The sequence below is a fragment of the Anastrepha ludens genome, chromosome 5, assembly GCF_028408465.1.
Source record: "Anastrepha ludens isolate Willacy chromosome 5, idAnaLude1.1, whole genome shotgun sequence".
NCBI lineage: Eukaryota > Metazoa > Arthropoda > Insecta > Diptera > Tephritidae > Anastrepha > Anastrepha ludens.
The window spans coordinates 121530356-121674534 of NC_071501.1; the positions used below are offsets into that span (position 1 = coordinate 121530356).

Here is a 144179-nt window from a genome sequence, read left to right on the forward strand (position 1 = left end):
GCCCTTATTGAAAAACCCTTTAGTATTTGTCTACACCGAAAAATATTTTTTATCTTGCAAAACTAAATCAAATTAAGCTTCCCTCTTTCTGCCAAGCTCAAACTAAACTGAGAATTTCATTTGCTCATCCATTTTGTCATGCAATACAGTAATTTGTTTACTCCAATAACCAACTTCCTCCAATAACACTTCCTGCTGTGCCATTCAATATTTACTTTCTCCCACTTGAATTCACACAAACACACTCGCGCACTTACAAATTTACATATACACACACATACACCCATTTTATATGCAAATCATATGCGTAAGTAATGCTTACTACGAAATCAGAGGGCCTACGGAATATTCAAATATAGCTGGTAGTGATTTCAAATTGATTAGGCAAATCCCCAGGTTCCCATAAAGCGACTGCATGAACTGACATTGCAAACAATTCTCGTGACCCTTACGAGTATTTGGGCAAATTTGAATAGTTTATTGATCTAAAAGAGTAAAAGATTATTTTATGCGCTTCATTTACATCGCAAAGAAGTTGATGTATACAGCAACATAAACACAAATTTAATTCCGTACCTAGAGGACAGCATTTAATAAAGTTTTTTTAATGAATTAATGGAGATCTATTTGTCATTTAGCAGACTTCGCAGCAATGCAATTAAATGAAATTCAAAAAATGCAGAGAATACTTCCACTTACCTTTTAGTTTATATTTATCTGGTTGTGCTTAGGTGTGGGTGCGCCCTGAAAAGTAAAGAAATTTAATTGAATAAATTACGTATTCAGTGGGCTTTGTATAACTGAAAAAAGTACTAAGAAAAAAATATTTTTGAATATAATTTAGTTGTATGTTCACTGTTACCCTCATTTTTTTCTTCTACGGTGACAATTAGTACAGTAAGCCTAAAAACACTGTAGATTATCATTTACAATGGCTTTGTTGTTTTTCAAAATAGTCCCTTTTTTGATTTATACACTTTTGCATGCCTTTGAATCATTTATCAAAACATTTTTCATACTCCGTCTGAAGTAGCTCTAAAATATGTCTTTTTGCACTAATCAATGACTTCTTTATCCATCGGGAAGTTTTGCTCGAACAGTTTGTCTTTGATATGGTGAGACAAGAAGATCTCATTAGGTGCGAAAAAAGCGAACTGTAACGAATTAATTATTTATTTGGAGTGCTTACAAATTACTTGTACTAGTATTGCCCTTCGTGGAAAACTGAACCAATAAAAATGTTTACTGTAAGTGGTTGGTTTTACTCAACTTCAATTGAACTACGGGTATACAATGTAACTATCTATATAAAAGCGGTTGGTTGGTTGGTTTAAGTGGTGATTCAGCAAGAATTCAACTAGCGCACAGTTTTGTTGCCACTTCCCCGCTACCAACAAATACGGGTTATTCCTTTACAACTATATCCAGTCTGTGCGGTTGAGAAACCTAATAAGGTTGCTTGAAACTTTATCAGCCTGCTCTTCAAGATTCCCAAAAAGCGGTTTGCCAAGGGTTAACAACCTCGCCTTCCATAGAGCAGAGCATTCCCAGGGGAAGTCGAAACTAATTTCATGTTTCTCCGGTTGATTACTAAAATGGCAGAATGACCTGTAAGGGATACCCGTTTTGGCGGCCTGCTCTCATATGGGCCAGAAGCCAGTTGTGACTGACGTTAGTCTGCAAGCAACCCTTCGTTTCATACTTATAAATGTTGAAGTTTGCTTGTAAGTGCAACGTTCTGCTGACTTCTCATCTACAAATCGCGATTTGTATGTATGATGAAGAAATTACATTCTTGTTCTTGCATTCTGATTCCACAAGAATGTTACCCATAGCAGATCCCCCTCTTGCCAGATCGTCTGCATTTTCGATTCCTTTAATGTTCCGATGCTCCGGGACCCAGATTAGGGTAACGAAATGAATTTTGCTCAAGGTGGTGAGGGTATTCCTACTTTGCTTCACCAGTTAAAAGGTTGTTATAACTTAATCCAGTGCCTAGTTTGCAGCTTGTCTATCTTAAATAATAGCGATAACGCGAAAGCTTGCCCTATTGCCAATACTTCCGCCTGGAAGACACTACAAGCATTAGGAAGACGCACAGATTTTCAATTATAGGTCTAATGAGAATATATATGTGCTTGCTACAACACCACAATCCATTTTTTTAACAACTAGTCTATACAGTAGTGTCGAAGTCGTTTAGTGAAAGTCCCTTCCTCCCGAGTTGGAAAGAGAGTGGAAGAGAGAGAAAATTCCTATAAAAATTCACTGTTTGTACGATGTAATCAGCCTAAATCAGATTCTAGAAAACGTTTGGCAGCTACAGAGAAAATGCTTTACAATGTCCTCATTCTCAAAACAGGATTGGTACATGGGGTATTCAATGATTCCCACGATAGCCACATGCTACATACTACACCCCCAAGTAGTCTCAGGTACATCCTACAAAGTTGTATGAGAAAGGTCGCTAATTTCCCGTTTGGTTCTTTCACAAAGCACTTGGCTACTCTGCAGGAGCCCAACTCAGAGCAACCTAGAAAGAGTTCAGGACCTAGTGGTATGCTTGCAGAACCTTCATTAGTCAGTTTATCAGCCAACTCGACCCCTGTAATACCACAATATCCAGGCTTCCATATAAGGCAAACTTTTTGTTGTGTTTTGCAACATTGTTTAGTTTTGTCTTACATTCAGCAAAGAATTTCGAAGAGCAGTGTGGATTTTAGTACAGCTTGACTGTCACTACAAATTCCAATACTAAAGGGTTTTCCAATAACATATGGAATGAAAGATAGAATTCGTGAGGCTATCGAGGACATAGGACAGCCACTTTGCAATTCGGTTATGGAAAATTTCATGAAAAGGATATTGTCCTGTAAGCGTGGTCGTCATAGTCATTGGCCTGATGTTATTTTCCACTATTAACGGCATACCTTCCTCTTTATAATGAAATAAACATCCAATCATTTATATTAAAAAATAACATTTTTCCTTGAATATCAAAATAACCACTTTTATTAGATAACCCTACTAACATGCGGCCTTTTCTCTTTACATTTAAGATATCATACACTTCCGTACCCATCTGTCCTGTAGCGTAAGAGTTTTTAGCGTATATGCCTACGTATCATCCATCGGTGTAGAAAGTGTACTGAAATATCGTTTCTGGTTCTCTGGACTTATCCATTGGTCTCTATCTAAGATTAAACCACCACACTTCCTACCGACGATAACGTAAGGAACTCTATTGTCGGCTGGCATCTGGAAAGCTTCTTTCATCAAATGATGAGGTCATAACGGCTGTGGAAGCATATTTTGCTGCCCCTTCAGATTCTCACTTTACGGATGGAATCTCGTTGGAATAACTGTATTGATGTTTAGGAAGACTAGACCGAATAATAAAGTCTACTTCAAACCAAAAAAATGTGTTTTTATTATCAAGCCGCAAAAATTATTGACCAACTTAGTAGCTGGTCTTGCACAGACGAACCTTTCTTTTTTTTGTATACCTCACTAGCAGAGCTAACGAAACTCTTAAGTATGGCAAATAAAAGAGCTCCGCGGTCTACCTTACCAGCCACAATCAATTGCATATTCACCTACATCTTTTAGGTTGCCCCACTGGCCAATTATGCCTACTTTATTTTGCGGGTAATGAGGCATCTTTACAAATTTTGTATGCTTGCCCGGCCCTGACTTATTTTCAAGTTGGGCATAAACTTATACTCATATTGGCATACATTTAACATAATAGCTAAAAGTTATCCTTAATTCCTTCACCACATTTTTACCGCACTGTACGCTATTACGTTAAGCAGCTTATTTGCCCCAAAAAATTATGCGCTCATGCTGTTAAAGCAGCTTAGATCAGAAATAATAATTCATACAAATATAAAACAAACACAGATTATATAGGTATCTGGTGGGAGAGTCCCTGTTTATTGGGCACTTTCTCGTTTATCAGATTTATATATACATATAGATATGCATATACATATACATAAACTCACACATACGCAGAGCCGTATGTATATCATGCGACAAAACGAATGCACGACATATTTTTTTGTGCGGAAAATACGCAACATCGTCAGGGAAAAAAATTATAAAAAGTCAATGCGGATTTCTCGAAACTCCAAACTTGCACTTTACTAGACTAAAATTTAATGAACTGTAAAACTGCATACTGCAATTTTTTCTAGGAACTCTAATTAAATAGCGTTAGGTGAAATTGGCAGGAAAGTTTCTGGAATTTTTCTAATTTTTTAGTCATTTATTTTGTTATTAAAAATTAGGCTGTATTTGTTAGACTATTTATTCTTTTACAATGCATCAACTGATTGGAAGTTTTAAAATTCAAAATAGGATATTTTTGTATAAAGCAAACTTCAAATTAACTACGTATAAATAAAATCAGAATAAACTTTGAAATAAATATGGGAATAGTGAGATACACAAATAGGAACCCAAGAGGACACAAGATGAGGATTAATATTGTCGTAGTTATAAGCGAAAATTTTTTATTAGATTTTAAAATCACATTTATATAGTTTTTGTTATATAATGGACTTTATTTTTATACAAAAATAAGAAAAAGAATGAGTAATCAGAAAGACAACCCAATGTGTGGCATGCTTCCAAAACAACTAAAAGGAAAAAAATTATCAAAACTGATCTAAGTATTTTCGCGCGGTGTTTGCACCTCGAAAATTCCTTTGATCTAAAATTTGGATTTAGGTACAGAAGTGTAAGAGACACGGACAAAGATTATTTCAATGCAATGATTGAAATGCATCTCCAAGATGTCGTCTTGCCCATAAAGCAAAAAATATGAAAGAAAATATTTCATTTGTGGAAATTAATACTACGAGCACCCCTAATGCCCGAATAGGCCTTTATGAAGCTATAATAAAAATAAAAACCAAATAAAGGCAAACTTGTTGTGCTTAGCAGATGTTTGTTATCTACTATTAGCAGGGGCATATGTGTTTTGCCTTTGAAGGCATATTTTCTTTAATATTCCTCACACTATAAATATGCCAGCAACAGCCAGAGAGATTTGGTTTTATTTTGTTTTACTATTTGTTCTCTTTTTTTCGCATGCGAAATGTGCAAATTAAATATATGACGTGTTTTTAGGGCATCATCAAATCATAATCGCACAGTCGAAGACACCCTCAGCAGAGCCGACACTTTAAGAGTATGCCATAAAAATCAGCTAAAGGCGCGAACAAACGACAGATAAGTGTAAGTGAATACAAATGCACAATTTAGTGAAATGGTATGTGGCTGTTTACTTATGTTAATTTCCTTCTACAATAGCCTCATTAATAAAACGACGTACATTCATATATGGTTTGCTTAGGTTAGGTTTCTGGTTGCCCATGAGAGGCCCCACTTGGACGAAAGAATAAATTCGCCGCTTGTGTTATTACTCTAGCGGAAAATGGGGAGGAGAGAATAGGCAAAAAGATAAAGGATCAAGTGATGGCATGAAGATGGAGGGTTTGGAAGCACAAGGTAGGCATACACCAGGCTGAAAAAGTCTGTGTTTAGTTTATCTTTCTACAAAATGTAAAATGGCTTAGAAAGTTATTTTATTTAAGTTATTTTATTTTTGGGTATTTTCTTCCATATAAAGGATATCTGCTCTTGTCAGCCCAAATCTTTATTCTCCTTGAGTTTGTGGGTTGATTTTTTAAATAGCACACCTTTCTTTTAGTTTTTTAGCTCATATTTTATACAAAATTATTTTTTGAATTTTTTCAAACTAATTTATCTGAATTTTTAGAAATCTATTGTATTTTTCTGAATTTTTCTAATTGTATTTTTTTGTATTTGATAAATTTTATTTTTCTGAGTTTTTCTAAGTTTATTTTTCTGAATTGTTCTAAATTTATGTTTCTGAATTTTTCCAAACCTATTTTTGTAATTTTTCGAAACTTTTTTTATTGAATTCTTCTTAATTTATTTTTCTGAATTTTTGGATATTTAGTCTTCTGACTTTTTCGAAACATATTTTTCTGAATTTCTTTAAATTTATGTTTCTGAAATTTTCCAACCTTTTTTTTCTAAATTTTTTTAAACTTATTTTTTTGAATTTTTCTAAATTTATTTTCCTGATTTCCTAATTTATTTTTCTAAAGTTTTCTTAATTTATTTTTCTGAATTTTCTAAATTTCTTTTTCTAAATACATATGTTTCAAATTTATTTTTCTGGATTTTTCCAAATTTTGTTTTCTAGATTTTTCAAAATTTATATTTCTGAGCTTTTCAAAATTTGTTTTTCTAAAATTTTGTTAACTTATTTCCCTTATTTTTTCAAAATTTATTTCTCAAATTTTTCTGAATTTTTCTGAATTTATTTTTCTGAACTTTTGGAAATTTAGTTTTCTGAATTTTCCGCAACATATTTTTCTGAAGTTTTCTATATTTATTTTTTTGAATTTTTCCAAAATTTTTTTCTAAATTTGTTTAAACTAATTTTTTGAATTTTTTTAAACTAATTTTGCTAAATTTTTTTAAATTTATTTTTCTGATTTTTTTTATTTTTTCTAAATTTTTAGTAAGAACTAAATAAAAAAAAATTATCGACAAATATTTAACGTGGCAAACATTGTGAATATTTTAGATAAAAAACTGAACGCATACTTTTTCGGGTTAGTGTACACATAGGCCAGCAAAAAGATTGCTTTAAACAATAAAGAAAGGCAAGTGGTGCGTCCCAATGGCATTTACAGTAAATTTACGGCCAAAGCTTCAGCGAAAGGCAAATTAACACACTAGTTTGCCCCCGCTTATACTACATAAACGCCTTTCGAGCCCATGGCTGTGTAGAATTTGCCGCTCATCTGCCTTTTTTTGTCGTCATTTCCGCCATAATCGCTTTTGCTGCCAAGTGATAATCCTTGCCGGTTACGAACCTCTTCGCCCGCTGTTGATCTCGTTTCCTTGCACTCATTAAGTATTACCATTGTTGTGTCTGCTACTCTTTATGTTGTCTTCGCAGTTTTTTTTGTTGGTGCTGCCAAAGTAGGTACGTACATTCATGGCAAAGGACGTAAGCATGTTAAGACTTATTGTCATCATTAGTCATTAACAGTGTGACGTAGGCTCAACGCAAAACGTTGTGAAACGCAAATCTAAGCAAAGCAGAAAAAAGTGGTGCAGAGCAGAGCAGAGCAGTCGCAAAGTCGCTGACGTTGATGTGCCCTGACATTTCCGACTCATATTCATTATTATAATCATGAAGAGTTATGTAGGTATGAGTACTGTGCACTTATATGCATGCATGTGTATGTACGTTTGTACGAAGGTGCTCGCTTAAGCAAATTGTCTGTGCTTTCTTCACCGAATAGACAGTAACCCGACCATGCGCCATTGTTTCTTTACGAGCCTTCAAATGCGTTCGTTTTGTTTCAGTTCACTCGGGTGTATGAGCATATTTATTGTTGTAATTTTTTTTTTGTTATTGCCTATTATGGTTACAGTGATTACCTCTCTTGTCACTGAGTATAGAGTAGCGGAAATATGATTTAGTTGAGTGCAGAAACTTCACTACAAGTGGACTAAATTATTAAAAGTGGAAAGAAAAATTATAATGGAGAGTAAGTGATTTAAAAAACATTCTAAGTTTACAATAAAATAGTAATTTTAAGTATATATGCTTACAACGAACAGTCGACCAACTCATGCCTTTAACACTAGATTGCCCTTGAAAGTAATTTTGGGTGATTTTTAATTTAAATTATAAAACCAATGGCAATTGCAGCATGTAAATGCAATTGTTAATAATTGCAGTTACCTTTCCCCGCCTTCATTTCCGGTATATATGTTTGTGTTAAACATATTTCTTTGCAATGCAGCCATTTTGGGCAATCAAGTTTTATCCTAAGATTCAGTATTTCTAAAGTTAAGCATCTTGGTGCAACAGCCACAGCTTTTCATGTCAGCTCAGTAGGGAAAAGATATCGATATTAACTAAATCGCCTTCTGGATTTCTCTACTTCACATCGTTGGCCTATTTCGCCTTAAACTGAATGGACTCTGAATTTCTTCGAGTTCGGGTGGTCTTTACGTTTGATGGGTTTTATCCTACACTCATTCCTATGCTTCTTGTAATACCTGACCGGCCTTTCATATGCGCACACACAAGTTTTATGTGTCCATATGGCCAACTCGTATCGCCCGCAGCCAAGGCAAACCATTTTTTATGTGTTAAAAAAGTATCGAGTCACAGTCACAGCAAAATAATTATATCTGGCCACTCCTTGATCCGCACTGCAGTGCTAGTGGCTCGTAAGCCGGAGGTTTATGCTACAAAATATTATCCTGACATTTCAGGCTTTTGAAGACTAAGTACTGGGTGATTGAGAAAACTTCTGTGGACCAGAATAGAATAGTTTTATGTCAGCTCGCTGTCAAGGACAATTATCATTGTTTTGGTCTTTTGAACATTGCAGTAGTATTTCGGTCAAGCTAAATACTAGTGGATGGAATATTCTATTTACTAAGCCTTTCAAAGTGTCAAAACGTGGGAAGGAACTGATTATTCATGAAGGACTTCAAAACTTGGCGAACTGTTTTATAGGAGACTTCGAGCCTTAGTGGGGCTCACTGTCAAGATTTCTTATTGAAATCTGCACGTTTGCGTCTACTTATCTCAGCAATTCCCTTATGGAGTCTCATATCAACAGCTGTTAGCACTAAAGCTGATAATTGGATAGCCGAGTGATGCCCACTCGATCCATTGGCGTACTTTCCGTGCAAACTTATGTTTATATTCATGTACAACGCTCATTTGGATTCCCGCTCACAGTACCATAGCGGAAAACTAATGGGTTGATGAGTTGGATGGCTAGACAGGGGACCTTCCAGATGGTTACACCGGGAGATGAGAAGATTGATGTTCCTTTGAGAGCCTGCGGTCTGCTGCTGAAAAAATTGACCACGCGTCAACTCAGCGAGCACAGGATTAACGCGCAGACGTGCAAGTCGAGAGATTCTTCTGGTAATGGGTAGCTGCAGGTGCTCAAGGGAACTTCTGAGGAAAAGCTGCAGCTATCGCTGCAATAGACAATGCTGGTTGATGTCCTTACCCTGCTTATTAGGTATGCACGCGGTGAGGCATGTGATTGCCTCCAGCTCTTTCTGCAGAAGCTGTCTGAAGTATGAGGTGGAAGCGTCGCAGCACCTTCTCCTCAGCTGCCCTCCTCTCATCGAGCAAAGATTCAGAAATCTGCGCTCTCCCTTTTTTGCTATACCTGCGTATATAGTGCTGTTGGTGGAGATATTATCTGACTGATACTGCCCAAGCCAAATTGGCACAAAAGATGCCAAAAAACCACTGCCTTTTATCAACCCGAACCGTTTGGATTGGACTATGAATCTGTTTACCCTATATTCTTTTTCCAATTTCTTTCAAGTGAACCATCGAGATTTCCCCCAGCATTCTATGTCATAGAGCACCCAGACTTGGGCACTCACACAGGTAGTTGAAGACTGTTTCCTTAGGTTCTTCTTGCCATCTTCTTCGCATGGTCTCCCAGAAGCCAGCGTTCGGTTATTGTTGACGTAACTCTGAATATGTCTGCGGGTCTTTGAGCAGACCGGCGGATATAGAAGCTTTAAACATTACATGCCTGGTGAATTTTATCAACAACTTGAAGCGGTTAACGCAGTGTAATTAGTCACCGTTTGGTAAGCCTCCTCCTGTCCAAAGCGCCTACTTCCTTTACCCCATCTATTCAGTTTTTGCTCTTTTGTTATTTTCGTTCTCCTGTTTTCCTCTTTGCCCAAGTGGGCTTTGTTTGATTGAAGAATGGCTAACTCATTCAGTAGGAAGTCACTGAGTGAAGTATGCACGAACACAAATATATTTGACCCTTTGAAGAGTAAGAAAAGTATAAATTCATCACCTTCAAAATTCTTTGTTTTATTGAAAGAGTGTCAGAGACTTCAATATGAGTGAGACTGTGCACTCACGGATTCACACTATTAGCCAAAAGCGCCGTGGTAGGTTTCACTCGGGGCTTGGAAGCGCTTACCTATAGCAGTTAAGTAAGTTTTTTGTAGTGTAAATTTCTATTTTGCGTAAAGTTCTCAGAGCATGAACGCCTAAAAATAAATTTTTGTATTAACGCGCCAAATTCGGATCACATTATTGCTTTAAGGCTCATTACTTTAATTTCTATAATTTTTCAAACTTTAACAGGGCATTGAAAGCCGTTGAAAGTTGAAGCCGAAAATGACCTTTGCTAAATTTATTATTCATAGAATTAAGAATTTTTATAGAGTACAATTTTTTTTCATAATTTAATTCGATTCACCCTAAATTTGCGCGTTTCTCCCGGGTAACTCATCCCGCTTTCAAAAAAAAAAGCATTTGAAGTCATTGCATACTTTTAAAATCCGTCATTCACCACCCACGCGTTCTATTTATATGCTTACTATTTATCATCAAATGTTTCTTTCTAGCTTTTTCTCAAATCTGCCAAATTTCTGTTAGGGAAAACTTCGCTTTTTTCCACTAAATAAATTGTTCAGCCATAATGAGCCATCAGCGGAATTCGTAATTTATGCGACAAAATAAGAACGCGCACAAAGTGAATATCTCTGCACATACTGCCGTACGTATAACCGAGCTATGTTTGCGTACTTATGATGCAAATATCTGCTATTCAGTGTGCTCACACCACCGCATCGCCGCATTTGATACTTCAGCCCAACAGGCGCTGACCGAAGCAGTAATAAAATGAATATTTCTTGAGCTGTGATAATGAGCGTCATTACCACTCACCCGAAACCACAACGCGCCGTATTCGATTGACCCTTGTGCTAGCAAGGGAGCGTCAACAACACTGACACGCAACAGCGCACATACAGCAGTGTTCGAAATAATAGCAGTGCGATATATTACAAAGTTTTGACTACTTATTTATTTTTTTTTTGTTCTTGTTGTTGGAGCTATAAGCGTTTTTCTAGTTCTGAATATTAGAAATTTTATTAAGAACTAGCTGACCCGGCGAAATTTGTTCCGCCCCACAGTGCGGCCGATTCCCAAAAAGCTGGTCAAAAGTCGAAAAAAAAGTTTCTAGATAGAGTTTTTTTGTCTTTGGGTTGGCTACAGTAATGCCTTGAGTAGTGAAAACGGTTCATAGCAACGTCCTGTACCCTAAGTATCCTCTGTATTTTCAGTCGCAACGTGGCCTTCGTTTGAGCATCGTATTACTGTCGATGAATAGTGAAAGTTGTACACATTTGAAAGATTTTGTAATGGAGTAAATTGAACAAAACCAAATGGAATCATCTTCGGAAGGTTAGTAAAATACGAGAAATCTTTAGTACATATCAATACCTCGACACAAAATGTTTAGCTGCAGCAATACGTAGATACATTTTTTGCAATTTTTTTTTTTATAAAATTTGAGTTTTCAAACTGTATAGTAATACAACGCCGTCATATGCTGCTTTGAAACCTATTAAAGGTTACTCAAAAAAGTAATGGTTACTGAATAAAACAAGATTCAGCTGCTACCACTTGCTACCTTGCGACCCCGAAAACATATAAATTTACATGCATCTTGATTGAATATACGCTATTTCACGTGAGGGGGTGGCCAATAGGGGTGGAAGGGGGTGGATTTTCAAAATTTTAAGATCAAATTCATAATCAGCGACCCCGACAACCCCCGAGTAAGAAATTTTGAATCAATTACTTAATTCTTTGAGTTTTGGCCAGCTTTTCGGGAATTGGCCGCACTGTGCGCCCTAGAGGCAATAAAAAAGCAGATTTTTGATATTATTAAGTTAATTTTTTTATTAATCAAGTATTTCAATGAACCTTTAATAGATTGCACTCTTAAGCATCTTGTGATACACGACATTTTTTGTTTTATTGTCAGGTGCAAGAACAAATAACGCAGATGGTTTTCCGACCCGTGAACATGCCACCTATAATTGACCATGTGAGAAACATTGATTTTCTAGATTCAGACCACAAACTTTCAAGGATTGCCATTGTGATTTGTTAATGGTCATGCGAATGCAAGACGGATCGGAAATTGAAGTCTTTTAAACTCAAACGGAAGATCCGTTGGGATCATCGCGATCCTCAATTCATTTACCACCAAACGCGTACCGTTGCAAAGTTTTGGTGGGCTTATGTTTCGAAGCATGATTACTACGGAGCCAACTTTTAGGCGTAAATAGTGCGGTTGTAAGCCAGGCACATCCAAGGAGTTTAAAAATTCAATTGGATAGTTGGTGGCTTCATCTTCATTTGTTACACAGTCAATGGATTTGAATGAATGCATTGTTCCAATGATATCATTTTGACTTATGTAGTTTAGGTCATCCACATCTTTATTCTTAGCCGCTAAAATTGCTCGCTCACTCAACCATTCATTATTTTTGTAGTTATTAATGATGTTTGGGAATACTTTGCGTTTGTCTTTCGATGAGACAAAGTTACAGAAATTCTGAGGAAATGAAATCAATCCGCTCGATTCGTCGACAGGTACTCGACCATTACCGATAGTCAGTAATTGCTCAGAGAAATCTTCAGTAGATGTGTCATTAAGCAATGCAACTCTCATATTTGTTGTCAGCTGAAGTTTCTTCACATAGCGCCATAGATTCGATGATTTGAGGCAAGCGTTTATTTCGTCAGTAGCCGTTGATCTTGGAATTACTGGCAGTGTTTGGCGGAAGTCGCCAGACAGTACAATCATTGCGCCTTCAAAAAAGTCAATAATGGCAATTTCACTCTTCCACTAAGGCAGCACAATCCGGGCATTTCTGCGGAAAACTTCAATGCGCCACAATACTCGCAACCAACGTTCATTGACCCAATGCAAACGCCAGGATGCAAGCAGTAATCAGTGTTGCAATCATATCGAAACGCTGCTCGATTCAAATCAGCACTTGATAATTTTCTTCTTGTGCGTCGAAATGATGTACTTGTTTATCTCTGTTATCCGTTCGACGATTTCGCATTGCCAACCAAGCCATTTCACGGGCTGCCTCGCTTTGCTCTTGTGATTGAGAAGCACGAAGTCGAGACATACTAACGCGGCGCTCTTCACGGGCAATTCCTTGTGCTTCTTCAGTCGTTTCATTCGCAATGTTTCGTATCCTTCTTGCATTACGGCTTTGTCGGGGAAGATTCGATTGTCTTAGTCGCGACATTAATAATGATGATTCAAAGAGAATATAAATTACTGTGACTATATACATATTTCTGACAAAATTTATATTATCAAATTTTCTACTTAACCATAGTCAAAATTTCGTTTTGCTGTCATTTGCGTTTTGTTATTTCATATCAGATGCCCTTTTTTATACCACATTTAATAGTGACTCACAGAAACGCGTTCGAATGGGACAAAAAGTATCCTATGTCCGTGTCCTGGTTCTAAGCTACCTCTCCACTAATTTTCAGCCACATCGGTTCAGCCGTTCTCGAGTTATAAATAGTGAAACTAACATGACTTTCTTTTATATATGTATATAGATTTATTTCGATTTATTTGCGAGTTATCAAAATCTTTGTAATCAAATGTAGTTAAAAGCACAGGTGCGTGCCGCGACCATGCGAAGGATAGATTGTATTAAAAATCATTTAGCAGTAGGTAGGCGATGACAAAGAATGGCGAGTGACGAAAACGAAGAGCAAGACGGTGGTATATGGTGATGTGATTTTTTACTGCAGCTTACTGCCAGTGGTGACGTGATGTTTGTCGTGCCTAACTCACATTTTTTATGCACGCACTTTTGTATTGGCCACCGATTAGCAGGACATCTAACCGAACAAAGAAACTGACCTGCCGCCAAATATGATATAATGCACAGTTAGTGCGCTGCTATTGTTCAGTGACTGCACCGCTATTATGCTGCGGTATTCCAGCAAAGATTTCTGTGTTTCACCACTTGTTATGTCTACTCTTATCCTATTTCACGTCGGCTCTCCTTGTGCGATATCTCCAGGTCAAACGGTCCTGATTCGCCTCAATACTCACGCCTCTGTTTCGCATTTCGTTTTTTTAGTTATTTGTCCATGATTTTTGTTATCTGTCTGTCCTTCTTTTAAACTTCTCCATCTGTAACTAGCCTCGCTGTGTCAAACTCTGGTCTTCACATAACATGGCCGTACCAGCAAAGGCGAGATTCCTGAAGTTTTGCACTTGTTGATGACGGATTTGTGACGCGGCTAAATTCCCTTTTTGCAAGCTCTGGTGCAGTAAATAAGACGGCGTTTGTTTACTCTTTAGAAAGACTGAAAACTTAATTCAACGATCAATAAGTTTACAATTAATATGTTAAAATATTATAAGTTTCTTACAATTGTTTATATGCGCGTCCATGCGCTTTCGTCAACGTCTGGAATAGAAAAGAAAGCTTGCTTCTGTATGACAGCTGTTGATTGGCGAATGAGAAGAACGGAGAGGTGAAAAATGCGAAGTAACCAAAGTAACCTTTCGCAACAGCGCTAATTGAAGTGACTTTGGTAGCCAAGCATAAAGCAGTTACTTTAAAAAAGTTTTTAATTCTATGAATAATAAATGTGGTGAAGCTCATTTTTGTCTCCAACTTTCAGTGAGTTTCAATTATAGAATTTGTAGAAATTAAAGTAATGAGCGATAAACCAATAATGGCGCATAAATACAAAACTTTATTTTTAGATATCCTTACTCTAAGAAGTTTATCGAAAAACGGAATTTAGCTGCTAATCATGTCACATTTTGTGACAAGGTGTGCCACTGTTTTGAAAATATTCATCAATTTGTCTCATTTCGATTTACTGTCATTGAAATATGTTGACATTTCTTTAAAAATTTCCGTTCGGATCATAGGTTTTGCTGTATATCCTTGTCGCAGAAGACACTCTCCTGCTCTGCCATTCACAATCGATTTGGTATACAATTTCTCGCTCAAAATTACCATCTTTTCTTTAATTTTCTTCTTCTTCTTAGCATCACAGTCCTTGAAGAACCATTGATTCATTCATAACCTTGTGCCATCTGTGTCTATCTAAGGATGGGTGGAGGTACCACCGCCGCACGTGTAGCTTTTCGAGCACAACTTTCACGTCTTGGAGCCATCTTTTTCTGGAGCACCCTCTTCTTCGGTCTTCAACAGGGTGTAATTCTGCTGGCTTTCGAGTTGTTCTCTCCTCGAGCACTCTAAACACGTGTCCAAGCCATCTTATTCTCTGAGATTTCAAAAGTCTTATCACAGCTTCGAATTTTGCTAATAGCTCCAGCTCATTGTTGTATCAAATTCGATAGGTACCGTCTTGCAGTCTTACAAGTCCATATATTTTTCTCAAAATTTGTATTCACTTTTATAGCCCATTGAATTTTGTTATATCTAATAAAGTGCAATATTCAGCTAGCTCCAAAATTGCATGAGATTTGGATATGTTTTATTCTGTTGGCCACCTTCTGCATTTTACTCTCATAAAAAAAATTCGAGAATTTGTTATATGGAAGAAAATGCATTACAGCATTGACAAGAAGGAATACCAAAAATCAACGGAAATTGTAAGTCAATTTAAAGCGATCTGTCACCTCTCAGTTGAAAATATTGGTCACATCCCTCAATTGTAGCAAAATAGACTTTGAATATAAGGAAGAAGCCAATTTAAATTGGCGCATTAGACACCAATTTGATAGGCTACAAAACAGTGTAACAGGAATTTTACTAAAAACTCAGACTAAAATGTTCAAAACGAATAAGTAATGAACTCCAACTGCTATCACTATGGGCCGAATCAGTATATGCGTGATTGTAAGTCAACTAGGTCAATTTAACCTAACCATTCGACTAAAAAGTTTTAAATTTTTATGAAAATTTATTGAATTTTTTAAATTTTTTTTACAAAGTTTCAAACTCTAAGTTAAATTTGTTTTAGTCCAATTTACATTATTATAAAAACTAAAAAATAAATAAATAGTCAATATTTTGCAATATGTCGCACTACTATTTTTGAGAACACAAGTGTATCTCCTCCCTTCACTCGCAATCCGTCGCATCATTAACCGTTACATTTGCTTTCACTTCTTGCTGCTGCCACTGCTTCTCTCTCACTCTCGCTGTCTCTACCTCTGCTACTGCCACTGCAACTGTTAACCAAGTTGTGGCCAAGTGTTGGTCATTAGTTGTGGATGAGATTAATGATGCAATTGGGTATGCCCGCTCTCGTTTATACAACTGACTGCACTGTTATTCTTTTCAGCTTTTTTATGTACACAGTGGTCTACCATATACGAGTAGACGTCGAGTGGCGACCAACAGCCGCTTCTGTTCCGCTTAGTTAGTAAAATAATTTAATCTCAGTAAGAACTTTCGCTTAGTTGGGCGAAAGCGCACAATACAACAAATTCAATGGGTGTTTATAAAGTAGGAAATGAAAAAATTATAATAAGTAGAAGTAGCAGGAAGGAAAAATACCACAGAGAAAGGGCAACTGCGTTGTAAATACATTCTTTTTTTTTTGTTTTGTATTTTTTTTTTCCTTGATACGAGTAAAGCACACCGGAAGATTCTGGTGCAAGATAGTTGCAGGTATAAATTAACAGACTTCAATTTTCAAACTAAAGAAAGGCTGTTGTAAGCGCTGATTTCCACTTGAGATAATAAAGTATGAAGGACGCGTTTCAATGCGGACCTCTTTAAGACGCGTCGGTAGTCAAAGCACTTAATTATAATTTTAAAAATCTAGACGTAAGCATAACACAGAGGAGCTTTATATCGCAGCTGTGCGTATTACTGGCTCTTTCAACACACTGACGTGATTTTGGAATATATCCAACAACTCCTATGACGAAGCAAATTTGGGCAAGTCTTGAATGGCATAATCAAATCACTTTCTTTAGTAGGCAGTAACCGGAGCTCGAAGAAGAAAATGCCGTGTATTTCTTATAAGGAGAAATAGGCAACACCGCAAAGGGAGATTTTATAAAAAATCAACCGGATTTTTTAGGAACTTTAAACTTGCGCTTAAGCTTCCGACTACAAAATTATGTAAACGATGTAGCTTCCAGCTAACCTCGGCTGAATTTTTCTCGAAGATGTTTGAAACGCACAGCGGTAGAGACCGATGTAGAGCCAATAGCGATTATATTGTAAAAAAGTATTGTATAACAAAAGATACTAAAATTGAATGGGCCATAAAACTGCGTGTTAAAAATTAAACTACAAACTCTAAATAAAATCTTTTATTCTTTTTTCTTGTATTTTTGTTCACTCTGCTCGGTAGCATAGGGCCTCGACAAGACTCTTCCATCGTGTATGGTTCTTGGGCATTGTTCCTGCAACCTCCCATGTGATGTTGGCATCTTGCTAGCTCGCACAACATCGTTCTTCTTCAAGTAACATTTGGCCGATCGTGACCTCTACTCCCTTGCGATTTCCGCTCCAGTTCGATTCTAGTGATGCTATCTGGTGGTTTTCTAAGTGTGGGACCTAGGTTAGGTTAGGTTTGGCAGCCGCATCGCACATAGAGGCAGCGATACCACTTAGACCACGAAATTGATCCGCTGTGAGCCGCAGGGGCTAGGCTACTTTTGTGTGTGACTTATCCAAATAAAAAATTGAAAATGTTTATAAATGCGATGCGAATTTAAGAAGCTTGATAAAGTCTTGCACAACAGGTTCCTCTGGAATTGTGTACGTAATACTGAAGAGAACCCGCAAGCCCTCCGGGTTTTTATTTAATGAAAAAGTTTTACTTGAAGTTTACCATCCCTTTTGTTTTATAGGGACAAACATATACAAATTTATTCCGCAGAAGAAACGGCAAATATTTTTGCCGACTTTTTTATTACTAATTTTGTATGCGATTCGCGTATTAATCTAAGGTATTTAGGGTTTTCAGATTCCTCTTTGTCCTTTAGTGCATTACTTGCAACACCTTACAATTCCGCAACCCTCACCCATAACCACTGCTGATGGTCTGTTACAAGTTCTCCAAAAGTCTGCTTTTCGCTCACAAAGCAATTAATATTAATATTTAATAGAGAGCATCTTAGAGTTGGACTATTTCTACAGGATTGGAAAAAGGCTCATATAACTCCAATCTTTAACCGTTAGAAAGAGAGGGACGTCACAAATTATAGGTCTATTACGAAATTGGCAATAATTTAAGACTTAATTTATTCGAGACCCTTGACAAGAAAAAGCTGATTTTTGCTGTCTCTAAACTTATAAGCGCGAATCAACATGGATTCATGAGTGAAAGGTCTACGTGGATAGACCAAACCTTGGAATTTTTCATGACGACTGTATCGAAAGCTTCAAGGCTGGCTATCAAGTAGATCTCATCTACTTGGACTTTTGCATGGAAATATTGCTGAGTAAATTAGCTAATTTTGGTTAAAATTTTAAAGTCCTAAATTGAACAGCATCGTATTTGTCTTGTAAAACCTGAACAGTTGCACTGGAGAACATAACTGCCCATCCTTTTCAAGTAATGTCTTTCGTTTCTCAAGCATCATCGGCCCAAAAACCCGAGTGTTATATTAAAGTGTTTTAATAATATTTAACCTTTTATCAATAATCTAAGTTCAAGTTATTTTCAAAAAGTTCTGCTATGCGCTGAGATATCATAGTAAGGGTTGTACAAATTAGGCCATGGCCTTTATGCACTGCGGCCAGATTTATCTATTGTGCGCCCCTAATTAATTAATTATAATTATTTAGTATACCGAGGAATCGAACCAGCTCCTTAGGAGGGAGCAGTTGTAGGTCTTCCTCCTCTAATAGGTACGAGCACAGGACTCTTTGTCTCCTATGGTCTAATGCCTCACAGTTGGATATTAAGTGCTCCATTGACTCCTCTTCATTACAGCATAACCTGCAGGATCTTGTACTAGATAACCCTATTGTGTTAAAGTGTTTATTACAAGCAAAGTGACCTGTAAGTAGAGATGGGTTTAGACCTGGGTATTTACCCAACGCTGGGTATTTACCCATTTATACCCATTTTCATACCCGGGTATTTACCTAATTTCGGGTAAATACTCATTGTCACGTAGAGTAACAGAAATGTGAACATTTTCGAATTTATTTTGAATTGTTTATATATTTCTTGATGCGTTTTGCTCAGATAAGGCAGTTTTGTCTGCATCGAACACAACAACAATTCTTAATAAGAACCGCTAATCAGTGTGATTATGGCAATTCAATGTAATGAGTGGGAGCGATGGCAACAACAATGCTGAAGTAACTACAATAGAAAGATCAAAGTTTCGAAACCCAAGCTTGAGCATCAGGTGCATAAAAAGAATTTCGTTCATTCATTCTTAAATATTCGTTCCCAGCGATTAGTAAATGAAATAAAGTGCGCGGGTTGATAATTATATTTTAAATGATGGGAAGACCAAAAAATGAAACTGTTTGGAAACATTTTCACAGAAGCGGAGGTAGCAATGAAGTTTCATGCTCACATTGCGAACAGCGGTACAAATTTGCAAATGTAAATAAAATGGCAAAACATTTAATAACGTGCATCAAGTGTCCATTATTAATAAAGCAACGAGTTCAAGACATGCTTGCAACCAATGTGACAATAAGCAAGATACAGACAGCAATTGATCCTCCGCCTTCATCTGATTTACATATGCATCTTCCTTCAAATTTAGCACAATACAACTTAGCTAAGGCTATATTTGTAACCGGCGCTCCTTTGGCTATGGTGGAGCATCTATTGTGGAAGGACTTTTTTAAGGACCTTAATCCACATTTCAAGACTCCAACTAGAAAAGCAATTTCCTCCACATATTTGGATAAAATTTATAATGAGATGAGTATGGGCATTACTCTGCAACTAAAAACAGCAAATTTTTTACATATTCAATGTGATGGATGGAGTAACATTCGTAATGAAGGTGTTGTAACTTTCTCATATCAAAGCCAGAAACTGTATTTGTGAAAAGTTTGGCAACACAGGCCAATCGGCATACAGCTAACTATTTATCAGAGGAAATTATTAAAATCATGAAGGAATACGGTGAACAAAAGTTTTTTGTGTTAATTGGTGACAATGCTGCAAATATGCAAAAGGCGTTCAAAATAGTAAAAGAAGCCTACCCGAATGTTGTGCCTATGGGTTGTGTAGCGTATAGTCTTCATTTAATTTGTCAGGATTTTTTTAAAATGCGATACCTTACAGAAGAATTACTAAGATGTTGTAAATATAATCAAAACAACCAATAATATTAAAAACAACCAAGTTCTAACAGCAACTTTAGCTAAAATTGTGAAAGAAAAAGGAATCGGTGAACAATTAAAACTACCATCCAAAACAAGGTGGGGAAGTTACTTCTATTCAATGCAGAGTGTAATAAAAACAAAAGCATCCCTTCAGGTCATAGCAGTTCATGAGCGAATTAATCTACAAGCCGATATAAAATCACAGTTACTTAGCGAAATCTTTTGGGAGCAATTAAATTTAAGCTCAAACATATTCGGTTGCATTACAGAATGGATTTGTAAGCTCGAATCAAATGAATTTAATATACACAGGGTATATTTCGCGTTTAATGAAATTAAAAGTAAGCTTGAATTAGAGTTTGCTTCAACTATGATACTGAATGATGCCGAAAAAACTGAGCTATCAACCATATTGAATACACGATTTAAAAAAACCATAAAACCGATACATTTAGCTGCGAATTTGCTAGATCCTAAGGCACAAGGAAGTGATCTTCATCCCTCTGAGGAGGTAGATGCATTGGAATTCATTCACACAATATCACAGGCGCTAAACATAAATGTAATGGCAGATTTTGCGAATTACAAGGCCAGAAATGATTTCTGGGCAAAAACTTTTGCCTGGAGCTGTTTGAATGAAATTTCTCCAGTAACTTGGTGGAAAGGAATTTGTGGAAGCACGCAATTAAGCAAATTAGCTGTTCGAATTTTAACAGCTCCCTCTACTTCAGCTGCTACTGAACGTTCCTTTAGCATCCACAGCTTCATTCATTCAAAAAAAAGGAACCGTTTAACAACACAAAGAGCAGGAAAAATAACTTATATATCGTGCAACTGGAACTTGCTTTTTAAAAATAGTTTACCACCTTCAGCAGAAAGCACGCACTCCACTCAATTTGAAAATGACATGAATTCTTCACTGGAAGGTACTCAGGACGAATCCCTTCAACCTCAACAGGAATCACGCACTCTACTCGATATGAGTTTTTATTGGATACGGACAGCGACAGCGATTACGATTAAATTTAAAAATTATTTCATTTGTTATTAAAAAATCTAATTCATAATAAAAAATTAAATTCTTTTAATTTATTTATTGTAAATTTTTCTTTATTCTGATTTATACCCACATTTTGGGTAAATACCCAGGTGCTTGGGTAAATACCTGGGTATTTGCATTTAAATACCCAATTTTCCATTTGGGTATTTACCCTTGCCCCATCACTACCTGTAAGTGCTCCATAGAGTACTCTGAGACTATTTTTATATAGGATTAGAGCAGATTTTGGTCTGTTGTCATTGAAGTTCAAACATTTTTTGGATTGGTTAAGTCCGTTTGTGCCGTTCTAGTGGTCCCTGATTTTTGTTTGGATCCATTTTTTTGGTTTCTTGTTTTATATTATATTTGTTAAAGCCGAAAAATGGGGTTGGTCCAATAAATAGCCCTTGTGCCACTTTTTTGGCATAAAACTCTGCCTTCTCGTTTCCTTTGTGCCCCTCATGTCCTGGTACCCAAGTCAGTGAGACCTCATTATGAGTGGCCAGTTTGTTGAGTTCATTGTTACCCCCTATTAGGACTTTTGACTTGAATGGGAAGCTATTCAAGGCTTTGAGAACCGATTGGTTGTCCGAAAGTATTTTAATTTTTACTTTCTCGAACCCTCTTTTGGATATGATTTCCACTGCGAAGAGCTCCACATAGAAAATCGTGGTAGCAGTACTTAGTGTTAGGGATTTGTGTGCTCTAGACCACACTATTCCGTCGATGGTACTAGGATTTACTTTACCATATCGAACGTTAGGGATTCAGTTTTATTGTAATCTAATTTAAAAATAATTCATTCTTGGCGCATGCAAAATATTTTATATTCGAATACAGACAAATGCTTTCGGGTAGAAAATTAAGTACCAAACTGTAGGACACATTCGAGACCATACTCAAAGACTACGTTAGCCTTTATCTAGCGAAATTGCACAAATTATTCATATCCTTAAAAGTAAAAGTAAATAATTAGCGCTAACATCCTTTTTGGGTGTTTGGCCAAGCTGATCCTCTAATTTGTGGCGTGCGTCTTGATGTTGTTCCACAAATGGGTTTGTATCCTTTTACTCATATAAAATTGTTTATATATTAACATTTGGAAGAGCCCGTTCAGTATATTTTGCAAAATCATCCTGGCGGCCATTCTAAGCCTCTCAAATAAAACCAATTTAGCGTGTAAAAGTTTTTTTACAATTTGCGTTACCGCCGCTGAACTTTTCAGCGCCATTGCCTTCATATTGTACGATTTCCTAGGTCAGCTTTGGGATTTAACATCACAGTAGAGGAACTCTTTGCCGTATTCCTTTGTACTAAATGTGCTGGCAAGTGAATTTGATTCTACAGACATTCTTAAACATCTACTTAACATACCTGCAATTGTTTAACTTTTTCCATAATGATCAAGTTTCCGAAAATAGTGATGATGGATTCGACGGATAAGCTATGTGGTACTAAATCTATCTTATCTGTTAGTTTTTCGAATACGATGGGCCTGGAAAAAATGTGTTAATACTATATTTCCAAAGTTCTGTGGTCGCGATAAACTTCTTCTTCTTCTTCTTAATTGGCGCGATAACCGCTTACGCGATTTTGGCCGAGTTTGACAAAGCGCGCCAGTCGTTTCTTTCTCGTGCTAAACTTTTTGTATAATATTTTCGACATTGCTTTATGGCAGTATTATAGCCATATATAGTACACTCGATACTTCCAAAACCAGCATCATTTGGTAGATAAGAATGCCGTGAATATAAAAATTAATGCTCGATAATTTCTACGCCGTTCTTGAGGGACTGAACAGCTTTAAGCCACATTAAAGCCAATTTCAAAATTCTACTTTGTCTAGTGCATTTATTGCTGTAGGCTGTTATATTTTGTTGCTTGGGTGTTTGGCCGAGCTCCTTCTTCTATTTTTCTTGATGTGGTTTCCCAAATGGAGGGGCCTACAGTTTCAAACCGACTCCGAACGGCAGATCATTTTTGTGAGGAGCTTTCTTTCAAGACAGAAATACTCTCGGAGGTTTGCCATTACCTGCGGAGGGGCTACCGCTATTGGAAAATTGTTTCTTCATTTTGGTCTTTCATTGAGATTCGAACCTACGTTCTCTCTGAATTCGAAATGGTAGTCACGCAGCAAACCCATTCGGCTACGGCGGCCGCCTTGTTGCGTGGTTACATTTGTATTTGCATTTGTAACTTCATTAACTATGAAAATTTGTATTGATAAATACAATGAAAATTTTTAGAAATTTTTTTGAAAAAAGCTTATAAATAAAAACTTCATGGTAAATTGTATTTATTTTTATCATTAACTAATATTTTCTGAAAATGGACTTGTTCTCCTCCTCATATATTACTTCCACTTTTTACAGCCTCTGTCAAATATTTTCCTCCAAACACATCTGAATTTTTAATATTACTTTTAAGCTTTTAAAATTAAGCTCAAACACTCTAAAGTAAATCATGGTTGAGTGTTCGATTAATAAATGAATACATAAAAAATTAAAAAAAAAACTGTTCCTCAAGCCGCCTCCTTGAAATGCTAAATTGACACATTTCAAACAAAAAGTAAAAACAATTTCAAGCCATTTATCACCTCTGCCACACATTTTTTATAAATCGCATAAATACGTACAGACAAATACATTCACTGATGGGTTCTATGTGACGCTAATATTTCCAACTGATAAACATCATCATTCCCGTGGCAAATTTGTTGCACTCATTTTTCACTTTCGCCTTTTGGCCTGGCGCAGCTAGATAACGTCATATTCGTTGTACTTTTCTGAAACAAGTTTGGCTACAAATTATGTGAAATGCCCACTTGAACACGCCCAGCATACCCATGCTGCCATGCATCACACACGCGATATATTGCGAGTCGCGCCGAGCATATTGCATTGTAAGATTTGTGATGCCTGCGGTTAAATGGCGCGATTTGACTTGCTGCCCTCACACGCACTGCTACCAGCACCCACCGCCAAGCCCTTTAATACGCGCTTTACATAAGATTGGGCGGTGTGGATGGATGGATGTGCGAGTATATCGCATACCAGCAAAAGTGCCACGCGATGGTCTCGCGCGTAGCTGTGATGGCAGCAGCCAACGAGACGCGTATTTTGAATTTCAATGCGAAATTTCGCAAAGCCTAAATTCCTGCATACGCACATATTCACATACGTACTTATACACATACATAAATACTTATGGATGTTCGTTTGTGTCACACAAAGTTGCGGCGGCACATTGTACGCATTGTTGTGGTGGAATTTCAATTCCTTTTCATATGATTCGTGAATTTTTTAACGATTATGACGACTGGGTAGCGCGGACATGGCGGCATGAGTGGCGGAAGAAAAATGGAAAAATCGTGCATAGCAAATATGCATAATTACGCGTGGGAGGCGAGCGAGGTGTCATAAAATGCAAATACGCATAGGGTGTACATAATGCCACCATAATCTTACGCATGAGAAACACGCACACCAGCGGGAGAGTGGAAGCACTCAGGCCCTTCTTAATCGCGCGCTGAAGCGGAATTTAAAGCGCACTTCCTTTTGTGGCACATCGAGTACTTCAATTTAATTGTCGCGCAAAGCATGAAATGCTTTAGATCACTTCAGCCCCACTTTATTGAATTTCTCATCAGCCGTCACCATTTTAGCGGTAATATTTTGCAACATTAAGCAGCGGGGCACCACCGCCTCTCCGCACTTGCGTCTTAGCGGTTAATGGCGTGCATATATTAAACATTGGCGACACATTTTTACGTCCAGGAAACTGTAACAACCGCAACCACATAACCACCCCATAGCTTTGTACCCGCATTATATAAATACAAAAATTAAAAATAAGAAAACGCGTAAAATATAAATTGTTCCATAAAAAAGTGAAGCACTCATTAAATGCGTATACGCAATTTGCACATGTTAAGCACTTGGGACGCGCGATATCTGGGCATCTAATTCTATAAAATTTAACTACTGAGAATGGCAGTAAACCTCCCAGTGGTATGGCGGTCGTATGGCGGATGCTGGCAGGGAGACGGTATTGGCAAAGAAATAAGTATAAAAGAATAACTAAATAGCCGTAGAATAATATTTTTGGTCCCACAGTCGGAAAATTCAGTCTACACAGCGAAACATGCGGTAACCGACAGAAGCTGATCGATCTACTTCGCCGGGGCCCGAAACATGGTAGTCGGCGGCACCAGATAAGCAGATACACCAAGCCACCTGGCTCGAAAAACACGAAACCAGATCGATCATGTTGTGATAGATGGAAGACACGCATATAGTGTTAGATGTACGTACGATCCGAGGATCCAACATCGACTAGGATCATTACCTTGTTGCAGCCAAACCACATCTACCTACGCAAAGAATGTTCAACATCGAAAAGCTGCAATCACAATAGACAGCCAGAAGATTCGCCACTTGACTCTTACTCCTGCTCTCAGAGAGCACTGCCCAACAAACCGGCATACATGAGCAATGGAGCAACATTTCTCGTTCTTTACGTACCGCCGCCGAAGAAGAAATAGGCGAGAGGACTGTCCTAGTAGCGTTGGACCTACAAAAGGCTTTCGACACAGTCAACCACACCACGCTACTAGATGACATTTCACAGTCGACACTCCCGCCAGGGCTGAAGAGGTGGACCGCGAACTACCTGAGTGGTCGTCACTCGTCGGTAGTATTTCGAGACCAAACCTCAAAACAGAGGAAAATAAAGCAAAGAGTACCGCAGGGTGGTGCCCTTTCACCCTTGCTTTTTAATTTCTATATTTCGAAACTCCTCCAGCCACCAGAGGGAGTCTCACTGGTCTCATATGCCGACGACTGCACGATAATGGCGTCGGGCAATGACATTGATGGCCTATGCTCAAAAGTAAACGACTACCTCGCCAGCCTTTCTCGCTTCTTCACTGCGAGAAACTTAAAACTTTCTCCCACTAAATCCACGGCGACCCTTTTTACTACCTGGACAAAGGAGGTCAAGCTGCCACTTCAGGTGCACGTCGATGATACCCCAATACCGACGGTAAACAACCCCAGAATTTTGGGAGTCACCTTTGACGCTTGCTCTCCTTCTCAGCGCACACAACCGCTATTGCAACGAGAGTACAGAATCGCAACAAGGTCCTCAAGTCGCTCGCCGGCAGCACTTGGGGCAAAGACAAAGAAATGTTGCTGTCGACTTTCAAAGCAATAGGCCGACCGGTTCTGAACTATGGCGCTCCCGTCTGGTCGCCTGGAACCAGTGATACGCAGTGGACGAAGCTTCAGACCTGCCAGAATACTGCCATCAGGACCGCGACAGGATGTCTCCTGATGTCCCCTATCCAACATTTGCATGACGAGGCGCACATGCTCCCGGTTAAGGGGCACAACAAAATGCTCGGCAAGCAGTTTCTGCTTGGGTGTCACCGTAGGCCTCACCAATGCAGACACCTGCTCGAGCCTGAGCCACCTCCCAGGCACATCAGGAGACACTTCCTCAACTACGTGGACGAGATCCAGGACAAAACGGACAGACCACTCCAGGATCAGACAGTATACAGACAGGCAATTAACGACATTCATCGGGAGACCCTTACCACCTTCTTAAGCTCCCGACCCCCGAATGCCGTTATCGGAGTCCAACCACCACCTATCGCAGACGAAGAGCTCCAGCTTCCTCGAGAGTCCCGCGTAATCTTGGCACAATTACGTTCTGGATATTATAGCAGGTTAAACTCCTACCTATCCAGAATCGACCCCGACATACTAAACATATGTCCACCATGTAAAGGTACCCCGCACGACACTAACCACCTTTTCACATGCCCCATCAAACCCACTCATGTAACACCCCTCTCCCTCTGGACCCAACCCGTCGAAACTGCCAGTTTCCTGGGCCTACCGTTAGATGAGCTAGACGAAGACGACCGGTAATTACACTACACTGACAAGGCGAAGATACTGCTACAACAACAACAACAAGAAATAGGACTCGGGCGAGCCCGAAAAAGCAATTTGTAATGTCAAGCTGCCAGCCTGGCCTGTAGAGCCACGATGCGATCGGGCGCCACGCGAGCCGTGTGGGATCGCTACTGAGAGTTAAGAAAGGAAGAGAGACGTATTATCAGAAAAAAACGAGAGGCCGAAATACATGAGTGCGAGGTGCTTGAGATGCGGGCCAACAGGAAGAACGCGCGAAAATTCTACCAGAAGATCGGCGGCTTTCAGATGATTTCAAAACCGGGGCGCTTTCCTGTAAAGAAAGACTCCTAAATTCGTATAACTTTTTAATAAATTGTTTATAGGTAATGAAATTTCTATGCTGTTGGAACGTTCGTATCGTCTCTACTATTTTTAATTGCAGATTTTACCTTAATTTATATTTTCCACATTGCAAATCTTATTTAGCAGAATTTGGCTAAATTAATCCCAGAAATTAAATTATCAGCATCTGTCCTCATATCCACAAGCGCATTTCAGGTATACTTTAATTTATTTTGCAGCTGCATGGATTGTACTCACTTTAGTTGCCAACAAATATTACAGCATGAAGTGGCTTAAATTTGATAAGATGGAAGCAGCCAAAGCATGTTTGTTTACAAAGAAAATCAGTTCATTTCCGCTAAAAGGCTAGGAACTTTTAGGTAGACGTGTCGCATGCATACATAAATACATAAACAACAATAAAAACATAAACAAGCTAAGCAATTTAAATTCATATACAGCCAAGTAAATATTAAAGAGAAAATATCAACCTGATAATAACTTTGCCATACAGACACTTTGTTGGCTAACTAATATTTGATTTATCAAATTTTGTATTTTATGTATTTAGTAAATTCAATATTTCATAACTGAAAAGAGTTGGATGCGACAAGATTAAAAGTGAATGCAATTTAGTACTCAACATTTTCTAAGTAATTTTATAATTAGTTCTATGGCGCAATCTCGTATACGACCGACTAGTCTGCGAGTGGTACTTGCAGGCATTTGTGTACGTGAATACAAATCTATTTATGCATAATTAATAAGGGCAGGAGCTATTGCCTGGATTTATGCTTCCAGCTAAAATACGTAAACATTATTAACAAGTTTATATCAGCAATCGAGGAGAAAAAAAGGAACGGACTTCAATAAATTTGTTAGGACTTTCGCATAATTCGATAGACAAACAATGATACACATTCTGAGTACATTTTCGTCTAGGAAAAGCATCACAAGAAACTATCTTCCATTCAGAAATGGTGACAGCTATAGAAAGGCCATAATGTGTATGATAGTACAACATCAGGACGTCCAACGGAAATTCAAGGCCAAATACGCAACAAAAGAAATATGGCTCAACTACAAAAGTTATATCAAAATTTTATACAAAAATACGTACACAAGTTTACTTACATATACAGACACAAAATTAGTTTTACAAAATGTGCACTAAATTAATAAAGTCACTATTTCATCCCTGCTACCATCATCACATTGTAAAATCATGAATGTTTTAAACCCAAGTATGTATCTGAAACCCTAAAAATTAGCAATTTCACTTAAAGTATGGTCATCTTACAGCTTCATCTACCCCAAACATTAATCTTAACAGAATATTGATTTCCAAAGTGAAATGAGCTAACATTCTAAATACCCTTTGAACTACCACAGCGCGACATGTCACACGTTGAACGCAAAGATACAAAGCTGCTGTGTACAGCTAGGGAGAAAGGAAACTAGTTGTGAGGTGGAGAAGTGGAAGTGAATGTGTGTTTAGAAAGCTAATATTTTTCCATTGAGGTGGGTATTTATACCAGCGACTTATTGACAAGTTTTGTAAGTTTAATAATTTAATTTTAATAATTTTTACTTTGATTTAAATTTAATAATTTAATTCTAGTAATTTTTTAATGTTATTTTAATTTAATAATTCAATTCTAATAATTTTTTATAATAATAAAAATTTAATAATTTAATTCTGATAATTTTAAATTTTATTTTAATTTATTAATTTAATTCCAATTATTTTATATAAAAGCGTAGTGCATTTTAATATAGGAATCATATAGTTTCAAACTTATATTCCAATAAACTTCAAACTTTATGCAAATTACGAAAAAAAAAATCAAAAATGTTCATGAAAATTTCGCACCTTTTAACAGAGTTTTTAGAAAAATGTAGCGAATACAGTTTTATAGCCCAATGAATTTTAGAATAAAAAAGTGCAAGCTTTAGGTGACTCAAAAGTCTTGTTGATTTTTCAACATAGTATTGGGTATTTTCTTCCAGGCAAAATCTCGATAATTCATTTTATAGAGAAAATGCACAGAACTGGGAAAAAAAATTCAAAAAGTCAACGCTATTTTTCAATTACATCACGCTTACATTTTATTTTATCAAAATTCAATGGGCTATAAAACTGTATAATCACTTTTTTTTTTTTAGTTCTAATAAAATTCTGTAGAATTTTTTTTTCTTATTTTTCACAAAGTCTGAAACTTGCCTTTATATGGTTTTTTAGCAGAACTAAGTATATCTTCACTTAAAAAAATTATTGGAATAAATGAAAAAGCAAATATATTTTCGAAACTTGCCAACAAACTTACTGTTATAAAGTAGTTGTTGTGCTTTATTCCGGAAAAAATTTTATATTTTCTAAATAAAAGGAACTCATTTCGCTAATTTTATTGGAATTATTTTATTTGCCTCGGCAGGCAATGGCAAACCTTCTGCCATGAAAAAGCTCCTCATAAAAATATCTGCCGTTCGGAGTCGGCTTGAAACTGTAGGTCCCTCCTTTTGTGGAACAACATCAAGACGCACATCATAAATAGGAGGAGGAGCTCGGCCAAACACCCAAAAAGGGTGTACGCGCCAATTATATATATAAACCTATATGTATATAAAAAATATACCTTTTGCGCTTAGACCCCTCTCGGGTGTTTGCCCGAACTCCTCCGTCTATTTGTGGCGTCCGTCTTGATGTTGTTCCACAAATGGCGGTGCGTACAACTTAAACCGATTCCGAACGGCGGATATTTTTTGTGTGGAGCTTTTTCATGGCCCATCGAGGAGCTGTTAGAAAAATCTTTTTCTACAATCTTACTGTTTCAAGCACGGCCATTTTAACCTTTACCATTACACCCTTTCGAATGGTCGTTTGGTCTACAACCCAGTCGTACTGTACTGTGAAATACACAAGTTTTGAGCGATTCCATGTCAACTGATGCTATAACTTGATTAACATTGGCGTTAATTCTGCTGAAAAAATCTATACCGAAAAAAATTTTTATGAAATTTAGTAATTTAAAGATTTATTAAATGTTGAAGATTTTGGTATGGAATTTTTCAAAGCGAAATATCTTTGGCTAATCTTAACATTTTTATAATTTGACAAAATGTTTCTCGTTGTATTGGAAAACCAAGCTTTAAGAAAAAAACAAATTTTTTGGATAATATTTTTGTCGCGTCGTATTTGAAAACCAACAACCAGATAAAAAAATTTTTCGGGAAAACCATTTTTTCCCGACATATTTGAGAACCAGCCCCTCAGATAAAAAAAATTTATGGAAAAAAATTATATTCCGTATTATTTGAAAACCAACCCATAAAAAAATTTTTTTCCGTCGTATTTGAAAACCAACCCCTCAGAAAAACATTTTTTTGAGAAATAGTTTTAGTGAAAACTTTTTGTTTTTTTTTTAAATAATTTTTTTTTTCGCAATATTTGAAAACCAAGACCTCAATAAAAGAAATTTATGGAAAAAATTATTTCCCGTCGTATATGAAAACCAACACCTGATAAAACCATATTTGTATAATTTGCAAGCACACACTTGGTAAATAAATGATTTCATAATTTTGTTGGGAACCGCGGGTAAATAGCACAAGCAAAAAATTTTGAAATTTTACCTCCGCTTTCATATGTAGCATATGTAGCTTCTATACGAAAATTATGGCAAAAATACAAATATTTTTTTTGATAATTTTCCAATAGAGACCGAAGTCCAGATTGTAACTCTACTTACATTTTCACTATTCTTTAAATCCTTTCCATTTTTGAGGGTAGGGTTGAAGTATAATGAAGTAATGCTCCCATGAGCGACGGGGGCGTATGAGTAACATTCAATAGAATATCACAGAGCTGATCCGCCTGCTGAGCATTAAAGAACATTAATGTACAGCATTACAGCAAAACCAAAAACTAGCATACTATATATGTATGTACAGTATATAAGAACCACAAATATTGCGGCCAATTCTTCTTATCAACAACAGATTTTTATTAGCCAGTTTTTAGATAAAGCAGAATACAGCTAAGAGAAGAACAAGAAAGTTGCGCATTACCTGCGATAAACTAATAAACAGTAGCTGACGTACAACAGACTAGAATAGATGGATTGCTGAGGGTGCTTAACATGACACCTTTCGATCTCAGAAATGGTAATAAATTTGTACTGTGGCCGATAGGCCTAACTACAAACACATTGAACGTCAGTAGTCAAAAGAAGTAGCATACAAACAAATATCACTCAGAGTAATGTCATTAAAAGGTGGCTGCTAATCCAAGCGAAAACCAATTAACACATCAAATGTCTCAACGAAGGTTATTTTTACCACAGCTGCTAGGCTTTTACAACAGCATCCATACGGAAATTCGGAATTAGATGCGAACGAGTAGTTGTGTAGTGCCGCCTATTTGTCGATGTTTGCGTAAATTAAACGAGAATCTCTGGGGAGCAATAAAGCCAAAGAGCTGACAAAGCAAAGAGCTGGAAAGCTGCAACCTGATAACTTCTTTACACAAATACATATGTACACAAGCGCACACAGCTGTTAACATACATATTTAATGAAAGGTAGGTGGGTTACTAAGTTGAGCGCAACGGCACACTCACAGCAAAAATTGAGGCAGGCATTGTTAGCACAATTTAGAATTGTTTATTTGTTCCCCTATGCTGAGCAATACGGGGTACTTGGTGAATGCGATCAGGCAATTTAAGTTAATGGCCAACGCCTAATATCGCACAGTTGGAAAAGTTGACCATAGCCTACTGCGTACTGGTACAGTTACAGAGGATACGAATCTTTGTTTTTTCTACTTACAGATCAGTTTTTGGGCATGCATGCTTTCCTTGTTAAAGCTTCTATCACGATATTTCGAGCTCATTTGAACAACATTTTCCCAGAATTTCTCAAGCCGTACTTTGATTAAAATTTTGCTTGTTTACTTATAAGTAAGTGAAACATGACGCAATCATATCGGAATAGCAAAATTGTGATAAATATTAAATCTAGGTGAATAGGTTGGAAGGTAGAATAGTTGAAGCGTCAGATTGGCACTGACCAAGTAGCATTAAAGCGTCGTTTTGATGCCTTTCTGAGACCTCCAACAAGCAGACATCTACAGCCAACCAGTTGATGTAACGGAAAGGTTGATGTACTTTAGGTTGGTGCGCTGCCTTAGGCTGACGGAGAAAAGAGTACTCAACAGCCTCCTTCTCTAAAATGTCCCCACAGCTTCTGCAATGAGGGTAAAATGGAAATCCTAGCTTTTCCGTGTGTGTGCCGATCGTCCAATGACCGATAGATACAGCTACGAGTTTGGAAATCGAATGGCGTGGAGTCTCCAGGACTTTCCCCGCCCTGCGTCTATTGTACTGGGACCATAGGATTTTCGAAACACCATACGAAGAAATGGAACTTCGTCTGATTTCTGTGCTTTCCTGAGAAATAAGTTTTGCAATTCCTTTTTAACAACAGTGAGAATATACCGATGGCCGGGTAGGAGACCTCTGAGATCAATTCAGTCGACCCCTTCAGCTCATCATAGTTTACTTATTTCTCTGTCCTAGAACTCAGATCAAAGAAATCTTACCTGAAACCCCAAGAGATTTCATATACTCCTTACAGGAGCTCACCAGTTTGGACTTGCACCATGCCGTCGCCAGAGACGATGAATTTAACAAAACACTGAATTTCAAAACATGCCTAAAGAGTGCAGCTTTAGTAATCATTGAGGATTAGAGAACGAATTCGCGGAAGAGTGTCGCCTTTTACTCTACCATCAAACTTTTCGCTATCTCTATAAATAACTACACTACCATGTGCAGGAAGTGATTCTCAGAAGATAGTTTTCATTGCCGAAATGTACTCGGATGTCCTGTATTCTAAAAACTTTGTTTCATTTTCTTTTCCATATATGTCGCTCTTGCCATTTAGTTTTAAGTTTAACTCTTCTTCAGTTGCCACCCAAATATGTTTTTATTTTATTTCCGCATTATTTTTGATAGCTCATACACTTGCACATATTTGCTCATTTGTCTTTCTTAATTTGGGCGTTGTGGGCACAAAATTTAGCTTTTATCCTTTTAAGAGCAAAGCCTGTCAACCTTTAGCTAAATGCATTAAAAAAGGTTCTTTCCTTATAGAGTTAAATTATAATCGTAGTTTCTTATGAACGAAGTAAGAAAGTTGGCAGCACTGCCAGCACAGAAATGACACAATCAAGATTGACAGTGATTAAAATGAATGGCTAAGTAGCTCTGGCGTAAATGTTGCGATTACTTTTACAGTGGGTTGTTTACACTTAGCATTGCCATAAATATGGGGTGGTATGTAAATAATCACATAATCGGGGCAAGATATTGACATATTTAGCTGCAACAAGCGAGTTGGATGTAAAGCCTTGGGTAAAAAATCAGAGTGGATAAGGTGAACTGATGCTAAGCGGGGCCAACCAAAGCAACTCTTGTCATCAAACAGATAGACAACTCGTTCAGGTATTGCTTCTCAAGCACCTTTAGATATGAATTTTGGGTAATAAAATACTTTGTTGAAAATGTTAAAATATTGAAGTAGTAGATTACTTTTTTTACCAGGAAATAACCCACGATTCCATGTCAAATGATGCAAGTATTTCGGACATTGTCGTGAATTATTGTAAAAATGTATTTAATTGTACACTTAATTATAAAAGGAAAGCAAAAAAAAAAAGAGATAGATATATTAAGACTAGAAAAAATATGGAGTTTTTAAAATTAAATAACTTCGATTCTCTTTAGCATTTTCATAAAAAAAAATGTAGTATAAAAAATTATAAAAAAATATATAAAATAATTATTTATATAAAATAATATAAAATATTTTTTTTAATTTTTTAAAATAAAATATACCTAATTGATAAAAAAATATTAGAGAATTTTTCATTGGTAATATTTGCAATTTTTTTCAATTTCTCTTTTAATTTTTTGCCTAATAATAATATTTTCTTAGATTATGATTGGTATTCAGTACAAGTTTCACAGGGGGACTCCTATAACTTCACAAGTTATATTCAAATACGTACTTCAAACCAATAAAAAATACTACTTCAAAGTAGCGATGGCATATAAGCCCATTTGCTAATCGATCAAACCATCGCCGCATACATTAGTGAGCAGTGAAGGCAGGTGTAAACTGTGTATGGCAATCAATATGTCACTTAGAGTATTTAGAAGAGAGTCTATCAGTAAGTTTTATCGACGGCGAATACCACAGACAATGAATTATTGAATGAATTAAACGCTCTGGCTTTGGAAGTAACTGTGCTCAAAAGCTACCCAAAATTGCCAATATAAGAAAAAAAACGAAAACTGTTAATCATATTTAGTTTATTTTCGCCGACAGAAAAGATTGGCCGACCAGAGCCATATCAGATGGTAGTAGTCACCACATTATTTAAATACTGACGGCATAAAGACGGACATTGGGACTGGATCGGGAATGTTCTCGGAACAATTATCCTTAAATGGCCCCATTAGACTCCCAGATCGATATAGCTGAGACTTAATGGAATGAATGGAAGAGTTCTCACACTTTGTTGGGTCCCCGGCCATCCTGGAGTGAAGGAGAATGAAACAATGGATAAGTGTGCAAGAAAAGGATCTGCGCTTAATCTTCGGCGAGTGGAAGAGGACATAAAGGAACTGTACACTGCGATTGACCTGAGCGTAATCACGGAAACCAATAGAAGTTGGTCTCTGATTACTAACTGCAAGGTCTCCAAAACGCTCTGGCCAAAACTGAATCTTAAAAAAACAAAATGTCTGCTAGGATTCAGATCAACTATCAGCGTCCTCAAACGTATTATAAAAGGTCGCTACACTATCGCCACCCTAGACAATGAAATGAGTGCATCTTACGTTGACTTCTGCAGGAGCTGTGGAGATGAAGATGAAATTGAGTCGGTAAAATCCCTGCGCTGTGATTGCCCTACACCTCAAAGAAGCCGTGCCAAATGTCTCACTGGACAGACTGATTACCTTCTTAAACAGATCCAAGTGGTTTAAGCAACTAACTTAGGGGATGGAAATCAAATTCAGGTGTTAATGGACTTTAGTGCCACCAAGTGTCTTATCTTACACAAGCAACCTTTCTAACCTAACCAAACCTAGCTCATTTTTTTACAAAGTAATATTCATAGAAGGTTCACACAGCGAAGTGTTGAAGGAGACGCAAAAATGTCAATTTGTGGTCATTGTCAGCTTCGTGGCCTTTGCCCTTCGACTTTTTAGAAAATTTTACGTAAGGCTCTTGGCTTATGTGCCATAAAATACAGCTCGTGCAAGAACTGAACTTAATTAATCATAGTTTGCGTCACATTTTTGCTGATTGGGCTCATTTGGATTTATTATTAATTATTCAAAAGTCGGTCTGATTGAATGAACTATGAAACTCGTAGCCGCGGTAGACATATGCCGGATACCATATTTAATAAATAAATGCAATAAAATTATCAACCAGAGTGTAATAAAAAATCATTCCGTGTTACCATTTAAAATTCTCAAGCTCTATCTATACATTTGTCTCGCACCAACTACGAGTTTTTCTATAGATAATAAAAAATTATTTTAAATTAAATTCTATAAAAAAAATGTTAGCTGCATGAAAATACTTGCAACTCCATTTATTGTAATTTGACCTTAATTTGTCAGTAAAGCTTTATCTCTGAAATTGAAATTTAAAAAGGTCGAGCCGAGGAGCACCAGGAGATTTGGTGGCTCCTAAAACACACAGGCTAAAAAGCCCATTGTATTTGGAGCTCTGGAAAGAGGGTAGATAGTCAAGGAGGGAAGGAGAAAAGTATCAGAGAAAGAGACAGGAAAGAATAGAGACAGAGATAGAGATATTTAGTCCTGTGAGAATTTTCCAGATTCTTTGGCAAATCTGTAAATACCCTCCAGTTTTAGAGAACAAATATTACTCATTCTCATGACATCGGAACCCAAAACTCTAGCAAAGGCAGGACAATCACAGAGAAAGTGCTCAGTGCTATTCGCCTCGTCCAAGCAAGACAGGCATATTGGGTCCTCAATAATTCCAATGGTAGTCATATGCTGACCCCATGGGTTGTGTCCTGTAATGATACCGACCATCAACCGAACGTCTTTCCTTCTAAGTTTTAGTAGAAAGTTTGACGGTTTTCTGTTCCGTTAGGAAAATAGTTACCATTTCCCCAAGAGCATAGTAATACTTATTGCTATCGTTTAAGTACCATCCGACTCCAGACCTTATTTCATTCTTGGACCCATCGGTAAATAAAATATGCGTCAATTATTATTTCTACTAGCATAGAATATGAGAAACGAATTTTTGAAGGTATTCAATTATAAAGACATTTTGAGACAGCTGTATGGGCGATGAGGTGGAATAATCTCGTAGCTGCCCTGCTCTTGGGGAACTAAGATTTTGACATCTTGGTTCTTCCTTCTTTCCTACGCCGGCTGATACAGGAGGCCTTGCCATCAAAAATCTGATGAACTTCATCAGCAACATAAACGGCTAACGCAGCCGCAAATCAGTCACCGCTCGTAATTCTCAAATACTCAACGCTTGCTCCTTCCCTCATCCTCTACTCTCTCTCCTTTCGCCCCAACGGTTTCCTTTACCTCTTCTCCCTTGCAATGGTATCACAAAGGATGAACTTGATTTCTTCGTCCAAGTGGGCCCACTCTCTGGGCAACCATTATAACTTAACCTAACCTAGCTATTAGGAATGTAGAAACCAAGTTCGCTCGGATTCGTTTTAGTAAAACTAGTTTTTTCATTGGAAAAAAAAATAATTGCGAAAAAATCACTGTGCAGCTGGAAAACTTTTGCGGTTGTTGCTATTGTTGCTGCCAGCTTGCTTTTAAGAGTTGGCTTCAAGTCGTGGCTGCTGTCGCTATTAATTGCGCGTTTATGCCCATCACTGTCACTCTAGCTGACACACACAAACGCACACATTCATCTGTATTGGTGAAAGTGTTAGTCCGCGGCAAAACATTAAATGTTTAATCTGCTGCGGTCAAAACTCATACTTAAGTAGCGCACTTCGGGTCACACATACAGGCGCATTGTGTGTACTCCAAGTGTATGTGTGTATGACGCTATGCCCTCGAATCTGTGTTTACTGTATGAACCTCTTTTCACATGTATGTGCACCTGTGTATATGAGTATCATAACTCATTTTAACTGCAATTTGGCTTTTTACCATTATCTCGTTTTTTTATTTCTATTTTATTTTCGACACCCCGTTCGGCTCGTAAACTGCTGAAAATTGATTTTATGGCTTTCTCAGAGTGCCAAATTTAATTTATGTGTTTTTCATGTGATTGTGAGTGTGTCTGCAGCCAGCTGATTTAAAACGCATTACGTGGTAACTACAAAAAGTGCCAAACTGATACCGTTTTAATGAAATATTAAATTAAGGATAATGCAATTTTCCACGCTCGAATAGTCTTTATTACATTCACCTCTGGCATTTTATGCTGCAGCATTTTTTTCGGGTGAACCAACCTAAGGATATTTAATAATAGCAAAACCAGCTACAAATAAATCACTGAAGCGCGTTTAACTCAATTTTGAGGTGGTTCAAATGCCGTCGAATGTAAGTTTTGAGCTCGAGAGTTGATTGACTACAATAATAAAATATTATTGAGTTACCACTACCAACACGGCCATGCTTGCTTTAGTGATTCCTCTTGTTGTTGTTGTTGTCACTCGTTTTGACAATCGATAATGCTATTTTACTAGCTTCAGCTTCTGCTGTTGTCTTCGCAGTCGCATGCCCTTGTCGCAGTTCTTACTCTTGTTGATTCCGTTCACTCTTCCAGAACAATGCATTTTCGAACACTGTCCGTACGGGAAGTGTAGAAAGAGCAAACGTAAATAGAAAAAAAATTATTATAAGCGAAAATAAATCAATAATTCGCAGAAAAAACCTGTTAAAATGCAGGCTGTGACAAAAATAGCCAAGTTAAAATAATTAATAATAAATAAGTCCGCACTTGAAATTGATTAAATAAAAAAGTAAGCACCAGAGGTGACTGCCACCATCGCCCGTAACGAGGGTTGAATCTGTAATATTTTTTTGCATTTTTTCCTTTGAAGCTAGCAAAATTTGTATGCGCTGATTTATTACGATACTTTATGATATTGAACGAGTATATTAATGACGATATTGTGGTTGTAACCTCCTCCGCCACAAAGCCGGCTTTAAAATGCACCCAAGTGTGTGGTTGGGTGTGTATCGCCAGACTTGCTATCCAAGTAAAAAAATGTTATGATATTTGCACAGTAGTACAGAAAACTACCATGCAAAAAAAACAAAAAATTGTTTGAAATTAACCTGAAAAACTCCCTTTGTACAAGTAGGTGCCAAATTTACAGAATACACGACTTGCATTTATAAATATAACGAAAGCAGCTCGGACATCAGCATACAAACAGTTCTCAGAGTAATCGCTGCGCATCAATCCGAGAATGCTCGCGCGATAGCTGCAATTAGTCTCTCCAAGCGAATAAGCAATTATTGTTCCAAAACCAATGGATTTCTGTGCTAACATAAAATTAAGGAGAAAATATCAAAAGAATGATGTCTCCTCTGCCCTTGAGCACCTTACCGCTGAGGTAAAAGACCTTCATGCTTGCGCGTTAAGTTTTTTATGTATATAAAAATTAGTTACTAACACTTACATTATTTTCCTTTTTATTCAAAGTCATTTCCAAGACTAATTTTAACAGAAAGCGGAACAGATATACACAGTTATAGAGTTAAAATTATTACAGTTCAACTTGCTATTCTGTTGAATTGATAGAGAGAGCGAAAGGGGAAATCGCAAATAAATACATAATTATGCTCTTCTTTATGAGTGTCATGTAAGGAAATCTAAAAATGCCAAACCAAAGAAACGAGAGCCTCTGTTACCAGTGACCGCTATTTCAATGACAGCTGTAAGCTTGCCTACGCATCCTCCTGTTGATGCTATCGCTAACAACTCTCTCTCTCTCTGTTGATGTAATTGCATCGGATCGTGCATATGCTCTGCTTCGCTGGCAGCGTCGACCGAACAAAGTAATGCAAACGCCGCTATGCTAGAGCGCTCAACTGTGCACTGTAAATCAGCCATCTCAACGTGCATATGCAGGTATACTTGCTGCTGACGCTGACGCTCTTCTGCTACTGCTAACATTGCGCCTGCTGTTCAGAAGTGCAATGTCAAAATTGACAAATGCTGTTTCATGCTCAGATAGTCGAAACTGATGGTCATGCAGCAACCCATTCGGCTACGCCGGCCGCAAGCCCTCATTAACAAACCACGATTGGCAACTCAGGAAAAAAGTGATCAAAACCGGACTGACGAAATTATTTTTATAAGACGTAGCCAAGGGTATTATCTACCCGAAATTATTACTGAATCCAATTTTCTATCTAAAATATTGACCATTTCTCGGACATTTGTTGCATTTGCAGAATTCTTTAATTCTAAATATTGTCCATCTAGTCACAACTTTCATGCAACTCTCAAAAACGACGTATGCCTGTACGAAAAAATTACCTGGCTTTCTAGGTAACCCATGAATTGCGCAAACTTTCAGTTTTCTGAAATGAAAGAAATCGTGACCAAAATTCCTACATGTATACTATTTGATGTCAATAATAACACAGGTCTGCAAAAAAATGGGTTCGGAATGTTCTATAAAAGTGTAGTGTCATTTTCGAAGTAATTTTTTGCGTAGAATCCGAATCCGGGGTTTAAATTACTCTATCACGTCAGGACTTTGAGATATCCTAACCTAAAAGTGCAAAAAACGCTGTTTTTGCCCATTTTTGAGGTTATGTAGCTACGAAGATTTTGCTCTTCATAAAAAAGTAGACATGGTATTTTAAATTATAAATCTTCCTCTTTTAAATGCCGTTGAGTTTGCTCAAATATCTTAATTTTTCACTGAGATATCGCATTTTGAAGTCTCCATGTTTGTAGGGGTGGTTTTGAGGCGTTAGGGGGTGGTGGGTGGGGATTAGGTGGGTTTGGAAGTCGTTACAGTAGTTGACTAAAGGTGTGAGACTAATTTTCAAGAAAAATTATATTCATTTGAAGAAAAATATGCAATTTAATTCGCTGTTCCACGGGTCAGAAGGTGAGCCTGCTTGCGGTTTGGTAAGGGCGGTATTTTAGAGGTTGGGGAGGGTTTTCCATTTTTCTGACCTCGGATTCGGATTCATCGACCAAAAATACATAGGGATATATGGATCTAGTTGCCTATTTTTTTTTGTGCGACTATATAATCGACCGTATCACGTCTCATGTTATCTCAATGGATTTTCGTTATCGGAAAATTTCGATAACGAAAATTTCACAAACATGGAGACTTCAAAATGCGATATCTCAGTGAAAAATTAAGATATTTGAGCAAACTCAACGGCATTTAAAAGAGGAAGATTTATAATTTAAAATACCATGTCTACTTTTTTATGAAGAGCAAAATCTTCGTAGCTACATAACCTCAAAAATGGGCAAAAACAGCGTTTTTTGTACTTTTAGGTTAGGATATCTCAAAATCTTGACGTGATAGAGCAATTTAAATCCCGGCTTCGGATTCTACGCAAAAAATTACTTCGAAAATGACCCTACACTTTCCTAGAACAAAACGTTGTTGACCTGTGTAACATACTATAAAATCAAACCGATCGCATTTTATTTTCTTAAAAAAAAATTCCTAAAAAATATCTGTAAGAATGAGTATTTGACCATTTTTTAATTAAAAATTAATATCTCAAATTCTCATCGGGCTTCTCCTTGACACCATCACCTCTCAGCTTAGCTGCTCTCAGGTTATACAGGGTTTGATTGAAAAGTAATGAGCCTTATTTTTTTAAAGCAGTTTTATTAAACCTTTTGGCTTATACAACTAATATTCTTCAAAATAGGACCCTTGAGCGTCAATACACCGCTGGTAGCGGTCCTTCCACTGCAGGAAACATTTTTTAAACTAATCCGCCGGAATCGCGTTCAATTCGGCTGTCACAGTTTTTTGGATCGCCTCGATGGAGTTGAACCGCCTCCCTTTCTTTTCAGGGGACAGGTCTGGGCTGTAGGGAGGGTGGGCAAGCACCGGAACCTCCATCTTGGCCAATGCAGAGGTGCAGAGGAAGGCGGTGTGCGCCGGCGCATTGACGTGATGAAGGGTCCAATTGTTGACGAGGTCGGGCCGAACCCGAGCGACGCGGTTTTTCAGCCGCACTTCTTTGTAAAATGCCGCGTTTACAGTGCCTCCTGGAGGTACAAACTGTTTAGCCTTACGCAAAATTTGATCGAGTAACGTTGCGCCAATGATCGCTGAATTTCGCCATTGCAAAATCTTAACACACTTTTAAAACAGTTTTCACGCGCGGAGCGATGTTGACTGCACCTCTGTTGCCAGCGAACTGGGACCGGTTTCTAGTGGAAGGAGAAGGTCCAACCAAGGTCATTTTCCCCCATCAGCCGATTCGGTTGATCGCTTGACAGACGCACCGAGTGGAAAAGCTCATTACTTTTCAATCAAACCCTGTAGCCTTATTGTCCCTCCAAGTTGTTTTCGTTCTCGTGAAGACACGGTTTCTTCAAGGCGCATCCGCTAGATGTGGAATTTCTTGAGCGGTAAGTGCCAAATACAAAATTAAGCGTGGAATGAAAAAGTTTAGCGTCTCCAAATTAACTAAAATATTTGAAAAAAAGGGGAGAATTTTGAACTAGGCATTCGCATCTTTCTAACAATCAGCAAAGCTTTTTAAAATATAACCACAAGAGTCTAACCCATCTACAAAAAAATATATATATCATAAGATATAGAGGGAAGTAGAAGGGAATTGTAATCAAAAAATAAATTATTTTCCTCTAGAACCCAATTCGTATAAAATTGAGAGGAGTTTGTAGTTCCATTACAGTTCCACACATGAATATTTTAATAGCATCCACGCATTTTGATTCCTTGCATTTTCACATGAACAAATCTGAGATCTCAAATATTTATATGAAAATCCTAGTAGCGAAATTCTGTGAAATTTGATAGCAAATAAAAAAATAAAAAATAAAAATTGAATTGAAAATACCAAAAATCACCGACATGACACTGATGAAAAAGGATTTTACTATTTGATTATATTTGCGTTATTGTCACGTATACAACTGCAACGGGATGTAATTTAAATTCGTTTGCACATTCAGTAGAAATGAAAAGTGAATATAACAGTATTTACCAAATACTCAGATGTATATGGGCGATTGTATGTGTGTATGTGTGCTTACAACTGCTCACCATAAATATTTTGACAGTGGCTGAAAAGTACCGCACTTGCCGCAGTCACCTTTAGCTGTAGTGTGTGTGTGTGTGTGTGAGAGTGTTAAAATATTGTGCGTAGCCCAGGGGAAAAAATTTTACAATTCACACCTGGCATAAAATAAGGCAATAAGCGCTACCCACACTCGAATTCAATTCATTTTTGTTAGCGACTGCGTGGCTGGTGTACCTTACGTGGTGAAACATACATGCAACATACATACATACGTACATACATACATACATACATACATACAAATAGTAGGGTTATTACGTTTTTCACCTGAAATGTTTAAAATTGAATAGAGTTCGTGGAAATAAATAATTTTTTGAATTGATTTCGAAAATGACATCTTCTCGTATGTGTGTATTGCGGTATAACTACATGCATGCATGTGTGCACAACAACTACTGCCTTAATTTTGGGGAAAAATGTTACAGATTTGATTGGCAGGGGGATAGCAAAATAACTGAGCACTTAATTTCTGATTCCCTTCTTAAATTGCATTTAGTTATAAAATTTTTTTTTTTTTTTTTATTATTTCTTCCATAAAATATTACACCTGTCGTTAGACAATAAGTAATTTGATTTACAAAAAGATGGAATGAGAGTGATATTGAAGGGCCAATGCCCCCAAGCTCATTTAGAAGAAATATATACATATTATTTAAAAACAAGTGGTTAACAATGACATATACGATTAGTTGATGTAATCAAGATTTTGCAAGATCTGTTGGTGTTTGACGGTTAAGCCGACTTTGGGTAGATTTTTCTTTATTTGGTAGTATTCTCATCATAGTTATAAAATTTGGACATGTAATTTAAATTGCACATAAATTTACGCCAATAATCATATAATCTAAAATTCCTGGAAAACGGCTGCATTTTATTTCGATATCGATTAGCACCGATAATAATGGCAGCGTTGAAATCTAATGAAGTTTCTTCTTTTTTGAAGTGCTACTTCCAACTAAGTGGATAATCGAAAACTAAAGTCCTCTCTACACAGAAAAATGACATTTTAGGTATGCAGTGTGGTTGTTGTTATTGTTGTTATTAGAGTATTTTTGCTTCATATCCATTTCGTGAGATCTAAGTAAAGGGTGGTTAAGTTTCAAGGGCCGGTTTGGATTTTGAATAAAATACAATTTTTTTAGGAAATTATTGTCATTTCTCTTTATTATGATAATATTGGTATAGCTCAATTACGTATAAAACAAAATATTGGCCGAATTTTTGATGACGCTGAGGGATAATTGAGGTTCTATGCCGTTAATGTGCCCTCATTTATCTCATCCTTTAGCTCTTGAATTTTTGCTGGCTTATCGACGTACACCTTTTCCTTCAAATAACCCCAAAGAAAGAAGTCCAACGGTGTCAAATTACATGATCTTGGCGGCCAATTGACATCGCCGCGACGTGAAATTATTTGGCCATCAAATTTTTAGCGCAAAAGAGCCATTGTTTCGTTAGCTGTGTGACAAGTGGCACCGTCCTGTTGAAACCATATATCGCCAACATCCATATCTTCCAATTCGGGCTATAAAAAGTTCGTTATCATCTCACGATAGCGAACACTATTCACAGTAACTGCCTGACCGGCCTCATTTTGGAAAAAATACGGCCCAATGATGCCGCCAGCCCATAAACCGCACCAAACAGTCCCTCTTTGTGGGTGCATTGGTTTTTCGGCAATCAATCTTGGATTATCATTCGCCTAAATGCGGCAATTCTGCTCATTGACAAATCCACTGAGGGAAAAATGTGCCTCATCACTGAAGATTTTCTTCACGAAGTGCGCGATATGCATGATTTGAACGCCCGTTTTCATAATAAGTCTGAATAACTTTAACACGTTACTCGATTATGTATCTTTCCATGGTTCAAATTACGTTAGTCTGAAATTGAAAAATATTAAATGAAAAAAACATGACGTTTAGGTCTGATTCACATTTAACATCGGCCTTTAAAATTTAACCAACCGTAGATTTTTTTTCACCTCCTCCGCCTGACAGCTTCTACAGCTGGAATGGAGAGGAGATATAAAGTGAGTCAAAGAAGTTTCAGAGCAGTGAAAATTTTTACAATATTCGCAAAAATGTTTCGTTAATTCTGCGTAAAAATATAGCTCATTTTACACAAAGGCCCAAGCTTTTTTTATATTTCAAATTTTAAGCAACATTAAAAAAATTGCTTACAAATACTGTGCGTGACACAATGGGTAATACACTCGCAGCAGTGCACCAATGGGCAACACAGGCAGGCCTAGGGATAAATGCGGATAAAACACTGATATTTTACTAGAAGGTATAAGATTCCCTATGCTAAACGACGTAGAACTAACTCTTAAAAACCCCACACAAAGTACATTGGAGTAATTTTGGATAGTAAACTATCATGGAAGTACTATGCATATATTAGGGAGGAAGAACGAGGCCAGCAACGCACTATACGCATGTAAAGATGCTGGGAGTTACATGGGCTCTATCTCCTGCTATAATGTATTGGTGCTACTCAGCTATAGTAAAGCCAATATTACTATACGGTGCTCGGGCGTGGTGGACTGCGCTAAAAAAACCGACATATAAAAAGCCTATGGAAAAGATTCAACGTCTTGGTGCACTCTGCATAACAGGTGCATTGAGAACTACTCTAACGGCAGCGCTTGAAAGAATACTCAACTTGTCACCGACTGATATTGCGGCAGAATGTCTAGCAGCTCAATCCGCCATAAGACTCAGCGCGACAGGCGAATTTACCAGTAAAACATTCGGACATAGCTTAATAGGCATTAGTTATAGGGTCAAAACGGACTATATGACTCCGAAATTCAATTGGGTGAGGAAATTCCGAACAACAATAGAAGAAGAGGGATGGAAAAAAGGAATGAACCTCGAAAGTGTCAGACGGAGTAGAGGCAGGGATCTATTGTGCAGAGCCAGCCATCAGGCAGCCATTTAAGCTTCCTGACCGCTGTAGTATCTTTCAAGCAGAAGTCTTTCCTGTAGGTAAGGCTGGGGAAATAGCATTCGCAAAGGCATCAAGCAACTCCAAAATAAATATATACGTTGACAGCCAAGCTGCGATAAAAGCAATAAACTCATATGAAATTTCATCTTAAAATGTTCTAAAAAGCAGGGAATTCATAGAGAGATTAGCCGCAGACAAACGGTTGCGTATCTATTGTGTACTCAGGTATAAGGACATTGCAGGAAACGAAATAGTAGATCAGATTGCCAAAAGCGCTGTTTACAGACAATTCGTACAAAAAAACGACATACTGAAACTTTTAAATACGGTATACAAAGTCATCGCTGCGGACATGAAAATACGGATAGATAGGAGGAGAAATAATCTAGGCACTTGCAAAACCGCGAAAATCATGTGTACAAAGAGTGCAGATAAATACGTCCGATTCGTACTTTAGATTTAAGTGAGCTTAATAAAATTGTATACTAAAAAAATTACAAAAAAATATCTGAACAAAAAGTTCGAAATTCTGATGAAAATTTCACGAATTATTGAATATTGGACAAGGCTTGAAACTTCGCTTTATGGTGCTATTCTACCAGAAACTATATTTTCATACAAAGTTAACGAAAAAAATGTGGTGGTCCTGAGTCATACATGTCGAAATTATAAGTATTACCTCATTCATCTTATACTGCAAGGAAAGGCTGAAGGAAGACGCGGCACCGGAAGAAACAAATTATCCTGGTTGCGAAATATGCGTCAGTGGATCGGTGTACAAAATATCAGTCATCTTTAAGGGTTAGCCCGAAACAGCCTAATTTTTTCAAATATTGTAAAAAAATCATAAATATGTATTTATACGTTGCTTGTAAGCATATTTTTAATCATTATTATTTAATTTTTTTCTACAAACTATAGGGTGGGCCATGTAAAATTTGCTTTTTGAATCGGCTATAAAAAAAAAAACTAATCAATATTTTTTCAAACTTTTTTTTTATTTTGAAGACTGAAAAATGTCATTTATGAATGAAAAATAATATCGTTCAAATGACTGCCACGACTGGCTTTACAGTACGAAACACATTTTCGATTATTTGGGCTCCAATTTCATGAATGGCAACTTCGATTTTGTGTTTTAAAGCATCAATCGTCCATGGATGGTTCGCATAGCATTTGTCCTTAACGACGCTCCACAAAAAATAGTCCAACGGGCTTAAGTCACAGCTACGAGGCAACCAATTAATATCGAAATTTCGGCTGATTATTCGGTTTTCAAAAACGGTAGCCAAAAGTTCGAGTGTAACTTTGCCCGTGTGACAAGTTGCACCGTCCTGTTGAAACCAAATGTCGTCCATGTCATCTTCTTCAATTTTTGGTAACAAAAACTCGTTGAGGATGTCACGGTAATGCTCGCCATTTACTGTAACCCCGGAAGAAGAAGAAGACTCACCACTTTGAAAATAGGTTTTTTTCCAATTTTGTTCAAGCGTATAGCGTCCCATTTCGTAAATGTCAAACCTTTAAGTAAATTATGAAGACATTTGGCATGTCAATTGTGTTACCATTCTCAAGAAAATAGGTGGTTCAAAAAGCAAACGCTATATGGCCCACCCTGTAGGTCTTTTTTCAAGAATTTTTCCCTTGAGCTGGTATAACAGGTTACAATAATATTCAAAAAATTTTTTTTGCTAGTTTGCAGTAATCCACAAACAAAATTCCTTTAGTATCTCAAGCAACTAATGCTAATACCTTCTTGGCCGATTTCGGGACACGAACTCCTTTTGGAGCCGAAGAACCAGGTTCACACCACTCTTTAGCCTCTTGTTTCGATTTGCAATCATGGTGATAGACCCAAGTCTTATCCGTAGTGATGAATTGATGCACAAAATGCACCTCATCCTTTCAAGAATGCTCTAAATGTTGCTGACAAAGTCGCATTCGAATGGATGTTTGCCCCAATGTTAGCGAATACGGCACCCAGTGTTCTCACAGCCTTTTGAAATCTAATACTATTGTCAAAATATTACTTACACTCCCCAATGAGAAGTCCAGGACTTCTACAAAATCTCTTTCGGTCACTCGATGGCTTTCAATACGATATCTTGTATTTTTTGTACGATTTCTGGTTTTGTTGCTTTTTCCGGCCGTCCTTCAAGTGGATCATCTTCCAGGCTTGCGCGACCACGTTTAAATTCAGCAACCCATCTTTCTAATGCACTAACTGATGGTGACAAGTCCTTATCGAATTATATATAAAAAATATATGTCGATCAGAAAAATTTCTGAAGTTTGTAAGAAACTTGTATTTTCATAGACAGAATTTTTATGATTAAACACCTATCTCTACCCAAAGAAGGAAAAAACGTACCTTGGCTGCTCCGAACAGCACTCCGAATAGCCACTTCATATTTCATACTTCTATTGCTAAAATTATGTTTGATTTTGAAGCCGTAAACTCTAGCGCATGACATGCCGCTTATTTCGCTCATGACAACTGCTCCTGATTACTCAAAAAAATCAACTTAGCCTTTGATCCTCCCCATTACTTGGCACACTTAATTGACGCCTCTTTTTTGTTTTTTCTGATAAATACTGCATATCTCTCAACTAAGCAGTAAAAAACTTTATAGTAGCGCATAAATAACTTCAGTAATTGTTTAACTCGTGAATTGAGCTTCTTATTAAGAACTCATTACCTACTTTTGGGCACCGCGTCGCAAAACTCTTAAAAGTTCATACTTTTAGCGAGAGAGGAGTGCACTTTTACTGCATAAGAGTGCAATTTTATTTCCCTTTCATCCTTTCACTCACCCAAAACAAAGAAATGATTTTTAAATGATGTTGCAATTTTATTCCCTTTTGCAACTGAGCTGCGCTGCATTAAGTAGAAAAATAATTGATACGAAATAAACTCACTGCAAATTGCTTCATCAATATTACATTGTGCTTTTTATTAGCGGCGAGATTTAATGGATATTACTGGTGCGCATATGGGGAGCGGCGAGTGAAATCATGTAAGGTCGTCTGTGGGGATACCCTGTAGGAAAATTTTGAACTTTGAGCTATATAACTTGCCAAAACTTACTGAACAGAAACGACACCACCGTTTGCCATTCTCAGCTGTTAAACACCCGATACATCAGTATCACAAATTTTAAATTTCTTCATCACTTCGCTTACATCTGAAAATAAAGTTTCAAAATTAAATCCAAAACAAAAAAAATCTTGGTTAGTAAAAGCCACTCAAAAAACATTCTTTGTTGTTTATGAAGAAAAACACCCACATGACGTGAATTTGTGAAAAGGCTCATTCCGAATTCCATTATAATCCATGACTCGTAGTCATAGTCCCACGTTAAAACACATTTTAGTTAAAACCAAATTCTAACTTAAAACCAATTTTAAAATTTTGCGAATTTGTTAGCCTTGTAGAATTTGTTAGCCAAGACTTGTAGATAATTTTACATAACATAGACCAACCTGCCTTTCCAGCATCACGTTTCTGATTAGTCTAAACTCCACTGAGGGATGTAGGCTTTGGATTCCTAAGTTCTGTAATTTACGTAAATTCAAAGTTGGGAGATAATTATACTGCCTTATAATTTTTTCAACTGTCTTGTGTATGTATTTGTATTTTAATTTTAAAAATTTCCGTGTCCCAAAGTATTTACAATGAAAAAAGTTGCTCTGCATCATTTCTCCTTGAAATGTTGATGGACTTGTAAAAAGTATAAAATTCTTGTAAAATAAAGTTGTAGTTATAGTCTGTCAAGCCGGATTTTTCAATATCGAAAAATTTTGCAATTTAAGGCATTTAAAAAAAGTATGCATTTTTCGTCATAAATATCACTCCTAATTATGTTTATAAAATTTTTTAACAAAAACATCAAAAATCGAAAATAGAAAACATTTTCTAATATTTAAAAAAAAAACCGCATCAAAAACTATTAAAAATTATATGAGTTATCATATAGACCGTGCCAGAAAAAGTAGTTGCGAGAAAAACGAGTTTAAACTTTCAAATTCATTTCGCTGTGCGCATCAAACTCGCGTCGGGCAGTTACATTTTCCACCATAACTTTGTACCTATGAGGCATTTTTACAATCGACTTCCACAGAAATGCGACTGAAACCATAGAGAATAATAATCTGTAAAAAATCGATTTTTTGAAAATTCTGGACGTATGTTATCCCTCAAGGGGACAGATACCTGTAAAATTGCGAAAAAAAAAAAATTTTCATAAAATGTTAAAATAAACCTTTAAGAATATGTCAAAAAAATTTTAGAACGTAAATTTAAGTATTTCTTATATTATACATCGTCAACCGTGACAACTCTATTCTTTGCGTTCGAGCGTTGGGAGAGGTACAGTTAAACTTTATACGTGTTTTTCTCAAAACTATATTTTTCAAATTGGCGTGCGCGATAACTCGAAAAGTTATTGGCTGATATCGAAAATTTTTCGACAAAATAATTTTATCGAAGCAAAAATAGTAGGAAAACTCGCCCCAAAATTAATTTTTTGTTTTTTTTTTTAACATTTTATTCCGCGAATTTTTTTTTTTAAATTTTTTTTTTTATTCATATAAAAATTATGACATTAATAAACTAAAAAATTCTTTGGTTTTTTGTATTCAGGTCACTGACGCCGATGCTACAATACCCGCCGATTGGGAAGCCCTGCTGCGACCTTCCTGGAAGAATTGAGTGTACATTAAACACCTGCAACGGTTCACTCATTTGGCGTTCTAAGTCACTCGCATAAAACTCTGCTACTTGATCTACATAACGCTAACTCAACATCTGAACTAAAGAGCATGTTTACGAAGAGAGAGAGTGATCTCACTACACTGAAATAACGATAGATGTTTCATTTATTATTATTGTCCATTGTGTTCATAATTCGAAAAGCAATTGATTTGAGTGGCAAATGAATCGATTGGCAATATGGTCGACTTCAACAAATTACCGTTTGTAAATTAGTTTAAAAATATGTAAACATGTAATTGATTTTACTGTTGAGTACTTAGAATATATGTATACGAACATAAATGTAATTAGGTATGTATTAGAAAGAGGTGGAATTTTATGTACATACATATGTATCTAAAAGTTTTTTATTTCATATAACAAAAGTTAATTTAATTCATGAATAAGTTTAATAAATAACAGAAAATATTACCGTACACTAATTTAATATATTCATATCCATATTATAATGTAAAAACATTATTTGATGCACAGAAAATGAATTGGAACCGATTGCACTTCGCTTCTCTGATATTAAGTTCCTTGCTTTTGAGAAAAGCCTTTCCGAAGCGGCACTACTGGCTGGAATCGCCAGCAGACTATTGGCTACTTTGAAAAGCAAAGGGAATTGTACTTGGTGTAAGCGCCACCATTGAAGGACGTCGAATTCGTCATAATATATGACGCTAGTTGATTCGTATCTGATAATCTCATTATTTATATTATCTTCTTCATTAGAACTTTCAGCTGGTTGTAAAAATGCTGTGAAAAGCTGCGTTTTCCGAGTGGTGGGCGGGTTTTCAGGTGTAGTTTGATGGTCTTGGATGGTCGTATCGTTAAAGTAAGCTACACATTAGAGTCTTGCATTCATCTCTTATGAGAGTCTCATCATTTTCTTTGAAAAATATTAACTTGTTTGTTGGCGGGAACAGAAATACGGCAAGTTTGTGATATACTGTAAGATTTTCAAAAACAATGGTGTCCAACAAATTATTTAACTTTTCTTTAAAGTGATTTATGAAAGCTAAGTCACTTTCACGAACTGAACAAGTACTTTTTAGTCTGTTTATGTGGGGTAGTACCAAATGCAGCGTTGGATACTTTTCACCTTCTAGTTCCTTTGATGCTTCTTCGAAAATCTCTAATACTTTTAATATTTCCTCTATATAGCTTAAGCTAATACTATTCAACTTAGACAGTTGTTGTTTCGCTTGTAAAATATCAGTAATTTCTGCCCAGTTTTTTTTTACTGAGCTCAGCAAATAAAATATTGAGTTCCACCTGGAGGGTGAAAAGCTTTTTATGGTCGTTTGTAAACCGGAATTCTCTCCAGATTTCTTAAAAAAATTTAACAAGCTTGGTAGCTGCATCACATAGCTCATTGAGCTCAGGAATACTTGTTATTGCTTGTTCCAACACGTTATTCATTAAATGGTTTATGCATGAAATTCTTTTAAAAGGCTCAAAAGCCTTCTTCATATTGCTACCTCTATCAGTCACAAAAACGGATTTATCAATAAGTAGGTCATGAAATTTCAAAATGTTCAACACCTTTCGTTGGATATTTTCCCCTAAAGACAAAATCATAACATAACCGACTGACTATTAAAATAAACTTTACCTGTACATCTTTGTCCTTCAAAGGCGGACAGTCCTAATAGCCGATTTATAAGTTCACCATCCTTTGTATAATGTATAGTCAGGGAAACATACGATGTTCTAATATAGTTATCTGTCCAAATATCGGATGTTAAGCCAAAACCTATCTTATTTCCAGTTACAAACTGTAAGTCATTTTTAACTTTTGCCAGAGTTTTGTCATATAAAGTAGATACATTTCTTGATATTGTTGTTGGGTGAGGTAGTAAGGCTTCAACATTGACGTGGAGTCCGTATTTTGCGCCGATTGATACAAGAAACTCTGAGAATTTCAGTAAACCCGAATCCTTTACTATTTGAAAGGGACGGCAATTTGCAATTACCCATTCTGTTAAAATATTTATTCCGACATGCTTCAAATCAGCACTAACTTCTATCTTCGATACAGAAACACTGTCTTTAAAATTTTTATAGCACTTATGTCTTACTAAATTAGAAGTGCTATTTTGATTGAACTTATATACGTTCCAACAGGTTCTGCACGCAACTATATTATTTAGTTCGTCACCAGTGCTAGTCTTCACCTTGCCAAAAATCTGCCAAACAGTGCTACGCCCTTTTTTATTGCATATTTCGTACTCTTTATTTAAAATTTTCAATTTTATTTCCGAAAAATTTACTTCTTCACTGTTTTCCACATTGCTTGATAATGTGAGGCTATTAGACGGTAACTATAACACATAATTTTAAATACTTAATACTAATATTTTACCAAAATTTGTTTTTTCATCAATAAAATATATGTATATACTTACATCTTCTTCCATTGTAGCGTCGTTATACTTTTTGTTTGAAAAGCAAACGCCAAAGGCATAACAATAGCAACTGTGCAATCGAATAATTCGCGAAGTTTATGATATTCTCTTCTGTTGCAGATGCTACCTCTGTCGTAACTCGAAAGGCAATGAAATTCAGTATAAGACTAAATGCTCACATTTAAAAGAGAAGAGCGCGCTACATTGCATAGCAACTCTTGCTAACACTTGTTGCTGAGTGAATACAGATCGCTGGCTAAACTAACTCAAACCTCACTTCGGCAATGACAACGAATCACAATGTGTTAAAAAAATACGAATTCGCTTATGCAGGAGTTTAGTGTACATTCGCCATTTTAAATGATTAAAATAAAAAAAAAAAATGTTTATTATTGTAATGTATAAATAAACTGTATGCCAATTTAAAAAAAAATGTATTGATTTCCTCATTTAAAATCAAGGAAAATATGGCCGTTACAGGTATCTGTGCCCTTAAACTCCTCATTCAAACCACATGATCATTGTTTGAGTCCCACTTTTACTAATTGGGCTCTTTTATTTATTTATTGGAAAAAGTAGTCAAAAAAGGGGGTGATGGAACGTACATGAAACTCGTAACCACGGCGGACATATATATGCTGGATATCATATTCAAGAAATAAATCCCATAAAATTATCCACTAGATTATAATAAAATAAATGAATTGTTCCCACGAGAGTCGGTTCTACGTTACCGGAACGACTCGGATTTATATCCGGCCAAGGACTGTCACTTCAGCAGCATTCCCCATGTATGCATGCGGAATGTCTGTGCTGCTACAACTACAACAACAACTACAATAACAACAACAACAACAACAAAATAAATGAATCCCAACAATATTTCTGTTTCTTATCATCACTTTAAGATTTCAAGCTCTGAAAAAACACCCGACACAAATGTAAATACTATGGAAACTTGACGAAGCGAAAACAATGACAAAGCAAACAAATGAGCGGAATACAACATTGTAAACATAGGCGATGAAAAATATCGCTGGCGCAATCGGGATGACGCGCTGAGTAACTGTAAGTTTGTATGAGAACTTAGTAAAATCTAAGCCTTAGCTAACAGAGCTTTTAATTAGTCCAACTTGTGTGAGCTGAGTTTTATTCACATTTAGAAATAGCAGACCAAAAAACAAAAAGAAGTATCTTAGAACCTCAATATAGAACTCAATTTTGGTGATAAAATACATTTTCAGTTGGCTACAAGGGAGTAATCTGAGTGTACCATCTAATTTCCTAAGTGGCAGTTACAGGCCTACATATGTATGTGTGTATACGCATAAGTAAGAGGCCAAGAAAGCGAAATAAATACAAGAATTGCTGGAATTTAAACAAATAGAAAAATATTACATCCGTCTCGGTTTTTCTTTTCATTTCGTCTTTTGAGACATGAACAAATTTAACGCCTTCCTTTTTCCATGTTGGTAAACTCAAAACTCAGCTGGTTTTGGCATGTTTAGTCTATCAAAAGATGCAAACCAAAATTTAATAGTTATCAAAATCCTAGGCATCTTTCATAAAACCTTGTTAAGAAAAATGTTATGTTTCGAATATTTTTCTTGATTTTGTTTTAAGGAGTTGCGGGTAGTCAGAGGCCCGAAAAAACATGATTTTCAATCAGTTTTTCTGCTAGTCAATTGCTTTATTTTACAAAAATAAAAACATATATTAGTTCATCTTGACTTCAGCAAAATTTCAAAATAAAAACCAATAATTGTAAAAGTTATCGCTGTTTGCGTGGAGCCCGTTTCTCCAGAAGTCCCTTGCGGTGATCATCACAAATTTTTGGAGATTTATCTAAAATCAATCGGACCAAAGAAACTAGTTTTGTTAATAGATAATCTTGTTCCTGATCAAAGCTTCTTTTTTTTAAACTTAACAAAATGGCGGCCTCAGGAAATATTTTTCAGATTTTCGAGAAAAAACCGACCATGAATTAAAAACCAGGAATCGAAATTTTTGAAAAAAAAATCCTTGAATCAAGCACGAGTTTGTTATGTTTTTCAAAAGCAGTGTAAATTTTATTGAAATCTACCAAGGGTTTTTAAATTACAGTGATCACCAGTTCAAAAAACATAGTTTTGAGAAAAATGCGTTTAAAGCTTTTGCTGCTTATTCTCGAACGCTCCGGAGCACCCGAGCGCTCTTTGTTAATTCTTGAATAACTCGAAAAGTATTTATCGGATTTACTTCAAATTTTCTCACAATATTTTTAAGATATTATACTTTAAGAAATACTCTTAAGTATAAATAACGTAAAATCTCATTCCGTTTTATTACTTTACTGAAAATCTTATTTCACAAAAATCTTAAGCTACTAAAAATAGAAAACTTCATTTAGTTCTTTCTATTTATTTACTTATACAATATTTCTATTAAAATCGTGGTCTGGTAAGTCTATAATTAACTTAAACGTTAACTTAAACGGTAACTAAAAATGTTAAGCCGTTAAAGATTTTTTTTTTTTTTTGTTTTTCAAATATCAAACTGCTCCTGAGAACACTAAAAACGCTATCCAAATATGATTGTAACACTTTATACTATAGGTCTTGTCTTGATTAGCTAGAAATAAAAAGTAGCTTTTCCAAGAGAACATCTCGGAATTATTAAGTAGCTCAAGATGGCCGACATAGGGCGAAAATTAGATTTCTGGTAACACCTTTCATTATTTCTTAATAGTTCATTCGCGATTTTTTTTAAATTACCTTTACCAAATATCTCAAAAAACGGTCAAGTTTTGGATGTCTTGACATGTCATATAACGAAATTAATCACAAATTTCCTAGATATTAATGTCCTTAAATATCAAAAGACGACTTTCCAAGTAACCCTGTACATATGCACGCCTGATAGTGAATGCAACTGCCTAATTTCTTCCATTTTTTTAATACATTCGTAGTTGCAAATTAGAAGAGAAGGCTCTGCCACGCAAATATACATGTAATTGCATATGTATGTATGTATGTGTGTACCCAGCCATTTCAGCGTTAGCTTGTTGGGACCATGGGCAAATGAGCATTTTCCATGAGAATATAAAAGCACCATACGAGTATATGTATGTGTGTGTGTTCCGAGAGTGCGTGTTAACACACGAAATTGCATTTTAATAATTAAGCAGTTACTACTACGTACACACACACATACGCACACATACTTTGTACTTAGAAAACTGGTAGAAGGGCACACACTACGTCTGCTTGTGTACAAATGTATGTGTGTGCAGGTGTATTACCATGAGAGGGAGCTTAAAGAATGTTGCATGAAACAAATACACTTAACTACTTGCGCATGTGTTTACATTCCACTCTTGCATTTTCCTTCTTTCCACATGTGCGCACATTCTTGTCGGGTACTTAAGTTGTCACCAAGCCCATACAAGGCATTACAGATAGCAGAACAAACGAGAAATAAATTATTATAATGAGTTCGCTTGAACCCTTTTCCATTTCTTGCTCACTCAAGCGCTAGGATTGCAATAAATTTTCAGCTAAGAAAGTGGGCTTACAAGGTGTTCGAAATACGGAATTTAAAAACGCAAAAAAAGCTTCCATTAGGTCGGTATGCGATGGCTTTAATTGAAAGAGAAAACTTTCACATTATTTGAGAAAATTATTTCATTGATGTGACCAATTCATTGACTTCAGTGACCTAGTCGCTTAAGAAAACATTGAATGCAAAATAAGAGTGTCCAACTGGTTCGTAAGATACACTTGAATAAATTGCAAAACTCGTTAACTCGTCCAACACAAAATTAACTCAATTTTTGCTATCAACGTTCATATTTATGATGGGAATTGCATAGTGGCATCCGGTATGCAAAAAAAAAGAATAAATTAAATTTGCACAACATTTGCAGATACAGTCCAGCAGAATACAAATAGACAAAACTTATAAAAAACGGAGAAGGGTCGACCGGTGTAGGTAAACTCCGGACACAAACCGTGGCAACAACGCGAAGTACTCCGTACGTTTATCACCCGCACAAACGCAGCGATTACAGGACCACAGCAACGGCACAAATTACCGGAAGGTAATACCAATAAATCCGACGCCGGAATGGATAGCGCTTTATAGAACGCACAAGCACTAGCCAGGAAACGGAAATAAACGCCAAAAAAGTAGGCACAAAAAACAGGCCAAAAAAATTGGGACCAAAACACGCCCCAACAGTAGGCATCAAGGAAATATAACGCCAAAATATATTTCCTACAAGTTTGCACCAACAAACAAGCCCCAAGAAATAGGTATTGTTATTTGTCACTAGAAATTAGCAACCACAAGGAAAAACTCAGGAAAAATAGCCTAAAGTGTATCTAAGAGATATATAATTTATAGCTCTTTCTCTCTTTTTCCTCTACGTTACATCTTTTTTCTCTCTCGCGGAACGAAAATGCCCAAAAGGTTGCATGGCCTTGAAATTTTACTCTCCATTCTCGCTCGTCCATCGACGCCTAAGAAGTTTCACCTCAAAACATGATTAATAAAGAAACCCTGTTAGTATTCGATTATTTACCTCTTCCATAACTTTTCAGCAAACTAATTACAACTTTGAATTTTAGTTACACAATGCACTCCAGTTGCATGCCTGGAGCTTTACCTCGCATAATCATACTTACTCAAAAAAGCAGTAAATTGAACTAGCAAAGAAACAACATGGAATGAACGTAAAACTAGTTTCTTTAGTACTAGTACTCACTTAATTTCATTCAATGCTTTCAACTCCCCACTTTAACAAACTGAAATCCTGCGATGTGAAAATTTACCTTTGCAGAGCTTTGCAAGGTGTTCAGAAATACAAGTAGTTCTGCTTCGACAGTTTTTTATATTTTTTATGGAAGTAGAAAATAAACCTCTTACCTTATTCCACTGACGCCGAAAAAGTAGAATATTGGCATGACAATCAATGGATGCCAAGTTCCAATATTCGTAAAGATGAGTGGATGGTTTTATGATATATATATATTTTTTACTGTGCACCTTCCTTAGCTCAGTAATTTTATATATTATTATTGTTTATAATTTATATTTTATAATTTTCATGTTAAACAAATTGCCTTTTATATGGCTTTAAATCATAAATATTTGTGTTCATTGTGTTTTTGTTGAATATTATTGATATGTTAAAAAAAAGATATATGTATATATTTAGGAACTTAGTTTTGTTACGAAAGATTTCCAACTATTTCTGGCGCGTGCTAAAGCTCTTTATTCGCTGAATGATTTTCCCGTCTCTCTGTTGATTGTCCTTCTCCATGTTGTTTCGCTCGACCCCTATTACTTCACCCTTGCGGATTCCATTCCGAGGCGACAATTTCAATTTCACTCACAGGTTTGCGCAAAATGTGGCCGATCCAGCCAAACTTTATTTTAATAATTTGGTTGTCAGTTGGTTGTTGTTGTGTTAAGTCCCATAGTTTTTCGTTACAAATTGTTCTCGGCCACCATATTTTTAAAATTTGTCTCAACCATTTATTAATGAAGTGTTGCAACTTATGTGTAATAGAAACCGTCACAAACCGAGTTTCTGAGCCATAATTTAGCACTGTTTTGGCTCAAGCATGAACAACTTTTAACTTAGTATTTAAGAAGAAGCCACTAGTTCTCCAAGCCTTCTTTAAATTGGCACAAGCACATCTGCCTTTTTTAACCGGTTGATGATGTCAATGACGGTGACTTCTTCAGTAGTAACAATACTCCCAAAGTACTCAAAGTATGCTTTAGTAAAGTCTTCTACTAGATTACCAGTAATATTATGTAGATTAAGCATCATTGTTGGCGTAGATTCGCATGGACTTAATTTGATCGATGTTGATGTTGAAGCCCACTTTCTCACAGTTTTTCGCGATCCGCGATTTCTGTGTTTGTTTTCAGGTATAGTCTTTATGAAATCATGTATTTCTAGACTTATTTTTAATTATAATTCATTCAGTGGCATGTCCTTGTTTAGAAGGTGAAAAATCAAAAGCCAAAGCATTTGAAATTTTATTAAATTAATTAAATGGTCATAAGAGTCATAACCGTTCTAGCCCGCTCTACAATAAAAATATTCCGTAGGTTATTTTGTAGAATGTGTCCTCTAAAAAGGAATTTCGCCACTAAAGAGTAGGTACTTAGGAACCATTTATTTAGGTTCTTCCTTGTATTTTGACATTTTGCTTAGCTTTAAATAAGTAAACCAAAAATGGCAAACTTATCGGTTATACTCAGGGATGAAACTTATACATACAGAGCTCTCTAGTGTATGTTGATTGCATTTAAATTTTTTTAATACTCAATCAGTAATTTTTTTCTAATAAAAGTTAGGTAACCCAGTTCGTAATCCACAAACACTCTATTAATCAAAATTATTAAAAATTAGCGAAAGATATCACCTACTTTAAACTTGTCCTTTTTTACACCAAAATTATATGAACTATGAAATTAAATTCTTTTGGAAAAATTTTATTAAACAGTTTCAATATTTGATGACAATTTTACACATTTTTATGTATCGGTTGATTTATAGGATATTTGTTATTAAATTAAATGTGTTTTTTTTTAATTAATGAAGGAACCTACAGTTTTAAGTTGACTCTGAATGGCAGATATTTTTATGAGCATCTTTTTCATGACAGAAATACACTCGGAGATTCACCATTGCCTGCAGAGAGGCGACAGCCATTAAAAAAAGCTTTTCCTATCTTTCGATATTTCATGCCCGGGGACTCGAACCTGGACACTTCCGAATGGTAGTCGCGCACTAAGCCATTCGGCAATGGCGGCCGCAAAATTTATTAATGTATTAAATTTTAAAATCACGATAATGAATCTAATGAGTTAAAAAGCCAAATCATCTTCCATAGCTAACCTAACCAGCGACCAATGATACCTCATCAAAAGCCGTAATAAACCCACGAGGCTGCGTTCGTCATGTACGAGAAGTGATTTAACATTTAGAATTTTGCTTTGCAATATGCGTAATAAACACACTGTGAGGTTATTAAAGAGCCAGTGCCATATTACTCAATTTATTTCGATCACATCTCGTAAGCATCAACTATTTCACTCTGCATCCATTTTTCACTAGTTTTGATAGCATTAAAATGCCAAATGTGCCACTGAATCTTTAGTAGACTGCCCCCGTTTTTAACCACAATCGATTGCTTGTGTGACCGTCTGCATATGTAAAATGTGAAGTGTGTCAAACGACTAAGCCACTGCAGCTGTGAAATTGTAGGGACATTTTTTTTAGTTCCTTCAAAACGAGTTCTCTCAGGCACACCTAAAGCCAGGACATAGACTAAATGCAGTCGTGTAACTGTGTATTTGTATACACTCATACATATGCACACCCCAGTAGTTTGCAGTTTAGGATATGTATTTGTAGTTTTGTGTGTTTTATTGCAGCTGAAAGCACGTTTTAGACACTCTTAGTCATCCATCTTCCACTCGAAAGTGTCTGAGTCATTCGCTCAGCCACACAAATCCGAACGATGGATTGCAACACTCCAATCTGGGGTCAAGTGATGTTGCATATATAGTGCACACTTTTTGCCACACACACACATGTGCTTCTAATTCTAGATGCTTCACATGCCACCATGTGCCCTCAACCACGCCCATTACGCAATGTAAGCTCGTTTTGCATTGCAAATTCTTCAACTGACTTACAAACGAAGCGGCTTGAAATGAAATTCCAGCTAAGATTTTTCTTTGTTTTTTGCTATGCGCAGTGCGCAATGGGAACAACCAAGCATACAAACATGGGGATGTATGTAGGTCAAAGGACAGGTGGCACCTTTAATGCGGCTCTAAAGTCAAGCGTATTTGTTTTGAACTATCTTACTACTAGAGTCTATTTTGCAGTAGTTCGTCTTCTATTCTTTTTTCATGCTAGCAACTTGTATTTTTGACACGACGAAATATCAGTTGTCATGCATCAGCATGATATTGTTTAAAACTAGTTACTAAAGATCTAGTTCCGAACTAGTTCCCAACGAACTAAATCCACCAACCTAGTTACTAAAGCACTACTTCCTAACTAATTCCCAAAGAACTAGTTCCATCGGCATTCATTTTTATCGAATCCACATTGCATGTATTCTTAACGTTTGTTTCACTCTTATTCAAAGTAATTACGAGAATATTTATTTTGCCTACACCACTAATTGATCATTTTGTAACTGGAGCAATTCCAACTATTCCCGAACTAGTACCAGTTCATGAACTACAAAATTTGAAAAAAAAATAGCTTAGTTGCTCAGTGTGGTAGAATTTCGATGTGTATGATGCATGTGTATGCGAGCGCAGTTATTTTTGTGTATTGCTATGCACCACATTGAGCTTATCGCGCAAAAACTATTTTGAAATAGCAAAAATGAAGGTAGCAAAAGAGAAGGTAGCTACACAAACCCGCTCGTTTGATTTTGGTTGTTAGGAGGAAGCAGCTGTTACTGATGAAGAAATAGCACAAAACAAGCAGATGAAAGCAATTTTTCACTTTTCATTCTATTCCTGCTTTTGTTGGCTTAAGCCGAAATCAAAGTCAACTATGTTTCCCATTTCTGAACTGGCATTTGAATACAAAAGAAATAGCGATGGCGTCAGGAAATAAATAAAGTGTAAGCCGTGAGAAATAAATTTTCACTTTTCACTTTGATTGTATTTAGAATAGATTTGCTTTGAGTTGCGCTTGTTTATGGAATTGCATTCTGTGTTTCCTCCGCTGAAAGAAAACAAATATCATTCGGTGTACCAGCGATTTGTGCTTGACATAATGGCGTTGTGGATTCTGGTACTGGCATTTCTCAGTATGAGCAAAAAAAAAATTAAAATGAATAAAAACTTGTATAGAATAGTCACATACGCGTTCACGTTTGAGCCTCAAATAAACCAAACTTTTTAATGAAATGTACCCAGTAATGAATCGTTTTGACATTCACCTATGGGGCTGCTCAAACGAATCCTGCATTGCTGTTATCCAACGATTCCAAAATGAAGTGTTGCGCAACTTCATCACTGCCGCACACTGTGTGAGAAGCCTCGAGCTCCATCGTGATCTTTGTATGCCGCTCGTCAGTGGCGTAGCGAACAGTTGACATGCTAACGCTGAAGCATTGGCTTTTCTCCAGCAAAGTACTCATCGTCAGCACTTCCTATTGGTGGTCACGCACCAATACATAAGACTACGCGGCCGACTACACCGGCGTGGTCCAGGGCCAAACACAAATGCAACTACTGTATCGTATAGTAGTAGAAGGGACTCATGCGGAGACTCAACCACTTTCCTAAACTCTCAACCCCAGAACACCAATATCGAAACTCAACCACCACCCATTCCAGACAAAGAACTTTCAGCTGAGACCCGTGAGCTTTAGAGCAATAACGGTCTGAATATTGTTACTGGTGAAACTCCTTTATATACAGAATGTCCGGCATGTGAATGTAACTAGCGAGCTAATCACATGCCCTCTTAAAGCCACTCACCTATCACCTCTCTCAGTCTGGACCTAACCTGTCGAAATGGCACGTTTCTTGGGCCTACCATTGAAAAGTAGGCGATACTGATTGGACTAATGTCGAACTAATGAACTGCCACAACCATAACAACGCTATGCAGCCGTAAATGGCATCGCCCATACTGAATTATTCTTCTGCTTTCAAGAGTCTTTAAATATCTTTCTTATATTGATTGGAGTGCAAAGTGAAAGAGCTTATCTTGCATCCTTTCAATTCAAGTAGAATGGCAATTATAGATTAAACGTGAACTCGCGTTTTGAAGGAACTAAAGAATTTCAGATAAGCTTCCTGGTATCGGGCTGAACTACTAACCTCTGTGCCAAGTCTGTTGAAGGCACCCTAAAGATCCAGGAGGTCTGTTTAAGCATATCCCTTGTACTCCAAATATCGATACTCCTCAGCAGTTCAGCAGTTGCTAATACACTCGCCAATAAATGAATATTCGGATTAAACGACACAACATTTTTTTGCTGGACATAGCCATTTCATTAAACGAACCGAGCGACACAAATGCGTAAGTACCCATTGAAAAGTTTGCTAAGTACTTACTTATAAATAAAGTTGAAGCTTCTTCTTGCTTTGTGAAAATAACAATAAATAAGGCTAAATACCACTGTGATATGAAAATGTAAGAGTGGGACAGTAGGTCGTTGGGCGACCAAAATCTACGCACGCTTTTGTGGCTGTATGCATGTAAATGTATGTATGTGTGAATGCATATGCATGCGATATGGAAATATGTGTAATTGTGTTTATGGCTTTCGAGCCACTGTTTGCAGTAGCTGAGGGTCAGCTATCTTTGGGCGGACATAAAACAATCAATATCGATTAATATTTGAACAAAAGACATTGAAAGACTCAGCAAATATGCACGCGAAAGTTTTGTAGTTAAAGTTGATTATCCTTTGTTACATTGTGCTGGGCGCTGGATATGGATGAATGGTTGGAAGGCAAGTAGAAAATGTATTGAAAGTAGACGGAAATGACGTTAATGGAATAAAATGCGGGTTAACGAAATAACGAAATTTATAGGATGTGAGTGAGGTTAAATGCATTTGCTGAAAATACAACCCAGTGTAGAGATACGCTTTGTTTCGAGTTATTTAGAAAATTTAAGGAAGAATGTGCAGCTTATAAAGCAGAGAAGCCAAAAAAAATATTTAAATACTCTTCATCTTTGAAACTTTCTTTTTGTTCGTCCGGCTGTCTATGCGATGAATAACCGAAGTAAAAGTTAGGATTTTGGAGGGAAACTAGTACACATCTCAGTATTTACATAAAGGAGATATTACTTGAAGCCATTAAGTTGGTTAATAACTACGCGTACCTTTCATAAAGCGTTTTCATATTTTCTTTTATTTTACAATGATTTGTTTGCTGTTTGTGTCAGTACTTATTCGATAGAACTCTTTCTGATCTACTAAACTATGTTAAGGGCGAATGAAAAGACCTGAGCGGCAAGGTCAAACCATACCCGTTCACGACAACGCCTGGCCCCATGTTGCACAAGCCGTCAAAGCCGCTCGAATGGGAGGTTCTTCAGCATCCGTCGTATTCTCCGAACCTTGCATAGACCGATTACCATGTTTTCCGCTCCCTGTCAAACCATATAAAGGGCCTTACCTTCGATAACAAAGAGGTCCTTAAAAACTGACTCAACAACTTCTTTGACACCAGACCAGCCGATTTTTGGCGGAACGGAATCAACAAATTGGTCGGAAGGTGCTAAGAGGTTCTAAACAGCAACGGAGAATACTATTACCTTTGCTATTACAACTTGTACAGCATAGAGATGCTAACGAACAGTTTTCATCGAAAAAAATAAATGAATGAATAGCTTAGTCTTATTTATAAGTTCAGAATAAATGTATATGTTAAATATATTGGTTTAGGGAAAACGAAATTCATTATTTATTATGGTTAAACGAAATTCATGTTTTTCTTCATTATAAATACTTTCTTTAACATCAAAAAGAACCCACGAAACCGAAATTGCAGATAATAAGTTGTTTCAGTATCGGCACCATAAAAACCTTTCACAATTTCAGTGGATTCGCTTGCATTTTCGCTTTAATCAAAAAACAACTGTAAAATGTACCAAATATTTTTTTTCTTTGTTGACTTCCATTGTTAACACCCTGTAACTCACAACTGAATTGAAGAAATAAAAACCGTGACAGCTCATATATCTAGTTAAGGGGTTAGGGGTAGTCAGAATTTTCAAAACATTGGATTTTTTTAATCTTCTTAAAGTATAATATCTTAAAAATAGTGCATGAAAATTCGAAGTGAATCCGACAAATACTTTTCACCTTATTCAAGAATTAACAAAGGGCGCTCGGGCGCTCCGGAGCGTTCGAGAGAACGTAGCAAAAACCTTTATTGCGTTTTTCTCAAAACTATGTTTTTTGAACTAGTGATCACTGTAACTTAAAAACCGCTCTGTAGATTTCAATAAAATTTATACTACTTTTGAAAAACATACCAAACTCGTGCCGGATCGAAGATCGCTAATTTTGAAAAAAAAATCTTCGATCAGCCATAAAACTAATTCTCTGAATTGAACTTGATTTCAGATAAATCTCCAAGGACTTGTGATGGTCACCGCAAGGGACTTCTGCAGAAACGGGCTCCACACAAACAGCGATAACTTTTACAATTATTAATTTTTTTGTTGAAATTTTGGTAAAGTCAAGATGAATTAATGTTGTGCTTTTATTTTTTGTAAAATTAAGTAACTGACTAGCAAAAAAAAATATTGAAAATCATTATTTTTTCGGACCTCTCACTACCCCTAACCTCTTAAATGGAACTTAAGAGGGGTGGAAGTACATATGAACATTTTTTTTTAATTTTCATTTATTATTGGTTTTTTAAATAAATACATAATATGAGGATCTGCAAAATATGTGTAAAAATTTCGATTCTATAGGAGCAAAACTTACGATGCTGCGAGTATTTGCACGTCCATTGCTTAAGTATTAGCGCTCATTTCCCTTGGCCGGGTTTCTATGCCTGCTCAGCTTTGAAAGGTTTTTTCCAAACTTGTTGTTTGGGAAGTCCGTGTGCGCCGCAATTCAAAATCTGCAGGATTAGTGGTACAGAAATTTTGCAGAGTATATCTTCACATAATTTGCCAGATATTCCTGGGTGCTGTTTTTTTTCTTTTTTAATAATTATTAGGCTTACACTAAAAAACTAGAATTTTTTTTAACAAAAATTGGTTTTTTGGCTTCACATTCTACGAAAAATAGAAAACCCGAAAAAAGTTATCCCTCTTCCTATTTGGAGGATTCTACCGCGAGCTATGTCGTACACCTCGCAACTTATTTTTGAGGAGCCTTTGAGAATCACTTTCACTCGACCAATTTTCAATATTTTGTATCGAAAATTCAGAAGTATAGTATATAGATCCTGTAAGAACAGAGACGGCGATCTGGGAACTGACATCCCGAGCATACTTAAATTATGGAGGGAACACTTCTCGAACTTGCTAAATAGTGATAGCTGCGCATGTCAGAGAGAATGTGAAGATCCCGATACCCCAATCGTCGACGACGGAATTGTCGTTCCGCTAGCCGACCATGAAGAGGTGAGAATAGCGATAACGCGGATAAAGAACAACAAAGCCGCGGGCGCCGACGGACTGCCGGCTGAGCTATTAAAACATGAGGGCGACGAGCTGGTATGGTGCATGCATCAGCTTCTATGCCAAATAAGGTCGGTTCAAAGCATGCTTGCCGATTGGAATTTAAGTGTGCTCTGCCCAATCCATAAGAAGGGCGATCCTGCAATCTTTGCCAATTACCGCGGGATTAGTCTTCTAAATATCGCTTATAAGGTTCTAGCGAGCGTATTGTGTGAAAGGCTGAAGCCCACCGTCAACCAACTGACTGGACCTTATCAGTGTGGCTTTAGACCTGGAAAGCCTACCATCGACTAAATATTCACAATACGCCAAATCTTGGAAAAGACCCATGAAAGGAGAATCGACACACCAAATCTTTTCGTCGATTTCAAAGCTGCATTCGACAGTACGGAAAGGAGTTACTTGTATGCCCGCTAAACTAATACGGCTATGTAAGATGACGTTGCTCAACACCAGCAGCGCCGTCAGAATTGGGAAGGACTTCTCTGAGCCGTTTGATACCAAACGAGGTTTCAGACAGGCTGACTCGATGTCGTGTGACTTCTTTAACCTGATGTTGGAGACATCGTACGAACCGCAGAACTTATTCACTCAGGCACAATATTTTATAAGAGCGTACAATTGTTGGCGTATTTCGATGATATTGACATCAGATAATTCAAAACTAATCAGAAGTTAAGCCAACCAGCATTTCGCTCACTAAGGGACTAAAATTATTTTTTGGAATTTTCAGTGTCAGAATGGCATAGAGTAAATTTAGAACTGAACTCCATTCTATTCGAAAACTTAGCTATTTTTTTAAGTTATATATATATTACATTAAGTTGAAAAATAGAAGACAGCACAAAAAGGTATTACTACTAGTAGTTGCCGCCTACTAAGCTACTAAACGAGAACATCGCTGGGCGAAGTGTATAAACAAAGTGTAAAAAAGGCGGTATTTTAATTAACATTAAATATTGAAACGCTATTTATCCAAGGTTTTAAAAGATGCGCTTAATTTAATCAAAATTCTAACAAAAAGGATACATCCACTTCTCCACCACTTGGAAGTCCCTTGGCGTTTGTTCATGAGTTATGAAAGTGGTGCATCGTAGTATTCCAGCCTCACACGCACTCAATTACAATTCTGCAGTCACCACTAACACAGATGCCCTTACAAATTACTGAGGTTAGTCGCTTTACGAGTTGTAAAAAGTTTAACGGCGCCTAAGCGCTTTAGAGCATATCGCCCACATTTATAGCCATCAATTCAAGATGTAAAATTTCTGCTATTCAAATAACCGCCATTTAAGTGGGAAATAAATGTATGGACTTTGTGGAAAACAATCACGAAATTTATTACAAGGTTGTAAAGTTTGAAAACAAGAAACACTTCACCTAAATTGTGAAGGTGTGAAAGAAACCTTTTAATTTTGTATTATTGCAAAATCAGTGTCATATAATTTAACACACAAATGCAACTACTAATAAATTCCACAAACCCCAAATAGGCAATAAAATGTAGGTAACTTCTTCCTCATTTATGTAGGTAATTTCTTTTCGACACTCTAAAAATGTTATGTAAATACAAGCAATAAACTGTTTCTGAACACCAATGAAAGTTATTGATAACTTCGTTTTACTTTTTTATTGAACAAAGGATTCTAAAAAGAATAGCAATTTATTACCGAATGGCTGAAAGTGGAAATAAGTATATTCCGCAGTTATAATTTATGTGAGTATGTGAACATTTACATAAACAAATATGCGAAAACTTATAATAGAAATACTCAAAAATAAGAAATTACATTAATTTTGCACCTTTATGCAATCAGCGCAAGTAAAGCATCACCAAAATGTCATGTAATTTACACATTCTCAGGCGGGTATGTAATGCATCAGTAATAAAAAACACCGCAGCTGAAAAATATGCAACACTAAAAGAGAAGTGGAAAGTTTAGTGTTAGTGTAGAATGCACTGTCGTGCTTTGAGTAGTTGTGTATGTGTGCATGGCCGGCTCTGAGTACGGGTTTAAGGTGCATACAAAACGCATTAATATTGCTGAATCGTACGTGCAGCAAAGCTCTAAGTGGCCGAGTACTACTTAGCGTTGCAACTAAATGCAAAAAACCTGCGCACTGTTTGCTGGCCGAAGCGGAAATGCGCTGTTATTCACTCATTCCCTTATCATAGGGAAATACAAACCAGCTAATGGCGGAAATTAGTAGAAATCATCGGTCGGAAACGGATATGACGTTGAGCGACTGCTAATGACTAAGCTGGTGAGGGAAGCTCAATTCAGCACAGGTTAAATAGAGTGGAGTTTTCTTTATTGTTTTCAACAGCGTTTCGCTCCCACTACTTCTTCAGTGGTAGTTTAAACAAGAATTGCATTTGCACTGAATATTTATACGCATTTTTATCAACAAACACAAAAAAAAAATATAAATTCAAATATATTTCGATGAAGAAGATACTGAAGAAATATTAGCTACCACTAAAGGTTTGGTTTAAGTGGTGATTCTTCGAGAATCCAACTAGCGCTTCCGCATCACAAAAGGTTTACTGATAATGAATTTTGTTTTACTGAAAATTTAGAGATAGTGAAAAAATTAACTATTACTAAACTTTTGGTATTTGTTTTTAATTTTTTTTTTCCACTATCAATAAAGTTTCAGTAATAATGAATTTTGCATTTTACCTACCACTGAATAGACCTTAGTAGTGCACTTTAATGCCCAACTTGTTTCACGCGTATTTAGATTATTTCTATTAAAATTCTAATACAAATCAATATATGAATGTGCACAAACTTTGCTGAAACTAACTTAATATGAAGCAAACTATTTTTAGGACAAAATGGACATGCTTTGGTTGGTTGGTTGCTTGAAGTGGTGATTCATCCGCAATCCAACTAATACTTCCGCCATTTTGTTGTGACATCCTTGTAACCAACTTACTTACCAATTATCAACTGCATGACTATATCCAATCTGTGCGATTTAAGAACCTTATTAGGTCGTTGACCTCTCAGCCAGCCAGTTGCTCGAGACTCTTGAACATTGGTTTGTCCAGGGCTGACATTATCTTCTTCCATAAGGCAGGACATTCACAAAAGAAATGGAAAATCGTTCCCCTTTTTCTCTGGTTGTTTACCGCGTGACAGTGTGTGTAGTGAGGGATGCCCAGTTTGGCTGACCAGAAGCCAGTTATCACTCCTGTGTGTCTGCAGCCATCTCTTCATTTCATAGTCATCAATGTTGACGTTTATTTGTGGTTGTAGGTGGGCCATAAGGTTCTGCTAGTTTTGCAAAATGTCTGGTCCATCTGCATTCCGCGATTTGCATATATTTTAAGGAAATTGCATTCTTGATTGAACAATAAAATAGCTGGACGACATTTTTACCAATTTTAAGTATTTTTTTTTTTTAATTTAGAGCCTATTAATTTTTTATAAAAGTTCAACGCACTATATAATAAAATCCGTAAAATTCGTTTATTTTTGTTTATGTTTAAAAATATGAAAATTTCGCAAATTTTCACTAAAATTTCAGAATTTTCAAGAAGAATTTTTAGAACAATTTTTAGTGTGCAGTTTTTAGGCCACATAATTTTCGTACAAGAAAGTGCAAGTTTCACGAGGTTATAAAGTGCCCTTGATTTTTGACATTCTTTTTTTTTGTTTTTGCTGGCATTGCTAGCCATTTTCTTCCATATAAAAAAATCTACTAACGAACTCTGTATGCAAGAAAATAAACTAATTTGTTCGAATAGCTTCTTTTTTTTCAAGTTTGAAATTTTTTTTTTCAAATTTTTTTCCCAATTTTTTTTAATTTCAAACTATTTGTTAAGCTCGCCGTTTTTGTAATTTGAAATATGAAAAAATTTTCTGTAATTCTATAGCTATTCACAAATAAAATTTTTTTAAATTCCACAAAATTCATAATTTTTTTTAATTTTTTCCCAATTTTTTTGTTAATTTTAAACTATTTTTTAAACTCGCCGTTTTTCAAGAATCGGTATACCAAAAAATTCTCTGTACTTCTATAGCTATTCACAATTATAATTTTTCATAAATTCCACAAACTTCAAAATAAATTGCAAAGTTTTTTCACTGTCCTTACGGCAGCCGCCGTAGGAGAATGAGTTGTTGCGTGACTACCATTCGGAGTAAGTAGGCTCGCATTTCCGTGCAAGAAACACCAAATGAAAAAGTTTTTTTCTAATAACGGTCACCCTCCAGCAGGCATGAACAATCATCCGAGTGTATTTCTGCTAAGAAAAAAATCCTCAAAAGAACTCATTTGCCGTTCGGAGGAGTCATAAAACTATAGACAACACAAATAAGAGGAAGAGTTCAGCCAAATAGCCAATAAAGGGTGTAAGAGCAAATTATATATTTATATAAATTAAAAATTTCTAGTGCCATTATATTCTCTATAACTTTGAAAAAGATTATGATAGATGAAATAATAGGACATAAAATTTATGATTTCAAATTTTATTAAGGTCTGTTTTCAAAACATTAATTTATTTCGTGGAGCTGCTCAAAAATATTCTCAAAATTTGCTTATTTCTTCCGCCGCTACTGCCGTCTAATTTCTTGAAGCACCAAATTATAGGTTTAAATTTAGATTTATTGGAGGTTTGCACTTAGACCTCATGGCCTTTTGTGCCCTCTATTCTTCACACTACCTCATCCAGACCCTGTTCCCTTATTAAACTTAAGATAGCGCTGAACTGGACTGACGGAATGTACCTTTCTTTAGCCTGCAAATGGCCGAGATGTGTCAACTTTCTTCGTACTATAGCGCTACATTCAAGAAGAAGATGCATTGGAGTGTCGTCGCAGAATCGACAAGTTAGTAGATCATATCCGCAATGGACTGTAAGCATTCCCAGTTAAACCTTGGGTTTTTAAACCTCTTTTGGTAAGAATTTCGTCTGGCGTAGCCCCTTAGTTTGGTGAAAGCTAACCTCTTTTAGCCTTAGCTCTTCACGCTGGTGTGTTAATGGTATGTTGTTCTATAGAAAGAAATAACTAGAGTCCTATTAATGTCGAGGCCACAGCCTCGCTAATGCATACGCTACTTCGTTCCCAGTTATACCCGTGTGTCCGGGGACCTAAATTAGCCACATGCGACTGTGCATTTCTAACAGAATCAGTTTTTCTGGAAAAGCCAGTTCAACTCTGAACTTATTTGATGACTTTAGTGATGTCATCTTTAGGTAGCTGGGTAAGTGGGAACTGCAGACTCAGCAATTCGATGTTCTTAGATGGCATCACTTTTCCTTTACCGAAGCCTTCCCTATGCAAGAAAATCGCTTCTGCCGTCTAACTTATTGAAATCAAAAATTATAGAGAGTTTATTATTTAATGGCGGTTGGAAGAACCGGTTCCGGGTCTTTGAAAAATTTGTAACCACAAGATCCACAATGGACCTCTTGCAATCGTCTTGCAGAAATGGCTACAAGTAGATTCTAGAAAAGTCATGTCCCGTTAACAGTTGGGCTTAAGAGTTGAAGTCAACCTCTAGATATGCTGTAAACATTGTTTCGACTATTTGAAATGCGCCTGAATGTCTAACAACTTTTGAAAACTGAGTGCCATGTTTTTCCTCATTCGGGCTTACGATCTTTGTGCGATAGTTTATTCATACCCTGAGTCATTACAAATCGGAATTTAAAATGCAGCAAATTAAAAAAAGTTTCATAAATACCAAGGGAGAAAAATGTATATCATTAACATTTTCACGCGTTTTGGTTGTTCAACGAAAGCACGGACTAAATAGCTCACAAAGGATTTGTATTTTTTTGCAAGGACGCTTACATCTACTCGCACACACAAAAACAGGCACAAACACTTGTAAACAGCCGGACATGCAAAGCACATTACAACTACAACAAACCAAATTTGTCCTTTCGCTCGTCAAGTTAACGCCTTACCAGCGGGCGCGTATCCTAAGCGTTGTATCTCGAATAACCGGAAAAAGGTTAAAATCTTAAACCAAAAGGCGAAGGATCTTCTCCTCTAATTTGCCACAAATTATCATGCTATCAAGCTAGAATTACGCACCACTTTAACACTCATACATTTACTAGCAGTGCAAAGGTCAAATGAAAAGGACATACGCACACTCGCACAAGTATACACACACATTTGTGTTTATGGCTAAAGAGCCGCTGGCAATGCCACATTAGGCGCACTCTTATGAAGAGGTGGAGGCCAAGCATTTTTCTTGGCATTTCGTCAAAAAGATGCAATTGAGAGAAAAAATTGCCTCTCAAGTTACAAGAGTACGACTATTATTAAAGGCCTGGGCAAATGGTTTGAGGTAACAAAAGAAAAAAGTTGCTTGTTTCGTAAAAGGATATATATTTCATGTTCCACATGCGTCAACCTATGGAATACCACAGCCATAAACATGGCTGAATATCATTTTCTCTCGCAACCGTCGCTTTTTCCAAGCGCCACAGCAAAGTATAATATTTCCATTTTTTCCAGTCGCTGTTCTTGGCAAGCCTGTTGCCTACCCACTTCGCGCTTCCGGCAACCGTTTTTCGTGTCTTCAACTGTGCCTACTCCAATAATAGCTTTCAACATGTACGAGCCACGTTTACAGGCATTTATGTTATTCGTATGTAGACACCTCTGTGAAATGGGTAACTGTTGCATTTTACCCGTTTAACCCCAACATGAAAAAGTGCTATGCTTTGGTACGCAATTTCTTTATTAGATTTTTATGAGGGTTCTATAGCATGCGAGCAGCAGTGAGCGAGTGGTTAGGGTGGCAAATAGCATACCAGTTTTATATTACTACTTGTTTGTATGCGAGTGCAAGTGTAACTAACTGGAAGGTGAAAGCGAACAACTGTACACTGTGAAAATAACTACGAGTACTTTAAATTCCTCGCTCTGGTGTTTTGATTGAGTTGCTTTACAAGACCATAACATCGCCAAGGAACCTACGGGTTACACTCCTTTAACAATACAAAGTAAGAGGTTATGTCTAATTTCAAAATTTAACATATTTTTATTTTATTTTATCCTACAAGTAATACTATAACAATCTGCAGTACAAAGCCTGTAAAGTATGTACAGGGTCCGGCACTCGAAGTGTAACCAACCACTCGCCCAGCTGATGCACGAGCATTGATTGCATTATATTTGGCTGAAAAATCACAATCAGCGATTGTTCGCGAGCTCGAGCACCTTAAAGTAAATAAAGATTTTTTTTCGCACCATTACTCGTTACTATGATACTGGTAGCATCGCGAAACGTCATGGAGATGGTCATCAAAAGACTGCAACGCCACGTGAAATGGTGCAAAAAGTGAACAAGCGGCTTGAGCGAAATCCCTAACGAAGTGCCAATCAAAGCGCGAAAGATCTGAAAATATCTGACCGCAGCATCCGCCGCATACTGAAAAATTATCTCAAACTCACGCCTTACCAGCTCCAAAAGGCGCATGATCTCACAACAAAGCAGCAACAAGTCAGACTTGGGAGAGGGAAGGAGTTGCTTCGATTGGCCGAAAGCGGTTGATTCGCGAACAATGTGTTTTCTGACGAGAACATTTTTCAAATTGAGTAATTCGTAAGCTCCCAAACTATAGGGTTTATTTAACCGACCGTTCATACAAAATTTGAGTCATCGATTGGCCACCAGGAGGCAGCACCCGCCACAGGTAATGGTTTGGGCCGCTGCAGACGCAGATGGGCGCTCTCCAATCATTTTCATCGAGCTTGCCGTCCAGATAAATGCGAAAAATCATCAGGAAAGTATTCTGGAGGTTGCTTTGAAGCTGTGGCCAGACAAATATTGCGTTGGCAGACCATTCAGACATTTTAATGGGACTCGGCACAGTCTCACAAAGCTCGAGTGAATCAAGAATGACAAAAAAAATAACGTTTCAAACTTCATAACGTCCACACACTGGCTCTCAAATTCCTCAGACGCGAATCCGATGGCTTATTCTCTTTGGGCCATTTTGGCGAGCAAGGTCCGAACTAAAAGATTCACCAGTCTCGAAATGCTGAAAAAACACATTATCCGCGAGTGGGCCAAAATATATGCACGTCACATTCGGGTAGCTTGCGACTCATTTCTGGACCGTCTCAAAGCCATAGCCAAGGCAAAAGGTGGTCAGTAAATTGATTCTTAATTTTGTATTATTTTCACACATTTTTTACTTTGAATTGAATAAATTCAAGTGCCAAATTTGGCAACTAAAATATTAGCAATTGGATAATGAATTATAGTTTCGAAGTGCAACTCGCAAATTTATTATTGAAGTTTTCCCCATAAAAAGGGTAAGAACTGCAAAGGCTTCTTTGCGGAACATTAAAGTTTAGCCGCTCAAGTAGAACTGGATAATCGACGATGTCATTGACTACACTCAAAATAAAAGAAAATGAAAGGACTGCCTTTCTCTTTGCTAGAGATTCTAGACTAATTGACGTAATATTAAGCTTAACTAAAATCTACTAGTCCTACTTCTAAGTTGTCAAAAAGTGCAACAATTTCATCTCTATAATCGATGGCTTAGACACCCTGATTTTGTATTAAGATAAACTTTGAATTAAAGGGTCTTTCAAAAGGCACGCCTAGATTTTGTTTTAAAATAAGACAAGATGATTCTTTCCAGTTTCACTATTTTTATTCAAAATATGACTCTGAAAAAATATATATGAAAAATTACATACATGGCCATCATAAACACTTCTAGAGGTAAAATTCACCAAACATCCGATTCTCGAATGCCTCATTGTTGAAAGTGGTTCAGCAACACTTTGCGCTGCATCAGGAATATCCTCAACAGTGCTTCTAGTTTTTGGTCTAACAGTCCTTTTTCTAGCCTCGACTGAACCAGTTTTTTGAAATTTTTTCACCAACCTTTGAACTGGAGACTCATTTGGACAATTTTTCCACCAAAAGTCACTCATTCTGCGATATGTTATTCTTAAAGATGAACTATTTTCATAATAATAATAAATAATTTTAACGCGTTGTTCTATCAGTCTACTTGAAAAATGTCAAAGATGATTTAAACAACGATACCATCTACGAGTTATTCATTACTAGCATCTAAGCGTCACTTTTTAAAGACCCTTTATGTAGGCGCCAGCTAAAGAAATGCTCCTTGCTTCCACTTCAATATCCACTTTATTTCTCAAAAATGTCATCTTAAGGCTCATACATCGGCAAAAGCACCCCCAGCTACCAGAGTCAAATTACCGCCTAAACAATTTTCAAAGAATTCAGAACATTGCCCCAGCTGTTTCTACATACATAACTGGAAACTTAATTTAAGGGCAAGTTGCCTTCCATTTTAACCTTTCCAGCACAGAAAAGACCTTCGTGCTTCGTTTCCATCACCATCACGTACATAGAAAACTCTCACAAAAGGGAGTAACTGTATCCAATGCTACGATACTATCAACCCTGAGATGCTACTGAATCTTTATCTGCTGCACTTCGCGTAAACCAAATCTCACTCAGTTCGTTCAGAGATCGAATACTATGAAAGAGCTAACAATGGGCCGAAGAATGTCTAGAAGAGATAAGGAAAACTTATTTATTACTAAACAAAATACATAAAACATGAAAACGGATTTTTAGAAACTTGATTTAAAAACAACCTATTTTTTCTCCCTTTTTTTAGGTATTTGTAATTTATAACTTATTAATTATTATTTTTCATATCTAGTTTCCATTAATAGCCATTCTTAATAAAAAGTATGAAAGTATTAAAAAAGAAAGCAGATCCAAGCACCACTTGACTTTCACTTTCTGAAATTCAAATTAAAACATTGAAAGCTTATTCGAAAACCAAAGGTTTGCATATGTAAAAGAATACTTCCTAGAAAATTTGAATCAAAATCTTTCTAAGTGTGCGTTACACCAGTAGTGAACTTTTCATTTTGAGCAAAGCGATTTGGTTGACTTTTATTTGCATTGCTTTATTTAAAAGGTTTCTATTTTTCGGTTTAGGTATGGAAATAAACATTATTTAGTAAGCTTGAACATTTCAAGGCTATGAGAGTAGAAACATTTGTTGCTCCTGCCTCGCATACGTGATTGTGTTTGTATGATTTACAAGTAATAGGGTCATATGTATTCATGCGCACATACGTTTCAAATCGAAGGTAAAAAAGGAAGAGGAAAATTAATTTTAGTGAAACAAGTTGTATGTCTTGAAGACATAAATAGGCTGAGTTACTTACTGATATTCAATTCTTTGAACTATGCGAAAAATTTAAACTCACAGATGAGTAATACCCCGGAAGAGTTATATAACTTAGATCTATCATAGTTATATAAGTTACATCTAATCAGGCATGTGGAAATTTTTATCAGTTTCTAATAGTTGAAACGTATTTGCTTATCTATTCAGTTGTAATGTCCGTTATAGCAAATGAGATGAAAAAATTGCTCATTACTTGCCCACTTACGAGCTAGGCCGAGCCTTTTGATGTATAAACACAGAAATTAGAATTTCGCCTAAACCGACCCATGTACGATCCGCCTTTTTCATAATAAGGATAGACAAGAGTATCATGATATGTTATAATAGGCGCCTTCGATTCGTCACTTCTCTGCTCGCTATCTCTGACCTCTGCTAACTTAACGAAAAATTTGCATGTGAAATTTTCAACAACAAAGTTATCGAGTATGATTCGCTGTTGTAGAGTGCATTTATACCTCATGAAACACTATGTTAAATGGTGCTAAATCTAATTTCTGATATTAAGCAAGTTTCACTAGACCGCGTTCATACAGAGCGAATTTTATTACCTTAGCCTTCGAATTCTCTTTTGGTGGTATCCGTCGTGTTCACACGGCAACTTCGTTGCTTTTACCAGTTGCTTTACCTATTCGCCGCTTGCTAACACTTGGCGTATCAAAGAGTGATCACGGAGATTATTCCATTGTTCATGATCATTGCACAAGGATAATTATTCCTATACTAAGCTTTTCATCTAAATAAAAACCTTGAAAACTTTTCCCGTCACTTTGAGCACAGGGACTTATTGACAAGTTTTGGCAACTTATTTATTTTTCATTTAATTTAAATCTTGCAATATGCCTTTTTCTCATATAATAAAAAATAGTTTAAAAAAACTAAAAAACACGCTTTTATTGCTAATCGAACTAAAAAGTAAAAAATAAATTTTAATGACAAAGAGACCTATAATGAAGTAATAGCAAATCGAACGATCAGTCATAGTCAACTACCTCAGAACAGAATTATAACAAAAATTAAGATACAAATAGAGTAATTCAAATTAGAGTTAAAAGCGTGGGATGCTTGATATAGTAAATATTACAATCATTCTATTGGCAACTACCTATGTACAGAGGGTTATGAAAGTGAAGCAAAATGCATCCCACGCTTTTAACTCTAATTTGAATTACTCTATTTGTATCTTAATTTTTGTTATAATTCTGTTCTGAGGTAGTTGACTATGACTGATCGTTCGATTTGCTATTACTTCATTATAGGTCTCTTTGTCATTAAAATTTATTTTCTACTTTTTAGTTCGATTAGCAATAAAAGCGTGTTTTTTAGTTTTTTTAAACTATTTTTTATTTTCTACTTTTTAGTTCGATTAGCAAAAAAGCGTGTTTTTAGTTTCTTTAAACTATTTTTTGTTTATTATGAATGAAAATTATTGTTATCATTGCAGTCAGTGAATAAATGATTCGATATATTCGTGTTATATTTAATTCCTTTCTTATCGACTGTGAGTCTAAAGCTATGCAGTTATCGGCCGTGATAAAGAAGTAATCGGGATGAAGAACTTATTTCGTGGAGGGAGCCTGAGAAACTGATTTACAAGAATAAAAAAAGATTTTTCATTTTACAACCAAATTCACCTTACTTTTTGCCCACAGGAAAAAAAAAGAAAATATTAATCCTGGCAATCCTAATAAGGATAATGGAAAACTTGTATCAAATTATTGCATTGTCATCGGTCCTTGATAGGTGTGCAAAATTTCAAGTCGATCAGATTTTTAGAAGCCAGTGAAAATTAAGCTCAAAGATTCCGTTACATGCATACATACATACATACATACATACAACCCGACCTAATAAAAGTGTGTTAAAAATCATATAAATCCAAACTTGCATCAGAACGTAAAAACAAAATTAGTATCTATGCATTGAGTATAGCCCATTGAATTTTAGGATGACAAAGTGCAAGCACGAAGTGGGCACGAAACAGCGTTGATTTTTAATTTTTTTTTTTATTGGTGGAACTGTGCATTTTCTCTGTAAATAATATTGTTTTGCTTTTACGATTCTTATACATATATACAATAGCAGCTCCTATATGTAAAAGGATAAGTAGGTAAGTGAAATTTTGAAGTACAGGTCTGGCACTCCCCAAGTAGCACAGAAGCGCCGTTTTGATAGCATTATGAGACCTCTAAGGAGCAGATATTTACAGCCAACACGAGCTGTTGAAGTAATGGAGAAGACTGATGGGATTTAGGTTTGCGGATTGCCTTAGGCTGGCGCAGAAAAGAGTATCCAATGACCTTACTTACTCAAGCCCGGGAATTCAAAGGGAAAGTGCTCAACAGTGTCCTTTTCTGAAAGGTCCCCACAGCTCCTCCAATGGGGGCTAAATGATAAACCTAGCTTTATCGCGCGAGTACCGATCGTCTAATGACTGGTAAACACAGCTAAGAATTTGGAAATTGAATAGCATGAAGTCCCCAGGACTTTCTGAGTTCTTCGTCTATTTTACTGGTGCCAAAGGATTTTCGAAATGACACACTAAGAAATGGAGATCTTTTCTGCGCCAGAAGACAACCTCCTTTAGCCTTATTGCACTTTGAGCAGCGATGCAAATAACGTATAATTTGATGGGAAGTAAGGCAGCACTGCGACAGGCTCAACATGCTCCAGTGTTGCCAATACATGCGGTTTTCCCCTCCCCAGTTTAGAGATATTACAGCTCTACCGAAGAACTTCCCATCAAACCAGGCAACCATACGTTAAGATGGGCAAAACCAATACGTTGTACTTATACATAAAGGAAGCACGGCCTGTGGCTTGAGTCCTCAAACTCGCTGACAGTTGCTATGCTAAGATCACAATGAAGATAATTATCGCCTATATATTATGGCGAATGCTCGAATGGTAGTCCATAACTGTGTCCTGTGCTGTAGCTATCTAACGCAGTATATAACCACACTACTTACATCCGCACTAACAATCAATTAAATGAGCTAAGTTGGGTTATAAACTATGCTACGTGTATTTGCAAGTTGCTTCAGGATCCAAACTGCGTCAAATTAAAACATCATTTATTTCTCCTTCTACCTTGGAAAGAGCTCATCTTGAATACTGCTAGAGTAAAGAGTATAAAATGTGATGTACCATTCAAATCGAACCGAACTAAAGATGAAGCGAAGATAAAAATGCACGCGGAGGAACAAGTTCAGCTCTGCAAACTAACACTCACGAGAGCGTAAAGTAAAGTTCTTATATACTCACTTTTATCAAAACAACTTGAACTGCTTTGGAGAATGACTTTTTTTTGTTGCTTTTTTTTTTGTTTTCACGCAAAGCATCTGCACACGAGCAGCGAAGTGTGAGTGTGACTGCTGCACAGGTAGCAATAAAAAGGTTGTTAGAATAAAAGCAATAAAGAAGTATGTGCTGCGGTTCAGCGTGACGGAGAGCATTGTCAGTATTCTGGCTTAGAATAAGTTTCCTACAGCAGAGAGTAGCAGACTGCGCAACTCGTATACAACTTAGGTTTGCCATCGCAAGGACTTGTTCACCTATGTTCTTCGACTTTTTATATGGCTTCGAGGATTACGGAATCTTTGTGATGGATTTTGCTTCTGATAACGCATATTGCATGTAAGTCTATATCTATTTCCGATTACCGTAGCCAAAATAAAATAACGAATAATCTTGAAATCTATTTTCCAACCAATGTCCAGATTATTTATTAAATGCAAACATTGTCGTTTTTTACAAAATTTATGGCAATTTTATATTTTGAGTAAGCAGCTTAAAAGATTTTCGTAATATTTTCTATGCATTTCCACTGCATTGAATTAAATTCATGTTTCACACAACTTTCTTTTCCTGTACTTGGCTTACGTAAATATTTAATTAAATCCTCAGAAGCGTGTAACAAATTTTAAATTTTCCACTTACCACTCACATCTAAGCTTTCGCATATTTATTTAAATAATTCATAAACTCATTGAATAGGTGAAGTGAATAGAGAGAGGCGAAAGGATATAACATTTTTCCTATTCATTTTCACACTCACTTATAAATTACTAATTTTTTTAAATGGAGTGCAAAGCACTTCGAACTTTTCATACAGCAATAAATCTACCGGAAAGTATATTAGAAAATAATAAAATCAAAAGTAGTGAAATTGTGACAAAAAGTAATAAAGCTGTATCCAAGTGGAGAACTTAACTTTTTTGGGCTTGTCAATGCCACACCGCCACACTGCCAAGTCAGCTCAACTACCTGAGCGCTGCTACTACAGCCTTAACTTTATCCCACTTAGGGCGCATTAAATATGTATGTGTGTATGTGAGTTGCTAGAAAAACTCATGAAACACAACTTGCCGCAGGTTGCAATTTAATCACCGCAGCTAAAAATATACTTCGAGAATACATACAAGTAAATACGTGTGTGTGTGTGAGTGTGTGTGTGGAATAGTAGACTGAAGGCACTTTCAGTTATTTATTTTTATGCTGGGAAGCGTTAGGCCTGCCGCTCGCTTGCTTCAAGCGCTCGCGTTGTAATAGCATAAAAAAAATTGTTTTTAAGATGCCAGATAGGAAATGAAAAGTTCGAGCATGGCTTAATTAATGTGATGAACTGAATGGGGAATGGAAAGAGCACAGGAGAGCGAGACTAAGGCGTAAGACACTATGTAAGCATCCAAGCAATTTATTACTGTAATCAAAAATGCCTTCAATGTAGCCAGTCATGCATGCCAGCCATCAAGTTGAATAAAAGGAAGTTCCAGTTGTTTTCAATCCAATGCAGGACCAGAACTGAAATCTTTCACCAGTTAATAGTCATTGTTTGATGTCTCAAAAGAGTAATTCATTTATTGTAAGAAATATTGTAAAACATTTTAATATTAAATAAAGATTTTATTTAACAGTATTTAATTAAAAGTATTAGACTAACTTCATGGTCTAATTTACTATTAATGGTTGCTCGCTAAACATAGTTTCACGTCTTCAGTACTTTTGCCTTTGCTGTTTGCCTTTTGCCTCTTAGTTTTCTCACCATTCACAATCAGCCCTTAAGAGAGAGTATCGTTGATCTTTTAGCTGCCAGGTAGGGTGGTATTTAGAGAGGTGAGTAGTAAATACTTAATCGACGCTTACATCAATCATGCTTCGACTCATGTACTCAACAGTTATCTAGAATTAAGCTGAAACCCACCACGTAGGGATTCTGCTTTGGAAGGTCCAAAAAGTCGGCTTATTTTACTTAGATCTATATTTTACTTTACTATATCAGCGCATATATAGCCACAGCTGCAAAAGATATCCAGATGCTTCCGGATATGCATTCCTGAATGCAGTGAGCTGTCATACAAGCGTTCGAGTGCAGCCAATCAATTTGAGGCGCGATTGCTCCTGCTGCGATTTTTATTATTTATAGATTTTTGTAAACTGGCAAGTAGCATAAAAAAATCGAGACAAATTCGAATGCAACTAGTTTTTTGTCCACTCCCTCCTCTTTACTCTGATCGAAAAACATTTAGAAAGCAATTGTGGAACAACTTTTAGAGCAAGTTGAGATATTTTTTCTAACAACTGAATTTTATCTCTCAAGCTTTCAAAAAATTAAAATTCCGAAATTTCTTTAGATTTTTCTAATTCCATATGGCAGATAAACTCCAAAAATTTTATTTGGAATTTTTGATATGAACAAAAATTTTCATCTCCAACCTACCCACCATTTTGACGTTGAGTTTAAGAGGCCCATGGAATAGTTACCAGTTACAAATTACAAGTAAAATATATTTTTATGTAATTTTTTTTTGTTAGATAATTTTTTGTTTACTATTTTCGTTGTATTTCGAATAGGAATAGGATTTTTTTTTTCGTAATTCCTTTTCTTTTTGTTTTTTTAAATCTTGTTTACGTTAGTTTGCAAATATGGTTAAATATTGTCCTTCTTCAATCAAAACTATGTAAATCAACTTCATACAAAATTTCGAAAGATTCAAAAAAAAATTGCTTTAAATTTTGCACTTTTTAATTTGAATTTTTTAAAATTTTCGTGTACGCCGCAGCATGGCTCGTAAACTTTTAATCAAATAAGACTCGATTTAAGTGGTTGTCCACTATGGGACGCGCTCTGGCTCACAGCCCAGTGCTATGCCGGGTGGGAAACTTGTCCTTATCTCTTTTAAGACCAGTGTTAACTTTTAAAAAATTTAGAAGATCTCTGTTTTGCAGCGTAATGAGATCTTCCAACTCATTAAAAAATTATCCCGCTATCTATGTCTGGATAGAGCAGGGCAATGGCGCAAGTTAAGGGAGATCATCTCTTCCTCATCTAAGCAGCTTCTGCAGAAGTCTGGGGCATAACTTTGACGAAGGTTCTATCGTTCAGAATGTTTTAATATACGAAAAACTAGTAAGGCTCGAAAAGCGGTTTTTCGTTAATTCCTCACGCGCTAGCACAATGGACTATGAGCCTGAGTGTATACCATAGTGGATCTAACCTACCCTTAAACAAAAACATGGAGAAAATCAGGTGCTTGAAGAAAAGCGGGCATGCAAGCCAACAAAAAATGTTTGCGAAATAATCTGCAAATATCTCGAAAGCGGTTAAGTCTTGTACATCATGTCACATAGTCGTCAGGAATTAACTGAATTATGTCTTTAAACATCTAGGCCGACCTTCTCGGTAACACTGAATAGTTAGTTATACATAGAGATTGGGTCTATTATGGTCTATAACCATGCAGCGGTGGTCAAGCCGATGAGACACTGAATTGAGCGGCAGATGGACGGCGAGACTCATTTCAACAATAGACAAATGGGCTCAAAGAAACTTCAGGGAAGTGAACTATTTCATAGCCAGTTCCATTCGGGCCACGGATACTTCCCGAAATACCGCATAGGTAGGGGCCTCAGATGCATATACTTAGAAACACCGGGCGATGACTCCGCGCACACGTTATTTACTTGCGACAGAGGGCTCGTGGAAAGCGATGCTCTGTGGGAGCAGATTGATGACATTGCGCCGACCAATATAACCAGCAAAATGCTTGAACGCGGGACAGCTGGAATGCGGTTAAGACATACATTGGAGACGTATTACGAAAACAAAAGACAGGCTTCGGCACAGTACAACAAAGCGAAGCCTCTCAGTCAGAGACATAAGAAGACGAGCCTATAGCAGGAAGCTGATTGCAAATATGGTGGACCCAGACGTGGGTGAATAGAGCTAGTCCATTTCATGAACGTCGTCCATGACCCTCCCGTACTAAAGCAGAAATAGTCCCGGGAAGGGAATCTCCGCAAAAGGGGAATACGGATTGTTTTAGTGACCACACCACTCAACGCAGAAGACGACGGCCGCTGTAACCCTACATTTGACACTGTCACGCCTTGAACCCCACGTCACTCATCAAAAAAACAGGGTATCTACCCGAAAGGGCTCAGAGATGTTCCATTCATCTACAGTAAGTGAGAAATTAGATCGCTACGGTAGTACAGTGGACAAATTAGCCCACCTCGTTGGGGCTAGTAAACTTCTCGGCAACTCAATTGAAATTACCTAGCATATAGTCGCATTTACTTGAAAGATAGTTGCGATTTCCTCAGTTATTTCATCAGCTTCATATTCTACCAGGACAAGAGGAAAGACGCATACACAAATGCGCATCCGTTTCTACCTGTCAATGCACTTTTGTGTCATTTTTGAAAGTTCAAACTTAATAAAAATCAGGACACTGCACTCTCAATTAAATTGAGAATACAAATAAAAACGAAATCTTCCTGCATTTTCAATTTCCAAAAATCGTGCTGACTTTGCTTTTTGTCATTTCGCAGCGTCACACTCAATTTACTTCGAACCACAAATTCTATCAATGTTTTGAGTTGCTAATTGCATGGCATTCCAGTGTCACGATTGTGCCGCCCAACCTAATTACGCTAAGCATATTTCATTAAAACGTGACAAAAGTGAACGATGCCCCGCAAGGACATACGCCAATTTTTTGCTCCGCATTAATTCTAATTAAGGAAAATAAAAGCAATTAATTGTGTAATTAATCGCCAAGAAATTGGCATCTACTTAATGTAAATTTATTACAGTTATTTCACGCATTTTCAGATTCGTTTGTGCAGTTGTCGAATCTCAATACGAGAATAGAAAAAAATAAGTAAATTCGGATGTACATAAAAATGCGGATACGCAAAACGACAAAGCGAAAGTGATGCTTTGTCTTGTGGTTGTGCAACGAAAGCTGTTGGTGCTCCGCACAAACTCAAACAAGTTCGCGTTGACACACCAAATGCCCCATGCACCACTACTGTTTTAAGAACGCTAATTATACAAGTAGAGCAACGATCTACGACCTGCATATAAAATGCCTAATTAGAGCTGCTCGCTTCCGTTGATGGGCAACCCTAACATTGTCTTTGCTCAAAGCAGATTTTGGCAGTGGGGCGCATGGAAGAAGTGAGTGCCTGCAACGAAAAGTTGAACAATAACCAGCGACCGGCGCATCGTCTTGCGCTTGCCACTTGGTTCCCCAGCACGCACAGGCCATCACAGTGATTGCCACCTACTTTGTGGCATTAAGCGAAATGGCAAGTTATGAATAATATAAGCAGGCATTTCAACCTAAACCCATATTTTCATGCGCACACACATGCACTTTCCCGTCTTATATATTTCAGTAGTTTCTTTGTCGGCACACAAAGACTGAGGGCGGTCGAGTAAAGTGAACAGTTACAATGCTACTTTCAAGCCATGCCTGCCCCAATTGATTGCACTTTTCTCAGTTCTCAAGGAGCACAAATTTTAATATGCAAAATGCCATAAAAGGCCTTTTGAATGGCACTTAATTATTGGTGACTAAGTTGGCTTGTAAGAAGGAGCAAAAATGTGAATATTTATTGTTTTTTTCTTGCACAAAAGTAGGAACATTTGTGGCTACTTTGAGGTGCAAAAACATTGGACATTTTTCCAGTATCATGAAACTAAATGCACATCAATCAACAAGGATGTTTTTAGGTTTCTGTATGTTTATTTACTACTTGGATAGAATGACAAAAACGTTCAGCAGAAATGCTGCCAGGAAGAAAAGAGAAGGCTTCTCATGCAAATCTACCCGCAAAACCCGCTCGCATGAAATTTATTTATTTAAAATTGTGAATTACTGATTGTAGCTAAACAATTTTGCTTTTTTAAATGGAAATCAAATGTTTTTTATAATTCAACCTTTCGCGACTTGCGTCACATAATATTTTTTTGCAAATTTTGAAATTAATTGTTTTTCCACCCACAAAAATTTTTATTTGTGGGATTTGTGTGATTTTATTCTGACAAAAATCGAAAAGCGGATTTTAGCTGGACATATTATGGAATTTCCAAAAAATGTTGTATTTTATTATTCAACTCTTCTGAACTTGAAAATGTACTATACAATATTTTTTTCTAAAGACATAGATATCTTATATTGCCAAATAACTCTAAACCTAAATCTTACTAGTCATATTATTAATACCAAATCTTGCGCCATACCTGCTATTGTTAGGCGTCATAAACTTCGATTACTCCAACCTTTATATGCTGAAGCTTTTTTATATGGCGTTTGTACGTTCCAAATTTGAGTCTGCAACCTTTTCATAAAGAGAGACTGAATAAACATATAAACACAGAGGTCTCCATCCTTGCTGGCACAAATAAATGGAGAAGAAAAATGCCACAAGATCTGGTCAATTGAAAAAAACAAAACCTGGATTATTTATTTCCATTATATTTAAGTGGAGTATTCCAATACTATTTAGTTTTATACAAACGTACTACAAATTGCTCGTAAGTTAATGAAAACTAAATGAAAGAAAGGAGTATGTGCCATGGTGCTAGAACTAAACGAATCCAGAAAGTATTCTTACATTTTGCGTTGCGTAATTTACGCTTCACGGATCCCTCACATATTAAGCGAGATGCTTATTGCTAAGCTTAATACCATTACAGAGAAGAAGAATAATATTATCTTCCTTGAGAGGATTTTCTTTAATATTCCGGCCAGTGTTCTTTGTAGTTTTTCTATGTTGGCTCCTTAAAATCTATTTATACTCGAAATGCTCCTATATTTGAACTTTAATTGCGTTTAATAAAATCTCTAAATTGATTGAGATAGATTTTTCGTGTTCAAAAGATCGAATATTTATTTGTACTCTCTTTTTATTAATGCCTATTAACCTTAAAATGTGCCTACTTAGTCTGTAACAATTTATTATATTCATTGCCTCAATAAATGAATAAAAAAATAATGCGGGAGAACAACTTTGCCATATCAATTTGAGGATAAAAGACTTGAAATAGCTTTCATTTGATTCTTATACTGCAAAATTTTATATCACCACAAACTCGAATGGTGGCGCCGTGGACGAATAGGTTGGAATCTCCGTGCATGAAACACCAAGTGAAAGAAAAAGCGCTTTTTAATAGCGGTCGGCTCTCGACAGGCAATGGCAAGCGTCCGAGTATATTTCTACCATGAAAATATCTGCCATTCGGAGTCGGCTTGAAACTGTAGGATGCCCAACGCCACAAATTGGAGGAGGATCTCGTCCAAACACTCAGGCAAGAGTGTAAGGGACAATTACATTTTATTTTTATTTTAATAATCTCCCGTATAAATCATCATGAAATAAAGTGGTTGAAGTGCCGGTCCTCAATTAGCACTAAAGCGCCATTTTGATAAATTTTCATACAGACTAGACAAAAATGTGATTAAAAGCAGTCGAAATTTTACAACTAGCAATCACTATAAATTCAGTATTAAGCTACTAAATTTAAAGTTTTTACAAAACTAAATCTATACGAGTATAGAGCGAAATCAAGCAGGCTGCAATTGGGTACTGAATTACAGTATCTGAGTACGCAAGCAACGGGTCCTTACTCGCAAATTTAGTCTTTAAGTTGTCCTTATAAAAAGAGTAAACATTGCGAAAACTTCTTTGTGGAATATTCAAACTTAACCGCTCAAATATAACTGGACAATCGGCGATGTCATTGACGACACTGAAAATAAACGAAAGTCTTGTCCTCCTTTCAAGAGATTTTAAATTAATTAGCTTTAACCGAGAATTATACGATGAAAAAAGGGTCTCAATTAGTAAGGAACATAGCGCGACTTGAGAATTACATTTTGCACGCGAATTCATCGAAATTTGGTAGTAAGGTCTTCTAAGTGAAAACGTACAAGAGGCGTAAACAGCAATTTGTAGGTATACGGATCAGAAAATTCAGATGCATTGCGACGAATGAAGCATACAACCGAGTAAGATTTTGAAAGAATAAAATTAATGTGACTACTGAAGGAAAATTTTATATCGAATAAAACTCCAAGATCCTTAAACTCTGTTAAACTTTGTATGTAGTACATTTTTAGAAATTTTGTAGGAAGTGTTAAAAAGTACGCCTCGAAAATGTTAAATACAATTTTTTTTTAATATTCAACGATAGACGCGCTCTCATGCACCATTGATGTAGATTGTTCATGTCGAATTGAAGCTTCTGAGCATCCAATGAGTCCTTAACAGTTGAGAAAAATTTTAAATCACAAAAAAATATTTGATAGTCTCTAAAACTAATAGTCTCACTGCAAACAGTGCGAAATATGGAAAAATGGAGGCATTTATGCTACGAAAGAGCCTCTCAAAACACCGTCTCACCATTTGGATTATGAATAGAAATCCCTCTATTTTCCGGTTGAAAATCAAACCACCGATTCCTCTCACAATAAACGCATGCGGCATTTCATACCCTATTCTGTACGCAAAAAGTCCAACGCTTCCATAGGAATGCAAAATAAAAATACCAAACCTTGAACTTTCCCAGCTTTCCTGTACTTTAAATTTGTTAAATTTAACGCAACAACTGACTAGAGCAATCAATTATTGCAATGCATGTATCCACTTGTATGTCTGTCTGTCCCTATATAAGTATATATATATACACAAATACATACGTTGGTATATGAATAATTTAAAGACTCCAATAAGCTACGCGCAGAAATAGAAAAATGGATAGTTTCCAAAGCTTGCAGTAGCCAACAAATATATAATAACTATAAAACAGACAAAACTTACCACTCACACAAATAAGCCACAAAACAAAAAAATAAAAATAAAAATAAAGCGAAACGCAAAATAATTCAAAATATGCGCATCCTTGACTTTACTTGCATAGAAACGTACTTTTCCCTACTTTATTGTGGGCTCACAATGAGTCAAGCCAAATGAGTGCGCGCTTACCAGCCCAACAAAACTTACCAAGGCGAGGCCGTAACGCAGCAGGCAGACAGTCGGGCGAGCGAGCTTCTATTATTCACGAATTCGTCGAGTATTTAGGCCGCCTGCCAGTTTGCTCTATGTTTCTACTAGCGCTTTTATGTACTAGGCAACAAAGTGTATTTTTGTAGAGGAGTTACAGTTGCTGCCTTTTGCAACCATCGGGGTCATGCTATAGAAAATGCGATGAATAAGTGAAGGAAAAAATAAATAAATAAACTCAAGAAATTAAAAAATAAAAACAAAAAAAAATTATGTGTAGAAGCTACAATTGAAAACTTGCAGCACTCACTTAGTGGATTGATGTTGTTCCTATTGGAGGCAAAGTGAAGTAGCAAAGGAAATTATTCCATACCATCCAGCATCAAATACAAAGCAGTATGCAGAATTGATGTAAGTGAAAGAAAGTAGTGAATGATACAAACATTGCCTGTAAAAAGTGTTAGTGAGAAAAATGTAAAGACAAATTGCCCTATTTTTGGGTATCGGGTTTATTTTATTATATATATATACAGGGTTGCCAATATTCGACGGACCCATCTGGCAACCCTGTATCTTTTGACAGAAATGTCAGATCGCTTAATGACATACCGCGTTGGAAGCGTGAGCCCAAGCAGATTTTTACCATGGAACAGTACACGCCACGCGAGCGCTGACAAATTGTTGAAACTTACATTCAACAAAGTCAATTGTGAAAACTCAACTTGCGTATAAAAAGTTAAATAATGTGAAAAGTTCGCCTTCTACGAACACCGTTAAACGTTTGTACGTAAGGTTTTCGACTGGTGGTGCTCTTTCTAATGCAAAGAGGCCAAATCAAAACCGGCCAAGGCGATCGGATGAGAATATTGCTCTTGTACAGGTCAGTGTTGAGACGTCGTCAAGGACATCCCAAAATCGCCGTTCTCAGCAGTTGGGCATTGCTCGGACCACTTTACAACGAATTATCCGCATTGATTTGCATTTATTCCCGTATAAGATTCAATTGACGCAAAAATTGTTGCCTGCGGACAAGCCTCGTCGATTGGAATGGGCCCAAAGAGTCATCGAAATCCGTCGGGTCCGTCGAATATGGGTAACTGTATATGTATAATGGGCGTTTACACTCTTTTTGGGTGTTTGGCCGAGCTCCATGTCGTCTTGATGTTGTTCCACAAAGGGAGGGGCCTACCTTTTCAAGCCGACTCTGAACAACAGATATTTTTGTTTTTATGTGGAGCTTTTTCATGGTAGAAATACACTTGGAGGTTTGCCATTGCTTGCCGAGGGGCGGCCGCTATTAGAAAAAACTTTTTCTAAATTTTTGTGATTCACCGAGACTCGAACCTACATTCTCTCTGCACTGACGCACCAACCCATTCGGCTACGGCGGCCGCCGTATTATTATTATTATTGTTGTTATGTTATTTTATTAGTTAAACTATTTTTTGCTTATTTATTTAGTATTACATTTAATTCTGATGACAACATCAGATTAGGTGTGCCTGGGAGTGTTTGAGAGAAAGATTTTAAGGAAGATTTTTGGCCCTTCGCACGTTAGCGACGCTGAGTTGTATGATCTTTACGGGGACAGCGAAGTGCAGTGAATAAAGCTCCAGCAGCTCCACTAGCTAGACCATGCCGCCGTCCGAATGAATACAAGCGTTCCGGCTCTGAAATTATCAGAGGAAGAGTAACGGCTCCTCTGCGTTGGAAGATCAGATAGAAACGACTGGTGCGATTCGTTAAACTCGGTCAAAATCGTTAAAGCGGTTATCGCGAAGCAACATAACAATTTTTAAAGTAACAAAAGATTAGCACTAGCCAGACCTTTTGGCTTTGCTTTTTTTTAATTAAAATTGCGTAACTCTCAGTTCCATTGGCGAGTGATTGATTATTTGTTACTTTTTAAGAAAAAGTGTAGGTGATGCCCAACTTAAGGGTGAGCAGCAACTAGACCGTAATGAATCTCATGGCTTTGATGTGGTATTTTGGTGCTGCTACAATAAAATCGTGAAGTGGCGCGCCTCTTCGTTCATACAAAGTACGTGGTCAAATTTAGGAAGAAAAAAATTGTCAAAAATCAGTGGTATTTTGTAGTCACTTTAGACAAATGATTTGTTGGAATCTCCCAAGTGACCTAGCAGCCGAAGTTTTGCTCAGAATTCACTATAATTAAAGAGCAACCCTGGTAAATTTATCATCTCTGTCCTAAACCCCATAAACTACAACTCACTATTTTCAAGGCAGTCAATTCGCTTTCGAGAGAGTTTCATTAGTCCGCATTCATACAGGGAGACTTCAGTAGCTTTAACTCTCCGAATTCTCTTTTAATGTTCCCATCGTGTCCACACACAGCCACTTCACTGCTTGCAGTTGTTTTAGTTGTTAGTCTACAGTTAAGAACAACAGTGAGAAGAACGAGAACACAAAGGGTGTTGACGGAGTACAAGCAGCATTAGTAATGAGCAGCAAAAGTTGACCTATGTGAACGCGGTCTAATGAAACTCTTCTGAAATAAAGTTCATAGCATTAAATGCCTCCAAACAAATGTAATTTTTTGCAGCCCTTTTCCAGCGCTAACAACGTACGTTCATCTATTCATTTACTCGCCACTTGCTTACGCCTGGCGCATCTAGGAGGTCTATTACTTACAATAAAATTTCATTTTTATAATACATTGTGGAAGAAATCATTAAATCAAAATTTGTTACTTACCAATTGTAATCCTCCACGCTTTGTTTCTTGCGCTCAGCTAAGAAATCCTGTGGTAGTTTATATCAATTTTTTATTGGGTAATTTTTTTTTTTTTTTTATTAAAAGTTGTCGGTTTTTAATGCTTAATTTTACTTTTATAACAATATTTTGTATATGTTAAATATATATCGGCATATATATAAATTTATTTATTGCTTGAATTACGAATATTAAATTTTGTTAACACTGTTTAAATATTTAACGCGAAATTTTTCCATAATTTTCTGGCAATTTTCAGTTATTGCTCACTTCTGCCACTTCGCGTATATTTTTGAGGAAATAAATTTTAAACAATTATTTATTTACTTCATTGATTGCACGACTCTCGTTTTTATTGAGTTATGTTGATTTGTGGTTTTTCCGCTTTCTTTGCGGTCAAATCGCAATAAAGTTGTTGACTGCCTTTTTATTTAAATATTTGTTGTATTCGATATTATTGCTGCGCTCTGGTTTGTAGTGCTAACAGATTTTACACAGCAGTAGTTTTAAAAACTCACAATGGCAAAAGTTTTTCGTCTGCCTTACGCTCTACTACAAGAAAAACACGCCAACTTCTTTGCATAAAAATAAAATTTACAGTAGAAATGGAAAAAATATATAAAGAAAACTACAACGCGCACTGCCGTCGCCTGCTGCAGCCAGTCCCACTTTAGATTGTCCCGCTGTGGAGCTCAGTCATTGTTTTTGCGCTATTTTGCAACTGATCTTGACGCAGCAAATGCAGCAGCACCTGCCCTTTGCCAGCTTGGTGTAGTTCACAGCACAAAATAAGCTAAGAAAAGCACCAGCAAATAGCGGAAAAATTTTTAAATAAAAAAGCAAGCAAAAACGCAATTCTGCTGCTTTGCGCTGCAATACTCGTAGAAGTCGTAACAGTTGAGATTTTATACAATTTTGCATACTCAGTTTCTCTATTGTTTTGTTTACTTTGCATTCGAAGCATTCTCTGTGGCTTGCCTTGGCAAAACAGGGTTATTACAGAGTCAATTTATGGCGACCAAAGGCAACAATTGCTCGACAATTTTGTTTTCTTGTTGTCTTCTCTAAAAATATTAGAGAAAAAAATGTAGCTGCTAGTTTTTTATTAAAGCTGTTCCGCAAGAATAAAAGTCTAAAGTTTAGTTTGATATTTTTTCATCACGCATTTTTGCTATGCTCGTAGTTGATAGCTGCAATACTTCTTGCCATTTTTGTGCTTTTCTTTTCTACTCAGCTGCGGTATACAAATATTTGCAATTCTAATAACCATGACAGTTTCAGCGACGAGCAGCACGTTGACAACGAAAGCACGAGCTAGCTTACATATTTAATATATGGGGTGTATCATTAAGACTGGCTGTTTTCAATTAAGCGATCCAGTTGTTTGATAGCTGTCATTGAGAGCATCGAAGGCTAAATTTGGAGAATTTTATGAATGCACTACGACTGGAATTTGTGAAAATCCACTACCGAAATGATGAGATGATCGAAGCGATAAATTTTTTCGAATTTACACATTACCTACCGGTAATGTTTGCCAAAAAAGTGTCTCTGATGCCAACTCAAAAGCATCAAAAACAGGATGTATCACTTTTCGTGATACCGTGCACGTTTGAAGATAGAGGAAGACAATGCAACAAAAAATCATGTGGGAGCGGATGAGTGAAATGCTTCGTTTTGGAGGTAGGGGAGATTGTGTAATTTTAGTTACTTTTTGCCCTAACATCCTAAATTTTCTTGGTGTATACCCTATGAAGGTTATATTTATCCCTAATGCTAAAAGACTAGGCTTTCCAAAAAATGCTTCGTCCAACTCCCCACTTCTCTTCTACCAGGAGTTCAAAGACATGAAATTAAAAAAATTGGCAGACATTTTTAATTTTTTTTTTCTAATTTTTACATTTCTCTCGCCGTGATGCCCGATAGACTTTACATTTCCTTTTAAGTTTTGTCAACCTTTCGCATTATATGCGCATTCAAAAATATATACATAATTTTCTATAAAAAAATTCTATAAAAAAATTATGTATAAAGCTAAAGACTAACGTTTTTTCTACAACTTTTTTACTTTGCCTCAAATAGTTTCCGAATACAATAATAGGTCTCTTTTTTTCGCCAAGCATTGACCAATGACGAATAGATGCAGCAACTGGTGTAAATACATAGGCGGCGCTGTAATAGAGCTGTCTAAAATTCCAAAATTTAGAACATAAATATATTTATTCATTTATGAGATAATATTGTTTTTTTTTTTTTTTGTTCGTTGTTCACTCCTCTCGGGAGCATAGGTCCTCAACAAGACTAAGTCTTGCGTTGGTTTCGTTAATCTGTTTTGATTTCTGACAGGATAGGTGGTTAGCCTAAGTAGTTTGAATGCCCACCTGTCGTTGCTTAGGAACAACGCCTTCTTACAGCTTGTAGCGCCATCTGTGTCTCACATTTTTGGGGCAGAAGGATCGCACAGATGGTTGAAGACTTCAGTAAAGTGGTGTGTCTAGGCTATTACAGCGGCTGCCCGCTTCCTCTTACTGGCGCAACTTGCAATGCGTAACTGTGTGCTTTTCTTTGTGTTTTTGCTTTTTTTTTCTTTTAACAGCCACAATGCAAATAAAGCACTGACTATTGGGCGGGAGTAAGGATGCAAAGGATAAGTTTTTGGATTTGAGAAATGAGATTTTTTTTTTTGTGTAGTAACCAGGAAAGTAGGTACATTTGGAAAAGTGCGAAGACGGTGCTGTACGTGGGATTCAAACCCACGACCTCTGGGATGGCAGGCTAGTGCGCTTACGCTAGACTACCGAGGCCGATGTCCTAATATAATCAAAGCGAAAACAAATATGGAAATATGTGCTAACCCACTAGCGATGCCACAAGAGATTCAAGACAAAGAATGATTAGATGATGCATGCAGGAATTTAAGCTTTTTCAAACAACAAAATTGTAATTATCTTTTTGGAAGCCAAAAATCCAAAAGTGATTCTTCAACATCTCCATACATCCAACAGATGCCGTAAATATAAATAGCAGTGAAATGGATTGCATGAATATAAAGTTCCATGTTTAGTATTCCTAATTAACATAAAAAAAAATTCAGATATTTTCAAATCCACACCTTCGCTTGTTTCAAATCTCAAAATAGCTGGTTATAAAGTAACATCCCATACCTAAGTGAAAAAATGAATGTATTTATTTCACTTGCTTCAGCAACCGCGAAACACTCGCACAGCTTTCTTAAAATTCCAAAGGCAAGCATGAAGACGAAGCATGTTTTCTGTCACTGCTCGTATACAAGAACAATACCTTCACTTTCACTGCATTTTTAACACCCGCCTTTAACTGCTTTCTTTTGCTTTTCAGCTGCCCACCCCCCACCATACAGAATGATCCAAATGCAAATGTGAAACTAAATATCTTAAGCCTAACAATTTTTTCCCACGCAAAATTTGCAGCGTGACTGTCGTGCAGCAGGAGGCAGGTGGTGGGAATTTCGGACTGTTGGCTTTATTGGTCCTATTTTCAGATTTAGATTTATTGGAGGTTTGCACTTGGTCCACTTACACAAAACTACTGCTGGAAAAGTCAACTCATTTCATCTATCGAGCCAATACGAGTATGATTGATGTGAATGTGAATGATTTTTAGAGCTGCAGTTGAAGACGTGAACTTTACGAGATTTGGTGTTCTACCAAATGACGTGCACTGACACGCACTAATTTCAAAAATCATTTCATCAGTCGCTTTCAAGCTTCGCCGGCTTGCAGATGGTAAATTCCACCTAAAACGGCCCTATGCAGAAAAAAATTAATTTAGTTGTTTTTAGTTAAATTCAGTCAAAAAAAGTCTGCCAGAGAATAATATATATGGGAAAATCAAAAACTATATTTTTGCCTTAAGTTTAATAAGTTTGGCAACACTGTGAACTTCGCCTATACTGAAAAGTAAGTTTACATTCTTTTTACGATGTGTCTTTATTTTACATTTTCTTGTTCTTCCTTTATGACTATTGACCAACCCCCATTATATTTGAATATAATATGCTATTGCTTTCATTCTTTCAAAGTTTCGACATGGTACATTGTAAAATAAAATTTTTATCGATTTTTTAAAACTTTAAAATTTTCGGTCACACCCGTCCCACTAAAAATTGAAAAAGTTCAATTAAATTGGTACTGTACATTATAATCACTTGATACTTTGCAATGATAACAAAGTATGCGTAGTAAATAGTTTGGTGACATTTTACTAATTTTTTATTCGAGCTTGGCAATTCAGTAATATAAAAACCTTGGTCACACCCGTCACATAAATGCGAAGTGCTTGTTTTTTTAATGGATTCGAAAACCAGGAAGCGAGAACAAAGGAAAAAACCTAAAAACAATAAAGAAAAATATGAACTGCATTTGGCTTTAGAGAGAACAAGAGATAAAAAAAGAAGAGGTGCCAAAAAAATGGCAATGGATGATGCGACGTTTGGAAGAAAAAAGGAGAAAAGATAAAGAAAGAAAGCAAAAGAGTAGACAATGCAAAAAGGAAGAGCAGAAAGTATCAAGTGTTTTGAATACATCTGAAATTGGTAGCTTCAAATCACGTCGTTCATTGAAAGAAACAGTCACCAAAATTGAGAAAATCCTGCCTCGTAGTCCATCGAAAAGAATTGCTGTTATTAAGCAACTCGCTAAAGACGTTCCCTTAAAATCTATAATGCCCTCAGTAAGTACATGAGTCAAAACTCGGATTGACGATATTGACAATATCAAAAGCTTTTATTTACGGGATGATATCAGTCGACATACACCTGGAATAAGGGGCGTAAAAATCGTGAAAAGTCCATCAACGGGCGCTAATCAAAAAGTTCAAAAACGATATCTCAACATGACTGTGGGCGAGTGCTATATTTTATTTAAGGAAGAAAATCCAACAATTAAAATTGGTAAATCTCAATTTTATAATTATAGGCCGCTAAATGTGTGCCTAGGGGCGAAAACTCCCCTCAATATGTGCCTTTGCATCTATCATGAAAACATTAAGTTTATGACAGATGTTGCTCATAAAACTCTTTTCACTCTACCGGAGAGTCCTTCAAAAGTTTTGCAGTCAACATGCTGCAATATTCATAGTGAGAAATGTATGAGAAACGAATGCCTCTATTGTGAAAATATATATGATCTGGTACCATTAAACTACAATGAAAATATGATAGTGTCGTGGAAGTTTTGGATAAGTCAGGAAGGGAGTTTCCATATAATTGCTAAGGAAGCAGCTGTAGGAGAATTCTTGAAGCTTTTTCAATTAAATCTAGATCAATTTAAAACACATTGGTATGTCAACAATATGCAAGCGCAATGTTTCCAAGACAGGAAAGCGATACCCAACCAAAACGAAGTAGTTCTGCAAGTTGATTTCGCTGAAAACTTTTCAATATTTTTCCAAGACGAAATACAAAGTGCACATTGGAAGCATCCACAATTGACTATTTTTACAGCATGCGCCTGGGTTAGATATCAAGACGGTATTTCCACATAATCCTAAGCTATTATCAGTGATGATTTAACTCATAACAAACACAGTGTTTGGGCATTCTTAAAAATGATTACAAGTGACCTTAAGGAAAAGATTGATTTGAAAGTTGTACACATTTTTTCAGATGGTTGTGCATCTACAACATTTTCAACATAGGTATGGGTTAGAAGTGACATGGAATTTTTTCGCTACAGTCCATGGTAAAGGCGCAGTAGATGGTATAGGGGCAACAGTAAAAAGAGCATTATGGACAGCCATTAAAGCTAGAGAATGTATTATGAAAACACCGCTGAACTGTTTCAAATATCTTGTTGCAAAACACAAATTGAATAAGATCAATGTTTTTTATGCATCGAAAGACGACCTCAATCAGAATAGTTCTTTCTTAAACGAAAGATGGGAAAGCGTTAAAATGGCAAAGAGCCTTCAAAAAATGCATGCCTTTAAAAGAGCAGATGCGGTCTCTGTATATGGTTCCTATTCATATTTATCTGAATTTAAACAAATTTCCTTGAAAAATACAGGTCTAGAGTATTGTGATGTCAGTGATAGCAAATAAAATAATGAAATGTTATTTTATGTGTTTTTATTCATAATTGGATTCAATAAAAAGTTTTAGTTCAGCAAAATTTTTGAATTTTCATACTAGGTTACACCAGTCACATAGAGTGGTCACACACGTCCCTTTTTTAAGAATTTCTTTTAAGGAAAATATGATTTTTTTAGAAAAGTAAGTATGACATACAACCAGAAAGACTTCAAACAGAGTGCTCCTCCAACATTTCTATAAGCATTCTTTGGGAAATTTTACAAAAACTTCAATGAAAGTAAAGTTTTGTTGAAAGCTTAAATATGTACGGTCACACCCGTCACAGTCTTCAAATGGCAGCTATGGTCGGAAATGATGCATTTTCAGTATGTACTTGATATCAAACAACTTTAATATTCACATGGCAGGGATTAGTGTCCTTTAATTTAAGTAACAGTTTCAAATTTTAAAATTATAACGAAAAATGTCAGTAACACGGTCACACCCGTAAGAGTTGGAGAAGAGAATTCCGTTCTGATCTGCTTAGTGTTAAAAATAGTTGGCCAGCCAAAGCAGCTACAGGTTGGAAAGCGTATTCCATAAATGCAAGGTGGCACAAAATTAATCACCTCTTTGGAAGATTTTTAATTTTTACAAATGGTGTCGTGCGCCCATCATATTTGACACTTGTGAAATGAGCAGCTACAAAATACAAACGGATAAGCGATGGAGCCGGTAAATGTCAAAAAATACAAATTTTAATCACTCAAAATTATTATTATTATTTTTTTTATTTAGTAAAAAAGCTATTCAAAAACAAAATTGCATTTTAAAGTCATAACTATCAAATGAAATTGTAGATTCGTGAATTTTGTTTCTCCTACCATTGCTTCTGTGAACCTCTGAAAAAACAATTTATGTGACTATAAAAAGTTCTGCCTTAAGGACAATAAACTCTGATTTATCATAGAAATATTGGTGTTTTATTGAACTTTTATAAAAATCATTGCTTCAGCTTCAGCTATTAATGATCGACTGTCTAAAAATAAAAGAAACAGAAAATATGCTAAGTCGGCTGAAGTTTTTTTGTGTTTTGCAAAAGCACACTATACTCGCAATTTGACCACCCGGTATTTGTGTATACATGATTTCAATGCTGTGCCGTTCCTTGTGTTCTTCTGTTTATTTACAAGCATCATTTTCGATGTTTGCGTTATTCATTTGTAATGTTCTTTTCCTTCGTTTTAAACCCGTGGCTGCCACAGCCAATGCTGCTTCTCGCTTTTGTTACAGTCTATTGTTGTTTAAGTTCCGTTACAAAATCAAGTGCGCCACACATGTATGCAAGAGCAACAACAAAAACGGTTTAACACTTCCTAATTGCTCTCATACCTCCCAAGCCACACCATCACACAACCACTAACGGCACAATGTAAATATTTATACGATTTCCTTGCATCATTTTTCACTATTTAACTGTATTGTTTTGCTATCTTGTATTTTATTTTGTGTATTTCATTTACATTTCAATTCGATTTACACGCATCACGTGATGTATGTAATGAATATTGAAATGTATAATAAATTGAAAATAATGACGCCACATGGCGTATGAGTAACTTTCAGCATCATCACTATTGTCCGTGCTTACAGAGTACACCCATACCGATGCCATAATTTATGGGTAATTGTGAAGGTAAACGCTCATATCAAATACTTCAAATACTACTAAAACAATAATTTATTGAAAATACCTATTTTTTCTTCCGCATTGTCTAGTCATACTGAAATTGGGTGCAATTAAAAAGCGGAATTTTGTGCAAGTGAGTGACTGCAATTCCACAACTATCATATAACTTAGTAATTACACAGTAAAGCAGTCGGCTGGATATTGGGCTAAACGATTTTCAAGTTTTTTCAAGAGATTGAGTCGTAAGTAAAAAAGTAATTTCTCCGATTCCCGAATTCCAGAGAGTGAGGAATTCGGGTTTTAGTAAAGAATTATGTATTTAAAATTAATGATTGTAAATAACTAAAAGCGCTAAAATATAGTCGTCATTCGTCTTTTGCACCTATTTAAATATTAGGTGTTCAATAGATGCCGCCAGCAGTGTGTGCTAGTCGATTCTAACATAACCTAAACGTCATAAACCATTCTTAGAGATATGGTAAACCAACTGCTTCGACACATTAGTGATTTTGTTTTGGTATCATATACTTATGGTTTTGTGAAAATGTCTGATTTTGTGCCGAATAATCGTCATTTGCGGGAAGTATTGATTTTCCACTCGCATTCGAAAAAACGGCGGCTAAGTGAAAAAACGTGTCGGTGATTTTATTGTTGACGACCGGTCGCGTGAAGGAAGGCCAAAAACCTTCGAAGACGCTGAATTGGAGGCATTGCTCAATGAGGATCCGTGTCAAATGCAAGGAGAGATTGCTTCAGTATTAGGAGTTACCCACCAATCCATTTCTAAGCGATTGCATGCTTTGGGAATGATTCAGAAACAGGGGACTAGAGTTCCTTATGAGGTAAAACCAAAGGATGTTGAATGTCGTTTTTTCGCCTGTGAACAACTGCTCCAGCGGCAAAAACGGAAGGGTTTTCTTTTTCGCAACGTAATGGGTGACGAAAAATGGATTCATTACAGTAATCCAAAGAAAAGAAAGTCATGGGGACTATCCGGTCATGCTTCTAGGCCGTCTTCTCGACCGAATATTCACGCTGCGAAGGTTATGCTATGTATTTGGTGGGACCAAGTTGGTGTTATTTATTATGAACTGTTAAACCAAGCGAAACCATCGCTGGGGATCGGTATCGACTTCAATTGATGCGATTGAGCCGAGCACTGCGCGAGAAGCGACCGCAATACGCGGAGAGGCATGAAAAAGTGATTCTACAGTATGATAACGCTCGGCCTCACGTTGCCAAACCCGTTAGAACCTACCTGGAAACACTGAAATGGGAAATCCTACCCCACCCGCCATATTCTCCAGATATGGCGCCAGCCGATTATCACCTGTTCCGATCGATGGCACATGGCTTACCAGCAGGTCCATACATTTAAACAATTTTTTACCGATTTTTTTTAAATTGATGTTATTGTAAAGGTGATTATAATAAATAATATATACAATAATATAATATAAATAATATATATATAATATATATAAATTATATACTTTTTATTTGAAAATTTGAAAAAAGATTTATGAAAAAATAAATATTTATAACAAATTAAACTTAACAAAATAGAAACTACTAATTAGTTATCTTACTGTGAGTTTTATATTTTATGAAAAAAAAGAAATTTAAAAAAATAAACTTTACCAAATAGAAACTACTAATTACTAATTCATTGTGAGCTTTATTAGTAAAAAACAGAAACATTACCTTTACTAATATACAAATTTTATGCAAAAAATCCTAGAAATCTGTTTAAGGAATTGGTTTGGTCCAATACCCAAAAAAAAAGTTGATTTTACCGTAGTGTTATCACATAAATGACATCCAGAAAAAAATAATGTAAAAAGAAAACCTGAGCTCGTTGGAAACAAACAAAACAAACTAAAACCCTTATAAATATTTGGGTAAAGTTCTTCAATAATTTTAACTCCAAAATGTGTCACAAAACTGGAATTAATTAACAATTAGTTTATAGATTCAGTGCGTAATTATTAATTTTTACAAACATAGTTGTAATTTGAGAACTCGCAACACTGTGTTGCTTGCAGGATTGAGATACAAAACAGACGACTTAGTAATTATGAAGCCCTCATGCACCATTCATCATGAATATCTTCTTCCTGGATAAAAAGGGCTAAGTATTTCTCAAGCGACTATCAGCAGTCATTTTCTGTGTGCGATCCGAACGAGCCAGTCCATTCCCGATTCACTGTGGAAAAGTTCGTGGCAAAAAAATGGCCTTTCAAAGTTATCGCGTTCAACGCATAGTACCAATATAGGTCACTACAACTTTTTCTTATATCTCAAGCTTGTATTCTTGAACTCTGCGTTGAACACTTTCTTCGTCCTGCTCAAGAATCTTTTTTGAAAGGTTATATCCATAAATTAGTAGCAAATTAAATTTTAGAAAGCTACCTGGACGCTCAAGTCGTTAACTAAAATAGAAATATATTAAATTCACGTCCAAAGGAAAGTATCTCCAGACCAAGGTGTCCAACGGAGGGTTAATTCTGTCAATTCAACAAGCTTTGAACAAAAGGCCAAGCTAGCGATAACCGCGATGTTGAATAGATTGAGTTCAGGTGACTGCACCCTGCGGTTGGTGCACAATTGTGCGAAGTGAGAAGTGCCAGTCGTTCTTTAAACAAACTCACTTAGACAGTTGTCGATCCACTCTGATACCACAGTAGCAGCTAACCTCTTACGGTCCATTAAACCATGTTGTTTTTAGCACAAACACTTTGATCAGGCTGACACATGCATTACTAACGTCATTAGTATCATTCATAAACAATGAGGCAAAGCAGCTAAACCTAGTGGCATGCCGCGCAAGACAGTGACAAAGAAGATGTCTGACAAACTCTTCATCCTACCAATTTTTGCTGCGCCTGCATTAATCGAAATGAGATGCATTCAGTCTCTGACCATGGCGACCTAGGAGAGGGTGGCCTGTGATCAAAGCAACTAAAAAAACATAGAGACGATTTTCTTTAACCGATTAACTAGTGCCCTTGTATGTTTGACGTCCCATTCTGGTCAAAATCTTTTTATAGCCGTACATGTAAGACTACTGACGTATCTCGTCTTGGGTGAAGAACCTAAGCTACTAGTACTATGCAGTTTGTGCGTTCAGAGGAGTATACTTATCATCTGCATAACAAAAGGGAGGTGAGCGATAGAGCGTTCTATACCTAATTTTTCTGCCTTACATTCCCTTGCACGTCACTATGCCCTGGCACTCATATCAAAAGGATGAGAGAATTATTCCTTCTATTTTTATTAAGTTATTCTACAAATATAAAACTTAATATAAAGGAAAGTACAAGCATCTAAAGCCCTCGACTCGGGATTCCGAAATATTGCGTTAAGAGATTCCCGGCATTTGCGATCATAGAATTAATGACAACCCCATGAGAAGATTTAATCGCCGCTTGGCTATCAGAATAAATATATATGGATTTCTCTAGAGGTGAGACAAATCAAATGTTTTGTTATCCGGAAAAATGCATATGCAAGGTACAGATTTTTTATAGTAATTTGCGAAATCACTTTTTGTGTTCCTTATAAATTTAATATTTTTAAAGGTTTTAAATACTAACCCTATGATATTAACTTTCATATCAACCGAAAGAAGATAAATCTGACTAAAACTGCTTACTTTTTATCAAGACCAAAAAACAGATTTTTATAATAGCAGTGGCATCTACTTCACTTCATATGAGGACAGTTCAATTTTTTTGATTTTATGTTTTTATAAAAAAACAAGAAGAGCGAAGTTGAAATAGAGTAAGTATGAAAAGTGTTGAAAACTATTTACGTGCCTATGGAATTTTCCCCGGCATAACTTCTGCCCACGTACGGCGTACCCAAACGAGAACTCAACCATAGAACCAACTTTAGAATCATTATATAGAGTTAGAGGCAGACTATACCTCACACTGGAACTCTATGAATTTATTATGATGATGATGAGAGGCAAGCTGTTGTAAAGGTTGATAAAAAACTTTTTCTCAAAATTGAATTTGTTCGTTTTATTGGAACACTTTCCGAACGTAATAGCCACACCTCATATGTCCCATGAAAAAGCGTGCAAACAAATTGTGTTCCTTTGCAGTTTCCGAATATTTTTGATATGAGATAAATTCAAGAGGCTTATTTCTATTAGATATTCCAACACAAAAACAATTGTCACGACACGTGTGCGAGTGAATCATGAGTACCTACAGACGCACAGACATGACAGTGCTGCAGCCAAGATGTCGCTACTTTCCTCGCAATATTCGTAAATATGAAAAGTAAAATTAAATGTGGAATCGATAAGCAGCACGTGCTGTTGGCATTGAGATGCAAAAAGTTTTATAACGGGTGTTTTTTTGGATGTGCAAAGAAAAATACTTGCATCTATGGAAAAAATCAGTAAACTGGCTTGAAAATTGTATGGCATTCAAAGTTTATAAATTCTTTCGACTTTATGACTAACTCGATTTTGTCTGAGAAAGTGAAGTTATTTGCCTGAGAGACCAATTAACTCATTCTCTACTTGAGTTGAATCTGCCACTAAAAGTGCGCCACACTTAAGTGATGATTAGTCCAGGTAAGGTGTCATATTCCATTACTAATTTGGTATACGTTGTTGGAGAACTCAAGCGAAGGATAAACCGAACTGGTGACAAAGGAGCAAGCCAAGACCAGGACCAGGTTGTTGAGCTAACAATGATGATGATCACGTTGATGATGGCTCAAAGCTTGACGATAGAGTTGGCTTTGGCGTCTACCGGAAAAAGTAAAACGTGAGCGTTTCGACTAGTATTTCTAATAGCTGTAGCGTATTTCAGGCTGAAATTCTTGCTACAAAAAAGTTAACTGTCTGGTTAGGCATAAAATGGAGTTACTTTTAGTTAAATCTATATTTATTCTGATAGCCAAGCGGTGAGTAAGTCTCTTGGTGGGGTTGTCGCGAATTCCACCATTGCCAGGCATCTCTTAAAGAGATGGTAGAATATTTTGGCATCTCGAGCGCTTTAGATGCTCGTTATCTCCTTTATATTAAGTTATTTATCTGCATATTTTACTTAATAAAAATATGAGTAGAAGGAATAATTTCCGCATACATTTGATATGGGTGACAGGGCATAGTGACATAGAAGGAAACTGTAAGGTACGCAAATTAATGAGACAAGACATTACGACTCGCCTCTTAGTATGGAGATAGTAGGTATAGGTAGTAGGTCACTACAGCCAACGCGAGTTGGGTTATTAGTCCGGCAGCCATATATGTCGAGAAAATGTTGCCAAAATAAGACGCCAGGAGTTCAAAGGCGCATCATTTTTTGGCTCATCGTTCTTTAATGATACTGATGACTTTAGGGATTTAAGTGTCAGCCTGATCAATCGGTTTGCACTTAAAATGAAATAGCTTAACGGGGAGTAGCAGGGACATATTACTATTGTAATATTGTAAGTGAGTTGATTTAAAAAGCGATTGCCACTTCTAACTACCTACGTGCCTGAAGTAGATTATTTAGCTACTAGACGAGTGATATTGACGTTAAGTGCCTGAAAGTTGAGTATCAATTGTCTATTGGTCTCATTATTCCTTACACCATTGCCTCTCTCCTTAGTTATCGGAACTCCAGCTTTCGAGACCCCAGCGTGCAAATACCCTTTTGTGCTATAATGCGGCTTCGAGTGCCTGCTGAGTATCATTCTCATACTACGTACAATTTGCTGTATATTTGCTTACTCATATACCCATTAAACTATTCCAGGTGATTAAAGTGATTTTTCAAAACTAAAGTTAAAAATTTAAAAAAATTTAGAAGGTTTTTTTTTTTTGTTTTAAATTTTAAATTTAAAGTTTTTAAAAAATTTAAAAATATTTTTTTTTAAATTTGAAAATTTTTGTTTTTTTTAATTTTTTTTATTTTAAAATTTTTCAAATCCCCACCTTTGTTAAAGGTAGTTCGGTTCTGTAAAAAAGCTCAAAACATTTATTTATTTCATCAGCTGGCTTAGTAGTTATTCTCCCTTCTAAGGAGCTAAAGCCTACACCCGTTACAAAAAATGTATTAACAATTTGTGCCATTGAAATGACACGTGGCATTTAGATGCAAAACAAATGAAAAGTTCCTGTCTTTGCCAATATTTTCGCACTTCCTTCAGAGTCGATTGCGTGATAGACGCATATTGCAACAATATTTTAAGAAAGAACACATAAAAATACATAACAATCAGGAAAAAACGAACTCATCTATACATAAAAATAAATAAAATGACTTTATACTCATTTCAACTCTGCTCTCGGTTTATTGAGAAGGCGCCAAGGTATGGTAAAAAAATTTGCTCGATAAAATGCAAAATATAGCAAGGACATTTTTATTATTCTATAAGAAATTTAAGAAGGAAAACAGCAGAGAATTATTTGTTCTAAAAAGGAAAATTTCAAACGACTTTTCGCGGAAAAGTGGTAAAAAGAATTTTCAATAATTCAGCTTAATTCAGCCATTAAATTCATTTCTAACCAAAACTCAGCCAGCTATACCTCAAACGGCACTGCATTAAGAAAAGCCATGAACTATTCGAGAATACTTTCATGTTGCATTTGTGCTGTCGCACATTGACCCAGTGGCCCTCATTTAGGCAGTTCATTGAGCAAGAGCGCTTGACAATCGCTACTGTTTGGCGTTCTCTTTGTGCAATGTCGCTTAGTTGTTGTTGTTGACCCCAAAAGCAGCAAAAATGTATTATGAATTTGAAATTTTCTTGCCTTTACTTATGCGCTTCTCCTTTTCTTCTTCTTACTGCTGGTTTAAGTTACTTTTTTTGTCGCGTAAGTTCATTTTCTTTGTTATTTTAGCGAATGCCGATTTTGTTTTTTGCTTTTTATTTTCTGAATGATTACCTTGCCTTTTACAACCCTCCACCATACACTAGTCACTGTTGCTTGTTTAAAATTTCTGCTGCCAGTTGACTTTTTTACTTGTTCCACTTGTTGTTGGACATTTGTAGGCCAATTCAGTTTCACTTTTATTTATTTATTTATTTTTATTTACTTTTATTTATTTTTATTTATTTTGTGTGCAAGACACGAAATGTCAAGCACGCAACTCTTCGGATTCATTGCAGTTTTATAGCAACAAAATTGCAAAGGTCGCAATATTAATTTGTTGGCGCAGTGTCAAACATTTCCGTTTTTTACTTTGCGGATATGCATGTCAAATAACTGTATATAGCAGTAAAGAATACATGCGCAATCGCTCAGTATAAATTATATGGCATGGAATTTATTTTACTGATATTTGTAATTTATGCATTTCTATAAGACTTACAATGGAAATGGTCTGTAAAGTCACAGGAGCAGGATTAACATTTGAGGAGTTTTGCGTTTGAGTTATGCGACTTTGCTACAAAGAGCAGTGCAATTTTTTAACTAACACATTTTATTATCGAAAAATGATTTCATCAAAAAATAGAAAATATTCTGCCACAATCGTGAGCTGCTTACTCGAGGCTTGGCTTAGTGACGCTTCTTATCATAGTTGTGGGTTTATCACCCGCACAAACGCAGCGATTACAGGACCGCTGCAACGGCACAAATTACCGCAAGGCAATACCAATAAATCAGACGTCGGAATGGATAGCACTTTATAGTACGCACAAGCACTAGCCAGGAAACGGAAAGTAAGCACCAAGAAAAAAAAGCAGAACGAAAATGCCCAAAACGTTGCAGGGCCTTGAAATTTTACTCTCCATTCTCGCTCGTCCATCGGCGCCTAAGAAGTTTCACTTCAAAAAATACGACTTAGAATCCAGCGTGTGGATAATGAGAGCTAGGGGTGGTATGATAAATTGAAATAAAAACATATTTGACACAGAAAATAAAACTTGTTCAAAGTGTAATTTAGTCAAGCCTGAAATCATAACAATTTCCTGGCACGCTGCCCAATATTAAGAGAATATAGAAAAATCTTTTTCAGAAAATTTACTTTAAATGATTCACAACTGATTAGGATTCTCAATGGGGAAAAATATCATTTTTTGCGTTTTATTAAATATGCCTTTATATACGGAGATTACTTAGTAAAAAACTTCAACTGGTTTGAAAAACCGAATTTGTTTTGCACGAAAAATAAATCGGCAGACGGCTTATGCCATTCGTCATTAAATTATTTAATATTAATATTTTTTCTTAATACTAGAATAAGTAATTATCAAAATTCTGAATATTTTTTTTTTTAATAAACTACTACAACTACTACTATACATATTTACTCTCAATATATAGAACACTTTTATCTCATTTCTGAACCAATGCACTCTTATTACCTACAACACGCACCAAACTGTAGCACCTTAACATTTTGACCTATTTTGACTATTTTTTATTTTTTAAGAAATGTATAGCTAATTATCTTACAAAGCCAACGTAAGTTCAATTTTCAAATTCTATACAAAATTTAGAAAATATTCACGAACTTTCACACAATTCCGTGGATTTACTTTCGAATTTCTATAAAGTTGTTGTTGTTACGCACGCTTATCATCATCAATTTCAAGAGATCATACACTTTGTTATACTAAAATTTAATAAGCTATAGTTTTTATAGTGCAAATTTCAAGCTGCTAAAAAATTCGAAAATGTTTACATATAATTTTTTCCTTAGCGGTGTGGCGCAGTTTCTTTGTGTTTATTGTGAGCTATTTGTAACATATTTAGAGCATAAGAATAAAACAAAGTCAAATAAGGAGATGAATCATATGGCATTGTTTTAAATCCAATAAAGAAAGAATAGACGAAATATATAAAATATCCGAGTCTTAAAAAAACGTTTTCCATCATTCTGCTGCACGAAGATTCGATCTTAAGCTCTACGTAATGCTAGTCTCGCACCAATTCCGTTCGGCTACTATAGACGCCAGTAGCCTTATGATAAGAATAATTTAAAAGTTTAAACTCAGACACTTATGAAAGATGGTATTTTGGTTAAGCTCTCAGATTTTCAAGCGAAACATTTTAAATCTGTGTCTATTGAAAAATGGCGGTGGCAAAGTTTTATACCGAATAATTACTCAGTTCTGACAAAAAGTTGTTCCTTGTTTCTCTTTTTAAAATCTGCTGCTTACTTAAAATTTAACAAAATCAAAAAACTACATTTCAAGTCCATTTCGACTAGTTGCACAACTAGTTAATATATTTACATTAATGTGAATATGTAGTTACGACGGATCCTCCAACGGTGTGCTTAAGGCCGACGCAACAAAGTTCAACGGCATTACGCTTGGAGATGATGTGTAATTAAAAAATAATATAATTTGCATCGCTACTCTATTAGAGAGCTCCTAGCAGTCGACGATTCGCAATGAAGCAATCAAATAGCAAAATGAAGAAAATTTAAAGGTGTGGGAATGGAAGTCATGGAAATGGAAATGGAAGTGCAACTAATAGAATAGAAAACCTATTTTTTCTAATATTAAAATAAAGCAACTACTTCAATTTACCATAACATTAACTAAAACTCGCTTTTCAATAAAATAATGGAATTTTCTATTAGGAAAGTGAAATAGTAGAGGCTAGTTTTTGATTTGATTTGAGTTGATATTCAAAATACAGGCCATGCATATTTTTTAGTTGTGTGAGAAAGGAGTTAATATGCGTACTTTTCACAATTATACTACTAGACCTTCTTGGGACTTATGCTGATAAGCAACGCCTATTAAACTTGCACGCTTTCAAGCAATAACTTACAGCCAAGCTGAAGCTTCATTATCTTCTCAGTGTTTAAATAAAAATTTCAACTACGCTTCTTTTCTTAAATTATGCATTTTTTCATGAATGGTACAAAAACAAATGTAAAGGAATACATTTAAAAGTAGTGCAGCCCAAAAAATTTGTATCGAAATGTCAAACTTTTTAAACAGATTCTTTAGGCAAATTCCAAACTAAAATGTCTCATTGAATTAAGTATAATAAAGGGAAAATTTAAAGTGGCTCAAAATGTTTCTTTTGCTGACTGTTTTAGGTTCTTTCTTCCATGTGATTATGAAATAAAAAGCGTAACTCAGCGGTGCTTAGAGTACACAGGATTGGAGTATATGATGTGTTGTTAAGATGACCAGATGAATTCATAAATATATAAAAAACTGTCGAGCATGCGCCTTATGAAAAAAATACGCAAAACCGTCAGAAAAAAAATTAAAAAATAAAAGTGATTTTAAGCGATTCCAACCTTTCGTTATTTAAACTAAACTTCCATGGGATGATATAAAAGTTTGAAAATTTTCTAATATTTTTTTTTACTTATTTCATACTAAACTTCATACTTTGCGTTATATTACTTTCGCTGAGTTAAGATTTCTGTAGAAATGCTGATCAAATTCTTAGAAATTTTGAAGTAAATTTTCTGATTTTTGTTTTTCTTTGTTTTTTTTTTTTAAAAAAAGGTGAATACTTCGAATTATATGGTTTTTGTAGAAGAATGAACTATATTTTCATAAAAAAAATGTTTAATCGAATTAAAAACAAAACAATTGCCAACACTTATCAATAAGTCCCTCTGCCATTAAACGCACTCCTCTGGTATTAAACGCACTGTAGCCTCATTTATATATTTTATTTTTGAGGTATTCGCCTTTTTATGCAATATTATGCATTTGATTTCATAAGACAAAGACTTACACTTGGACCAGGTTGATGAAATGGAGGAACTTAATATACTTAAAAAAATTAATGATTAGTAAATAAGTATTCGCAGGACATTTCACAGCAAACGTCTAGCCCAATCGCTCTATAAAAGTGCAACATTTGGATCAATACTTATTAATAGGCGACTCATCAAAAATATAATATTTAATGTACTTCATGAGCCAGATACAGAATTATGATATATTTCTACTTAAAAGTGATGAATCTCGCGCTGTCACAGCAAACGGCTTAATGTTCCCAAAGGATGTGAATATGAGCTGGAAAACATTTAGCTTGGTGCTAGTTGCCGTACTGCCTATTGTTAATGTAAAGTAGATCACGGCATCAAAAGATCCCAATCATTCCTCTAAGCGATTCTTATAAGGCTAATTAAAGTCTCTGATCCTCGGAAAGCGTAAGTTGGAGATAATGATCACCTAGTACTACTAAAAAATGGTTGCTCCATTACCATGTGCCTATACAAATTGCCACCCGCCTGAAGTCAAGTTCCATCATTGATCAACTACTAACCGACTGAAAAGAAATCTTATTTCTGTACTTGCTGGATTTTTCATGCCAATTCCATAGCTGTTAAATCCCCATCCCTTATAAACAAATTTCAATTTCGCATAATTTTGTAAACGCTCATGACTTCTTATGCAACTGTTGCTGCCGTCGCTTATTGTAACGCTGTCTAGGTGGGTTGGCAATGCCAATAACGCGTAAGTCATAGACATTCAAGAAGACATTCAACGGAGTTAGTTAAGTCAAGACTGCGTTTGTGTCAAGCCAGGTTTCAGCAGGCATCAATTCTGGATAGGTGGTAGATAAGACTGCTGCAATGCCCAGTCCAAAATTGTGCCTACAAAACGCGGAATTTTGGAAAGTCTACAGCTTCATCCACTGCATGTAACTAACACCTGGCGGTCAAAGGGTTACGAAATAGCTTAGAACTAGTATATTGCCAACAACGTTTCTTGCCAAGTGCCAACGGCTATCGATTTAGTGATTTTCTTGAAGTTTTGAATTCGTTTGATTAAAATGGAAAATTTGAATGCAGTACCACGAAAGGCTATAAAATAAAACAAAAAGTGACATGCCTACTGAGTTGTTGTGAAATGTACTTATTCTAAAAGTCAATAAAATGTATTTCTGGATTCTGTGACGCGTTTTGTGACTCAAATTTAAATTTTCGTAGAAAACGCCTCCTAAGGCCACTAAAAATAGTCTCTCGAGTGTGATATTCTACGAATGCTTATTTTTTGTATTTGTATTTGTTTTTTTTTATTTTTGTTTTTGTTCAAATGTTTGTTTTCATGTTTTTTATTGCCTTCAACGAAACAAATTCGTAGTTTACTCATTCATGGCTTCATGAATTATTTAAAAAATTACGTATACGCCATGGTGGGTGGAAGGAGAGCGCTGAGTGCTAACTACTGCCTAGGGCTGACGTCAAACGTTGATTGCAGGCGGCAGTTTTGTTTATACCTTTATGTACATATATATATGCGTATATGTGTGCGTGCATATATTTATTTATTTATTTGAGTGTTGGCCCATTTTGCTTTTTAACTATTGTCGTATAATTGACATAACCTTAGAGCCTTGGCATGATAAACTGTCCAACGGCACTGACACGTTTTGAGCACAAATTAAAATTTTATTATTTACGTACTGCACGCATTAAGCACTTAACTCTGTTGGAATGAGCACTCAGGCATTGAAATATTTTTTCACAGTGTACATATTTTTTATATTTGTATGTATTATATTAGTCGCGAGTAAAGATGTGTCTTTGGTTATTCAAATTATTTTTCCAACAGTTTTTTGCGCCAACAATCAAAATTTTTTCTGAAAAAATATGGTCTTTTGTTGTAGAACTCGCAAAATTACGACTAAACGTTGACTGTGGAAGCATTCGAGTGAATCCACAAATGCCGGCTGAAAGGTTGTCAGTTGGGTGTTTTTCTCTCCTTCACAGAGCGTTGTCACTTTTTTCTTGTATTTTACTGTTGTTGCTACATTAAAAACACTGCTTATTTTTAACGTTACTTTAACACTTTCTATATCAGCTAATTGCGCTCGACACTTTCGCCACTCGACAGACGTTTGACAGTTTCAATGTTTTCACTGGCACAAGCAAATGTGTGTTTGTGTTGTATTGTGATTCTTTTTGGTTGCCATTTTTCTATTTGGTGTTTGAAAAGTAAATAAAATTTCGCTCAGAAAGCACTCAAAACAATTTCCAAGCAAACACACACATACACTTTTTTCCTTCTATTTACATAATCCAATAGTATTTTTCCCGTTTGCAATTTGAAACGCATTTTTATTTATCTTTCACCAATTCATTTAAGCTACTCGATGTGGCAGTTAGACACGCGTTAGTGCTTGATGGCGCCTTGAGGTATGCAATGGACTAGCATTTGAAAACAAAAAACCAAAAAAAATACAAAAAGTAAAACACAAAGCCTCAAACATAGTTCGTCACCGTTGCTTGCATTCACTTACACAGGTAAATTTACTCGGCGCGCTATGCTCTCAATTCTCATATAAATCTACGCTTGTATATGTGAACGTTGTTATAGTATTCACATTCACGCGTTTTATTTGCCGCTAACAAAAATTTCCTCAACACCTTTACTGAGAGTAGCTTCAACACAACTGAAAGTGAATGTTCGCCATGTGGCAGTCATGTAGTGGCATTTCCAAGCAGCGCAGCGCTCACTTGGCCAGCTACAACTCACAACGTGCAACATGCAACAGCAACATGCTCGAACGCGTGCTTTGTATTTTAGCGGCGTAGTGCCTGAGGAAAATGAAAGTTGGAGAATTTCGTAGCTGTGAAGCGGTAAACTGCGTCACTGTACGGTTGGACTTCTATGTTTTGTGTTTGTTGTGTTGCTTTTTCCTCGTTTTCTTCTTGTTTCTTGATTTTCACTTTGCATGAACACATAACTGTGCGGCAGGTTAGTGCCGGCTGATGGGTGCAAAATCTGATTGTAGAGAATATGCAATGCCGTTGCTACAGAAATGTCCACTTCCATGCATACCAGCAAATGCACGTTCTTATACAGCACTGGCCCGATAATTAGTACCACCTATTTTTTTTAGTTTTTTTAAGAACGAAATATGCTGAAAGTAGTACATATGTTTGTTGTAATATTTAAACTACCTAAAAATTTCGAAAGTTGAGAGAAATAGTGCTTGCTGATATTTGAACTGGCACACACCAATTCACAAAATTTTGCTGAAAATAATTTTTTAAGCTGTCGCGAATTATGAAAACTAAGGGCTGCAATACCTTGTATGAATTTGGAAAAATTACGGAGCGAAAAGAAAGTATAGGAATTTCAAAGAAAAAAATATCGTAGTATTTCTTGTTAAACAGGATTTGGCCTTTTCTCTTAAGGGGTTATATACCTTGTGTTTTTCAAAAAAATCAAAATAAATTTTATTTCTTTATCGTAAAGTACAATCCCTTGAGAACATTTTCCAAAAATTTCATAGAGATCTGAGCAATAGATCGAAAGTTACAGCGTTTTAAATTGTGCGTCGTCACGTCCTGAGCGTACGGCCTCATGCGGCGCTTGAAACTTTAAACGCGATTATCTCAAAAACGTGTTTTTCCAAAAGTGCTTTTGCGGTGGACGCGATTGCAAAAAAAGTATTCAACCGATTTTTATAATTTTTTTTTTAAATTGTTCGTAATTGATGTCGCCTCTTAGTGAACGATCAACTTTTTATGTATAAATTTTTATTTTGCAGATATGAATTTTTTAATGCCAATTTTAGGACTGTAGAAGTGGAGTTTTTTAAAAACATGTTCCTATTTTCACAAAAATCAAAATATTTAATATATTGATCGTTCACTAAGAAGATATAACCCTATACTAATGAAATCTTTTCGATTTTTTGATTTCAGTTGACTTGGTGGACTTGAATCGCGTCCACCGCAAGCCTCTTCCAAAAAAAGGGTCTTGGGGGAAAACGCCATAACTCCGCCATTTTTAAATATTTTTACACAAACAAAGCCTTTTTTTTTCTTTAAACATTGTAATATCCAATAATAAAAACTTTTATACAATAAAATTATTGCTACATATCTTTAAAAAAAACCCAACTTTCGCTAATTTCACCGGACCACAAGGTATATAACCCCTTAATCACTCTCATCAAGAGGAGCTTTTTTTAAGACAAAATCTATCCAAAGAATAACAGAATAAGATAAACAAGAAGATAATAACACCATAAATTCTGTGGTATTAACCCTATAGCAAATCTCATTACATCATAGCTAGGGTGGGCCAGTTCCTTCTGAGAAAACAGTCTTCGCTTGATACGAGCACTTAGTGTCAGATGGTTTACAATTTTAACCACTTGAAACGATGGATGATTGACCCTGAATTCCGATAAGTTTTGTGAGTAGGTGAAATGGTTGAAATGCCAGTCTGGCACTCCCCAAGCAGTACCAAAGTGCCGTTTTGATGTCATTATGAGACGGGCAGATAGCCAACCCGAGGTGTTGATATTACGGAGGAGGTTAATGGTATTTAGGTTGAATATACAGAATGTAAAGGTGTGGCCAAACATCAGACCATAAATCGGCTCTAAGTGAAGTTGAAGCAATCAGCTGATTTACTGACGTAACATGGGAAGTGACAGTGATTTGTTTAAAACAGAGGTCGACAAAAACTGAGATGGGTCTGTTGGTGGCGTACGAAAAAAATCAATACAGACATCGTTCATGCTATTTCGTTGCCATCTGAAGAAACGCTGATGAGTATAGTGTAAAAATACGTATGAAACGAACGGTCATAATTCTGCTGTGAAATCCCCTCTGAGGTAGTAACCAAAGGTACTCATAAAATGTTGCTTTGGATGACCAAACCTTGTATAATGTCACCCCGAAGTTCTAAAGTATGTCTAAAGGACATGAAAGGAAACCAGATAAGCTTGCTGCACCTCTCTTTTTTCCAACCCGCTTTTATTGTTGGCAGTAAAGCTGGCATTCATCACTTTAGGTCACCAATAACTAACACATTAGGTGTACAAAAATATAGAAGATACCTGCAATATTTTCGACAACTCATCAGCAGTTTATACTGAGGACAGGACACGGATTTGGTTCGCGAAACTAGGAAAAATTAGTCCGAATATCGCAACTCTAAATGGTTACTATTAGACATGTCTTCACACACAAATTTCCTAAGCTTAAATGTTGAGGAAGCGCTTAATTTTTAAGTGCCCCACACTTCGACGAAGATACTTCAAATTTCTGGGGATATTTTTCTGCAAGAATTTTGACAGTTTGGCACAGTGGCGTGAGAGGCTTTTTGTATCGGGCAAAGATCGGGGTAGACTAAGAATATATGAGGGCTAGAGGTATTCTTTTGAAAGCATTGTAATTGGACTATGGGCCATCAAGAGAACACTTCAAAAAGAGGAGCCCATCTTGTAAAAAGAATTTACAATGGAGCAAATGATATAAATATTTTGGGCATGATTTGGCATTTTTCACCACTTTCAAGGTTTATTAAACCAATAATACTCAAGCCTTCTTATAAAAAAATTGTAATTCTGAGATTTATTCAATGCCAAAGAAATTTGCTGTAGAGCGTTTTAAACACAAAAGTATTCAGTTATTTTTAAAAATTGTATTTCTTTATTTTTTAGTATAAAATATACTTGCAAACTAATTTTTTTGAAAAAATTTTATTTTTTTTTGTTCTCAATTTATTCAAAAAATATTTTTGTTTTCCTATTTTTTCTTTTTTTTGTTGTACTTTTTGAAACCACTCAAATTGTTTCTATTCTTTATTTCTTTATTTTTTGGTATAAATATACTTGTAAAACAAAAATCTTTTTTTCTTCATTTTTTTGAAAAAATTGTTTTTTGTTCTAAATTTATTCTTTTTTATATATTTTTTTTGGGTTAATTTTTGAAGTCACTGAAATTGTTTCTTTATTTCTTCGAATAAAATACACTTGTAAACAAATGTTCACTCTTTTCAAAATTTTTTTTTTCTAAATTTATGGGAACAAATTTCTGGTTTTTTTATTTTTTCTTTTTTTTTGTAATTTTTGGAATCACTGAAATTGCTTCTTTACCTCATTTATTTATTTTTTATAATAAAATATACTTGAAAAAAAAATGTGAAAAAACTTTTATTTTCTTTTTTCTAAATTTTGTTGAGCATTTTTTTTGTTGTAGGTTTTGAAATCTCTGAAATTGTTTCTAAATTTTCTTCATTAGTAGCTGAGAATATGCTCAATATTCCCTAGGGTTTCATAGTCGGATCCTATTAATTTTTCGAGTTGTATTCAAATACCTACAGCCAAATATTATAAAATAAACTTACTTCATGTCTTGAGGGCCATGAGCAGTGTCATATGCCTTCTCAGAAGTCCAGTTTGTGGACTACCAAATATCTGTAGTTGGTCTGCTCACAAAATAGACTTAAACACAAATGAAATGCGTGAAGACGAATGTTATGACCCTAAAACGGAGGACGGCAAATGATCTTTGAAAAAACTCGTAACATCTATAAATCATGTAAGAAGAAATATGTTTGAGTATCAACGTTTTTATTTTCAGCCCATTGCATTGAAAACTATAAGGGAATATTCCCTCGTGCTGATGCAGACCAAATTTCTGTTCAGTGTTTTGTCTTTCCCTTGTGGTTTGAGAACACAGACTTATTTTGTTTGTTTTTTTTTTTTGTGAAGTTTGTAAGATTGAAAAATTATTGGAGCAAATCGAAAAAATTCAAAAAATACTGGTATTATCATATTTTTGCATACTCGCACTTTTTTCTCTACTGAAAACAACCAAGTTCTGAGTCGCGTTCTATTTAGCGCATCAGTGCTGTATTTGCACAAAAGTACACATAAATTAGTTCATATTCATTAAACATAAGCAAAACACACTGGAACTACACACAAAAATACTACAAAGGTACGTACGCATATGAAATTTTATACTGACGCATGGAATGTCGGCGACGAAGGTGCAAATGTTAATGACAGTGGTTTTCCTAAGTGAGATACTACGGCTGAGAAAGCAAGGAAAGCTGAGTTATATGGTATATGTAAGAGCGAATATATTCGTATAAAAGGTAGAGTTGCCAAATCATGCAGTAATAGCAAATTTTAAAACTAAGAACAAAAAACGTTTGCTAAATTAAGAGTCGCTAAAGAGCGTAGAAACGAGGACGGTGATCATTGTATTATCACTTTTTTAATTTAGAAGAAGGAAATATTTACCTTGATGATTTATATGTATAAAATAAAAATCATCTATGTCTTCAAGTCATTCAAATTTCGCAAATGCGGCAAAAATAAGCTACTTAAATCACGATGTCCCAAATGGCGCCCTTAGAGTGCACACAAAATACAGTCTCAAATCGCACCTATATTGGCAAAGTGTTCATAAGGGGTGGAAAAATGGTCTTCACTCAGCTTTTTCTAGAATTCTAAAATACCGAATTGGCGTTGTTTCATTGGATCTGTCATCATAATCTTCTCTTCTTTGTTTTCATGTTCTTTTCGAATGTAAGCGTTCGTAAAAGTTTACGCGGATATTTAAATAGGTTTGTTAGGTGTAAATTTATGTTGTCCAAACTATTAGTTATAATTTCACTGAAAGCTTCGCTGCAGCATGATATCTCTTTCTTCACAATCGCACGTCTTCGTTCGATTTTTCCTTCCAGCATAAGTTGTAGCAATTTGTAGTTTTCGTTTCGTAGAATATGTCCTAGACAACCCTCTTTCTTCATTTCAACATCGCTGCCCATTTTGGTTAATTTGGCGAAGAAACTCACTGCAGGAAATGTGGTTAGTCCATGGAATTTTAAGCATACGTCTGAACATCTTTAATTTTATTTGCTTTTATTTTGTTCATATCCGCTATTTTAGGGGTACCTCCATTGCATACAAGAGTACTGGCCATACATAGCATTTGACCAAGCTAAATTTTTAATTCCATGTTTATAGTTGCACAATGATGAGCTGTCATTTCTTTTCTTGTTTTAATTTCCCATGAACAGGTATTGGAATTTGGAAACTCTTCTACGGATTCACCTTTTCTGCATACTGCAATGAATTTAGTTTTGGTAACATTAATCTTAAGACCCTATTTATTGCTCTATCTTCCAATTTTACCTAATAGGTTTTGGAGTAGGTTTGCTTTTTTTCTCCAAAAATGGTCGTGTCATCAGCATATCTGGTATTCATTCACGGGATCCCTACAAAATGCTGTATATCAAAATTATTTTCGTACGAAATACTGTAACTTAATGTGACAAAATTCTGCAGTGACAAAATTCTGTAAAAACAAAATTATGTACTGTCTTAAAAAAATTCTGTATTGACAAAATTCTGTACTGACGAAATTCTGTATAACAAAATTCTGTATTGAAAAAATTTTGTGTTGACAAAAGTCAACGAAAAAAGGAGTTCTACGCAAAAATACGGTGGATTCTATCGAAACTGAAGAAAAAAGTGCGCACTTTTTTTTATAAAATTTGTTGAATTTCTTATCATTTACTTACAGCAGTTCATCAATACAGAATTTTGTCAATACAAAATTTTGCCAATACAGAATTTCGTCAATACACCATTTCGGCAATACAGAATATTTTTTACAGAATTTTGAAATACAGAATTTTGTATACAGCATTTTGTAAACAGAATATTGTATCAAACAGCATTACGTGCCCAACCCTTCATTCACTTTCATGCCTGCCCATGGCGCGCTCGCATTTAGCATACGAGTAAATGCGGTTATGAATAATTTTTAGAAAGGCTTTAAGGTAATTGAATGGTTGATTAAGCTGATCAGCCGGTACTCTTTAAATTTTTTAGCTGGAAGTTTCTTTGGCAATGTTACAAAAATAGAATTTAGCCAATATCGTGGAAATAACCCAACATCGGAAATATAATTGAAAATTTGAAAAAGTAAATTAATGCTATTTTTCATTTATCAATCGCGAAAAGTGCTACTTTCCTCTTTCACTTTAGACTTTCAATATCTCGAAACCTAACCATTATTTCTAAATTTGAAGATTTTTTGTTTGGGACCCTACAAACTATTTTTTAATAACTTTCTCCTAGCATCCATTTCGTGTAAATTTTTTGCCAGGTAATTTATGAAGCAGCTCCCTCCTGAATCTCGAATTTTGTACCCTATGATCAGAAAGTACCGGGAGTGTTTAAATGAAACGAAACAGATTTAAATTTCAGGCCAATTTATTTTATCTCCTTCAAAATATGACCCGTCTGAAGCAACACACCTGTGCCAACGTTTAACCCAGCCCAGACCGACGAAAGGATGGTCTTCAGCTCCTTCGTCGCATTATCTTTGATCTCCTCTATCGCCTGAAATCTCCTTCCACGAAGTGGTAACTTGAGAAACAAAAAGAAGTCGCACGGAGCCATATCAGGTAAATACGGTGCTTGCACGATGATATTTACTTGGTATTTGGTCAAATAATCCAGCACAATTTGGGCTCGGTGCGATTGCGCGTTATCATCATACAAAATCAAAGAATTGTTTGCCCACATTTTCGGCCTTTTGCGACGTACAGCATCTCTCAAACGCTTCAAAACGGATAAATGATATTCTTTATTGACTATCTGACCCGATGGAAGGTACTCATGGTGCACTACGCCTTGGCAGTCAACATCACCTTTCCGGTACTTTTTAATCATAGGGTATAATATATTAGAAATTTGTAATGGGTTTAAATAATCAAATAATCCCTGAGCGTTAATTTTATTGTAGACAAAATGTAGCAAGTAAATCGTAAGTCTCAATGAGTTTAGTCGCTTGCCTAGCTTTCAATGAAGTTGCCTATACCATCTATTTCAGGTACATATTTCAGATGGATTGATGCGATGCTTAATGGCTTGGACTTCTAATAGCCCTTGGAGTTCCATTGTCATAAGAGCCATGAAGGCTAGTGGGCATGATGTCGTTTTAGCTGAGTTGAGCAGCTGGTGATCGGTATAGCAAAAATATTTGGTGAACCGGACAAAATTTTTAGGGCGCAAAGTTATAGAAATCACTACTCAATGATGAGGAAAATTTGCTACGTAATAAACAGGCCCTCAAGCTAAGACACCAATTCAGTATATTACAAAAATTTTACAGTGCAGGTGCTATATTGGGCTTGTCGAACCAGACTATCAGACTTATCACCCAAAATAAATTTAATTAGGTGATTTTAAATTTTTTGTTTTTACAGTATAAAGATCGTATGTTCTTGTAACTGTCTGGGAACTCTTTTAAATCTTATTAATATTTAATTTGCATTGCAAAGCAAACGCAAATATTTACATACAGATATTTAAGTAATGCATACATATGCAGATATTCTGCATACAGAACAAATGCAAACAGCAGGAATAGCAAGCATGACTACCAGCCTGGTCAACACTCTCTATCACTGACTCTGTGTAGCGCAGTACTAGAAGTAGGCACAGCAAACAATTAAATATGACAATAACAACAAAAAACTTGATGGTGAGTACCCTAACACATTCATTATTATATAAAAACTAACCAAGTTGGCAAGTTAGAGATGGCTGCCTGCTGCTGCTAAGGATTACATTTCGAATGATGAATATAGTTTCTGCATTTTTGAAGAATTCATGAACGTGGAACTATTAAAGGAATATTTTGGTCAGCACAATAGTACAGAATACCAGTACAAGGTGAAGTCCAAAATAAACAAGACTGGCGTCATAAAAATGCTTTTGATGGCACCATGAAAATCAGGTCGCTGCTCATTTGGTTTTACGATTCCAAGGGAATTGTCCACAAGAAGTTCGTGCCAATAGGCTAAACCGTCAATGCAATTTTCTATCTTGGCATTTTGAAGCGTTTGTTGCATCGCATTCGTCGAATTCACACCGAATACTGCGAAGGAGGAAGCTGACGCACCATCTCATCGATCCACTCTTATGACAGATTTTTTGACTAGAAATCGCATTTTAACCACCAATCACACTTCGTATTCGCCTAATATGGTTTCCTGTGACTTCTGCCTATTCAGAAAATTGCATTTGCCCATGAAAGGAAAACGTTTTGCGTCCGTAGAGACAATCCCAAAGGCTTGTACCGACATCCTGAAGGGCATTCCGATCAATGACCTGAAACACTCTTTCGAAAAGCTTTTAGATAGTGCAAAACAGTGTATCGAGGCCAGAGGGGACTATTTTGAATAAATAAACTCGAAGTTATCAGAGCTAAGCTCCTGTCCTTTCTATTTTAGGTCAGTCTTTTTTATTTTGGATTTCTTTTTGTAAATGCTAGGCATATGGGAGTAGTCCAAATGCACTTATATGGAGGTAAATATATTGATTATAGAAACCAATTTAGTACATTCTCAAACATTGTAGAAAATTTATAGAATTGTATTTTTTGTATATTAGACGTTTTATTGTAAGCATTCTTTTTTAAGCATTTTTTATTTTAACATTACTTTTTTCACCATTTTATTTCACATATGTTATTTTTACGCATTGGATCTTATATATTTTATTTTGTACGAGTATAAGATCGCTTATATTCGGTAACGAATTGAAAATAAAGAAGAAGAAGACCAACTTAGCTTTGTTGGTTTCCTTTGTGTGTTTTTTCTAAGAACAGAAATAATTCTTATAAGAAAGAAATAATTCTTGATACGTAAATAGAGACAGTGAAATGATGATCGAGAATTTGGTCAAGGGAACCAAAGAGTGCCATTTGTCGCAAAGCAAAAAGCACAAATGGTTTAAAACTGCTTTATGGTCGATTTTACAGTCTCGGCACCATAATCACCATGCACAATTTCAATGGACTGGCTTGCATTTTCGCCTTTATCAAAAAAAACTGTAAAATGTACCGAATTTTCTCTTTGCTGACTTCCATTATTTACACCTTGTAACTCACAACTAAATGGAACAAACAAAAACAGCGAACGAGTTTTTCTAGTGTGAAATGTATCCTTGACACTGAGCTTAAACTTCAAATTTTTGATGGATACTCTATGAGATATCGATCACTACAGCCATCTACCGAGAAAATAATGGATTTATTTTTCCCAAACTAATATAACCTACAATAGAAACACCAGAACTTTTGAAATAAACACAGCTTCCTTTCTCGAATTTCAAACCAATTTTATTTACTTTCAGCATATATTTTCTCATTTTATACATAAATGATATTTTATTATATAAAATATATTTTAATATTTTATAACATAAATCTATGTGTATACATACCTACCCATCTACATAGCTACTATGCACATTTTTGTAAAGGAAAAGAAAAAATAATTCAATTGAATCACAACCCAAAGGGAGAAATGAATTTTTTTACTTTGCACTTGCGCCCATAAAAATACGAATAAAAACAATAACAGCAATAAGAAAAATGGTAGTGGCAGTAAAACGATTAAGTCGCTCGCACACGCAAGCAAATAAACAAAACTACTCCCATGACAATCTATGTATTTCTACACTGCACTTACCCAATAGGAGCGCTGAAGTCAAACCCAGTAGTTTTTAATTATTTTACCACCACTGTACTCTGCCGCTCAACTGAAGGGTGGTTAAATTTTAAGAGCCGATGTTGAATGTGAACCACAACTACACGTCAAGCTTTTTTCTGCATTTTGTTTGACATTTTCCAATTTCAGACTAAATTCATAGAAAGATACACAATCGAGCAACGCGTTTAAGTTATTCAGGCGTATTACGAAAACGGGCGTTCAAATCAAAGTGCATTCGCGTACTTCGTGATTTTTTCGGTTAATCAAATGTGTGTACAATCGGAAAAATTGTGCAAAAGTTTGAGCAAACCGGGTCTGTAGGAGATGTGAAAACACCAGTGCATGCTTGTATAGCTCGTACTGCAGAAAATATTGCTGCTGTTCGCGATAGTGAACGCTCGTCGTTGATGAACATTATGCATAAAGACTTGCATTTACACGCTTAAAAGGTACAATTGACTCAAGAACTAAAGCCTATTTACCATTTCAAGCGTCGTTAATGGTCAGAATGGTCATCTTCAGTGATGTGGCACATTTTCAGCTCAGTGGATTCGTCAATTATGGTTTATGGGCCGGCGGCATCATTGGGCCGTATTTTTTCCAAAATGAGGCCGGTCAGGCAGTTACTGTGAATAGTGTTCGCTATCGTGAGATGATAACGAACTTTTTATGGCCCGAATTGGAAGATATGGATGTGGACGATATGTAGTTGCAACAGGACGGTGCCACTTGTCACACAGCTAACGAAACAATGGGTCTTTTGCGCGAAAAATTTGATGGCCGAATTACCTCACGTCGCGGCGATGTCAATTGGCCGCCAAGATCATGTGATTTCACACCGTTGGACTTCTTTCTTTGAGGTTATTTGAAAGAAAAGGTGTACGTCGATAAGCCAGCAATAATTCAAGAGCTAAAGGATGAGATAATTCGGCACATTAACGGCATTGAACCTCAATTATGCCTCAGCGTCATCGAAAATTTGGACCATCGGATGGAGGTGTGCCGCTGAGGGCGCGGCGGCCATTTGGCCGATATTTTGTTCCATACGTAACTGAACTATATTATTTTAACTATTTTATTTTAATAAAGAGAAATGACAATAGTTTCATAAAAAAGATTTAATTTTATTCAAAATCAACACCGGCTCTTAAAACTCAACCAGCCTTTAGTTCATCTTGAAAGATGTTGCATGCTAAGTAATACTAATTGGCAGTCTTTCATTTAAGGCACCAGTTCATTATAAGCAAACAAAGTACTAGTCCGATTTGTGCCGAAAAGAGGGTTTATAGTAGAGCGAAAAGCAAGCAAAAACTTTATTTGGTAATTTTTCAGCTCATATATGCAGTTCTAGTCGGTATAGTTAGTATAAGTAGTTGGAGGCCGAAGTAGTCAAATGTGTTCCGAAAGCATCTATGGAATGCCATGTACGACGGAGTACTCCACTTAAAATTGCCGGATAAAGCATCACTGGTAGGCTATGTCGATGACACCGTTCTCGTGGTTACGGACCAGAAGCTAGACAACCGGCAGCAGCTAGAGTCCAACTATAGCTCTCTGCAGCGGGGTTGAAGTTGGCAATACAAAAAATAGAAACGGTCCTCGTAACTGCGCGAAGGAAACAAGATTTTATGAAATTGCGGATAGGTCGCCATAAAATACTGTCGCAAAAGGCAATAAAGTATCTAGGCACAATAATTGATGCACGGCTCTGCTTTAAGCAACACTTAGCAACTGTGGGTTCCAAAGCCATGGCAGTTAACGGTGCCCTTACAAAAATTCTCCCAAACATAGGCGGGCCTTGTGGTCCCTCCTAGCTAGGGTGGTGGATTCAGTAATGTTATATGCTGCTCCTATATGGGCAGGAGCTAAGCCATCGAATGTTAGATGCGTAGCGCAAGTGCACCGACGAAATGCACTAAGAGTCGCGTGCGCATATAAGAACGTATCAGACGATGCGGTTTGCGCCATCTCTGGAAAGCTCCCAAAAGGCATACATGTATGCAGAAAATGGGGCACCTTTATGACAGACAAAGAGTAAAGCCGCCAACTGAAGCGAAAGCTGCAGAACGTCTGCATTCGTTAAAAAAGTAGCAAAGCAGATGGGATTCATCTGTTAATAGACGTTGGACCTATAGATTTATCCCCAAAATTATCCAATGGGTGACCAGAAGACACGGAGACGTAGACCACTATTTAACCCAAATATTGAGCGGTCATGGATGTTTCTTGGAGTACCTCCATCGTTTTCACATGGAGGACACTCCGTTATGTCCAAGTTGCAACAATGCAATAAAAAGCGCGGAGCACGTGCTCTTCTTCTGTGATCGTTTCAACGAAGAAGTCTTGGTTAGTCTTGAGTGAACAGCTGAGCCCAGACAGCTTAATTAAATGACTGTTGGAAAGTAGTTAAAAGTTTTGTAAAGAGGATAACGCTGCACCAGCAACGCCCGGAGAAGCAGCACAAAATGCAGAGAGAAGGAAATTCAGCCCTCGATAGGAGGTGGACTGTCTACGAACTGACGAAAAATCACAGCCGCTCGAGTCATGTGCTCCCGACGGCAAAAGACGGTATAATATTATCGCAACATCTTCTTTGCTGCAGATGTAAAAGAAACTTCCATAGCGTATAGTATAACAGCCATACGCCCATGTGAGATGAACCTGAGACCATGCCACACATGGTATAACGGCACAGAGACATTAGAAGACGAGCCTATAGTATGAAGCTGGGTACAAATATGGTGGCATCATACGTGGGTGAATAGTATTGGTCCATTTAATGGACACCGTTCTGAGCCTTCCCGAAATAATACAAATTAGTTCCGGGAAGGGAGTCTCCTCAGAAGAAGATAAAGGATTGTTTTAGTGGTTACACCATTCGAGGCAGTTGAAGACGATCGCCGTAAGTGCGAAGTGCGTATTAATGTGAGTTCGACAAGCGACTAAAAAGCAGAACTTCATCTCGATGAACAAACCCACATCTTTCAAATATAATACCTAAATATGGAGCTCCTTTAGAGTACTAAGACATGGACATTGCTATATAAAGTAGGGAAAACACGAGATACTCTTTTTTTTTTTTATTTTTTCCATAAAATATTACACCTGTCGTTAGACAATAAGTAATTTGATTTACAAAAAGATGGAATGAGAGTGATATTGAAGGGCCAATGCCCCCAAGCTCATTTGGAAGAAATATATACATATTATTTAAAAACAAGTGGTTAACAAACAATGACATATACGATTAGTTGACAATTGATTACATGGATTTTGCAAGATCTGTTGGTGTTTGACGGTTAAGCCGACTTTGGGTAGATTTTTCTTTATTTGGTAGTCTTCTCATCATAGGATTTGTGTGCGTTAATAATCTATTTATGTGTCTTCTGCTAGCGCTTTGTATTGTTTCATCAATAGTATCGATGTCAAGGTCGCGATGAATATCTGCGTTAGGTATGTACCAAGGTGCATTAGTTAAGGTCCTAAGTATTAGACTGGACTCGTTGAAGTATACTTAGATTACTTTTTGCAACAGTGCCCCAAATCTCAATTCCATATTTCCAGATCGGAGCAATTATCGTTCGATTAATAAGTACTTTATTTTGCAATGATAGATTGGACTGAGGTCCAAGTAGCCAGTACAATTTCTTAAAGCGATTTTTAACTTCATTTCGCTTTTTCTTTATATGCTCCTGCCAGTTTAATTTCGAGTCGATCGTAATACCCAGGTATTTCGCTTTGGTGTCAATATGCACGTCAGAGTTACCAACGCTAACTGGTTCACTGGTTGTCCTTCGGTTTGTGTAGTTTACTTGTATTGTTTTGTCAGCGTTAATTTCGATGTTCCATTTTTTGAACCAGTTTAATGTCACATTTAATTCGTTTTGTAAATTTTGTTTTGCGACTCTTGTATCGTTATGAGATACCATGAGGACCGTGTCATCCGCAAATGTTGCAATCATGCTGTTTTCTGACTTCGGTTCCGGTAGATCAGCCGTGTACAATAGATACAATGTTGGTCCTAAGACACTGCCTTGGGGAATGCCTGCGTTCATAGGTTGAATGTCTGAACATGCGTCGTTATATTTAACATAGAATTTCCTGTATTGGATGTAACTCTTAAGCATAAGGTAAAAGTCATCAGGTAGTTGTTTTTTTAATTTATGGAGTAACCCAGGGTGCCACACTGGGTCAAAAGCTTTAGCTACGTCGAGGTATATGGACATGCACACTCTATCTTTATTCAGGTCATCATTAATTTTGTGAACTACTCTATGAATCTGTTGGATTGTTGAATGGTTTTTCCTAAATCCAAATTGGTGTTGGGGTATCAGATTCATACTTGTTATAATAGGATTTATCTGGTCAAATAATATTTTTTCGAAAATTTTTGATATTGTAGGTAGTAGGCTGATTGGTCGATATGATGTCGCTAGTGTAGCGTTTTTGTTAGGTTTCGGGATCGCTATAACTTCAGCTACTTTCCAGGTACTAGGGAAATATTTGAGACTTATAGCAGCGTTGAAAATATTTCTTAAATAAATTATTGCCTTGTCAGGCATATGCTTCATAATTGTTCCGAAATTTGATCGTATCCAGGCGATTTATTGTTCTTTAGAGTTTTTATTAATTGTTTTATCTCCGTAAGTGTGATTTTTTTAATTTGCTTCTTATTCTCGTTTGCTGCATAAGTGAGATTTATGGCGTTATTATTATTTTCAAAAGTATCTTTAAAATGTTGAGCTAAGACCGTTGCTTTTTCTGAAGTGGTTCGGGCCCATTTCCCTTTAGTTGTTTTTATTGGTGGTAAATGTATTGTGGCGCCCACCACTTTTTTCGTCGCCTTCCAAAGTGTGTAGTTTGAGGATTTTGTTGCGTCAATATTTTTGAGATAATTCCTAAGTTTTTTGTCTTTTTCCTTTTGAAGTAGGTCTCTTATATCTTTTCCCAATTTGTTAAGCTTTTTCTTGTCGTCTGGAAATCTTGTTGATACTTAAAAAGTAACTATTATAATAGCAAGGTTGGGCATATTGCACTAAATAATTGATGCAGTAAACGGATAGTTAGTTTATGGACAGTGTGGTAGTGCAAAATTCCCAACCCTGATATATAGAACATGATCAGGAAAACCTTCTGCCATAATTATGAAAGTTGTCTAAGTCATTATTTCGTATGTTCTTTCGTCAGTGTTGTATTTGTTGAAATTGGGCCACGGCTATTTAGTTATTTTGCAGGTATCCGTATTAGTCCATCTCCACTATCAATGGTCTACTTCAGCAGTAGGGACAACCTATTTCTACCGCTTCGGACTCGTTATAGGATGAACCCTTTTTTACCAGTTCATCAGCTTTCTCAATTCCTTCTATATTTGGCTATATGGCCAGGTATCCAGATGGAAGTAATGTCTGTCGCGCACGCTAAGCCATTTAGCTCTTCTTTGTATTGTCTGACGATTTTTGAATTTCTTATAGGTGACTTTGAAGCTGAGATGGTTGCTTGACTAATTGAAAAAATACATACTTCCGCTAGTTGTTGTGCATGGTTTTTAATTATTCTGGAATCTTCTCTTATACCGAGAACTTCTGCTTGAAAAATATTTTTCAAATTCATGCAGAGATGAAGAAGATTTGGAAGTTTTGATATTTTTCGATTATACACCGGCGTCTATTGCAATCTACCCTGGATCTCTTAGTGTAAAGTTTTGTTGTATTTTCTTTGATTACTAAATTCAAATCCCATTTCTTTCGCGTGGGAAACTTTACCTTAAAGGCAGTATTCGTTGCTGTTAGTCATAGTTGTAAGTATATTGGTAACAGGTAGCGCATGGCGTTAAGTGCCTCTACTGGACACGTCTTCATAGCTCCACTTATTCCCGTCTAGGCTGCTCGTTGTACGCTTGTTAGCCGCCTAACGTTGTGCTGTATCATTAATGCAGGCCACCATACTGATGATCCGTATGGCATAATCGGTCTTACTATGGAGGTATACATCTAAAGTGCAAGCCAAGAATTTAAGCCTCAGTTTCTACTGATAACCCTTTTACAAGTTACATAAGCTTTTTCTACCCGCTTTTCTACATTGTGCTTTCAATTAAGATCCAGCAGTACCCCTAGCTCGCTCTGTGTGTAAGCGGAACCCCATCAACTCCATCCATTAATTGATGATAATTGAGACTGGGAAATATTGCTTTTAGTTGTAAACAACATTAATTACGTCTTGCTTGGGTTGACATTTAGCTCACTACTGGCAGCCCATTCCTTTAGCTTCTCTTAAGGGGGGGGTAGGGTTTAGCGCTAAAAAAAAACACTTTTTTTTTGAATTTTTTACAGAAATATGGCTTAAGATACTTTAATAAAATCCGTTGCATGTTATTGTACATCTTTTCAATAAGTTTTTAAAAAATATTAATAATAAAATATTGACAAATAAGCCCATGACAGAGTTTTTTTGGAGATATGTTTTTCGAGAGGTGCTCTGCGGTGCCAATCGGCATTCGTCGTAGAATCATCTGAAACTAAAAAAGTCGAATTTTTCAGTTAAAGTATGACGTAATGCTCCCCCCTACATTAATAAATTTTTTTTTTTTCATTTTTGTAATATAGTTTTGGTGGCAAAAAAACGTAAAACGAGCATTTTTGGCGAAAAATTTCGCCATATTTGTAAGTGAAAAACAACCTTAAAAAAAAAAAAATAAAAAAAAAACAGTGTAGGGGGGAGGTATTTTTGATTTAGAAAACGTGTGCCAAATTTGAAAAGAATCGGTTGAATAGTTTCGGAGTTGTGATTGGCACCGACTTTTAAGAAGTCGTTTCGGGAAAAACGCGTTTGAAAAAATTACTCTGAGAAATTATCGATGCTCCGCATTCGAGGTAGAGTGCCTACAAAGGCTATAACTTTGAGAGTTCTGCTCCGATCCACTTAAAATTTTGACACAACATTCTTGAAATGATTTACTATAAGATGAGTGAAGAAAAAAAATTTCGATTTTGTGACCCTACCCCCCCTTAACTACATTTGAGATTTGAAGACAAGTGTTGAATAAGGCTCTTAAATATAAATACAAGGCAGTGCAGAAGTGGATAAATCGATAAAGAAAGCAATACAGTTAAATCGCAATCACATTTGTTATTTAAAAATCAGCAGCTTTAAAGCGACAGGTACTGCAAAACGAATCAAAATGCAGCACTGCATTGGGCTGGTCATTTCATTCCTTTGGACGCTGATACCTCAGTGAACAGGCCCTTTGATTCCGTGATCAACGTAAACAAGACGCCCCTTGTCGAAAACAATGGAAGCGTAGTGTGTAGAAGTGTAGAAGAAGTGTAACTGACGCAGTTTCGCAAAAAGGAAAGGGGTTAATTTTTTATTCTTGTACCAAACCCACCAACTGTCTCTAGAGTAGCATCAGAACCTTTCTTCAACTGTCAAAAATATTCACGGAAGCACCAAATATGAAGTTTATATTTGCCGAAATAGCATAAGCTACTTTTTATATCCATATTTTTGGTACTAAGTAGCAGTTCCGATTTTCCCTACAGGGTGTTTATATTTTATTTGGCGATAAAAGTTGGTTGTATGCAGAAAAATGCAATGGAATTTCAACATGAGCCAACAACACGAAGAATTTGCTTTGGAATTTGTGACAGCAACTGCGGCGATGGCAACGACAATGACTACCTACTACCAATAGTTTAGTGGAGAGCGTGTTAAGCGAGTGATAAGCGCAGTATGCACCACATATAGAACTACATAACAATGTAGGTGTGAGCGTGTATTTGTTAGGCAGTCAATTTATATAAGGAATGGAGTGAAAGCGATTGTACTTGTGGTAAGGACTGGCAGATGCTGGTTGTGTGAGGCTTCGTCAAGGAGTTGGATGTAGTTTTTACAGTTAATACAATATATATGAGTAATGTAAGATTTTTTTGGAAAAGTTTTCAGTTATTATTATAAATAATTCACGGTAATATTTAAAGTTTACATTTTTTACATTTTGCATGCATTTTTTGAGCAGCATCAAACCTGCTAAATAGAAAACTGTTTAGGAAAACATGATTTTCAAATTTTCCAAAGTTTCCAGTTATTATATAAATAACTCGACGTAATATTGTAATTTTAAATTTTTCAGATTAGAAGGCATCAAAATCATTTAAAATTTTTTTTTTTATTTGTTTTTTCTAATTTTGTAAGACATCAATGGTAATTTCTTATTTACCATTGAAACAACTAACGAAAAACAATTGAAGTAATTACTAAACTGAAGTTTAAAGAATCTGAAAAATTAATTTTCCAAAGACAAATAATATTTAATTTTACCTAAGGCCACTTCCTTTCAAAATTAAATCAAAACAATATTCATAAAATCTATTAATAAATGATGCTACACAAGAATTTCAGAAAATGTACAAACAAAATGTTGCGAAAAAGTTAATGCCACTTTTTTTAATTCTTTTATTTTTTTCACATAAAGGGTTTTCAAATAACTATCAAGGGATGATTAACGATTTTTTATGGCCGGAATTGAATGGTATTGATCTGGACAACGTTTATTTTCAACAAGGCGGCGCTACGTGCCACACAAGCAACGAAACAATTAATCTTTTACGGGAAAACTTTCCGGACCGTGTTATCTCTCGAAGAGGTCAACACAATTGGCCACCGAGATCTTGTGATGTAACACCTTGTGATTCTTTTTTTTGGGGCCACGTGAAAGGAAGGTCTACGCCAACAGCCCAGGGTCGATTTAAGACCCCAAAAATGGAATTCGTGAGGCTATTATATTAAAAAATATCTTTTTTATTTGACTATTAAAATTACGCAACACCTCTTATTAAAAAACCATTTACTTCAAAGTGCGTAAAAAAAGCCTAACAATTTACGCTAACGCGAGAACTATGAACAGACATTCTCGTTTTATTTCATTTATACATTTTTATCTTCCATACATCTGTTAGCGTATTTCTGTACGATATATGAAATATATGTATGTACACATGGAGATATGTCAGTAGTCAAGAAAAATAAGCGAACAAAAAATGGCACCAAATGTGAAAATGAGGCTTTGGCAAAAAGGAAAGGGAAAAAGGCAAGCAATGCAAGTGGAAAATAGCAAAGTAAAGAAGCAGTCAATCGATTCTCAATGAATTCACATTGGAATTTAAGTGGTTTGAAGGCGACAGAGGAAACGATCCGTTAGCGCGACAAGTTCACTAACCGGCAATAACCACAAAGCCGGCATGGGGGATGGGCAAAACAATCGACAAATCGGCCGCCATTGTGGTTGCATGCTTCGGTGATTCCACCAGGCGATAATGCAGTTGGTATGAATGAAATCAGAATAGCGGATAGGAAGGAGGAAGAGGAAGAACGTTTGTGGAAACTAAGCAATCAAATGCACATTTAAATACTCACACAGTCGCAGGCACAAACAGATATCGACCACAAATCGCAGTGCCAGCAATTCGTTTATGCAGATAAGGAGCGTACAGGAAGTCTTAAGAAATTGGGAGGGAGGGAGCTTAAAATTAGAGGTGGGTTTTATGCTGGGCTTTAAGAAAAACGTGTGTTATGCTTTGCCAAAAATGAGCATTTAAAATGTGCAGTTAATTGAATTCGTTCATTACCTTCGTGCGGTTCAAGCACTGCTAACTCTGCTCACATGCCTTTGCATGATTTGCAGTCGTTGAGAGCTAATTAGAAATGGCACAATTTTTTTTTTTTTGTTTTACTATAATTTTCTATAAAAGTATGAATTATAGTGTAAGTACATACCTGTACTATAAATTTCATATAACTAAAAGTTTCAGACTTTGTACAAAATTAAAAAAAAATCGTCAAATACTCTCAAAAAATTCCAACTTTTTATTCAGAATTTTAAAAAGAAATTTAAGTATGCAGTTGTAGCCGTTCAGAATTTTAAACAGCCCATTCTATTCGAGTAAAAATCAAGTTTCAAGTGATTCAAAATTCTCATTGGTTTTTGAAAATTTGTCGCCTTGACGGTGTTGCACATTTTCTCCATATAAAAAATATTGGGTATTGGAATAAGTGCTCGTAAAAGAGGTGTCGCTGCGGGTACTATTTTTGTGTTGGCTCTAGTGAAACACTGGTAATTTGAAGGTGTCCATGTAATGTCTCGATGGCAGTAGTTGACATTCGTTTGAAGCCCTTTTTTATCTGACGTCAAAAATGTCTGCGTTCGCCCCGATAAAACAGCATTTACAGGAAGTCATGCTTCATTATTACCTTTCCAAGAAAAGTGCAGCTGAAACATGTAGTATGTTGATCAATATTTACGGTAATCACACTCCATCAAATACAACTTTTAAAGAGTAGTTTCGACGCTTCCAAAGTGGCAATTTCGACATAAGCGATGAAGATCGCAAAGGGGCACTGAAAATTTTCGAAGTTACCCCACTACAATAAATATTGGATGAAGACGCATATCGAGCCCTTGATGATATGTCTAAAGAGTTAGATTTTGGCAGATCAACCGTCGGTAAGCATTTGCACGCGATAAGAATGGTCCAGAAAGCAGGTAACTGGGTGCCACATCAATTGAAAGAAAGGAATATCGAGAGACGTTTAGTGATGTGTGAGATGCTTCTTAAACGGCAGAAAAGAAAAGGTGAACGGTTTTCTGCATCGCATTGCCACTGGCGATGAAAAATGGATCTATTATGATAAACCTATATATAATATATATATATAATTGGCGTGTAAGCCTTTTTTGTGGGTTTGGCCGAAGCTCCTCCTCTTATTTGTGGTGTGTGTCTTGATGTTGTTCCACAAATGAAGGGACCTACAGTTTTAAGCCGGCTCCGAAGGGCAGATATTTTTTTGAGGAGCTTTTTCATGGCAGAAATACACTCGGACGTTTGCCATTGCCTGCCGAGGGGCGACCGCTATTAGAAAAATATTTTTCTTAATTTGGTGTTCAGCGAGATTCGAACCAACGTTCTCTCTCTGAAATCCGAATGGTACTCACGCACCAACTCATTCGGCTACGGCGGTCCATAAACCTATACCGTCGAAAATATTGGAACCTGCCAGGTGCACCAGGCCCATCGACAGCGAAAAAAAATGTTCATGCTTCAAAGGTTATGCTATGCATCTGGTGGGATCAGAAATGTGGCATCTATTATGAACTCCTTAAACCATCTAGAACCATCACTGGCGATCGTTACCGACTGCAGCTAATGCATTTGAATCGAGCTCTCAAAGAAAAGGGGTCGCAACGTTCCGATCAATGCAGTCAGCCCTAGTTGGAGAGCGGTTCACGTCTTACGAGAGGATCGCAAACTGGTTGAATGAATAGATCAAGTCAAAAGAAGTCGAATTTTTCCTCAGAAGAATCCGTGTACTGCTTGAAAGATGAAGTAAAGTAGTAGCTTTCAATGGCGCATATATTTCATATAATATCGTCTACTATTTAATTGTTTAAATAATTCTTAACTTTGGCTAAGAAAGGAGGAAAACTTATTCCCATACCCAATACTTGATGATTTCGATCAACACTTATTCAAATAAGGAACGTTATTCTTTCCTCACTGACCTTATGCCCCGAAGCCGAGGTTTCTTTTGAGCGCACAAGAATTTCATCGTGTAAGTGCCTCCAAAATAAGTCATACTCGTCGGCATTTTATATCTACTCTCTTGTTAAACTTAATTCCATAATTGTTTTGTTAAGGACAAGCAATTTCTGCAGACACTGTTTCTCATGAGCTCATGATGAACCATAACTTTCTGCCAATAATGAGAGATCAGCCTTCCCTCAGTACACATTCATGACTTCTGCAAAATTGCAGGACGCCGCGCACAACCAAAGAGACTAGGGCGATACCGCGTGAATTCTTCCCTAAAAACCTATTAAGACATATGCTGATCACTCAGGACGGCGAATCTTACCCCTAAGGCTTTTTTTCTGTGTGGGTACCTCAAGAGTAAAGTCTATGAAACAAGCCCAGTGGCCATCTCTGCATTGAAAGAAAATGTCGATCGCGAGGTTAATGATATCCAAAAAATTAATTAGAGAAAAACATTTAAGAAAATAATTTTCAAAAAATAAGCCCGAAAAATAAACTTTTATCAACAGTAATTTTTTTTTAATTTAGCTTTCTATTCCTAATTTTGCCACCCTGTATTAGAAGTCTCGAAGGTAGCATTTGATTTACACTCAAATGCTTTGAAAATCAGCATACGAATATTTGGCTTAAAATCGTAAAGGTAGTAGCTGTTACATTCGTGCAACAAAATGTAACGATACAAAAAAAAAAGCAGTACGTAAATATAAAGTACGAGCACATTTGAACTCAGTTGACACATTTTTCGACAACTATTATTTACAAACAGCACTTACATAACGCTTCAGCTGGCAACAAGGAAAAGAAAATAATAAATACTTCCACAAACACAAAACTTGCATGCTTTCAGTCGCCTTATTTCTCTAAAATGAATGTCGCACGAAAGGCCGATTGTTCAACAAATACTGATATATTTATGTATGTATGTATTTTTGTATGCTTGATGTACTTGGTTATGTATATCTACATAGTTGTGTGTACGTGAGCCTACAAGGTTCCTTGCAAAAACTACCCATTGTGCTTTCTGTCGGATGTACAGGCACAGGTCGTATTTAGCATTCAGGGTACTTGGTTGTAGGCCTCTGGAATTTAATGAATTTTCCGTTAACAATATCGTTGACAGTGGAGCTTAACATATTTGGGCAAATGGAATGTCAGCATGCTTGCGGCTTGTTGCAGATAGTGCCGATGACCAATATCTAGAAATGGGAATGTTGTTGGGTATAGAGTGTTGAGACAGACAAAGGAAATGCTGAAGTGAATCCTATTAGTTCGAACGCAACATGTTCGAGTGCAAACTCGCAAAGGCTTGTGCCTAAATACTTTTGGTGTAATGTTGTGTGAACATTTGAATATCTTCATTGCAGGCTTGTCCTACTGCTGAAGATAGCGTCAAACAAGAGCACGGACGTTAGTTTTTATTCGAGCTTGAATTTGGCGTATGCTTCATAGGCGGTAATAAGAGTGGATATATAATAAACTATATTAGCAAACCCAGCCCCCTTCGCTGGGCACACTAAAATAGAATAGATATGGTTTAGAACAGAAAATATATGGTTTTCATATTATTTATTTCTTTATTCTTTATTCAAGCGCTTTGGCATAAACAATATTTTTTGCTTTTCTTTTTGTTTTTGAGTAAATATAAAATATAAATTGAAAATCAGGAAAAAAGAAGATTGCTTTTAAATTTCAAATCAACGCATATGAATAAACAATCGTCTTTTTTCCTGATCATCCATGAATTTTTCGTTTCAATTTATATGTTTTATTAAGCATTAGAGCTTTTTTAACCATTATCCATTTATATTTTTCAAAAAAAAACGAAAAAAATTTTTTTTTCCACGAACACATAATTTCATTCGGATTTCACATTAAATTCTCAAGAATTCTAAGAAGTTATTCACTGTTCCAAAATCCACTCCAAAAAAATTCACAAACAATTTTTACATATTGCACTTACGTTTTTTCCTTATGGCATCCAAATCAGAAAGAAATATTGACACATTGTAACTCACACTGTCAATTTGACAGTTCAGTTCCGCCCCAAGCGTTAAAAAAGTAAGCGACATTATGGCTCGTTCAAAGAACGCTGTACCCGTTGCCAGTGCTCCGAATTACAACCAAACTTTACGAAACCCATTTTCAATACTTACTTAACAATGTGCGTAAGTTTGGTTTAATTCGGTGCAAAGATACGGCGGGTCCACGTTTTGGTCTCTATCTCGAGACCCTAGTCACGGAGCGGCATGAAAAATGCTCTGAACTAAAGCATTCACCAACAGCTTCCATTTGATATCCATATTGTACATACACGTGCGAAGGTTACCCGGGTCCACGTTTTGACCTATATCTCGAGACCCTATCTACCAATAGGTATCCAAGCTATACGGAAACCATCTTCAATACCTCCTTAACAATCTGTGTAAGTTTGGTTTAATTCGGTGCAAAGACACGGCGGGTCCACGTTTTGGCATATATTTCGAGACCCTAGTCATCAATAGGTATGAAAATTACCCCGTATTAAAGCACTTATCAACAGCTTTCATTTGATACCCATATTGTACATATACAACCAAAGGTTACCCGGGCCCACATTTTGACCTATATCTCGAGATCCCAGTCACGGAGTGGCATGAAAAATACTCTGTACTAAAGCATTCACCAACAGCTTCAATTTGATATCCATATTGTACAAACACATTCTAGGGTCCACGTTTGGTCTCTATCTCGAAACCCTAGTCACGGAGCGGCATGAAAAATGCTCTGAACTAAAGTATTCACCAACAGCTTTCATTTGATATTCATATTGTACATACACGTGCGAAGGTTACCCGGGTCCACGTTTTGACCTATATCTCGAGACCCTATCTACCAATAGGTATCCAAACTATACGGAAACCATCTTCAGTACCCCCTTAAGGGGGGAAGCTGGTCTAGAGCGCAAAAAATGGGCATATTTTATGAATTTATTTTGACTCAACAAAGGGATCAATCGAAAATCTGTGAAATAGGTTTAATAATATAGCTTTCATGGTACAAATACAAAATTTTTCGTCTGAATTAATTTCAAAATGGCCGCTGTCCAGCAGTTCACCTAAGGCGCCTTTTTTTCTAGTGGGTCCATTGCCGCAGGCGTAAACTCCTTAATTTTTGTCCTGGATCAAAAAATAAAGTTTTTTTACTTTCTATATAACAACAGAAAGAGACGTACGTAGGATTTTTTCGATATTTTGTTTTTTCGCGAAATGGTGCACGTTTGAACAAAAAGTTACATAAAATTGTTGATTAAAAAAAAAACTATGTAATATAAATAAAAAATCCTACGTACGTCTCCGGAGAAAGGTATTTCGAATGTATTGTCAAAATTTCGTAAGAATCGGTAAAGATTTGTTCGAGTTATATCTTCGGCCAGTTTAAAAAAAGTGATTTCGAGAAAAACGCGTTTAAAGTTGTAAGTAGCGTTCGGGGCATACCTGCGAGGCACTGCCGTCGAATGAAAAATTTGGGCACTTAGACATTTTTGCTGGCATCCCTCATTTGGTATATTATTTCTAAGACCCTAAAGCACCTTTTAAGACAAAAAAAAATTTTTCGATTTTTTCAAAATTCTAGACCAGCTTCCCCCCTTAACAATCTGTGTAAGTTTGGTTTAATTCGGTGCAAAGACACGGCGGGTCCACGTTTTGGCATATATTTCGAGACCCTAGTCATCAATAGGTATGAAAATTACCCCGTATTAAAGCACTTATCAACAGCTTCCATTTGATACCCATGTTGTACATACACAACCAAAGGTTACTAGGGTTCACGTTTTGACCTATATCTCGAGACCCCAGTCACGGAGCGGCATGAAAAATACTCTGTACTAAAGCATTCACCAACAGCTTCAATTCGATGTCCATATTGTACAAACTCATTCTAGGGTCCACGTTTTGGTCTCTACCTCGAGACCCTAGTCACGGAGCGGCATGAAAAATACTCTGAACTAAAGCATTCACCAACGGCTTCCATTTGATACCCATATTGTACATATACGTGCGAAGGTTACCCGGGTCCACGTTTTGACCTATATCTCGAGCCCTATTTCCAAAATAAAATATAATCCATGTTACTCGTGGATAATGTAGCTTTCGAATGGTGAAAGAATTTTTAAAATCGGTCCAGTAGTTTTTGAGCCTATTCATTACAACCAAACAAACAAACAAACAAACAAAGTTTTCCTCTTTATAATATTAGTATAGATAAAGTTGAAATGAATATGTGCATATATTATTCATTAGGGCGAGCCAATCTTTCTGCGACATCACTCCTGCCATATTTGGTAGGTAGCCAGACCAGACGTTGTCTGTTAGCTGTCCAGACGGTAAGACTTGGGATTGCTTCAAATCATTTCTACAGAAGCTGTTTGGAGGATGGGGTAGAATCATTTCAGGAGCATTCCATGGAAAATGGTAAATTTCGACCGCCGAACAAATTGCATTTCCGGACGATTATATTATATTAGTGTTAATGTATTTAAAATATATCAATCTTCATTATAAACATCGACCTTTTACTTGACCTCAGTTTGAAGTATTTTTTTTACAACAAAAACAACTCATAAAAATTTTATTTTCTTCTATCGAAATTTGGTCAAGTTTAAGCGCTTAGTTCTCATTATGTGTGACATATAGCGTGAAACTGATAATTGATGTTAAAAGAACAAGCTTTTACGTTTTGAAACGTAATATTAAAAAAAAAGTTTATTTATGAACAACGCAGATATGCTCTTTTAAAAAAATGGTTCGACGATGTCCCGTACGAACGCACTTAACACTGTACAGTTATTTTTGTGCTCATCCGAGTAACTTATTTGTTTCGATTACTTTACATTTAAAGCAAACTACTGGTGCTCTTTTTACTTGTAAAGCATTGAATTCAGTCTGCATCGCAAATAAGTTCAATATTCAATCATTAAATTTTGTCCCATACGAACACGGTATATAAGTTTTTCTTTTAACTAAAAAATGGAGACAATTAGTGAAAATAATAACAACCATAGCGTGTCACGTTATAAGACGAGAAATGAAAAAAAGGTCCAGATTTCAAAAACAACGAAAAAGAAAGAGTGAAACAGTGGAGGAAAAGAAAAACTGAAGCCATGACGCAGGAAGAAATACAGAAGAGGAAGAAGTACGAAAAAGAAAAAGAGAGTCCAAAGAGCCAAAAAGTTGATCCAAACCCAAGACAGGGAGGCTGGTTCAAATATTGTTGGTGATTGCGAATCTGAATGTTTTCCATACAAATGTAAGCAAACGTATGCTAAGACCGTACAGAAATGTATGCGAAGTCTACCCAGTTCACCCGCTAAAAAAGGCTGTTGTAGCGGGTGTGGCAAAAAAACTTGGACTTAGTATTGATAACGTTAGGAATAAATCTATAAATGAACCAATTAACGACGACGAAACCCCCAAAATGGTGAAAGATGTTTACTTTCGTCCAGACATTGTTTATACATGCCCGGGCATGAACGACACAATGGTCTGTTGGACTAACGGTAAAAAACTTACATTACAAAAGCACTACCTCACCTTATTTTTAAAAGAAGCTTTTTATATATTTAAGGAAGAGTTTCCGAACATAAAAATAGAGTTTTCTAGATTTTGTGCACTACGACCGAAAAATGTTTTGTTATTAAAAGACGCGCCATCAGAACAGTGCAAATGTGTGATTAACGAGAATTTTATTCTAAAATTGAAGTGTTAGAAAATAAGCTACAATAGCTCCTACTGGAGCAACATTCTCTGTGATACGGCCCTTGATTCAAGCTGTTGGAGAAATGTATGCGATACATGTAAAAATGGAAGTAAAATAGTAATACCTTATGACCCAGGAAAAAATATAATTTATAAGCAATGGAAAAAAGGTGACGATCAACGAGTAAAACTGAAGACAGAAGAAATCAGTTGTGGAGAGTTACACTAAAACCTTATATCCGACTTACCATATGTCATGTATCACATAAATATAAAACGAGTACAAGCACAAGCATTCCAAAGCGTTACAAGCAAAAGCATTCCAAAAATAATGAACATGCAAGAATACTTCAAATTGATTTTGCTATGTCTTATTCTTGCGCATATCACTGCTTCATTTTTCATGGCACAATGTAAAACTTTTGTGATATGCTCTGATAAAAAGCAAAAAGATAAAGACAGTATATTCGCCTTCGTGACATATTTGTATGATACAATTTTTGCAGCAGATCATGGCGAAAGAATTAAAGAAGTTATATGGAGTGATGGTCCTTCTTCTGAATTCAAAAATCGTTATATGGTCTCGTTATTGGTATATCTCTCTGATAGATATAGCAAACAATTTGAATGGAAGTATTTTGCCACTTCCCATGGTAAGAGAGTTGTAGACGGAGTCGGTGGCAATATAAAAAGACTTGTTAATCAAAAAGCCCGTAGCCAAGGAAGCAATACTGCAATTCAAAACGCGAATGATTTCGCAAAAGTTGCTGCCACATTAGTTCCTTCAACATCCATTTTTTATATTTCTGCATCCGAAATAGCTGACAAAATTCGGGATGTTCGTCCCTGGGAATCGTCCAAGCCTATACCCGGAATATCCAAATTTCACGAAATATTAGCAAATGGGCGCGAAGTTACATGTAAAAACCATGCTCAAGATAACAACAGCATCAAATTTTCCCTTTAGAGAACGTTAAAATCAAAATTTAAGAGCTGAATTTCGTACGCGTCCCGTACGAACACAATTTGTCCCGTACGAACATTTTCATTTTTATACTATAAGTCACTTAAACTAAATATGTTTTAAATGTTTTTGTTGTGTTAATAAACTCTAATACAATCACAATCAAATGTCATTTTCGTTTTCTTGTTAATATTATTAGTTTCGCTGAAATTTCACTTAATTCACTATAACTCAGAGTAGTGGTAGACTGGAGCTGTCCCGTACGAACATATAATTTTTTTTTTGATTTTGCAAAGATATGCGAATATCTTAAAGCACGTTTATAGGTTTCGTTTAGAAAACTACCACACAGTATTAGTGCACTAAATAACTCGTTTTAAAAAGTTATGGTTTGTCTATAATTAAGGTTGTAAACTGTAAAAATTCGTACGATCTGTCCCGTACGAACCATGAAATGCTCCTTCAGTACCTTTTTCTCAGATGTCCTGCTTCCGTCGTGCTAAGATTCAAACATCTGGGCTATACTTTCATCATTTGTTTGCGACACCTGCGAAAATAGCAGATTTCACACATCTGGTGAAATTCATCAGTAGCTTGAAGCGGTTAATAAGAACGTAATTAGCTGCTGTTGGTCATCATCTTTTAATCCAATATCATTTCTTCTTTTTGCCACCCTTTTTTCTTCTTTTCCTTCTTATTAAGAAATCTATTGTTTGCTGGTATCTGATGTAATGTGTTGTGTGAGATGGGATATGATGTGATGTATTGTGTTCAATTATTATGTCGTGTGTTATGATGTGTTGAGTTAGTTTGCGATGTGGTGTGATATAAAACAATATGGCCATGATTTGTCGTAGTGTGATATGATATGATATGCCGTCCATTATAAAGGGTTATTTAATAATAGGTGTTATTTTGATATTCAAAGAAAAATGCTATTTTTTAATATAAATGACTAGCTTTAACCCGCGGCCGGGCTCGCTTAGGAGTGGTTTTGAGGGATTTAGGATATGTATATAAAAGAATTACAAACAACAATTTCATAGAAAATATTTTTTATTAATAACCATAATATTACAATACCCGGCATTAGTTGCTATGCCTCGTTGAATAAAATCAAAACAAAAATCAGAAAAATATCAAGCAAAATTATTTTTATTAATTTTCTGTTCTAACATAATACACCTCTATCCCAGAGACTTGCACCAAAAAGTTCTCTGCGAAAATTCCATATTGCTCAAACTTGCTCTCTATTCTGAGGAAAACTAAACAATCTTCTTGGGCAGAGTACAAGCGAACTAGGTCTAACGAGAATTTTGTAAAATACAAAAAAGCCAACGCATGCTTCAGGCGCGAATTAAAAGCGTCGAAAAGGCAAGCTCTAGAAACTCTTACTGCCAGCATAACACCCTCCTCTAGCCCAAAAAAGATCTGGTTAGATATAAAATATCTTACTTCTTCATGTCAGCGTAACCACATCCCTTTTATACACTCGCCAGAAGGCCCAATATATTCCCCCACGGAAATCGCCGACAAATTTGCAATAACCTGGTCAAACTATTCACATCGTTCAAACTTTCATCCAAATTATAGCTGTAAAAAGTCAAATATACTACCAAAATGTTATCACAATTCCTCACCCTCCTACGAAGCTCTCTGTTTAGAATATCGCATAACTTTAGAAGAATTTAACTTAACTCTTTCTTCGTTGGCAGGTAAAACACCAGGTTCTGATAGAATAACGTACAATATCTTAAAAAATTTGCCATTCGCCTTAAAATCGCGCGTTGTTAATTTGTACAATTTCAGGCCTATATCCCTGTTGCCTTGCATTTCGAAAGTTTTGGAGAAGATCATTGCTCGACGTCTTGTATGGTTTGCCCAGCAAAATAACCTCCTAAGTCCAAATCAGTTTGCATTCTAGAAAAACTTAGGCGTTATAGATCCACTGCTTATCTTTGAAAACTTTGCCTCAACAGCCTTAGCAAACAGAAACCTTGTTTCAGTACTTAGTATAGACTTTGAAAAGGCGTATGATACAATAGAATTAGCTCGCACGTTGTCTTGGAAGAGCTTAGTCGCTGGAGAGTCGGAGAAAAAATATACAAAGTCATAAGATCATACTTATGTAATCGCAAATTCTTCGTCCGTGTAAACAACAATGAGTCTAACATTCTCCCACTTTTCAACGGAATACCCCAAGGGTCTCCTCTTTTTGTAATCTTGTTCATAACAGCGTTCAAAGAAGTCAGCTCTATCATATCCTTAAACGCAAATATCGAACACTTTGCTTATGCAGACGACGTGCTGATTTTCTCTAAAACTTCCGATTTAACAACGGTCAAAAACTCATTCACTGACATCCTCTCTAAACTCGAACTTTGGTCGAAATCATCAAGAGCAAGTATGTCTATTAACAAAAGCTCTACTTTTCACATTTGTCGTAAACATAAGTGTACTTTCCCCTCAATATCCTTTTCTAACGTCACTCTTGCTCACACTAACATCCTAAAAGTACTCGGAATTATATTTGATAAAAAATTAACTTATGAGCATCATTGTGAACATATTAAAATAAGCTTATTATCAAGGCTAAATATAATTAAGTACTTGTCTTCAAAACACTGTCTAGTTCATACACAAACGTTGGTAAATATAACTAGAGCTTTGATGTTATCTAAGATAGACTTCTTCTTCTTCTTAATTGGCGCGATAACCGCTTACGCGATTTTGGCCGAGATTAACAAAGCGCGCCAGTCGTTTCTTTCTCGTGCTAACCGGCGCCAATAGACCTTCACGTGCCCCAAAGAAAAAAGTCACAAGGTATTAAATCACAAGATCTCGGTGGGCATTTGTGATCACCTCTTCGATAACACGCCCCGGAAACTTTTCCCATAAAAGATCAATGGTTTCGTTACTTATGTGGCACGTAGCGCCGTCTTGTTGAAAATAAACGTTGTCCAGATCAATGCCATGCAATACTGGCCATGAAAAACCGCTAATAATATCTCAATTATGCAACACCTGTTATTAGAAAACCCTTCATTTACATAGAAGTAAGTAAAAAAGAAAATCCGCTTTACAAACGACACCTTATAGAGTTCTAGCATTACGACACATATCGTTCAAAATCCTCTAGGAACAATGGCCATTACCCTTCAAGCCTACCAGCCATTTATCATATGGCCATTTTACCTTTTTCTGCACTTTTAATGAACTCATATTTCATTTCACCAAGGTCAGCACCACATATTCATAGCAACCCTTTTTGTCACTCAGCTCTTCACTTTACTTTCGCTTAATTGGACCGGCGCGACGCTAAGTAAGTGTAAGACTTACACATACATATGAATGCATACTCGTATGTGTTAAATTTCATATGTATGTGGGTACATATACAATATCTAAGCATAGCTAAACGGATTTCACCTACAAAACTTAGGGAGCAATGTTTTGTCTGCTAATAAGGGAAATTTGAGTAGCTGG

The 144179-nt window shown here is 36.3% G+C and overlaps 1 long non-coding RNA gene across 1 annotated transcript; it reads right to left on the reverse strand.

The window, feature by feature from the left end:
- Positions 1-637: 637 nt before the first annotated feature.
- Positions 638-112518, reverse strand: LOC128863905 (uncharacterized). Its single transcript, XR_008454635.1, has 3 exons — positions 112382-112518; positions 91436-92005; positions 638-744 (listed from the first exon to the last, which is right to left on the reverse strand). It is a non-coding gene; the product is annotated as an uncharacterized LOC128863905 (long non-coding RNA).
- Positions 112519-144179: the final 31661 nt, after the last annotated feature.